The sequence below is a fragment of the Hyaena hyaena genome, unplaced genomic scaffold, assembly GCF_003009895.1.
Source record: "Hyaena hyaena isolate Hyena2069 unplaced genomic scaffold, ASM300989v1 scaffold_135, whole genome shotgun sequence".
In the NCBI taxonomy this organism is placed as follows: Eukaryota; Metazoa; Chordata; class Mammalia; order Carnivora; family Hyaenidae; genus Hyaena; species Hyaena hyaena.
This window is the reverse complement of record NW_024080767.1, coordinates 156062-271111: the sequence shown is the minus strand read 5'-3', so window position 1 is coordinate 271111 and position 115050 is coordinate 156062. Positions and strand designations below refer to the sequence as shown.

General features: G+C 38.3%; 1 protein-coding gene and 1 pseudogene across 1 annotated transcript; one reads left to right on the top strand and one right to left on the bottom strand.

Moving 5' to 3' along the window:
- The first annotated feature begins 11164 nt into the window (after positions 1-11164).
- Positions 11165-75896, top strand: SEPTIN14 (septin 14). The gene is made up of 10 exons (XM_039238108.1): positions 11165-11227; positions 11890-11958; positions 23403-23523; positions 24335-24530; positions 38875-39061; positions 41448-41609; positions 55460-55556; positions 57083-57251; positions 66717-66849; positions 75717-75896. The coding sequence occupies exons 2-10, from the start codon at positions 11905-11907 to the stop codon at positions 75894-75896; spliced, it is 1299 nt and encodes a 432-aa protein (XP_039094039.1). The 5' UTR covers positions 11165-11227; positions 11890-11904.
- Positions 75897-81591: 5695 nt separating this feature from the next.
- LOC120235693 lies at positions 81592-81747 on the bottom strand (annotated as a pseudogene).
- Positions 81748-115050: the final 33303 nt, after the last annotated feature.

The window sequence follows — 115050 nt, the reverse complement described above, 5'->3', positions numbered from 1 at the left end:
CATTATAAATGTAAACTGTCATAAGTCACAAATAAATACACCTTTGGGGCTGCTTCAGTTTCTTGGTTTTCTGTTTTTCTGTCTCCTCAGGCATGGCTTGAAGAAGCCATGAGGCTAAGGTAGGAATATATTTCCCCTTTCTTCCTCACCTCTTTTCTTCTAACACAGCACCCATCTCAAGACTTCTCTTTTTTTTCTGTCTGAAGGACTAGATTTTATAAAGTTCTTGAGTCAAAGCTGAAATGATTTAAAGACATTTAAAAATTAAAACACTAAAAGAAAGTCCTAAAATAAACTCATTTCATCGCAGAAGTTAAACTTTTCAAAGTACATTTATGTCCTATACATCAGCAGTGTGCAATAGTTAATAAAACCCTGAGTTACTGTGGTCAAGGAGGATTTTTAATAATACTTTGTGCTCAAATGTCTGTGTAGTAGAGATCCATTTTCAGGGTAGTTCCAAAATAAACAACATTTAACATTCATTTGCTGTAAGGAGGGCATTCAGATTTCAGGAAGAGAAAAAGTGAGCCAAGGTGAAATCTCAGACAGTAGAGATATGTATTAAAAGAGGTCATGGATAATTACAATTGGTAAAGGCTTTGATCAAAGTTTACTTTTGCAGTCAAGAAAGAAAAATAAAAAGATGTATCCACAAAGAGTGTTAAGGGCTCCAGTATGAGGCAGTGTGTCCACACAGGTGAATTGAGAACAATGGAATTTTCAGAAGAGATTCAGTAGACTTGGATAATCGTAGAAAAGAGGTGATCTAGACTGACATAATAGATAGGAATTATAAAACTAGAAGCTTATTAAATATTCTTTACAGTCATAAATGATTATCTTTAGTTGTACAGTAAACTAGTCATTCTGAGATGAATTTATTGTCATGTCCTTTGTTCTCTTCAAAATGCTGCAAATTAAGGAGTGAACCCTATATATATTGATTACACCAAAATACTGGTTCTTAGAGCAGGGAAGCCAGTGGTGTAGTACTCATTCACAAACCTGTTAGTTAGACTTATTTCTGTCTAGGAGGGCAAGACATTACCCTTTCATGTATATTAGTTCGTTTGGTCTGTCTAACTAGGTGCTAATGCCTTTCTTTTATGAAAAGAGATATTTAAGCTTACCCATAATAATAAATGATTTATTATTCAGGATTTCTCACAAGACATGTCACTAGAACATGGATCATCTACTCCTGATTCAGTGGATACCAACAGTGCCTGGAACAGTGTTTTATAACACTTTGAAAACAATTGTTAAATATATGAAAATTAATAAAGTGAAAGATTTCTGCTCAACATTAAAACCTATGTGACTTTCTCAGAACTTCAGAATGTTTTTAAAAAGATCATTATGTGATAGATTCTCTTATGTCCAAAGGCTTTGTGGGCTTGGAGAAATATATTCATTACTATCTGTATTTTGAGTAATGCTTAATTTATTAGTTTAAGAAACTGAAATGCTTTAAGCATCCAGCATTCCCTAATTATTCACAGATGTGAAACTAATAAATAAGAACGGGAATTAGATATTCCCACTCTTTTAAACATGCATTTCAGGCTTAAAAACATCTAAACATTTCATTAAACCACAAACCTAAAATTTCAGATTGTATTAAATATTTTAAATACCTTAAGAAACAGGTAAGATATACCCAGAATATTAAATATACCAAAACCATAAAAATGTTAGTTGCATGGATTTAAATTTTTTTCATATCTTTATTTGAACACTTTTTCAGGGTCCCAGCTTTTGTCCATTTGTTGCTAGGCTTAGGTTGTCCTACCAGCTATTTGTGTACCTTCCCTGGGTTCTAGTAACCTCATCTAACCCAAAATAAGAATAATACTTTCTCAGACAATAAGTTGTAATTTACAGATGAGCAACTGGCTGATCCATTATCAGATCATCCATAAAACCTAGTTGCACAGACCAAATAACTTTTCTTTGCTCTTCTTTTATATCAAAATATTACTTATTATGTCATGGGGCATTTTAAGACCTTCTTTTTGTATAGATTGGAAATTTTTGACACTTGAACTTTCCCAAAACCATCTGGCCCATTGTCCTGTCTAGTTGGTATAGGAATCTTATTGACTAGCATTATTTAAAGCTTTTCTATGCTTCATTAATATAGTTAATAAGGCCTCCTAGCTCCTTCCTGAAGAATCCAAGTTTTGTTATTTGTTTTCCTCTGTAGGCCATTTGGCTACTTCATCATTTTGCAACACATTGTTGAATCCTTTCTACGTGGTTGTTGTATATAACCATTGAAGTTGATTAACAGTTCAGCCATCTTTCTACCTGGTTGGACCATCAAGTTCTTCCTCTTCCTTGATAATGGTTCAACACACCACCCATATGGTTTAATCTTAACCAATTAAATCGGCTTAATCTTAACCGATTAAATAGGAACAAATTATACACACAGATGTGTAAATACAAAGACTCATCTGTACATATGCACATACTTAGCAAGAAAAAATTTATATCTTTAAGGTCAATAATGAATCATACATACCATATTCATTCTTTTACAATTATGTTTTAACACACTTGATTATATTAACTTTGCTCTTGAGTATCATTATGAACACTTAGACTCTTCTATACTCATGCAGTCCCAATTAGCCATTGTTTTAAATGTTCACATTGTGAACCTTCACCAGTGGAAGCTTTATTGAGCTACCTTCTTTAACTCTTAGCACTGTATCTGTTATCCTTAACAGTATTCTCATTTTTGGAAGTAAGATGTTCCAAGCCCATCCTGAATTCTTTCTTACTCTAAGAAGTGGGATTAGCTTATTCCCCCACCTCTTGCCCAAAGAGTTCTAATTTCTTTTCTTTTAGTGCAAAGTGGTAATAAAGACCAAAATCTGGGCCCTGGAGATATGCGTGACCATTAACAGTGAGCAGAAGTCCTGCTGTTTCTACAGCTACTTCTATCAGGTCACTTTTAGCAATAAAAGCTGGATAATATCTTTTAAGTCAAGGCCATGGTTTCTCACTGGCTTTTCTAATTTAGTGTATATTGATGTGCCCCACTGTTTTCAACAAGATCTATTTTCTTTATCACTGGATGTTCACCTCCATTGACAAAAATCATTTAAATAACTTTATTTAAAACTGATTCCAGGGGTGCCTGGGTGGCTCAGTCAATTGAGCATCTGACCCTTGATTTCAGGTCATGATCCCAGGGTTGTCAAATTGAGTGAGCCGCAGGTCACTCAAGCCCCATGTCAGTGAACTTAAGATTCTCTCCTTCTCTCCCTCTGCCCCTCTCCCCACTTGCATTCTCTTTCTTTCTCAAATAACTTAAGTTCTCACTTTGGCAGCATGTATACTAAAAGATACAACTTTAAAACAATGATTCCAGACTGCATCAAATTTTCGATGGCCCTCAGATTTTTATTTGAAAGCAAACCTCTAACTTCCTATTAAATATTGTACACTCATAATATTAATATTTTAAAGAGGTGTCAAATGGGAATAGTATTGTGTGTTTGGGGATAAGAAAGACCTATACATAGTGTGCCTTCAGTAGCTCAGCAAGAAGTGAATATCCTCCAAAAATTCTGTTTTCCTAACATTGTCTATATTTTGGAAGAATAACTGAGCTCCTCAACTTCTTATGGCCTCCTTGAAGTTAGTTCCCATATAACTTCCACATAAATGGCTATGTTTGTCCTGAATTTACATTTCTATCCAAGACTGCCTTCCCAACTTCAGATTTGCTGATGTCTTGGGTGGTGGCAGCTCCATTTGGAATTAAAAGAAAAGGTTCTCTCCAGTTTGGGTAGAAAAGGTATTTGGAAAGCCACATTTCAGATACCCTAGAGTTGTTCCATGGAGCTGAGGTAAGGGGTAGATTTTGAAGAAAAGAGTGGGTTGATGAGTGCAATAGCAGTATACAGCTTGCTGAAGAAAAAAAAAATACTCATAGTATTGATAAAGTAACAAATGTAAAGTGCATGTTTTTGAAGAACCCTAGATGTGATCATGAAGGTTTAAGAAATTTCTACTCAAAAATCATCCCAGTAAGTTTTTAACACAGTGTTCTCATTGTACCCATTAAGGACGAAGAAAATTCGGAAAGCAATCTGGAGCTATACTTAGCAAGTTTGTTATTACAAGTCCAAAAGTATCTAGTGTTATTGTAGCATTTGGCAAGTCAGTCATTGATGTTGCTGGAGTGGAGACCAGAGGTCTTCTCACTGTGGGGGGAAAGGAGATACAAACAAGGAATGGGGGAAGGAGAAGAAGAAATTCACTGGTGTTTAGAGGTTTGTGTTGTGTGCCTGTGTGTGTGCACATGGGCTTGTGTATGCGTGTTTGAATATATAGATAGCTACATCCTCTGAAATATCCTAGAAGCAAAAAAATTCCAGTAGCAAGGTTCTCACTTAGCACCTGGATCTTGGTCTCTAAATGCCATTCCCCACTGAGACTTCTCCTTGGAGAATTTGCCAATTTAATCACTGAGGCAGGAAAAGTACAGGTAAACCCAAATGACACTTTTGTGCCAGAAAGTAAGGAAATTCACAAAAAACTAATGAAAGCAAGTCAGAAAGACACAGGCATCATCTTAACAAGCCTCCCACGTGCTAATTTTGGAAAATTTTGAACTTCAAAATGAAAGAAATTCATTGACTATTCTATTCAAAATAAATGAAAACATTAAATTAAAAAACCCATTAGTGGGATGGGGTGCCTGGGTGGCTCATTTGATTAAACATCTGACTCATGGTTTCAGTTCAGGACATGATCTCATGGTTAGTGAGACTGAACCCTGAGTCAGGCTCTAAGCTGACAGTGCAGAGCCTGCTTGAGATTCTCTCTCTCCCTCTCTCTGCCACTACTCCACTCATGTGCTCTCTCGCTCTCTCTCTCTCTCTCAAACTAAATATTTTTTAAATGCTTAAAATTTTATTTTTATTTTATAAAGCAACATTCATTGAGCCTTAAAATGAGCCAAAACTTTATAGAAAAGAGTTAGGAGATGAAAGAAGCGATAATCTTATGTAGGAAGAGGTATAAATCAATTAATTACAAACATAAATAAATTGATAATAACACTAGGGGACTTTAACATCCCACTTACAGCAATGGACAGATCATCTAAACAGAAAATCAACAAGAAAACAATGGCTTTGAACGACACACTGGACCAGATGTGCTTAACAGATATATTCAGAGCATTTCATCCTAAAGCATCCGAATACACATTCTTCTTGTGTGCACATGGAGCATTCTCCAGACTAGATCACATACTGGGTCACAAATCAGCCCTCAACAGATACAAAAAGAAGGAGATCATACCATTCATATTTTCAGACCACCATAAAACTTGAAATCAACCATAGAAACAAATTTGAAAGCTGTCAAATAACATGGAGGTTATAGAACAACCTACTAAAGAATGAATGGATTAGGGGCGCCTGGGTGGCTTCATCGATTACGCGTCCAACTTCGGCTCAGGTCATGATCTCACGGTTCATGGGTTCGAGGCCCCCTGTCAGGCTCTGTGCCGACAGCTAGCTCAGAGCCTGGAGCCTGCTTCAGATTCTGTATCTCCCTCTCTCTGACCCTCCCCTGCTCACACTGTCTCTATCTCTCTCTCTCAAAAATAAATAAAACATTAAAAAATTTTAGAAAAAAGAATGAATGGATTAACTCAGAAGTTAAAAAAAATGAAAAAATGCACGGAAGCAAATGAAAATGAAATACAAAAGTACAAACCATTTGGGAGGCAGCAGAGGCAGTCTTATGAGGAAAGTATATTGCAATTCAAGCCTATCTGAAGAAGCAAGAAAGGTCCCCAATACACAACCTAGCCTTACACCTCAAGGAGCTAGAAAAGGAACAGCAAATCAATCCAGCAGAAGAAGGGAAATAATAAAGATTAAAGCAGATATAAGTTATATAGAAATCAAAAACACCCCAGCAGAACAGATAAACAAATCTTAGAGCTGGTTCTTTGAAAGTATTAACAAAATTGATAAACCTGTACCCAGACTTATCAAAAAGAAAAGAGAAAAGACCCAAATAGATACAATTAAGATTGAAAGAGATCACAATCAACACCACAGAAATACAATTATAAGAGGATACTATGAAATATTATATGCCAACAAATTGAACAATCTGGAGAAAATGGACAAATTCCTAAAAACTCATAAAGTAGCAAAACAAACAAGAATAGAAAATTTGAACAAAAACTCGTAACTGGCAAAGAAATTGAATCAGTAATCAAAAGTCTCCCAACAAACAAGAATCTTGTGCCAGATGGCTTCCCAGGGGAATTCTACTAGACATTTAAAGAGGAGGTAATGCCTATTTTTCTCAACTATTCCAAAAAATAGAAATGGAAGGAAAGCTTCCACACTCATTCTATGAAGCCAGCATTACCTTAATCCTAAAACCAGCCAAAGACCCCACTAAAAAGAATTAAGGCCAATATCCCTGATGAAACTGGATACAGAAATTCTCAACAAGATACTATCAAATCAAATTCAACAGTACTTTAAAAGAAATATTCACCATGGTCAAGTGGGATTTACTCCTGGGCTACAGGGCTGGTTCAATATTTGCAAACTAAGCAACATGATACCCCACATTTAAAAAAAAAAGGATAAGAAGGATATCTATCCATGATAGATGGAACATACCTCAATATCAAAAAGTCCATATATGAAAGCCCCACAGCTAATATCCTCAATGAGGGAAAATTGAGAGCCTTTCCCCTATTATCAGGAACAAGACAAGGATGCCCACTCTCACCACAATTATTTAACATAGTACTGGAAGTCTTAGCCTCAGCAATCAGACAACAAAAAGAAATAAAGGGCATACAAATCAGCAAGGAAGAAGTCAAACTTTCACTATTTGCAGATGACATGATACTCTATGTAGAAAACCCAAAAAGACTCCACAAAATTACTAGAACTGAGACATGAATTCAGCAAAGTTGCAGAATATAAAATCAATGTACAGAAACTTGTTGCGTTTCTATATACAAATAATAAAGCAGCAGAAAAAGAAAGGAAGGAATCAGTCCTATTTACAATTGCACCAAAACAATAAGATACCTAGGAATAAACCTAACCAAAAATGTAAAAGATCTGTACTCTGAGAATTATATAAGACTGGAGTGCCTCGGTGGCTCAGTTGGTTGAGCGACTTTTGGTTTCAGCTCTTGTCACAATCTCGTGGTTCATAAGTTCAAGCTCTGCATCCAGCTCTGCACTGATGGTGTGGAGCTTGCTTGAGATTCTTCCTCTATCATTCTCTGTTTCTCTCAAAATAAATAAATAAACTTTAAAAAAAATCTTTAAAAATACTATGGAAGACTTATGAAAGAAGTTGAAGAGGCCATAAGGAAATGGAAAAGCGTTCCATACTCATGGGTTGGGGGAATAAACATTGTTAAGATGTCTATATTGGGACGCCTGGGTTGCTCAGGGCATTAAATATCTGACTTAAGCTCAGGTCATGGTCTCATGGTTCTTGAGTTCAAGCCCAGCATCAGGCTGTCTGCTGTCTAGCAGCTTGGACCCTGATTTAGATCCTTGTCACCCTCTCTCTCTGCCCCTACTTTGCTCATTCTCTCTCTCTCTCAAGACAACTAAACTTTAAAAAAGAAAGGAGAAGAGGTTTACATAAAAAAGTAAAATGTCAATACTACCCAAATCAAACTATACACTTAATGCAATCCCTATAAGAATGCACCCAGCATTCTTTGCACAGCTAGATTAACCAATCAATTTTGTATGGAACCGGATAGCCAAAGTAATCCTGAAAAAGAAAACCAAAACTGGAGGCATCATGATTCATGATTTCAAGCTGTATTACAAAGCTTTAGCCATTAAGACCAAATGCTACTGGACAAAAACAGACACATAGATCAATGGAACAGGATAGAAAACCCAGAAATGGACCCACTTCAACAAAGCAGGAAAGAATATCCAGTGGAAAAAAGGCAGTCTCTTCAACAAAAGCTGTTGGGAAAACTGAACGTCAACATGCAGAAGAATGAAACTGGACCACTTTCTTACACCATTCACAAAAATAAATTTAAATGTATGAAAGACCTAAATGTGAGACAAGAAACCATCAAAATCCTAGAGGAGAACATAGCTAGCAACCTTTTTACCTCTGCCAGAACAATTCCTTACTACACACTTTGCTTAAAGCAAGGGAAACAAAAATAAACACAAACTATTGGGACTTCATCAAGATAAAAAACTTCTGCACAGTGAAGGAATCAATTAACAAAACTAGAAGGCAGCCTACAGAAAGGGAGAAGATATTTGCAAGTGACATATTGCAAGAAACTCTGATGAAGAGTTTCTAAAATCTATAAAGAACTTATGAAACTCAACACCTCCCAAAAAAACAACTCATTAAGAAATGGGCAGAAGATATGAATAGACACTTTTCCAAAGAAGATATCTAGATGGCTAACAGACATATGAAAAGATGTTCAACATCACTCATCACCAGGAAAATACAAATCAAAATCACAATAAGATACCATTTCACACCTGTCAGAATGGCTAAAATTAACAACTCAGGAAACAATAGGTACTGATGAGGATGTGCAGAAAGGGGAACCTTCTTACACTGTTGATGGGAATGCAGACTGGGGCAGTCACTCTGGAAAACAGTATTATGGAGTTTCCTCAAAAAGTTAAAAATAGAATCATTCTATGATCCAGCAATTGCACTACGAGGTATTTACCCAAAGAATATGAAAATACTAATTCAAAGGGATATATGCACCCTATGTTTATAGCAGCATTATCAACAATAGCCAAATTAGGGGAAAAAGCCCAAATGTCCATCAACTGATGAATGGATAAAGAAGATAAGGGTATATATACAATGGAATACTACTCAGTGATCAAAAAGAATGAAACCTTGCCATTTGCAACAACGTGGATGGCACTAAAGTGTTCTATGCTAGGTGAAATAAATCAGACAGAAAAAGACAAATATGATTTTACTCATGTGGAATTTAAGAAACACATCAGATGAACATAGGGGAAGGGAAGGAAAAATAAGATAAAATCATAGAGGAAGGCAAACCATAACAGACTCTTAAATATGAGAACCTGGGGTTGCTAGAGGGGTGGTGGGTGTGGGATGGGTTAAATTGGTGATGGGCATTAAGAAGGATACTTGTTGGGATGAGCACTGGGTGTTATACATAAGTGATGAATCACTGGGCTCTACTCCTGAAATCAGTACTACACTGTATATTAACTGACTTGAATTAAAAATAAAAGTTCTCAGCACAAGAAAAAAAATTCTGTAACTATATGTGGTGACTGATGTTAACTAGATTTATTCTGTGACTATATCACAATATATGCAAATATTAAATCATTATAGTGTACACCTGAAACTGATATAATGTATGTCAATTGTACCTCAGTTAAAATTTTTTAAAATTAAAAAATATAAATATTTGTTCAATTAAAAAACTGTACTAGAAATATCAAAGCCTGAAAAACTAGTGATGTTAGTTGGCTTTCCAATTAAAATTGATATTCCTTGACAAAAGGAGTTATTATGTCTCATAATCACATAATTTGTTTTTCTTTAAGACATCCATCATACTTGGATACAGTATAAATGTTTATGGGTACTTGCCTTCTTTTTCTTTTTGTGTGAATGTGTGAAGTGACTAAAACACAAGTGACTATTTGGTGATACTGCCTTGATTAAAGTAGCCTTGATTAAAGTAGCAGCAGTTTTATGGGGCGCCTGGGTGGCTTAGTCGGTTAAGGGTCCGACTTTCGCTTAGGTCATAATCTCACGGTTCGTGGGTTCAAGCCCCACGTGGGGCTCTGTGCTGACTGCCAGCTCAGAGCCTGGAGCCTATTTCAGAGTCTGTGTCTCCCTCTCTCTCTCACCCTCCCCTGCTCACGCTGTCTCTCTCTCCCTCTCTCTCCTAGAAATAAAAATATTTTAAAAAAATAAAATAAAATAAAATAAAAATAAAGTAGCAGCAGTTTTATCCACCATTGCTTTGCAAATGTCAACACATTGGAAAAAGCAAATCACCTCATATTATTCATATTCATATTATGGATTCCCTGAAAGAGTATCTGTGATCCCCAGAGTCTCAGGGAACATGCTTTCAGAATATTTGCTCCAAATTTGTGTGACAGAAGTAAACCCCTATTTAAGGCACAGTTAGTTTGGTTTTAAAATGCAAGATAACTTGTATCTCTAGTTTTCAAACCATCTTGTGCAAGCTTGCCAAAAAGTCAGCAATTAGAGATATTCCTTTTCTGAAAATATTCTTCTCTTTTTTACAGCTTTATTGACATGTAACTGAAAAGTAAAAGTTGTAAATATTTAAGGTGTACAATGTGATGTTTTGATATACATATACATTGTGAAATGATTATCCCAATAAAGCTAGTTAACATATCTATCACCTCACATAGTTATCATTGTGGGGGAGGGGGGGGAATAAGAACAATTAAGATCTATCTACTCTTTTAGCAAATTTCAAGTACACAATACAGTATTATTTACTATAATCACCATGCTATACAGTAGATCTCCAGAACTTTTTCATCTGCATAACTAAAATTTAAGACTCTTGAATTTATAGTAACTTACTTCAAATTCTGAGACAGATTAGGCAGAGGAAGTTAAGAAACAACTCTTTTTTTAGTGGTTTAGTTGTTTATTGTTGATTGCAGTTAAAGGCTGGAAATCACTGCAGTACCCAACATTAAAGTTCTGCTAAATAATATAGAACCTTCTTATATAGACTAAACAATACCGTAACACAGAACACTATGTGTTTTAGAGGACACTATTTACTATTAAGGAAAAAATGAAGTCGACATATATATGAAAGTGGAATAATTCTCAGGATATATCAAGTGAAGAAATCATGATACAGAGCCATTACTTGATAATTTGCTTTTCTTTTTGCTACACTTGTATATAATATTTCCTTTTAAATATGCCCCATATGCTCATATCTTTGTGCTCTGTTCAAAGTGGAATAGCACGTCCTTCTCAGACAGTTCTGCTTAGAAATCAGCACAACATGCTCTTTTGAACCTCTCCTCCCTTGTTCCACAGTGTTGCAAACACAGCGGATATTTGGTCCGTAACTGGAGACAGTAGGAATAGCACCAGCTTTGGAGTCAGTTCAGACCTGTGTCTGCTGCATTGCTGAAATCTTGGGCAAGTAAGTTACTTAATTTTTCCGAATCTGAATTTTCTCACCTGGTATATGGCAACAAAAAATATGTCTCTATCTATCTAGTATGAGGACTAAAGGAGCTAAAGCACGTAAGCACTCAGCACAATGCTAGGTGCGTAATAAGTGCTTTATAAATAACAGTTTTTATTAATTTAGTACGTCTAAGGGACTTGTATAGATTTTATAAGCTCTTCTTTTCCAACTCTCCTCGAATAAGTAAACTGTATCACCCCAGCCTCCCCTGGTAAGCTACTCTAGAAAGCTAAGTAATTATGGCTTTCCTGGTTCTTTTAAACACTTTTTAAAGCAAAATTACCTATTTCACACTCAGATAGTACTTTAAAGAAGAAGAATGCTCTCTGTCCTCTTGATTTCAAATGAGAGTTTGTTTACCTTTCTGTTTACCTTTCTTTAGATGATTTTACATGTTTATGGTTAATTGTATCACTGTGCATTTTAAGTTGAATATTACATATATAGGAGGCTGTCTAGCAAAACAGCTACAGTTTAAAATAGGTCAGTAGTATGGACTCAAAGCCAAAACCTGGGAGAATGTCTCTATTAGACTCCCTTTTGATCTACATTATATTGTAGGAATATAGTTTCATAAAGTACTTTTTAAAAGATTTTTATTTCTTCATTTTCAGATCTTTCAGCCTGACATGGCAGAAAAACCAGTGTGTATGCCCACACAAATACCCCATGATGAAGATATAGTTGAGTATATCTTTCAAATAGAACTTTCAATTTTATACTTTAATAAGATTGAGTAATTTCTAATTATTGATTCAGTAAAATGATGTAGACATAGGTCATAAAGGTTCATGTTTGTTATGTTTGCACATGAATTAACTTTTACATTGATTGAAGTTAAATACCAATAATGGTTTAAACAACTGTTCCCTGTTTCTTGAGTTTGCAGACCTTTTTGATAGTATTCCTATTTAATACTGAAGAGTAACAGATTAAAACTCCAGAACCTCCCATTATGTGGGAAGAATAGCACTATTCTGATGCATGCGTTTGTGGGAATTTATGTGCTAATAATAAATAACTTTTAAATGAAGTTATTTTAGGAACTGGTTGGATGGCTTTTATTTCTTTGCTCAATGGGTGATTGAAGCAAGCTCCACTTTAAAAGCCTCTGTACTAGGGACAATGTATAATAATTCACATACCAACTTAACACTAAAATAGAGAATAGTAAGCCTGAATGGGTGAAAACTGAGTTTTAGAATTCTTTTTGAATAGAATGTCAAATATATATGTGAACTTTGATCTGTGTTAAATAGTGTTCATTTATGTCTTAATAACTAATGGCCCTCTTCTTGGTATTTTCTCTTCCTCCAAACATGCAGATTTTTCTATATCCAAACTACCATATTTTTTCTCTTTTCCTTCTCACTGTTATTCTTCTAGAGTGAATGGCTTATTGAATCTTTATTTTTCTCTCAGTCACATATTTAAAATCACACTTGACCCACCTTTCATCTTCACTCCTTTATAAACTACTGTCAAAGTCATGTCTCAGAAACTAAACCACTGACTTATGTTCGTTCCATATTATCTTTGGCCCCTCTTTTGTATTAAATCATGGTGAATACTCCTTTGTTTACATGATATTAAAATACTAAAATTTTAGGATTAGGAGAGATCCCAGAGGCCAATGAGTCACATTTTAATCTGTGGTAGAAATGCTCACTACACACCCTTTAGCAAGTAATCTTCCAACTGTTTCTAAACCATTTTACAATTGGCAACTTAGTTTGTTCCCTCATTTAAATATTAAAACTATCATGCTCAAACAATAGGAAGGAGAAAACACTCCTCTCAACCTAGTTTTTCACCAGAAATGACTAATCTTTGGACAAGTTTTCATATCAGCACAAGATCAACCTTATTCTTTTTAATAGCTTTGTATTTTTGGTGTTATAAATGTACTTGTCTTCAATAACCAGGCCCTCTAGGTAGTAATAAGGTAACTTGTGGGGTTTTCTTTTTCTGTTTCTCTTTCTTCTTCTTCCTCCTCCTTGTTTTTTCTTTTTTCTTCTTCTTCTTCTTCACAATTCTATATAATGCTGCGTTGAATATCCTCCTACATACTTTTTCATGTATATGCTTCATGTATTTTGTTAGAAATGGAATTATTGGGTCAGAAAGTATATGCAATTTAAAATGTGATAGTAATTACCAAATCACTCTATAAAGGTATTATGCCAATTCATACTATAATCATCAATATGTGAGGATGTCTATTTTGTTTTTTTAAATCTCTGTCCCGTATTGGAATTCAAGGCTTAAGTGGATTCATTTAATTGTCTATATTGAAGTGTAATTAATATATTGTTTCAGGTGTGCAATATGATTAAACAATTCAATACATTACTCAGTGCTCTTAGTAATAAGTGAACTTTTAGTCCCTTCAATCTATTTCACCCATTCTCTCACCTTCCAGTTTTCTGATAACTACCAGTGTCTTCTTTGTATTTAAGAGTCTGGTTTTTGTTTGTTTGTTTGTATTTTTTCTTTATGTGTTTTGTTTGTTAAATTCCAAATATAAGTGAAATCATATGATATATGTCTTTCTCTAAGTGTCTCATTTCAGTTACCATTATATACCCAGGTCCATCCACGTTGTTGCAAAGGGTAGGTTCTCATTCTTTTTTATGGCCAAGTAATATCCTATTACTTGCCACATCTTTTTTTACACCAAGTTTTTATTCAAATTCCAGTTAGTTGACATACAGTGTAGTATCAGTTTCAGGTGTAGAATTTAGTGATTCAATCCTTACATATAACACTTGGTGCTCATCACAATAAGTACCTTCCTTAATCCCCATCACTTATTTACCACATCCCCCTGCCCACCCCTCCTCTGGTAACCATCAATTCATTCTCTGTGGTTAAGAGTCTGTTTTTTATTTGCTTCTCTCGCTGCCCCCCCACCCCGACCATGTTCATTTGTTTCTTAAATTCCACATATGAGTGAAATCATATGGTGTTTGTCTTTCTCTGACTTATTTCATCTAGCACAATACTTTCTAACTCCATCCATGTTATTGCAAATGGAAAGATTTCATTCTTTGCTATGGCTGAGTAATATTTCATTATATATATATATATATATATATATATATATATATATGGCCAATTCTTCTGTATACATTAATCAGTCAATAGGCATTTGGGCTCTTTCCATAATTTGGTGATTGTTGATAATGTTGCTATAAACATCAGGGTGCATGGGTGCATGTATCCCTCTGAATTAGTATTTTAATCCTTTAGGGAAAGGCCTCATACTGCAATTGCTGGATCATTGATTAGTTCTCTTTTAAAATTTTTTTTTAAATTTTGAGAAACCTCCATACTGTTCTCCAGAGTGACTACACAAGTTTGCATTTGCACCAAGAGTGTAAGAGGGTTCCTCTTTCTCTGCATTCTCACCAACACCTGTTGTTTCCTGAGTTGTTAATTTTAGCCATTCTGACTGGTGTGAGGTGAGATCTCATTGTGGTTTTGATTTTTATTTTCCTGATGTTGAGCAATGTTGAGCATCTTTTCATGTGTCTGTCAGCCATCTGGATGGCTTCTTTGGGAAAAATTCATGTCTTCTACCCATTTCGTAACTGGATTATTTGTTTTTTGAGTGTTGAGTCCTAATAGTTCATTCCTGATTTTGTTTCCCTTGCCTCAGGAGACATATCAAGAAAGAAGCTGCTATAGCCAATGTCAAAGAGGTTATTGCCTATGTTCCCCTCTCGGATTTTAATGATTTCCTGTCTCACATTTCAGTCTTTAATCCATTTTGAATTTATTCTTTTATATGGTTTAAGGAAGTGGTCCAGTTGCTTTCTTCTACATGTTGCTGAACAGTTTTCCTAACACCATTTGTTGAAGAGACTGTCTTTTTTTCCATTGGATATTCTTTCCTGCTTTGTTGAATATTAATTCACCATATAGTTGTGGGTTTATTTCTGGGTTTTCTATTCTGTTCCATTTATCTATGTGTCTGTTTTTGTGCCAATACTATACTGCTTTGGTGACTACAGCTTTGTAATATAACTTGAAGTCCAGAATTGTGATGGCTCCAGCTTTGGTTTTCTGTTTCAAGGTTGCTTTGGTTATTTTGAGTCTTTGTTCATTCCATACAAATTTTAGGATTGTTTGTTCTAGTTCTATGAAAAAATACTGTTGTTATTTTGATAGGGATTGCAACAAATGTGTAGATTGATTTAGGAGTATGGACATTTTAACAATATTTGTTCTTTTGACTCATGGTCGTGGATGTTTTTCTAATTCTTTGTGGCATTTTTCTTCATTTTCCTTCATTAGTGTTTTATAACTTTCAGGGTACAGGTCTTTCACCTCTTGGGTTAGGTTTACTCCTAGATATCTTATTATTTTAGGTACAATTGTAAATGGGATTGATTCCTTAATTTCTCTTTCTGCTGCTTCATTATCGGTATATAGAAATAAAACAGATTTCTGCATGTTGATTTTGTGTTCTGAGACTTTACTGAATTCATGTATTCTAGATATTTCTGGTCAAATCTTTTGAGTTTTTTATATAGAGTATTATGTCATCTGTATACAGTGAAAGTTTGCTTTCTTTCTTGCTGATTTGGATGCGTTTTAATTCTTTTTGTTGCCTGATTTCTGAGGCTAAGATTTCCAGTACTATGGTAAATAGTAATTATGAGAGTGAACATCCCTGTCTTGTTCCTGACCATAGAGGGAAAGCTCTCAGTTTTTCCTCATTGAGGATTATATTAGCTGTGAGTCTTTTGTATATGGCCTTTATGATGTTGAGGTATGTTCCATCTATCCTTACTTTGTTGAAGGTTTTTGTCAAGAATGGATGCTGTATTTTGCCAAATGCTCTTCCTATATCTGTTGAGAAGATTATATGGTTGTTTTCCTTTCTTTTCTTAATGTGATATATATGGTTGATTGATTTGTGAATATTGAACCATGCTTATAGCCAGGAATAAATCCCACTTGATCATGCTGAATGATTCTTTTAATGTACTGTTGGATTCAATTTGCTAGTATTTTATTGAGAATTTTTGCATCCATATTCATCAATTATATTGGCCTGTAGTTTTCTTTTTAGTGGAGTCTTTATCTGGTTTTGGTATAAGGCTAATACTGGCCTCAGAGAATGAGTTTGGAGTTTTCCTACCACTTCTATTTTTTTGGAATAGTTTGAGAAGAATAGGTATTAACTCCTCTTTTATTGTTTGGTAGAATTCACCTGTGAAGTCATCTGGCCCTGAACTTTTGTTTGTTGGGAGATCTTTTATTACTGATATAATTTATCTTATGGTTATTGGTCTGTTGAAGTTTTCCTTTTTACTGTTTCAGTTTTGGTAGTTTATATGCTTCTAGGAATTTATCTATTTCTTCCAGTTTGTCCAATTTGCTGGCATATAGTTTTTTTTTTAGGTTCAACCATATTTTTAAAAATTTATTATTATTTTTTTTACAAATAGTTTGTCAAGTTGGTTTCCATATAACACCCAGTGCTCATCCCCACAAGTGCCCTCCTCCATGCCCATCTCCCCCCTCCCCCCACAACACCCATCAGTCCTCAGTTTGTTCTCAGCATTCAAGAGTCTCTCATGGTTTGCTTCTCTCCCTTTCCCCCACCATTTCCCCCCTCCTTCCCCGTGGTCCTCCGTTAAGCTCCTCCTATTCCTCCTATACGTGTAAACATATGATATTTGTCCTTCTCTGCCTGACTTATTTCGCTAAGCATAACACCCTCAAGGTCCATCCATGTTGCTACACATGGCCAGATGTCATTCTTTCTCATTGCCATGTAGTATTCCATCATAGAGATAAACCACATCTTCTTGATCCATTCGTCCGTTGATGGACACTTAGGCTCTTTCCATGTTTTGGCTATTGTGGAGAGTGCTGCTATGAACATTGGGGTACATGTGCTACTATGCCTCAGCATTTCTGTATCCCTTGGGTAAATTCCTAGCAGTGCTATTGCTGGGTCATAGGGGAGTTCTATTGTTAGTTTCCTGAGGAACCTCCACACTGTTTTCCAGAGGGGCTGTACCAGTTTACATTCCCACCAACAGTGTAGGAGGGTGCCCGTTTCTCCACATCCTCGCCAGCATCTAGAGTTCTCTGATTTGCTCATTTTAGCCACTCTGACTGGCGTGAGGTGGTATCTCAGTGTGGTTTTGATTTGTATTTCCCTGATGAGGAGGGATGCTGAGCATCGTTTCATGTGTCTGTTGGCCATCTGGATGTCCTCTTTGGAGAAGTGTCTGTTCATGTCTTCTGCCCATTTCTTCACTGGGTTGTTTGTTTTTCGGGCGTGTAGTTTGGTGAGTTCCTTATAGATTCTGGATATTAACCCTTTATCTGATATGTCATTTGCAACTATCTTTTCCCATTCCGTTGGTTGCCTATTAATTTTCTGGGTTGTTTCCTTGGCTGTGCAGAAGCTTTTAATCTTGATGAGGTCCCAACAGTTTATTTTTGCTCTTGATTCCCTTGCTTTTGGGGATGTGTCAAGTAAGAAGTTGCTGCGGTGGAGGTCAAGGAGGTTGTTTCCTGCTTTCTCCTCTAGGGTGTTGATAGTTTCCTGTCTCACGTTCAGGTCCTTTATCCATTTTGAGTTGATTTTTGTGCATGGTGTGAGAAAATGATCTAGTTTCATTCTTCTGCATGTTGCTGTCCAGTTCTCCCAACACCATCTGTTAAAAAGGCTGTCTTTTTTCCATTGGATATTCTTTCCTGCTTTGTCAAAGATCAGTTGGCTGTATACTTTTGGGTCCACTTCTGAGTTCTCAATTCTGTTCCATTGGTCTATGTGTCTGTTTTTGTGCCAATACCATACTGTCTTGAGGATGACAGCTTTGTAGTAGAGGCTGAAGTCTGGGATGGTGATACCTCCCGTTTTGGTTTTATTTTTCAGTATTACTTTGGCTATTCGGGGTCTTTTGTGGTTCCATACAAATTTTTGGATAGTTTGTTCTAGTTTTGAGAAGTATGCTGGTGCAATTTTGATTGGAATTGCATTGAATGTGTAGATTGCTTTGGGTAGTCATGACATTTTAACTATATTTGTTCTTCCTATCCATGAGCATGGAATGTTTTTCCATTTCTTTGTGTCTTCTTCAATTTCCTTCATAAGTTTTCTATAGTTTTCATCATACAGATCTCTTGTATCCTTGGTTAGGTTTATTCCTAGGTATTTTATGGTTTTTTGTGCAATTGTGTGTTGGCATATAGTTTTTCATAATATTGTCTGATAATCGTATTTCCATGGTAAATTATAAATTTTTTCAAGGAACCAGCTCCTAGTTTCATTGATCTGTTGTATTGGGTTTTTGTTTTGTTTTGTTTTTTAGTTCCTATATCTCTCTTTATTTCTCTTCTAATCTTTATCATTTCCCTTCTTCTGCTGGCTCAGGCATCATTTGTTTTCTTTGTTGAACTCCATTAGGTGTAAGATTATCTACTATCCTATTAGGATCACTTTGCTGCATCCCAAAGGTTTTCGACCGTTCTGTTTTCATTTTCATTTGTTTCCATGTATTTCTTTATCTTTTCTTTTATTTCCTTTGTGACCCATTCATTGTTTAGTTGCATGTTGTGTAACTTCCATGTGTTCTTGCTCTTTCCAGACTTTTTTTCATGGTTTACTTTAAGTTTCATAGTGTTGTGGTCAGAAAATATGCATGGTATGTGATCTTAATCATTTTGTCCTTCTCTGAAGAATCTCCCATGTGCACTAAAAAGAATGTGTATTTTGCTGTTTTAGATTAGCTTGTTCTGAATATATCTGTGAAGTCATCTGGTCCAGTGTGTCATTCAAAGCCATTGTTTCCTCGCTGATTTTCTGTTTAGATGTTCTCTCCATCGATGTAAATGAGGTGTTAAAGTCTCCTAATATTATGGTATTATTATCAGTGAGTTATTTTGTATTTCTTGTTAACTTTTTAAATATATTTTGATGTCTCATGTTGGGGTGCGTAAATATTTATAATTGTCAGATCTTGTTGGATTGGCCCACTTATTATGGTATAGTGCCCTTTTTGGTCTCTTGTTACAGACTTTTTTTGAAATCCAGTTTTCCTGTATTAGTATGGCAACTCCACCTTTCTTTTCATGTCCATTGCATGATCAATATTTTTCAATCCCTTCACATTCAATCTGCAGGTGTCTTCAGGTCTAAAATGAGTCTCTTGTAGGCAGCAATAGGTGGGTCTTATTTTTTAAATCCATTCTGACACCCTGTGTCTTTCAATTGGAGTGTTGAGTACATTTATACTCAAAGTAATTATTGATAGATATATTCAGTGCCACATCATTACTTGTTTTGTCATTGTTTCTGGAGATTTCTCCTGATCTTTTCTTGCCTTTGCCGCCTTTGGTCTCTTTTAACTTTGCCACTTTTGGTCTTCCCTTTCCACTCAAAGAGATTCCTTTAATATTTCTTGCAGGGCTGTTTAGTGGTCAATAATTCCTTTAATCTTTGTATGTCTGGGAAATTCTTTATTTCTCCTTCTATTCTGAATAATAGCCATGCTGGAGAAAATTCTTGACTGCAGTTTTTTTTTCCCATTCAGCACTTTGAATATACCATGCCATTCCCATTTGGTTTGTCAGGTTTCTACTGAGAAATCTCCACTAGAACTGAAGCCTTGCAGATCTTCCTGATTGAGAGACGTGGTGTGGCCAGGTGTTTCTGCTAGTCTTTCTTCTGGGGAAGGGGTCTGCTATGCTGGTACTGAGGTAAGCTTGACTGAGAAGGGCAGTTGTGCCAAAGTGTAGGAGTGTGGGACCTGATGCAGGCAGGTTAGGCAGCCAGTCTTGGTACTGCCTGCGTACTGCAGGTGGGTTGAGGGAAGGAACTGGCACAAGCTGGCTCATTTGTCTCTGTAGAGGCAACTCCTCGAATGCTGCCTCTCAGAGAAGCACTCTAAGAAGAGCAAATTATCTCCTCCTGATGTGTGACCCAGGCATTTTTGAGATGGCTGTGTCCAGATTGTCTGGTTCTGGGTTGTTGCTTACCTTTTACCCAGGAGCAGCACAATGCCCTCTGGGATCTATCCCAGCCAAGCCTATTGACTTTTAAAACTCCAGGCTTTAGGGAATGATGTGGGCAAAGGCTTGTGGTAGTCTTCTTGGGGAGGAGCCCACTGCACTGGGACTGAGACAAGTTTGACTGAGAAAGGCAGTTAGTTGCGCCAGAGCACAGAAGGTGGAACTTGGTGTAAGCAAGTTAGGTAGACAGCGTCAGTGTGCTGTTTCCAGCAGGTGGCTCTGTGTATATGCTGAGGTGCTGCAGAGGGAAATGGCACCAGCTGGCTCCTTTGTCCTCAGAGAGGCAGCTCTGTGAATGCTGACTCTCAGAGATGCACTCCATGAGCAGCAAATAATCTCCCCACTGTGTACACCGGGCATTCTTCGATTACTGATTCCATGTCATCTGTTTCCCTCTCTCCCCACCCCAGGTTGTTTGCCTGCCGTCTCTAAGAATAAAGCAGTGTCTTCAGGGCTCAATACAAGCAAAACCTATGGACCTTTAAAGCTCCTCTTTAAATTCTGGTTGCAAGAACTCACAAAAAATCAACCCCTCTTGTTTTTCCAGCCAATGGCTTTGGGGAAATGTTCTCCTTGTGTGTCCATTCCCTTGTGTGCTCACTCTTGCCTTTTCCTGTGAACACAGCTGCCTCCCCTCTGCAACACCCATGACCCATTTCTCCCCTAAACCATGTCTTCACACTTCCTATCTTCTTTGATGTGGCTTCTTTTTCTCCCTTTAGATGTGGACCTTGTTCTTCCAGTCTTCAGGTTAATTTATGGATTATTTAGACTGATTTGATAACCATCTAATTGTGTTCAAGGGATGAGACAAGTCTAGGGTCCTCCTACTTTGCTGCCATTTTCTCCATTATTTTATCTTCTGTGTCACTAATTCATTCCCTCTGCTTCTTCTAACTTGTTGTCCATGCATCAGGCCTGCTTCCTTTTTTTTTTTTTTTTTTTTTTTACAAATAGTTTATTGTCAAATTAGTTTCCACATAACACTCAGTGCTCATCCCCACAAGTGTCCTCCTCCATGCCCATCCCCCCTCCCCCCCACATCCATCAGTCCTCAGTTTTTGTCAGCATTCAAGAGTCTCTCATGGTTTGCCCCTCTCCCTTTCCCCCACCATTTCTGCCCTTCTTCTCCCCCTTGTTCCTCCGTCAAGTTCCTCCTAATCCTCCTATACGTGCAAACATATGATATTTGTCCTTCTCTGCCTGACTTATTTCGCTCAGCATAACACCCTCAAGGTCCATCCATGTTGCTACACATGGCCAGATTTCATTCTTTCTCATTGCCATGTAGTATTCCATGGTATAGATAAACCACATCTTCTTGATCCATTCTTCTTTTGATTGACACTTAGGCTCTTTCCATGTTTTTGCTATTGTTGAGAGTTCTGCTTTGAACATTGGGTTTCATGTGCTCCTATGCCTCAGCATTTCTGTATCCCTTGGGTAAATTCCTAGCAGTGCTATTGCTGGGTCATAGGAGAGTTCTATTGTTAGTTTCGCATCAGGCCTGCTTCTAATCTCATTTATCATATTCTTTATCTCTGATTGATTCTTTTTAAGTCTTTATTATCTGTGGTAAGGGTGTCTGATGTCTTCCATTCTTTTGCAAGCCCTGTTAGTATCCTTATGATGGTTGCGTTAAATTCTCCATCAGACATGTTACTTATAACTATTTCACTGGCCATGGTCTTATCTTGTTCTTTCATTTGAGATAAATCCCTCCATCTTTGCATTTGTCTATGTCTCTGCCTTCTCTGTGTTAGAAAAGCCAGCTATGTCTCTGACTCTGAAAATAATAGCCTTATGAAGAAGAGGTCATGTAACGTCCCCAGCCTATCATTTCAGTAAGTATCTGGGTGTGTGCTGCATGCACTCTGCTATTGTGTTTTGGCTGCTGTATCCTTTAGGCCAGTCTTCTATCTTCAGAGGCTCTCCTTGCCTGCTGTGGGCAGTGTTTGGTCCCTGGCCTAAATGTTGTGAGTTTTAATTAGGTGTGAGCTCTGGTCTGCTTGTGAAATGAGACCTGATACTGCTTCCACCAGAACTAAGTGCCCATAAAATTCTTTGGTCAGAAAACATGATGTGGACAGGAGTTTGTGCTTGTCTTCTAGGGGAGGAGCCCACCCATTGTGCTTGAGGCAAACTTGAATGAGAAGGGCAGTCCCTTCAGAGTGCAGGGGGTGGGGCTTTGTGCAAGCAAGTTAGACAGCCAGTATGGGCACTCCACTGCTTCCTGCAGGTGGCTCTATGTTTATGCTGAGGAGCAGGGGAGGGAAATGGTGCCAGGCAGCTCTTTTGTTCCCACAGAGGCATCTATAATTGATGCTTCTTTGGTATGTGCTCAGAGAAGAGCAAATAATCTCCCACTATGTATGTGCCCAGGCATTCTTTGGAGCGCTCTTTCCATGAGGTCTGTCTCTGGGTTATTCACCTGCCTGATCTACAGGAGCAGGAAAAAAAAAAAAAAAAGCCCTTGGGGCTCTATCCCAGACAAGCCAGCTCACCTTTAAAACTCCAGGCTTTAAGCACCGCTGGTTACAAGAACTCATGAAATTCAGCCCCTCTAGTTTTCCAAACCAATGGCTTTTGTAAAACATTCACCTTGGGTGTTTTCCTGTGTGCTCCTCCCTCTCTCTCACCCTTCTCTGTGATGCTGGCTCCCTCCTTTCTGCACCACCCATGATCTTTTTCTCCCCAATACCACTTCTCTGCACTTCATACCTTCATTGATGTGGCCTCTTCTCTCCTTTTGTTGTGGAGTTTGTTCTGCCGGTCTTCAGATTGATTTCTGGGGTATTTACGATGATTTTATAGTTATCTATTTGTGTTCAAGAGACAAGATGAGGCTAGGGTCCTCCTACTCTGCTGCCATCTTCCTTTCCTTCCTCCAGACTTAGTATTTTTAAAATTGAAAGCAAAACTTATGTGTCTGCACAAGACTTACTTGCTCACAAATTTACTTAATTTTAATCTTAGCTGAGTTATGATACTCAAATAATTCCAATTTCTTTAACATATTATTAAAATAATTTTTCAAATGATATTACTAATTCTAATTAATTTTTTTTTTAATTTTTGTTTTTTTAAGCAAAGAGGAGATAGTGTCCGTTGCTTAACAATGCTTGGTCATTTTGGTTTTGAATGTTTGCCTCACCAGTTGGTAAACCGATCTATTCAACAAGGATTCTCTTTTAATATTCTCTGTGTGGGTAAGTGCCTGATTCCTCATCTGAATTAGTACTTAATTTTCTCAAATGCTTGCTTCAACTTATGTAACGTGATGTAACACTGGTGCTGTTAATTCAAGACCATGTCTTTCTATCTATATTTGTTCCCATCATGTTAACCATATTACTTAAACTTAAAAAAATTTTTTTATTTTTGAGAGAGAGACAGAGCGAGTGGGGGAGGGGCAGAGAGAAGCGAAGAGAGAGAACCCCAAGCAGGCTGCACACTGTCAGCACAGAACCCAATGTGGGGCTCGAACCAATGAATCATGAGATCATGACCTGAGCTGAAACCAAAAGTCAGAGGCTTAACTGACTGAGCCATCCAGGGGCCACTAGAACTTTTTTCTTTGGATGTTTCAGTGCTCTTCAAAATCTGATATATCTTTGTGTACATTTTTTCTATATTATATTAATGACTGAGAGAGTCAAGAGAAACATGTATACTTTAATTTTATTTACAAAATTTTTTTAACTTTTTTTGCATTTATTAATTTTTGAGAGAGAGAGACAGAGCGCAAGTGGGAGAAGGGGCAAAGAGAGAGGGAGACACAGAATCCGAAGCAGCTCTAGGCTCTGAGTTGTCAGCATATATCCTGATGCTGGATCTGAACTCATGAACCATGAGATCATGACCTGAGCTGAAGTCGGATACTCAACCAACTGAGCCATCCAGAAATCCCTAAACATGTATACATTAAAGGACATTATAGTCATTGATGTGTTTGGTTAAGAGTGTTACTTCTTCTTAGCCATCTTATGCCCCTAGATAATGTATCTATGTTTATTACAGGGGAAACTGGAATTGGAAAATCAACACTCATTGACACATTATTCAATACTACTTTGAAAGACAAAAAATCCTCACATTTTTACTCAAATGTTGGACTTAAAATTCAGACATATGAACTTCAGGAAAGTAATATTCAATTGAAATTAACTGTTGTGAAAACAGTGGGATATGGTGATCAAATAAACAAAGAAGCCAGGTTAGTGTTTTCTTATTTTAATTACAAAAGATTTTATTATTTCAAGGAATTTACTTTCTTTATTGACATGTCCTCTGGCTATATCACTCCCATCTGCCTCCACCCTTTTATGGCCTTCTCTGCTCTCCTTATGTCTCTTTTAAGGACATTTGTTGTTTGAACTAAGATGTACCCAGAAGATCCAGGATGATCTTATTTATACAAACACTCTTTTTTTCCCCAATAAGATTAAATTTACTGGTTTTATAGATTTGAATGCAGGTATATCCATTTCGTTCTCGCCATTGAATCCTTTATATAAGGTTGATTTGTATAAATTTTTAAAATGAATTTTTTCCCATTTATTTACTTCTTGGATATTCTCAGTTTTAAAATCACTTATCCGAATTTAAATGATTCAAATGAAAACCCATTTAGCCAAATGTAAGTACTTAGAGTCTTTTCTTTTTCCAAAAGTAGCCACTGTTGTAAGTTTAGTAAGTGTACTCTCAGATCTTATGTTGTCATACAACTACTGAATTTTTGTAATAATTAAAATACATATGAAATAATACAGAACAGATTTCCTTAAACTATATATGTATAATATAAAAATGTATAAAACATCTATGAACAGGTTAATAGATAATTCTGAAACAAACATCCTATGTAATCATCTTTCTATTTAAATTATGACCTGATTCCCATTGGCCTCAAACATCTCCCTTTCTTGGTCACAACCCCTCATCAAACTCGTAGAAGAGTGCAAAATGTTTGCCAGTGGCTGGGAAGAAGGAGGAACTAAGAGTTCTTGTTCAATGGATATAACATTTTAATTATGCAAGATGAACAAGTTCTTGAGATCTGCCGTACAACAGAAGATTTAACAGTACTTTATATTACATTCAAAAACTTGTTATGAGAGTAGATATCTATTAAGTGATCTCACTGCAATTTAAAAAACTATAGGATGCTGCAAAAGTATTACTTAGAGGGAAATTAATAGCATAAGATCGTTATGTTTAAAGAAAGGACAATCCCAAGTACTATAAATTTCCATGTTAAGAAACTAGACAAATAAGAACAAATTTACCCTAAAGCAAGAAAAAGAAAGGAAAAATTATAGCACAGCAAAAACTGATGAAAACAGGAAAAATGTTAGAAAATCAAGAAAACCAACAAATTATTTTTGCTGGTTATTTATAAAGGTCAATAAATTGAAAACCTTTAACTAGACTGAGCAAGCAAAATAAATGAGAAGTCAAATATCACCAACATCAGGAATAAGGAGACATTATTACTGATTTTACAAATATTAAAAAGATAGATATACAACAATTCAGTGTCCATAAAGTCAACAATTTAGAGGTTAGCCATGGGCTTTTCATATATAGCCTTTATTGTGTTGACATAAGTTCCTTTTATACCTAGTTTCAAGAGTTTTGTTTTTGTTTTTTTTAAATCATGAAAGGGTGTTGAATTTTGTCAAATACCTTTTCTGCAACTATTGAAATAGCCATGTGATTTTTGTTTTTCAGTCAATGTGATATTTACAAATCAACTTGCTTATGTTGAATAATCCTTGCATTCTGAGGATAAATCCCACCTAGTCATCGTATATGATCCTTTTAATTTGCTGAGAATTCACTTTGCTAAGTACTTTATTAAAGAGTTTGCATCTGTGTTCATTAGAGATATTGACATGTTATTTTTTTTATATCAGGATAATTCTGGTCTTCAAAGTCGTTTGGAAAATTTCCCTTTTCTTTAATTCTTTTGGAAAACTTTAAGTATCAGTGTTAATTCTTCTTTAAATGTTTATTAGAACTCAATACTGAAGTCTGAGTTTTCTGTGTTGGTAAATTTTTTATTATATACTTAACCTTCTTCTTTGTACAAGAATACCTCATTTTATTAGACTTCACTTTATTGTGCTTGTCAGATATTGTGTTTTTTTAATGTATTTTTTTTTACAAATTGAAAGTTTATTGCAACTCTGTGTGAAGCAAGTCTATCAGCCTGGTTTTTCCAAGAGCATTTGATGACTTTGTGTCTCTGTGTAACATTTGGTGATTTTTGCAGTATTTCAGAATTTTTCATTATTATATTTGTTATGGTGATTTACGATCAGGGATCTCTAATGTTACTATTATAATTGTTTTGGGGCACTATGAGCTGTGCCTACAAAAGACAGGAAATTTAATTTATAAATGTTATATTTTTAAGGTTTTATTTTACTTCTAGTTAGTTAACATGCAGTATTATATTAATTTGAAGTGTACAATATAATGATTCCATGCTTCTAAACAACACTCTGTGCTCATCACAAATGGACTCCTTAAAATCCTGATCACACACACCACTCCCCTCTGATAACCATCAATTTGTTCTCTATAGGTAAGAGTCTGTTTCTTAGTTTGTAAGTGTGTCTTTCTCTTTTTTCCCTTTGTTCATCTGTTTTGTTTCTTAAATTCTGTATATGAATAAAATCATATGGTATTTGTCTTTCTCTGACTTATTTCACTTAGCATTATATTCCCTAGCTCCCTCTATCCTATCACAAATGGCAAAATGTCATTATTTTTTATGCTGAATAATATTCCATATATATAATATATAATATCCCATATATAATATATGATATATAATATATTCCATATATATGGAATTCCACATATTTTTAATTATCACCACTAACCCAGCCCTACAAAAAATATTAATGGGATTTTTTTAAGTTGAAAAGAAAGGGTGTTAATTAACAATAAGAAAACATGTGAAAGAATAAATCTCACTAGAAAGGTGACTATATAGTAAGCGTGTAGATTATTCACATTTTTAACATTTATTTTCTTTTTTAGTTAGTTAATTAATTAATTAATTTTTAAGTTTACATCCAAGTTAGTTAGCATATAATGCAACAATGATTTCAGGAGTAGATTCCTTAATGCCCCTGACCCATTTAGCCCATCTCCCCTCCCACAACCCCTCCAGCAACCCTCTGTTTGTTCTCTATATTTAAGAGTCTTTTATGTTTTGTTCCCCTCCCTGTTTTTATATTATTTTTGTTTCCCTTCCCTTATGTTCATTTGTTTTGAATCTTAAATTCATCATATGAGTGAAGTCATATGATATTTTTCTTTCTCTGACTAATTTCACTTAGCATAATATCCTCTAATTCCATCCATGGAGTTGCAAATGACAAGATTTCATTCTTTTTGATTGCTGAGTAATAATCCATTGTATGAATTATATATATGTATATACACAATAGTATATATATAATATATACAATAATCCATTGTATATTCTATTAATCCATTCCAATAGTCCATTGTATATTTTATATATATATATATATATATCACATCTTCTTGATCCATCCGTCAATGGACATTTGGCTCATTCCATATTTTGGCTATTGTCAATAGTGCTGCTATAACCATTGGGGTGCATGTGCCCCTTTGAAACAGCACACCTGTATCCTCTGAATAAATACCTAGTAGTACAATTGTTCAGTCATAGGGCAGTTCTATTTTTAATATTTTGAGGAGCCTCCATACTGTTTTCCAGAGTGGCTGCACAAGTTTCCATTCCCACCAGCAATGCAAAAGAGATTCTTTTTCTCTGCATCTTTGCCAATATCTGTTGTTGTCCAAGTTGTTAATGTTAGCCATTCTGATAGGTGTGAGGTGGTATCTCATTGTGGTTTTGTTGTATTTCCCTGATAATGAGTGATGTTGAGCATTTTTTCATGTGTCAGTTGGCCATCTGGATATTTTCTTTGGAGAAATGTCTATCCATGTCTTTTACCCATTTCTTCACTGGATTATTTGATTTTTGGGGGGTGTTGAATTTGATATTTGATAAGTTCTTTATAGATTTTGGATACTAAACCTTAACCTGATATGTTATTTGCAAATACCTTCTCCCATTCTTTTGGTTGCCTTTTGGTTTTGCTGATTGTTTCCTTTACTGTGTATAACATTTTTATTTTGATGAAGTCCCAATAATTCATTTTTTATTTTGTTTCCCTAGCCTTTGGAGATGTGCTGAGTAAGAAGTTGCCGTGCCCGAGGTTTAAGAGATTCTGACTGCTTTCTCCTAGAGGACTTTGATGGCTTCCTGTCTTTCATTTAGGTCTTTCATCCATTTTGAGTTTACTTTTGTGTATCGTGTAAGAAAGTGGTCCAGGTTCATTTTTCTGCATGTCGCTGTCCAGTTTTCCCAGCACCGTTTGCTGAAGAGACTGCCTTTATTCCATTGGATATTCTTTCTTGCTTTGACAAATATTATTTGGCCATATATTTGTGGGTCCATTTCTGGGTTCTCTGTTCTGTTCCATTGATCTGAGTGTCTATTCTTGTGCTAGTACCATACTGTCTTGACGATTACAGCTTTGTAATACAGCTTGAAGTCCGAGATTGTGATGCCTTCAGCTTCAGTTTTCTTTTCCAAGATTGCTTTGGCTACTCAGGGTCTTTTCTGGTTCCATACAAATTTTAGGATTGTTTGCTCTAGATCTGTGAAGAATGCTGGTGTTATTTTGATAGATATTGCATTGAATATGTTGATTGCTTTGGGTAGTATTGACATTTTAACATATTTGTTCTCCCAATCCAGGAGCATGGAATACTTTCCCATTTTTTTTGTGTGTTTTCTTCAATTTCTTTCATAAGCTTTCTATAGTGTTCTGTGCATAGATTTTTCACCTCTCTGGTTAGGTTTATTCCTAGGTATTTTATGAGTTTTAGTGCAATTGTAAATGGGATTGATTCTTTGATTTCTCTTTCTGTTGCTGCATTGTTGGTGTATAGGAATGCAACTGATTTCTGTGCATTGATTTTATATCCTGCAACTTTGCTGAATTCATGGATCAGTTCAAGCAGTTTTTTGGTGGAATCTTTTGGATTTTCCAAATAGAGTATCATGTTATATGGGAAGAGTGAAAGCATGGCTTCCTCCTGGCCAGTTTGGATGCGTTTTATTCCTTTGTGTTTTCTGATTGCTGAGGCTAAGACTTCTAATATTATGTTGAACAACAGTGGTGAGAGTGGACATCTCTGTCATGTTCCTGACCTTAGGGGGAAAGCTGTCAATTTTTCCCCATTGAGGATGATATTAGTGGTGAGTCTTTCATATATGGCTTTTATGATCTTGAGGTATGATCTTTCTGTCCCTACTTTCTTGAGGGTTTTTATCAAGAAAGAATGCTATATTTTGTCAAATGTTTTTCTCTGGATCTGTTGAGAGGATCATGTGATTCTTGTCCTTTCTTTTATTGATGTGATGTATCATATTTATTGTTTGGTGGATATTGAACCAGCCCTACATCCTAGGTATAAATCCCACTTGGTCGTGGTGAATAATTCTTTTAATGTATTGTTGGATCCAGTTGGCTAGTATCTTGTTGAAGATTTTTGCATCCATGTTCATCAGGGAAATTGGTGTGTAGTTCTTTTTAGTGGGGTCTTTGTCTAGTTTTGGAATCAAGGTAATGGTAACTTCATAGAATGAGTTTGGAAGTTTTCCTTCCATTTCTATTTTTTGGAAAAGCTTCAAAAAAATAGGTGGTAACCCTTCTTTAAATGTTTAGTAGAATTCTCCTGGAAAGCCATTCTGGCCTGAGCTCTTGTTTGTTGGGAGATTTTTTAATACTAATTAGATTTCTTTGCTGGTTATGGGTCTGTTCAAATTTTCTATTTCTTCCTGTTTCAGTTTTGGTAGTTTATATGTTTCTAGGAATTTGTCCATTTTTTCCAGATTGCCCATTTTATTGGTGTATAATAGCTCATAAGATTCTCTTATTGTTTGTGTTTCTGCAGTGTTGGTTGTGATATCTCCTCTTTCATTCTTGATTTTAGTTATTTGGGTCTTTTCCTCTTTCTTTCTGTCTTTCTGTCTTTCTGTCTTTCTTTCTTTCTTTCTTTCTTTCTTTCTGTCTGTCTGTCTGTCTGTCTGTCTGTCTTTGTCTGTCTGTCTTTCTGTCTGTCTTTCTGTCTTTCTGTCTTTCTTCCTATCAAACTGCCTAAGAGTTTATCAATTGTGTTAAATCTTTTAAAGAACCAGCTCCTGGTTTATTGATCTGTTCTACTGTGGTTTTTTGTTTGTTTGTTTTGTTTTGATAGCATTTATTTATGCTCTAATCTTTGTTTCCAGTCTTCTGCTGGTTTGGGGTTTTATTTGCTGTTCTTTATCCAGCTCTTTGAGGTGTAAGGTTAGGTTGTGTATCTGAGACCTTCCTTCCTTCTTTAGGAAGTCCTGGATTACTATATACTTCCCTCTTATGACAGCCTTTGCTGCATCCCAGAGGTTTTGGGCTTGGTGTTATCATTTTTCATTGGCTTCCATGTACTTTTTAATTTCCTCTTTAACTTCTTGGTTAGCCCATTCTTTCTTTAGTAGGATGCCCTTTAGTCTCAAGTATTTGTTATCTTTCCTAATGTTTTCTTGTGGGTGATTTTGAGTTACATAGTGTTGTGGTCTGAAAATATGCACGGTATGATCTTGATCTTTTTGTACTTATTGAGGGCTAATTTGTGTCCCAGTATGTGACCGTTTCTGGAGAATGTTCCATGTGCACTGGAAAAGAATGTATATTCCACTGCTTTAGGATGAAATGTTCTGGGGGCACCTGGGTGGCTCAGTGGGTTAAGCGTTCGACTTCGGCTCAGGTCATGATCTCACCGATCATGGGTTCAAGCCCTGCATCGGGCTCTGTGCTAACAACTAGCTCAGAGCCTGGAGCCTGTTCAGATTCTGTATCTCCCTCTCTCTCTGACCCTCCCCTGCTCATGCTGTCTCTCTCTCTTTCTCTCAGAAATAAATAAAAACATTAAAAAAAATTTTTAAAAAGGATGAAATGTTTTGTATATATCTGTTAAGACCATTTGATCCAGTATGTCATTCAAAGACATTGTTTCCTTGTTGATTTTCTGTTTAGATGATCTGTCCATTGCTGTAAGAGGGGTGTTGAAGTACCCTACTATTATGGTATTATTATCAATGAATTTCTTTATGTTTGTGATTAATTGACTTATATATCTGTGTGCTTCCACATTTGAAGCATAAATGTTTATAATTGTTATGCCTTTTTGGTGGCTCGACCCTTTAATTATGATATAATGCCCTTCTTCATTTCTTGTTACAGTCTTTATTTCAAAATCTAGATTTTTTTAATATAAATATGGCTACTCCAGCTTTCTTTTGGTGACCATTAGCAAGACAGATGGTTCTCCATCCCCTTATTTTCAATCTTAAGCTGTCTTCAGGTCTAACATGGGTCTTTTGTAAACAGCATATAGATAGATCTTGTTTTCTTATCCATTCTGTTACCCTATGTCTTTTGATTGGAGCGTTTAGTCCGTTGGCATTTAGAGTGAGTACTGAAAAATATGAAAGATATGTTGCTAATAGAGTTGGAGTTTCTGGTGGTGTTCTCTGGTCCTTTCCAGTCTTTGCTGCTTTTGATCTTTTTTTTTTTTCCTCTCCTCAGAGAGTCCCCCTTAAAATTTCTTGCAGGGCTGGATTAGTGGTCACAAGCTCCTTTAATTTTTGTTTGTCTGGGAAACTTTTGATCGCTCCTATTTTGAATGACAGACTTGCTGGATAAAGAATTCTTGGCTGCATATTTTTCTAATTCAGCACACTGAATATCCTGCCACTCTGTTCTGGCCTGCCAAGTTTCTGTGAATAGGTCTGTTGTGAACCTGATTTGTCTTCCCTTGCAGATTGAGGACTTTTTCCCCTTGCTACTTTCATTATTCTTTCCTTGCCTGAGTATTTTGTGAATTTGACCATGATATGCCTTGTTGATGGTCGATTTTTGTTGAATCTAATGGGAATTCTCTGTACTTCCTGGATTTTGATGTCTTTGTCTTTCCCTAGATTAGGAAAGTTTTCCACTATGATTTGCTCACATAAACCTTCTATCCCTTTCTCTCTTCATTTTCTGGGATCCCTATGAGTCTGATGTTAGTCCTTTTTAATGAGTCACTTAGTTCTCTAATTCTTATTTCGTGCTCTTCTGCCTTACTCTCCCTCTTTTTCCGCTTCATTACTCTCCACAAGTTTGTCCTCTGTATCACTGATTCACTCCTTTGTTTCATCCATCCTTGCCACTGTGGCATCCATTCAGGATTGCAGCTCAGTTACAGCATTTTTTATTTCATCCTGACTAGCTTTTACTTCTCTTATCTCCACAGAAAGTGATTCTAATCTATTTTCAACCTCAGTTAGTATTCTTATTATTGTGATTCTAAATTCTGTTTCAGACATCTTGCTTGTATATGTGTTGATTAAGTCCCCTGGCTGTCATTTCTTCTTGTTCTTTCTTTTGGGGTGAATTCCTTCCTTTCACCATTTTGAAGGAAGAAAAGTAATTAATAAAGTAAAAAAATTAAAATTAAAAATTAAAAACAACACAAGAAATCAAATAAAGGATGCTAGATCCTAGGCATGTTTTGGTCTTGTTGAACAAGATAGAGAAAAAAAAGGAAAGATAAAAGAAAAGAGAGGGGGGAAAAAAGGAAAACATTTAAAAATTTGAAAAAATGGATACAATAATATAAATAAAATGAAATGGTGGAAATAAAATAGAATTTTACAAAAAGGTAAAAAATATAGTAGGAAAAATTAAGGAAAAATCTTCTTAATAAAAATAAAAAAATTCTCTTTCTATATTCAAGAATAAGAAAGAAAAGGAAAAGGAAAAAAAATTACATAGATGGACCAGCGAACGGAATCAAATACAATTGAAATTACATCCAGTTTTCCCTAGAAGTCAAACTATGAAGCACTTTATTGTCAGTAAACTAAGAAAGCAGAAAGACTTCTGTGTCAAGAGGGCAGTTGGCCCAATTGTGCAGGGCTTAGTGTAATGGCTCCGTTCTCCACTAGATGGCGCTGCCTAGCTTACTGGGGTGGATTGTTGTGACGCATGTGGGCGAGCATGCGCATATGTTGGAGGGGTGAAAACAATGTCATCCAGCTACCCAGTGTCTCCTATCAGAACTCTGTGCTCTCCCTAACCTGCAACCTCTCCTTTGTCTCTTTCTGTCCACTCCCTGCTTCTGCACCCTCTGTGACCAACCCATCAGGTTGCCAGGTGGCATCTCCCTCCTGAGTTTTATCTCAGATGGGTTTTTGTTTCCCAACTCCTTGCTTCTGAGGGACTGTGGTTATGACCCAATCTGACCCTATGGGTGAGATTCTCACTGAGCAACGGCCAGGTGCTGTCCATCCCCAGGAATGTTTGTGAGACTGCCACTCCCGATGCCCAGTGACTGTGGCCATGTGCCAGTCTGCCGCAGAAAAAGTTTGTGTGATCATGTAGCAGCAATGTTTCAGGGATTATGGAAAATTACAACATACATCTAGCACCAGCCTTCAGCCTTAATGTCCTCACTCTAACACCAGCGAATGTGGCCATTCTCCAGGGTCCACCGGGAACTTTGCCTTTGTGGAGGCTGCACTGCATCTACCAAATGTCCTCCCAGCAGGGAACTGGCTCTCCCCATGTGACCCAAGGACCCCTGGGACCTTGCTTTCTGTTTCCAGGGATTTGCCCTTTCCCCCAGAGCACTGCCAAGTATAGAGCTGCAGTTTCAGACTATGTGTTCCACCTGTTTGTAGAGTCTTAATGGAATTTAAACCCTCTACTTTCTCCTTTCTCACTTTTTTGTTCAGTCCCTTGCAGCTGTTTCTACTCTCCCTTTTTCTCTCCAGCTACTTTTTTTTTAAAGGACAAGTTTATTTTTTTATTTTTTTGTTTGTTTTTTATTTATTTTTGAGACAGAGAGAGACAGAGCACGTGTGGGGGAGGGGCAGAGAGAGAGAGACACACAGACTCTGAAACAGACTCCAGGCACTGAGCTGTCAGCACAGAACCGGATGTGGGACTTGAACTCACAAACCATGAGATCATGACCTTAGCCGAAGTCAGACACTTAACCGACTGAGCCACCCAGGCGCCCCTCTCTCCAGCTACTTTCAGGGTGTGCTTTTCCCATACTCTCCCCCCACCCCATCTCCATCCTCTCTCCACAAACAAAAACGGCTCCCTGCCCTCAGCGGCTTTTCTCTCCCTCAGTTCACCTCTCTGCACCACGTACCTGCCAAGTTCTGTGGTTCAGGTTGTGCATATTGTTGTGTTAATCCTCAAATCAGTTTTCTAGATGTGCAAGATGGTTTAGTGTTGATCTGGCTATATTTCAGGGACAAGAGACCCACAAAAAACTTCCATGCTGTTCTGCCATCTTGTCCCCTCCCTTGTAGTTCTCTTCTTCAGTGGAGTCTTTATTTGATTTTGGTATCAGGCTACTGCTAGCCTCAGAGAATGAGTTTGGAGGTTTTCCTTTCTATTCTATTTTTGGAATAAATTGGGAAGAATAGGTATTAACTCTTCTTTAAATGTTTGGTAGAATTCTCCTGGGAAGCCATTTGGCCCTGATTTGTTAGGAATTTTCTGATTACTGTTGCTATTTCTTTGCTGGTTATATATCTGTTCAAATTTTCTATTTTTTCCTGTTTCAGTGTTGGTAGTTTATATGTTTCTAGGAATTTATCCATTTCTTCCAGGTTGTCCAATTGTTGGCATATAATTTTTCATAATATTCTCTTATAATTGTTTGTATTTCTGTGGTGTTGGTTGTTATTTCTCTTTTCTTATTTGTGGTTTTATTTATTTGGGTCCTTTATCTTTTCTTTTTGATAGGTCTGGCCAGGAGTTTATCAATATTATTAAAATTTTCAATGAACCAGCTCCTGGTTTCATTGATCTGTTTAAAAATTTTTTTAGTTTCTATTATCATTTATTTTTGCTCTAATATTTAGTATTTCCCTTCTGGCTTTAGGATTCATTTGTTGCCCTTATGCTAGCTCCTTTAGGTATAAGATTTGGTTGTTTATTTGAGATTTTTCTTGCTTCTTAAGGTCGCCTTATAGTGCCATATACTTTCCTCTTAGGACTGCTTTTGCTGAATCCCAAAAGTTTTGGACCATTGTGTTTTCATTTTCATTTGTTTCCATGTATTTGTTTATTTGTTCTTTGATTTCCTGTTTGATCAATTCATTTGTTAGTAGCATGTTGTTCATCCTCCATGTATTTGGGCTCTTGCCAGATTTTTTCATTGGGTTGACTTCACATTTCATAGCATTGTGGTTGGAAAAGATGCATTGTATGATTTCAATGTTTTTATATTTGTTGAGGCCTGATTTCTGACCTAATATGTGACCTATTCTGGAGAATGTTCCATGTTCACTTGAAAAGAATGTGTATTTTGCTATTTTAGAATGGCATGTTCTGAATATATATGTGAAGTCCATCTGGTCGTGTGTCATTCAAAGCCATTGTTTCCTTATTGATTTACTGTTTACATGATCTGTCCATTGATGTAATTGGAGTGTAATAAAGTCCCCTATGATTTTGGTATTATTATTGATTAGTTCCTTTATGTTTATTACACACACACACACACATACACACACACACATTTGAGTGTTCCCATGTCAGGTGCATAAATATTTATAATTGTTATATCTTCTTGTTGGATTACACCTTTTATGATTATATAGTGCCATTTCTTGTATCTTTTTACAGTCTGTTTTAAAGTCTAGTTTCTCCCATGGAAGTATTGCTACTCTGGCTTTCTTTTGACATCCATCTGCATGATAAATGTTTCTCTCTCCCCTCACTTTCTTTTTTTTTTATTTATTTATTTTTAGGAGAGAGAGAGACAGCGTGAGCAGGGGAGGGTCAGAGAGAGAGGGAGTCACAGACTGAAACAGGCTCCAGGCTCCGAGCTGGCAGTCAGCACAGAGCCCGATGTGGGGCTCGAACCCACGGACCGCGAGATCATGACCTAAGCGAAAGTCGGACGCTTAACCGACTAAGCCACCCAGGCACCCCTCTCCCCTCACTTTCAATCTGCAGGTGACTTTAGGCATAAAATGTCTTTTATAGGCAGCACATAAGTGAGTCTTGTTTTTTTAATACATTCTCACTCTTTGTGTTTTGATTGGAGCATTTAGTCCATTTGCTTTCAAAGTAATTATTGATAGATCTGTATTTAGTGCCATTTTCCTACTTGTCATTGTGTCTGGAGGTTTTTTTCTGATCCTTTCTTGTCTTTGCCACTTTTGGTCTTTCCGGTTAAAGAGTCCCCTTTAATATTTCTTGCAGGGCTTGTTTATTGGTCACAAACTCCTTTCATTTTTGTCTGGGAAATTCTTTATATCTCCGTCTATTCTAAATGATAGCCTTGCTGGATAGAGTATTCTTGGCTGCAGATTTTTCCCATTTAGGATTTTGAATATATCATGCCACTCCCTTCTGGCTTGCAAAGTTTCTGCTGAAAAATTTCCGGCTAGTCTTATGGACTTTCTCTTGTTAGTTACTGTCTTTTGTCTTGCTTCTTTAAATTTGTTCTTTATCATGATATTTTGCCAATTTAATTACAATATGTTTTGCTGCTGGTATGGTTTTGTTGGTTTTGATGGCAGTTCTCTGTGCCTCTTGGATCTGGAGAGGTGTATTTTTTCCCCAGATTAGGGAAGTTTTCAGCTATCATTTCTTCAAATAAATTTTGTCTTCTTTTTTCTCTCTTCTTCTTCTGGGATTCCTATACTTTGGATGTTATCATGTTTGATGGAGTCACTGAGCTTCCTAAGTCTATTCTCCTTTTGCATAATTCGTTTTCTCTGTTTTGTTCAGCTTGCTTACTTTCCATTACTATATCTTCTAGGTCACTAATTTGTTCCTCTGCTTCTTCCATCCTGCTGTTCATTCCATTTAGCATATTTCTTATTTAGTTTATTGTGCCCTTTATCTCTGCTCTTTGTTCCTTATATCTTTATTAAGAGTTTCACTCATGTCCTACACTGTTTTCTCAATTCCAGTGAATCCTCATAATCATTAATTTAAATTCTCTATCAGGCATGTTCCTTTTATCTGCCCACACTTTTATCTGGCTATTGCCTTGTCCTATTCTTACAATTGGGGTAAATTTCTTTGTCTCCTTCCTTTGTCTGCCTCTCTGTTCTGTTTTTGTGTGTTGAGAATGTCAGCTACGTCCTTTGCTCTTGAAAGTAGTGCCTTTATGAAGAAGAGGTCCTGAAGTGGCTTGCTGTGCGGTGTCTCCTATGCACCAGAACCTGGTACTTCAGGAGAATATCCTGTGTGCTGCTTACATCCTGCTTTTGTGTTTGAACCACTCTTCCTTTTAGTCATCTTGCACTGACTCTCTGTCTGTTGTGGACTGTGTTTATTCTCTGTAGCATTAGTGAGACCCAGACAGGGCAGCTCTTAGGGGTTGTGCCCACTGGGGACCTTGGGGGTGGAGCGGCAGTTTCAGCAATTTGCCCTGTGCCACTAGTCCTATTCTGGATCTCTCAGAGTGCTGGGGCATCTGAGGTCTGGGGTTTACGGTGGGAAATTGTATGAGGCTGGGCACAGCATATGGTGATAGTTGGGCGTGGGTTGGTCAGGTGTGTAGTGGTGGCTGTGCACCAAGCTGAGCAGAGCTTATATGCAGCTTGACAAAATTTTCCCTGGGCCTGGGGCTGAGACTAGCAGGCTTGGAGTGTGGGTGTCCTCAGGAGAACTTGTGGGCATGGCACATTGCTAGCAAGTTAGTTAGCTAGTGTCTGTGCAGCTTGGCTTCCTGCAGATGGCCCTGTGTTTATGTTGGGGGTTGGGGGAGCAAAGTGGCACCTGCCATCTGCTTTGTCTTTTGTGAAGTCCCCCAACATGCTCTGAAATAAGTATAAACAGCTATGTCTCCTGTTTGCCCTTGGTGTTGGGTAAATTTCCATTTTTTATATTGCTTCTCTGCACAGGCTGTTGTGTCTTTAAGGGCAATGATACAGCTATCACTAGCCCTTTGGGCTTGCCCAGTGTTGAGCCAGCTAGCAGTTAAAGCTCCAGGTTCCAAGTCCCACTGGTTATGCAAACTCATGGAATTCAGCCCCTCTGGCTTTTAAAGCCAAACTTTATGGGGATTTGTCTTCCCTGTGTGAACTCCCTGGTCCAAGGGCCTATTTCTCTGCCCTCTCTGCATATGCAGCTCCCTCCCTCCTGTGGGCTGTCTTCCTCCATCATTCTGACCTTCCTATCCTTTCAGATGCAGCCTCTTCTCTATATTTAGTTGTGGAGTTTGTTCTTCCAGTCTTTGGATCACTCTCTGGTTTATTGACTTGAATGTAGATAATATCTATTTGTAAAGATGGGATGCAGTGAGCTCAGGGTCCTCCTATTAGGTCATCTTCCCAAGCTCCCCCATTATCAGCTATTTATTAAATGGTGATAAGACAGACTATAGATGTTATTAATCTTCGATACTAATCTGTTGAAATAACCTTTTTTTTTCAGCTACCAACCTATAGTTGAATATGTAGATGCTCAGTTTGAGGCCTATCTTCAAGAGGAATTGAAAATTAAACGTTCCTTCATAAACTACCATGATTCCCGTATACATGTGTGCCTTTACTTCATTTCACCTACAGGACATTCTTTGAAGTCCCTTGATCTATTAACTATGAAGAACATTGACAATAAGGTGTGTTAGGTAAATCCATTAACCTGTCAGGATTTGGCTACTATTTTGTGATAATATATGATTTGAAGGTATTTGCATACAAGAACTTATTCTTTTTTAATATGGTTAATATATTAAAAGGGATAGCATTGCAACATACTACAGACTTAGTAAGTTAAACAACAGAAATTAATTTTCTCAAAGTAATGGAAAGTAGAAGTCCATGATGAAGATGCTGCCAAGATATTTTTTTCTGAAACCTTTTTTATTGAGTGATAAATGGCCACCTTCCCGCTGTATCCTCACATGATCTTTCCTCTGTGCACATATCTGATGTCTTTTTCTTGTATGTCTATGTTTCTTCTTCTTTTAAGGATACCAGTTACATTGGATTAGGGCCTATTCTAATGGCTTTATTTTAACTTAATCACCTCTTTAAAGAGTCTCCAAATATAGTCTTGTTCTGAGATATTGGGTGTTAGGACCTCAAAATGTGCATTGAAGGAGAGATGATGCATTCAACGCATAATAACATTTGATCAATTTCAACCTTAGTTTGCTTTCCAGATAAATTTAATTAGGTATTAGAAAAATAAGATACAGGTTAAAAAATATTAAAATAAAAATTTAAAGGTTTTTTTGTGATTAAAGATCACAAAGATTGTGATAATTTGCCTGTATTTTTAAACTTGAATTTATTCTTTATTACTGTAAAACAATCCCATTAACGCTTGCCTGATACCATTGATTGTGTGAAACATGAAGTTTTCATGATTCTGGCTAGTGATCCAAACAGAGAGGATTCAGAATGCATATGTACATGCATATTTTTTCCAAGAGAGGGTAAATACACATATGAAAGAAACTTATTTCATGAGATTCTTTTCTGTACTTTATGAAGTTGTAGAGAGAACTTCTAAAATTTCATTTCTTTTTATCAAAGAAGGCCTGACTTTTGCTATATATTGTTCAAACTGGAAAATTTGTACCTAATCATATTTGTCACCAAGTTGTTAAAAGAATTAGATTTTTATTTAAAATCAAGAACTGCCTCAATTTCTTTATTACTAGTATATTCAATAGCCTGGGACACAAAGTTTTATTTTTAACCTTATGGGTAGCTATTATCATCAAGAAATTCCCAGATATAGAAAATTGCTATTTTTTTCTGCAAGAACATTATATAAAGGGGTGGGTAACTGTGCCTATGTGTCTGTTGTCTTCTAATCTAGGTTGCTCAGTTCTCTTCTGCAATGAGAGACTTTCATTCCTCAAATCTGAACACCCAATGAATTAACATGGAAAATTTCCATTTGTTATATGTTAAGGATTTACTATAATTAGAGGATAGCTTTCTCAGCAATAGGATCCAAGATATTTATGTTAGACTTAAATCTATCTTAGTAGTTATCTGCTTTTTACTGTGGAAACTACTATTTAAAATGCTCAAGTTAGATAAAAATTTGAACATCAGTGTTATATTGAAGCCCTAGGTTTTTTAAAAATTGTACTTTAAAGAATCTAAAACAAAAACAATATACCTAGAACTGACTTTTATGCTTTTATACTATATCACAAACCTTGACATTGCATAGCTATGATTTAATAAAATATCATATTTTAAAAGTAATAAAATATATTTTAGAATTTTACATATTTTTACTTTCTACAAAGTTTAATTATTAGGATGTAAATGCATGGAGACAGGGAGATCATATTGTAGAACTATGAAGAAAACTTTATGAATAAAATTTCAACCTTCAATATGCAATATGAAAATAATGCTTTTTTACAAATTTGTGAGCAAGATTTTATATACCTTACATATATGTATACATATACATATATATATACATTCAGCCTTTAGAGTATGGTAACAAAAAAAAGGTCGATTATTTGTAGGTGGTCTTTGGAAAATACAAGCAAATACATCTGCAAAGACATGTAGGTAGATCAAGGATCTGTGAAAATGGGATATTGATTAAGATGAATTTACGGAGAAGGTAATGCAAATGAATGTCAGGTAGAAGGACAAAATAAATCTCGTATATAGTTTTGATGAAAGGTCTCTTCTATCTTTTAGCACTCAATAAGAAATCAAGTTGATAATGAGTTAAATGGACTATTTTATTCTACTACTTCTATTTTACTAACTCCAAATGTGTTGAAAGTTTAAGAAAGTTTGAGAAAATAAATTTGAAACTTCTAAACCTGAATTCTGAGAAAAGATTAATCTTTAAAAGTACCGATGATTTTGGAAAGCAATTTTGTGAGGAAGGTATGGTAGGTTTTTTTTTTTTAATCTAGTTGTAAAACTTTATTGTCAGAGTAAGGTTTTGACTGAAAAAATTCTAGGATTAACAACAAATCCTTAATGGTGAGATTTTGTTTGCTTCTTTATTTACAGGTGAACATTATACCATTGATTGCCAAAGCAGATACAATTTCTAAAAATGACTTACAGAAATTCAAGTGTAAAATAATGACTGAATTAGTCAGTAACGGCATCCAGATATATCAGTTTCCAACAGATGATGAAACTACAGCTCAGGTGAATTCCTCAATGAATGTAAGCTTCTAACTATTGAATATCAATTCTATTTTGTGTGGGAATAAAAATTAAATTTATAAGTAACAATATTAGTAATAAATTGTCACCAGTGTCTGACAATGAGACTTTAAATAAGGTATTTTCCCCCAAAATATATTGTGAGAAATCTTCCCTTCCCTTCCCTTCCCCTTCCCCTTCCTTCCTTCCTTCTTTCCTTCCTCTCTTTCTTTCTTTCTTTCTTTCTTTCTTTCTTTCTTTCTTTCTTTCTTTCTCTCTCTCTCTCTCTCTTTCTTTCTTTCTCTCCCCCTCTCTGTCTCTCTCTCTCTCTTCCTCTCTCCTTTCCCTTCCCTTCCCTTCCCGTCCCTTCCCTTCTTCTCCTACCTGTCAGACCTCCTCTCCACCAACACCAAGCAACCACTAATCAACTTTTCTCTATGCAGATTTATCTGTTCTGGAATTAGCATATGAATCAAATTAATAATATTTGGTCTCTTCGTGTACTTATTGGCTATTAGTATATCTTCCCAAGAGAAATGTTTGCTTATAAGCAAATCCTTTTTTAAGGATCTGGAAAATGGGGGGGGGGGAGGGAATCCATTTTTTAATTGAGGTTTTGTCTTTTTATCATTGAGTTGTAAGTTTTTTATATATTCTGGATACAAGTTCCTTCTGAGAAATATGGCTTGCAAGTATTTTCTTCCAAGCTGTTGGTCATTTCCTCACTCACTTTCTTTTTGCTATCATTTGAAACACAAAAGGTTTAATTTTGATGAAGTCTAATTTATCTATTTTTGTTCTTGTTACTTGTATTTTTGGTGTCATACCTAAGAATATTTTGCCAAATCCAAGGTAATAAATATTTATGTTTTCTTCTAAGAGTTTAAAAATTATGGTAGAATACACATAACATGAAATTTACCATCATAAATATTCTACAGTGTACAGTGGAGTGGTATTATACATCCACATTTTCGTGCTCCCATCACCATTATGCATTTACAGAACCCTTTTCTTCTTGCAAAACTGCGATTCTATATCTAAGAAACAGTAACTCCACATTACCCTTTCCTTCCACCAAAATGCTTTCTATCTATGAATTTGACTACTCAAGGTACTTCCTGAAAACAGAATTATACAATATTTGTCCTTTAATGGATGTACAAATGTCTCTTTGAATTACTTCAAATATATTCCAAGAAGTGGAATTGTTAGATTTTACGGTAATTCTATGTTTAATTTTTTTAAGAACGGTCATACTGTTTCCAAAGTGTCTGCACTATTTTTCATTATCAGCTACAGTGTTCAAGGATTCCAGTTTCTCTACATCCTAACTAATGCTTGTAATTTTTTATTTTTTTTAAATAGTGAATCTTAATGGATATGAAGTAGCATCTCATTGTAGTTTTGATTTGAATTTTCCTAATGATTACTTATGTTAAGCATCTTTTCTTGTGTTTTTGGTATTTGTATACCTTCAGTGGAGAAATGTGTACATGTCCATTCTATTTAGTTGTCTACTTTGTTGGTGTTCAGTTGTTCATAATATTCACTTATAATTATTTTTATTTCTGCAATATTGGTAGTAATGTGTCTCTTTCATTTCTGTTTCTAATAATTTGATTCTCCTTTTTAATCTTGGTTGATGTAGCTAAAGTTTGGTCAACTTTGTTTTCAGGGTTTTTTTCAAAAGAACCCACTTTAAATTTCTTTGATTTTTCTATATTTTACTATTCTTTTTGTTATTAACTCCCATTTTAATCAGTATTATTTTGTGCCTGCTTTAAGTGTCTTAAAATGAATGGTTAGTGTGTAGATTTAAAAGCTATCTTTTTTCTTTATAGGCATTTATGGCTATAAATTTCCACCTAGCCATTGCTTTGGCTACATCACACAAAAAATTTTTAATTTTTATTTTATTTTATTATTATTTTTTTAATGTTTTATTTATTTCTAGGAGAGAGAGAGAGAGACAGCGTGAGCAGGGGAGGGTCAGAGAGAGAGGGAGTCACAGACTGAAACAGCCTCCAGGCTCTGAGCTGGCAGTCAGCACAGAGCCCGACGCGGGGCTCAAACCCGCGAACCGCGAGATCATGACCTAAGCGAAAGTCGGACGCTCAACCGACTAAGCCACCCAGGCGCCCCTTATTTTATTATTTTTAATTAAGTTTTTGTTTTAATTTCAGTATATTGAACAGTGTTATATTAGCTTCAGGTGTACAATATACTGATTCAACACTTCCATACATCACCCAGGACTAATCAGGACAAGTGTACTCCTTCATCCCCATCACCTACTAAACCCATCTGCTACCCAACTCTCCTCTGGTAACCATCAGCTTGTTCTCTATAATTAAGAGTCTGTTTCTTGGTTTCTTCCCCTCGCTCTCTCTTTTTTCCCTTTGCTTATTTATTTTGTTTCTTAAATTCCCCATATGAACGAAATCATATGGTATTTGTCTTTCTCTGATTTATTTCACTTATCATTATACTCTCTAGCTCCATCCAATGTTTTTGCAAATGGCAAGATTTCATTCTTTTTTTATGCCTGAAAATATTCCATTGTATATATGTATATGTGTGTGTATGTATATCTCTATCATACATCTATCATATATCTACTATCTACATACCTACCACTTGCTCTTTATTCATCAATCAATGGACACGGGCTGGTTTCAAACCTTGGCTATTGTAAACAATTCTGCTATAAACATTGGGGTGCATATATCTCTTTGAATTAGTGTTTTTGTATTCCTTTGGTAAATACCTTGTAGTGTGATTACTGAGAAGCATGATTAACTTTTTGAAGAACCTCTGTACTGTTTTCCACAGTGGCTGCATCACTTTGCATTTCCACCAACAGTGTACAAGTGTTCCTTTTTCTCTACATTCTTGTCAACACTTGTTGATTCTGACAGGTGTGAGATAATATGTCATTGTAATTTTCATTTGCATTTCCCTGATGATAAGTGATGTTGAGCATCTTTTCATGTGTCTGTTGGACATCTGGATGTTTTCTTTGGAGAAATGTCTGTTCATATATTCTGTCCATTTTTTTTTTAATTTTTTTTTAATGTTTTATTTATTTCTAGGAGAGAGAGAGAGAGAGACAGCGTGAGCAAGGGAGGGTCAGAGAGAGAGGGAGTCACAGACTGAAACAGGCTCCAGGCTCTGAGCTGGCAGTCAGCACAGAGCCCGACGCGGGGCTCGAACCCGCGAACCGCGAGATCATGACCTAAGCGAAAGTCGGACGCTTAACCGACTAAGCCACCCAGGCGCCCCTATTCTGTCCATTTTTAATTAGATTATTGGGGGAGTTGAGTTTTATAAGTCCTTTATATAATTTGGGTACTAACCCTTTAGCAGATATGTCATTTGCAAATATCTTCTCTCATTCTGTAGCTTGGCTTTTAGTTTTATTGTCTTCTTTGCTGTACAGAGCTTTTTGTTTTTTAATTGTATTTTATTAAATATTATTTTTAATGTTTATTTATTTTTTAGAGAGAAAGAGAGAGAGCAGGGGAAGGGCAGAGAGAGGGAGACACATAATCTGAAGCACGCTTCAGGGTCTGAGCTGTCGGCATGGAGCTCCACGTGGGGCTCAGACTCATGGACCACAAGATCATGACCTGAGCCAAAGTCAGCAGCTTAACCGACTAAGCCACCACGTGCCCATGCAGAAGCTTTTTATTATGATGTAGTCCTACTAGATTATTTTTTGCTTTTATTTCCCTTGCTTCAGAAAACATATCTAGAAAAATGTTGCTATGGCTCATATCAGAGAAATTACTATCTGTGGTGTCTTCTTGTTTTATGGTTCAGGTCTCACATTTAAATCTTTAGTCCATTTTGAATTTGTTTTTGTGCGTGGTGTAAGAAAGTGGACCAGTATCATTCTTTTGCATATAGCTGTCCACTTTTTCCGACACCAGTTGTTGAAGAGACGATCCTTTTGCATTGTATATTCTTTCCTCCTTTGTCAGACTATGTGACCATATAATTGTGGGTTTGTTTCTGGGTTTCCTATTCTGTTCTGTTGATGTTTGTGTCTATTTTTGTGCCAGTACCATATCATTTTGATTACTACAGCTTTGTAGAATAACATGATCTGGAACTGTGATACCTCCAATTTTGTTTTTCTTTTTTAATATTGCTTAGGCTATTTGGGTCCAATATAAATTTTAGGATCATTGATTCTAGTTCTGTTCCATAAAAAGTGTTATTGGTATTTTGATAGGGATTGCATTAAATGTATAGATTGCTTTGGGTAGTATAGACATTTTAACAATACTTGTTCTTCCAATCCATGACCATTGAATGTCTTTCCATTTCTTTATGCCATCTTCAATTACTTTCATCAACATTTTATAGTTTCCAAAGTATAGGTTTTTTTCCCCTCTTTTGTTAATTTTATTCCTAGGTATTTTATTATTTTGGTTAAATTGTAAATAGGATTGTTTTCTTAATTTCTATTTCTGCTGCTTCATTATTAGTATATAGAAACGCAACGGATTTCTGTACATTGATTTTGTATCCTGCGACTTTATGAATTTATTTATCAGTTCTTGTGGTTGTTTAGTGGAGTCTTTCAGGTGTCTATATAGAGTATCAGGTTATCTGCAAATAGTGAAAGTTTTACTGCTTTCTTACTGATATTTATGCCTTTTATTTCTTTTTGTTGTCTTATTGCTGTAGCTACGACTTCCAGTACTATTTTGAATAGAAGTGGTGAGGGTGGATATCATTATCTTGTTCCTGACAAGTTATTAGAAATAACTCTCTTGGTTATTCCCCCATTGAGTATGATATTTATTGTGGGTTTTTAATATGTGACCTTTATTATGTTGAAGTATGTTTACTCTGTATCTACCTTGTTGAAAGATTTTATCATGTTGTTTTTAGACAGATTCTTTTTCTGCATCTATTGAAATGATCATGTGATTTTTATACTTTATCATATTGATGAGATGTATTACCTTGATTGATTTGTGTATTAAATCTCCTTTGCATGCTAGGAATAAATTCCACTTGATCATGGTGTATGATTTTTATAAATGTTCAATTTGGTCTGCTTGTATTTTATTGTGGATTGTTGTATGTTCATCAGAGAAATTGGCCTGTAGCTCTCTTTTTCAGTTGTGTTTTTAACTAGTTTTGGGTGTTACAAGTAATGCTGGCTTTATAGAATGAATTTGGTAGTTTTCCTTCCTCTTCTGTTTTTTTTTTTTTTTTTTTTTGGGGGGGAGGATATTTTGAGAGGGTTAAGTGTTAACTCTTCTTTAAATCTTTGGTGGAATTTGCCTGTGAACCTATCTGGTCCTAGACTTTTGTCTGTTGAGTGCTTTTTGATTCAGTAATTCAACTTCCTTGCTAGTAATCAGTCTCTTCAAATTTTATTTCTTGGGTGTTGAGTTTAATAAGTTCTTTATAGATTTTGGACTCTAACCCTTTATCTGATATGTCGTTTACAAATATCTTCTCCCATTCCATCAGTTGGCTTACAGTTTTGCTGATTGTTTCCTTCGCTGTGCAGAAGTTTTTTAATTTGATGAGTTCCCAAAAGTTCATTTTTGCTTTTGTTTCCCTTGCCTCCATAAAGTTGAGTAAGAAGTTGCTGAGGTCAAGGTCAAAGAGGTTTTTGCCTGCTTTCTCTTCTAGGATTTTGATGGCTTCCTGTCTTATGTTTAGGTTTCATCCATTTTGAGTTTACTTTTTATGTGTGTGTACGATGTAAGAAAGTGGTCCAGGTTCATTTTTCTGCATGTTGCTGTCCAGTTTTCCCAGCACCATTTGCTGAAGAGACTGTCTTTATTCCGTTGGATATTCTTTCCTGCTTTGTCAAAGATTAGTTGGCCGTATGTTTGTGGGTCTATGTCTGGATTCTCTATTCTGTTCCATTGATCTGAGTATCTGTTTTTGTGCTAGTACCATACTGTCCTGTTGATTACAGCTTTTTAATACAGCTTGAAGTCCGTGATTGTGATGCCTCCAGCTTCAGTTTTCCTTTTCAAGAATGCTTTGGCTATGGGGGTCTTTTCTGGTTCAATACAAATGATAGGATTGTTTGTTCTAGCTCTGTGAAGAATGCTGGTGTTATTTTGATAGAGATTGCATTGAATATGTAGATTCCTTGGGTAGTATTGACATTTTAACATATTTGTTCTCCCATTCCAGGAATACGGAATATTTTTCCAATTTTTTGTGTCTTCAATTCCTTTCATAAGCTTTCTATAGCTAAATGGTACTAAGGAATCTACTCCTGAAATCATATGCTAAGTAATCTGGATGTAAATTTAAAAAATAAATTAAATTAAAAATAAATAAATAAACTAAAAACAAAAACAAGAATACACTAATACAAAGAAAAATTTTTCTTTTTCTTCCTACTTCAATTTTTTTTTGTAGGTTCTATGTTTCTAGAAATTTATCCATTTCTTCTAGGTTGTCCAATTTTTTACCATTTCATTTTCATAATGTTCTTTTACAATTGTTTGTATTTCTGTGGTGTTAGTTATTATTTCTCTTCTCTCATTTGTAATTTTATTTGGGTTCTCTCTCTCTTTCTGTCTCTGATGAGTCTTGCTAAAGGTTTATTACTTTTGTTTTGTTTTTTTTTTTTCAAAAAACCATCTCCTGATTTCATTGATATGTTCTTTTCTCTTTTTCTTTTTTTAAGTTTTTATATCATTTATTTCTATTCTAATCTTTATTATTTCCTTTCTTCTGCTGGGTTTTTTTTTTTTTTTCCTTTTCCTAGCCCCTTTAGGTGCAAAGTTAAGTTGTTTAAGATTTAAGATTTTTCTTGCTTCTTGAAGCAGGCCTGATATTAGTATAAACTTCTCTCTTAAAACTGCTTTAGTCATATCCCAAAGATTTTGGATCGTTGTGTTCTTATTTTCATTTTTCTTTATATATTTTTAAATTTTCTCTTTGATTTCCTGATTGACTCATTTATCTTTTAGTGGCATATTACTTAACTTCCATGTATTTGTGGTTTTTCTAGATTTTTTTCTTGTGGTTGATTTCTAGTTTCACAGTGTTGTGGTCAAAAAAGATGTACGATATGACTTTGCTCTTTTTGATATGTTGAGGTTTTTGTTGTGGCTTAATATGTGATCTCTTCTGGAGAATGTTCTGTGTACTCTTGAAAAGATTGTGTATTCTTCTGTTTTAGGATGGAGTGTTCTGAATGTATCTGTTAAACCTGTCTATTCTAGTGTGTCATTGTTTCCTTGTTGATTTTATATTTAGATGATTTGTTCATTAATGTAAGTGTTAAAGGCAACTGGTATAATTGTAGAATTATCAGTTAGTTCCTTTATATTTGTTATTAACTGTTTGACATATTTATGTGCTTCTTGTTGGGTGCATAAATATTTCCAATTGTGATATCTTCTTGTTGAATTGTCCCCTTTATGATTGTATAGTGTCTTTCTTTGTCTCTTGTTACTGTCTTTGTTTTAAAGTCTTTTTTGTCTGATACAAATATGCTACTGTGGCTTTCTTTTGACATTCATTTGCATGATAGATGTTTCTTTATCCCCTCACTTCCAATCTGCTGGTGTCTTTAGGTCTAAAATGAGTCTCTTGTAGGCACCATATAGATGGACTTTGTTTTTTAATCCATTCTGATACCCTATGTCTTTTGCATGGAGCCTTTAGTTCATTTACATTCAGAGTGATTATTGAAGGATATGAATTAGTGCCATTGTGTTACCCATACATTTGGTATTGCTGATGATGTTCTCTGGTCCTTTATAGTCTTTGTTACATTGGTCTTATTTTTTTTTTCTCCACTCTAAGATTCCCCTTTAAAATTTCTTATAGGTCTCATGTAGTGGTTACATCCATTAGCATGATAGATGGTTCTCCATTCTCTCACTTTCAATTTGCAGGTGTCTTTAGGTTTAAAATGAGTCTCTTGTAGGCAGCATATAGGTGGATCTTATTTTTTTTAATCCATTTTGATACCTATGTCTTTTGGTGGGAGCATTTAGTCCATTTACATTTAGAGTGATTATCAAAAAACATGAATTTAGTGCCATTGTGCTGCATGTAGAATTGATGTTTCCAGGTGATGTTCTCTGGTCCTTTCTAGTCTTTTGCTTTTGGTCTCTTTTATTTTGTTTTGTATTTTTCTCCACTCAAAGAGTCACCCTTAAAATTTCTTACAGGGTTGATTTAGTGCTCATGAACTCCTTTAGTTTTTGTTTGTCTGGGAAACTCTTTATCTCTTCTATTCAAATGACAGCCTTGCTGGATAAGTAATTCTTGGCTGCATATTTTTTTCCCATTCAGCACATTGGATATATTCTGCCACTCCTTTTTGGCTTGCCAAGTTTCTATGGACAGATCTTTTAATATGCTGTTGAATTCCATTTCCTAGTACTTTGTTTACTTTTTTTTTTGCGTCAATATTCATCAGGAATTTTGGCACACACACACACACACACACACACACATCATATCTTCTTTGTCCATGGATTTATGGATAAATACTTAAGACTGTTTCCATGTCTTGGCTATGGTAAATAATGCTGCGAAAACATAAAGGTGCACATTCCTTTTCAAATTAGTGTTTTCATTTATTTAGGGTAAATACCAATAGGGGAATTACTGGATACTATGGTATTTTTATTTTTAATTTTTGGGGGAATCTCCATACTGTTTTCCATAGTGGCTGGACCAATTTACATTCCCACAAACAGTTCATCAGATTTCCTTTTCTCCGTATTCTTATCAACACTTCTCATTTCTTTTTTTTATTCTAATGATTTTGACAAGCGTAAAATATCTCATTGAGGTCTTGATACGCATTTCTCTGATGATTAGTAATTTTGATCATCTTTTTATTTATCTTTGAAAAACCATTTTTCTTTGGTTTGTATATAATATTTGTTATTTCTGTAACATTGGTTGTAATGTCTCTCCTTTTATTTCAGATTCTATTAGAGTATTCTTTTTTCTTTATTAATTTAGCTAAGGACTGATCATTTTTGTTAATATTTTCAAGAAAGAATTATGATTTTTTTCTATTATTATTCTTTTATTTATATCATATACCCTTATCTAGTATTTATTATTTCCTTCATTGTGCTATGTTTGGGTTTTATTTGTCCTCTTTCTACTTCCTTGAGCTGTAAAATGAGATTGTAGATTTGAGGTATTTCTTAATTTTAAATATATTTACAGCCATAAAGTCTTCTTTTAACAGTACTTTGGCTGTATTCCATAAATTTGTGTTTTCTTTTGATTGTTTGAAGGCAGTTCTAATTTCTTTTTACATCCATCCATTGATTGAATGTGTAACTTAATTTGTACATAATCGTGGGTTTTCTTTTTTGTTTTTTTCTGCTATTGATTTCTAGTTTTATTTACTTTGTTCAACTTTTTTCTTGGTGTTTGGACAGAAATGATAACCTGCAAACTCTTTACATGCCACAAAGGAAACCAGAGGTCTGCTCTACTTTTCTTTTTCTTTTTTTTTTTTTTTAATTTTTTAAACATTTGTTTATTTTTTGAGAGACAGTGTGAGCAGGGGAGAACAGAGAGAGAAAGAGAGATACAGAATCCAAACCAGGTTTCAGGCTCTGAGCTGTCAGCCCAGTGCCTGACAGGGAGGGGGTGGTGGGGGAGTGTCATTAACCAGGGAATCATGACCTGAGCCGAAGTGGAGGCTTGACCAACTGAGCCACCCAGGTGTCCCTGCTCTACTTTTCTTGAGTGCCCTTAGGTTTTTCTTTCTCTACTGCAGCTGCAAACTAAATGAGCTCATTTAGGAAGAGATTAGATGTCCTTTGATTTATGTCTTACTTCTCTCTCCAAGAAAAATTTCTGAAACAGAGATATAGAATTGGATGCGGGGACATTAGCATTTTATTTCCTTAGTGTGAGCCTACTCTCAGTGGGGAGTTCTCAGTGGGGAGGGGCAGCAGCCTGAGGTCATTTTGCTCACCTCACTAGTCTTGGAGCTATCTCCTTACACCCAAGGTGAGGATGGTGAGTCTTGTCCAAGACTTGTCTAACCAAGATAGAGCTTTTATTACATAAATAGAGCTTGAATGGTAGAAGGGAGGCTTATCTTGCAAATGCAACTCCCAGAGACTTAGTCTCAGAAACAGGTAGATGGGGACTGAATCAGAAATGCTATACTATATTTCTGCCATTTTGGCAATAGGGCAATACTAAATGACTAAGTTTTGTGTAAATTATTCATGATAATAAATATCTAATGTATCAAGCCATATTTCGAAAATTAAACTTAATAGTTAGACTGACACTTCAATTCTACCTTCTCTACTTAAAAGCTGTAGGATCCTATGTACAAAAAATGAGTCAAGAAATTCACTCTATAAAAGCGTGTAAAGTATGACATCAAAAATATATAACATGTGGGAGGGGGAATAGAAATTGGTGCTTTTAGGATGGATTCAAACTTAAGTGGTCATCAACTTAATATAAACTATTATATACTGGGATACCTGGGTGGCTCAGTTGGTTGAGTGTCCAACTTTGGCTCAGGCCATGATCTCACCATTCATGAGTTCAAGTCCCATGTCAGGCTCTGCTGACAGCTCAGAGCCTGGAGCCTGCTTCTGATTCTGTGTCTCCTTCTCTCTCTGCCCCTCCCCTGCTCACACTCTGTCTCTCTCTCAGAAAACATTTTTAAAAATTTGTATTAAATAAATAAATAAACTACTATATACTTAAGATGTTATATATATAAACCTAATGCTAAACAAAAATCACAAACTATATTAGATAAAAACAAAAAAGAAATCCAAGAATAATACTAAAAAAAACCATCAAACCGAAAGGGAAGAAAGCAAGAGAAGAGGGAAGGAACAGAGAGTAACCATAAAAACAACTGTAAAATAAGTAACAACTGTTTATTAAACACCTATTTATCAATAATCACTTTAATGGTAAGTGGATTAAATACTCCAGTTCAAAGACATAAGATGACTGAATGGATAAAAAGGCAAGACCCCTCTATATATTGATTACAAAAGACTTTAGACCTAAAGACACACACAGATTAAGAGTGGAGGTATGAAAAAACATTTACCCTGTAAATGGAAGCAAAAATAAAAGTGTAATTTAAGAAACAAAATGGGGAAACAGTATAGAGTTTCCTCAGAAAGTTAAAAATAGAACTACCCTAAGATCCAGCAATCACACTACTAGGTTTGTACCCCCCAAATGCAGAAACACCAATTCAAAAGGATACATACACTTCTATGTTTATTGCAGCATTATTTACCATAGCCAAATTATGGAAGCAACCCAAGTATCCATCAATAGATGAATGTATAAAGAAGATATGGTACATATATAAAATGAAATATTATTCAGCCATAAAAAGAATGAAATGTTGCTATATGTAATGACATGGATGAAACTAGAGAGTATAATGTTAAGGAAAATAAGTCAGAGAAAGACAAATGCCATAAAATTTCACTCATATGTAGAATTTAAGAAATAAGACAAATGAGCAAAGGAAAAGAGAGAGAGAAAGGAGCTAAGAAACAGACTCTTAACTATTTATAAAAAACTGATGGGGGGGGGGGGTGCCTGGGTGGCTTAGTCGGTTAGGCGTCCGACTTTCGCTTAGGTCATGATCTGGTGGTTCTTGGGCTCGAGCCCCGCGTCGGGCTCTGTGCTGACTGCCAGCTCAGAGCCTGGAGCCTGTTTCAGAGTCTGTGTCTCCCTCTCTCTCTGACCCTCCCCTGCTCACGCTCTCTCTCTCTCTCGCTCTCTCTCTCTCGCTCTCTCTCTCTCGCTCTCTCTCTCCCTCTCCTAGAAATAAATAAAACATTAAAAAAAAAAACAAAACCTGATAGTTACCAGATGGGAATGGGCAGGGGGAAAAGGTAAAATAGTTGATGGGGTTAAGAAGTGCACTTGTGATGATCACCGAGTGTTGAATGGAGGTGTTAAATCATTATATTCTAGGGGTGCCTGGGTGGCTCAGTCGGTTGAGCCTGCAACTTCAGCTCAGGTCATGATCTCATGGTTTGTGGGTTTGAGCCCCGCATAGGGATCTGTGCTGACAGCTAGCTCAGAGCCTGGAGCCTGCTTCGGATTCTGTGTCTCCCTTTCTCTCTGACCTTCCCCTGCTCACGCTCTCTCTCTCTCTCTCAGAAATAAGTAAAATATTTTTAAAAATTAAAAAAATAATCATTATATTGTACACCTGAAACTAATATTACACTGTATGTTAACTAATGGGATTTAAATTAAAAAATTTTTAAATAGTAAAACTATTTTAAAAATCCATAGGATCTTATATAATTTCTATCTTCTCTGAGGTTTTTAATGTATCTACACGATGGGATCATGATATGACTGTTGAGGCTGATACACAGGGTCTAGATATAACAAATAATGGATAAATACTAATTATGTTTCTTCCATTTCTCTTTTGTTATTTTTCATACACCATTTATTTTAAGATTTCACAAACTAAATAGACTTCTGAATTGAAAACCTGAGTACTACAAAATTTATATTCTTCTGTGTTGAATTTTCTTCAGAGTTTGTCTTAAAGATTTTGGCCCTTCCTAATTGTACCTCTAGGAATTCATAAGGAATACCTTTTCATCAAAATCAATTAATAAACTAAACGCTGTTAGGTATTAAGTATTTAACATAATGCTTAATAATTTTTATCTTAGACAATTTTTGTATATCAGCCTTTCTATCCAAACAATCTATGTAACTTCTGACAGATCATGAATTTATCTTGTATATTTATGCTGTCTTTGCATCTTGTTCAAAACCTTATTTTTACCTGTGATTATTCTTCCTACTTTGCTTATTATCTTCCCAAATCTCCTTTGGTTGCATATTAATTTTCAGAATCCCTCTGATTTTCATCTCCCAGAAAGACCCTTTAATTATGTTTAGAATTCACTGAGACATGTATAGTACTATTTATTAACATACTCTAATTGTATATCCATTAACTAATTATTATAGTTTTTTTCTTAATACTTTTCCATTTAATTTGTATATTGGTTTAATCAACTGAGCCATCCAGGCATCCTTAACTTGTTTATTAGAATTAAAACTGGTTTACGCATAGGGTGCCTAGGTGGCTCAGTTGGTTAAGTGTCCAACTTAGGCTCAGGTCATGATCTTGCAGTTCATGAGTTGGAGCCCCACCTCGAGCTTTCTGCTCTCAGTAAGGAGTCAACTTCAGATCCTCTGTCTCCCTCTCTCTGCCCTTCCCCTGTTCTCTTTCTCTCTATTAAAAATAAATAAACATTTAAAAAGTGGTTTACATATTATTTCCTCCATTTTTTTGTGTTTTGGGGTAAAGATAATGTGAAAAAAATTGTGTCTAATGAAAATATTTTTTTATTCGACTCTTGAATGCTGAGAACAAACTGAGGACTGATGGGTGTGGGGGGGAGGAGGGAGATGGGCATGGAGGAGGGCACTTGTGGGGATGAGCACTGGGTGTTATATGGAAACCAACTTGACAATAAACTATTTGTAAAATTTATTTATTTATTTATTTATTTATTCGTATTCCCCAACAGCAGAATCCCTTGCTTTGGGTTCTACTCAGTAGATAGTTTTCAGTTGCGTGCACAACCTGACAATAATGCACGAACTCTCATAAATGTGGGGTATAAATTGCACAAATTTACTGCCAAGTCATAAAATCTGAGGCAGGGTAGATAAACTTGTTCGAATAAACTTATTCGATATATATCGAATAAACTTTCGATATATAAGTATATAAGAATAAACTTATAATAATATTCTTCTCTCTTTTTTGATTTCCATAACAGAAATAGGTAACATAGTAGGCCTGATTTGTATAAGGGAACATAATGAAAGTTGTTCTTACTTTCTAGGGACAATTACCTTTTGCTGTAGTAGGGAGTATGGATGAAGTGAAAGTTGGAAAAAGAATGGTCAGAGGACGTCAGTACCCTTGGGGAGTTTTACAAGGTAAATGTGATTAAGAGTGAGCAGGCTTGCTCTGGAAAGACTGTGTGTGTGTGCGCGTGTGTGTGTGTGTGTGTGTATTTTCATCGTCCTAAAATATTTTAACTTGAGTCCATAGTGGTAATTGTTACTAAATAGTAAATTGAGAGTTACTAATTAGGAGCACAGATTCTTTTTCATTTAAACAAAGTCTCACGTTGACTATAATTCATTCTCACAAGAGTTTACTAGGTGGTTCTTTTGACAAAAATTCACAGAGGTTTGGTAGAACCTCCTCATTTACCCCAAACTGACATATGCATAGTATGTCTCTCTGCATAAACTATTACATTCAGAATGTTGGACAGTGCTTTGAACAAAAGAACTTTGAACAACATTAAAGCATAAATACCAGTGTTTACAACCTGTTACATGAGTTAATGACTACTTAATTTGTAAAGTGGCTGCTAGAAAAATAGCATGGTAAGCTATTTTTAAAATAAAGAAATGTAACTTACCTTTGGAAAATTTGTACCTTGGTACTTATATTAGTCATCTAACATCATGATGAGTTGAAATATTATAATAAGCAGTCATTTATTCTCTGGTTTATATGGTTGTAATACAGATTATTGGAGATTGGATTATTTCCACTTGTACCAGTTTCAAAAATGTTGTTTTATTAATTGATATATTAAAAATTAGACTTACGAAACATACTTAAGAACTATATTTTAGGGGCTCCTGGGTGGCTCAGCCAGTTAAGCATCCGACTTCGGTTCAGGTCATGATCTCATGGTTTGTGGGTTTGAGCCCCATGTCAGGCTCTGTGCTGACAGCTAGCTCAGAGCCTGGAGCCTGCTTCAGATTCTGTATCTCCCTCTCTCTCTGACCCTCCCCTGCTCATGCTGTCTCTCCCTCAGAAATAAATAAAAAATTTTTTAATTTTTAAAATAACAATATATTTTAATGGATATTAAATTTTGTTACAGTATCATGCACAATAAAATATATATTGTCCTCAGTAGTATGGATATGACAAACACAGGAATAAACCATGTAAACTTATTGATTGATATTGAATATTGACTAATTTGGTCTCATAAACATGGGGTATAAATAGAATTAGAGAACTAAAGCATGCATAGTTTTTAATGCCTTCATATCAGCAGGATTGCATTAATAAAATTACTTACTTTAGTGAATTCTTTGTTAGTACTTAGTGAAATACCTTGGGTGGCAGTTTGTAAAATACTAACAATTATTAATGAAAAACTATGCCGTACACTAATATAACATAATTTAGCTGTTTCTTATTTATTCTTTGTCTAATAAACTTAAAGCAACTTTCCTGGTCAAAAATAAACTCTGCCTATAATAGTTATGTACCATATAATCATAGTTACAAATAATTATAGCTATTTAACAGAACAATCTCTTAACTGTTATTTTAAATGTTTTCCATGTGCATATCCACTCAAGAATAATTATTGGGTGCCAAGGATTGATAATAAGTGTTGTTAATTTCTTATTTTTCTATTTCTACCTAGTGGAAAATGAAAATCATTGTGACTTTGTCAAGCTCCGGGATATGCTTCTTTGTATAAATATGGAAGACCTGAAAGAACAAACTCACATTCAGCACTATGAACGTTATAGGTGCTGCAAACTGGAGAAAATGGGCTTCACTGATGTGGGCCCAGACAATAAGCCGCTTAGGTGAGTGGAGGAGATCATGCCAGAACAAGCTAATGGGTGATTTAGAAATCCCCTACAACCATGAGATGCAATCATTTGGGAATGAGAATAACTACTTTTCACATTATGAGTCATACTGAATTTTTTAAAGTCTTATTTTTAATTTTAATTTTTTAAAATACAATATATTTCCAAATTGGCTAACATACAGTGTGTAAAGTGTGCTCTTGGTTTTTGGGGTAGATTCCCATGGCTCATCGCTTACATCTAACATCCAATGCTCATCCCAGTAAGTGCCCTCCTCACCCATTTTTCCCTCTCCCCCACCCCTCCATCCACCCTCTGTTCTCTGTATTTAAGAGTCTCTTATGGTTTGCCTCCCTCCCTCTATGTTTATAAATATCCCCCCTTCCCTTCCCCCATGGTCTTCTGTTAAGTTTCTCACGATCAACATATCAGTGAAAACATATGATATCTGTCTTTCTCTGACTGACTTATTTCACTCAGCATAATAACTTCCAGTTCTGTTCACATTGCAGCTAATGGCATGATTTCATTCTTTTTCATTGCCAAGTAGTATTCCAATATATATATATAAACCATATTTTCTTTATCCATTCATCAGTTGTTGGACATTTAGGCTCTTATCATAATTTAGCTTTTGTTGAAAGCACTGCTATGAACATTGGGGTACATGTACCCCTATGCATCAGCACTTCTGTGTCCTTTGGATAAATTCCTAGTAGTGCTATTGACGGGTCATAGGGTAGTTCTATTTTCAATTTTTTGAGGACCCTCATACTGTTTTCCAGAGGGGCAGTACCAGTTTGCATTCCCAACAGTGCAAGAGGGTGCCCATTTCTCCACATCCTCGTCATCATCTGTAGTTTCCTAAGTTGTTCATTTTAGTGACTGACTGGTGTGAGGTGGTATTTCAGTGTGTTTTTGATTTTTATTTCCCTGATGATGAGTGATGCTGAGCATCTTTTCATGTTTGTGTTGGCCATCTGGATCTGTTCTTTGGAAAAGTGTCTATTCGTGTCTTCTGCCCATTTCTTAACTGGATTATTTGTTTTTTGGATGTTGAGTTTGGTAAATTCTTTATAGATTTTGGATACTAACCCTTTATCCGATATGTCATTTACAAATATCTTTTCCCATTCCATTGGTTGCTTTTAGTTTTGGTGATTGTTTCCTTTGCAGTGCAGAAGACTTTTGTCTTGATGAGGTCCCATTAGTTCATTTTTGCTTTTAATTCCTATGCCTTTGGAAATGTGTTGAGCAAGAAATTTCTGCGGCTGAGGTCAAAGAGGTTGTTGCCTGCTTTCTCCTCTAAAGTTTTGATGGTTTCCTATCTCACATTTAGGTCTTTCATCCATTTTTAGTTTATTTTTGTGTATGGTGTACAAAAGTGGTCTAGTTTTATTCTTCTGCGTGTTGCTTTCCAGTTCTCCCAGCACCATTTGCTGAAGAGACTGTCTTTTTTCCATTGGATACTCTTTCCTGCTTTGTCAAAGATCAGTTGGCTATACATTTTTGGTCCAATTCTGGGTTCTCTATTCTATTCCATTGGTCTATGTGTCTGTTTTTGTGCCACTACCATACTGTCTTGATGATTATAGCTTTGTAGTAGAGGCTAAAATCTGGGATGGGGATACCTCCCGTTTTGGTTTTCTTCTTCAGTATTATTTTGGCTATTCGGGGTCTTTTGTGGTTTCATACAAATTTTGGGATAGTTTGTTCTAGCTTTGGGAAGAATGCTGGTGCAGTTTTGTTTGGGATTGCATTGACTGTGTAGATTGCTTTGGGTAGTAATGACATTTTAACAATATTTATTCTTCCAATCCATGAGCATGGAATGTTTTTCCATTTCTTTGTGTCTTCTTCAATTTCTTTCATAAGCTTTCTATAGTTTTCAGCATACAGATCTTTGACCTCTTTGGTTAGGTTTATTCCTAGGTACTTTGTGGTTCTTGGTACAATTGCAAATGGGATCAGTTTCTTGGTTTCTCTTTTTGTTGCTTCATTATTGGTGTATAAAAATGCAACCGATTTATGTACATTGATTTTGCACACTGCGACTTTGCTGAATTCACATATCAGTTATAGCAGACTTTTGGTGGGGTCTGTCAAGTTTTCCATGTAGAGTATCATGCCCTTTGCAAAAAAATGGAAGTTTGACTTCTTCTTTGCCAATTTTGATGCCTTTTATTTCAGTTTGTTGTCTGATTGCTGACGCTAGGACTTCCAACACTATGTTAACAACAGTGGTGAGAGTGGACATCCCTGCCATTTTCCTGATCTCAGGGGGAGAGCTCTCAGTTTTTCTCTATTGAGGATGATATTAGCGGTTGGCTTTTCATACGTGGCTTTTATAATGTTTAAGTATGTTCTTTCCATCCTGACTTTCTTGAGGGTTTTTATTAAGAAGGGATGCTGTATTTTGTCAAATGCTTTTTCTGCATCGATTGACAGGATCATATGGGTCTTATCTTTCTTTTATTAATGTGATGTGTCACATCGATTGATTTGTAAATATTGAATCAGCCCTTAGCCCAGGAATGAATCCCCCTTGATCATGGTGAATAATTCTTTTCATATGCTGTTGAATTCGATTTGCTAGTATCTTGTTAGAATTTTTACATCCATATTCACGAGGGATATTAGCCTATAGTTCTCTTTTTTTGCTAGGTCTCTGTCTGGTTTGGAATCAAAGTGATGCTGGCTTCATAGAATGAGTCTGGAAGTTTTCCTTCCATTTCTATTTTTTGGAACAACTTGAGAAGGATAGGTATTAACTCTGTTTTATATGTCTGGTAGAATTCTCCAGGGAAACCATCTAGTCCAGGACTCTTATTTGTTGGGAGATTTTTGATAACTGATTCAATTTCTTCACTAGTTATGGATCTGTTTAAATGTTCTAACTCTTCCCATTTGAGTTTTGATAGTGTGTGGGTGTCTAGGAATTTGTCCATTTCCTCTAGGTTGTCCAGTTTGTTGGCCTGTCGTTTTTCATAGTATTCTCTGATAATTGCTTGTATTTCTGAGGGATTGGTTATGATAAATCCATTTTAATTCATAATTTTTTAAAAAATCTATTTAGGTCCTCTTTTTTCTTTAAGAAGTCCGGCTAGGGGTGTATCAATGTTGTTTATTTTTTCAAAAAACCCAGCTGTTGCTTTTATTGATCTGTTCTACTGTTGGGTTTTTTTGTTGTTGTTTGTTTTGGACTCAGCTGTTTATTTCTGTTCTGATCTTTATTACTTCTCTTCTTCTGGCTTTGGGGTTTCTTTGTTGTTCTGCTTCTAGTTCCTTTAGGTGTACTGTTAGATTTTGTATTTGGTATTTTTCTTGTTTCTTGAGATGGGCCTGAATTGCGATGTATTTTCCTCTTAGGACTGCCTTTGCTGCATCCCAAAGGGTTTGGACTGTCATGTGTTCATTTTCATTTATTTCCATCCATTTATTTTTAATTTCTTCTTTTTGCCTTGTTGACTCATTCATTGTTTAATGGGATGCTCTTTAACCTCCATGCATTTGGACGCTTTCCAAACTTTTTCCTGTGGTTGATTTCAAGTTTCATAGCATTGTGATCTGAAAGTGTACACAGTATGATCTCCATCCTTTTATATTTATTGAGAGCTGTTTTGTGATCCAGTATGTGATCTATCTTGGAGAATGTTCTCAAGAAGAATGTGTATTCTGTTGCTTTAGGATGAAAAGTTCTGAATATATGTGTCAAGTCCATCTGGTCCAGTGTATCATTCAGGGCCATTGTTTCTTTATTGATTTTCTGTCTAGATGATCTTTCCATTGCTATAAGTGGGGTATTAAAGTCCCCTGCAATTACCACATTCTTACCAATAAGATTGCTTATGTTTTTTATTAATTGTTTTATATATTTGAGTGTTTTTGAAATTTGGTGCATAAACATTATTAATTGTTAGTTCTTCTTGATGGATAGACTCTGTAGTTATGATATAATGTCCTTCTTCATCCCTTCTTACAGCCTTTAGCTTAAAATCTAGTTTGTCTGATATAATTATGGCTACTCCAGCTTTCTTTTGACTTCCAGTAGCATGATAGATGGTTTTTCATCCCCTCACTTTCAATCTGAACGTGTCCTCAAGTCTAAAATGGGTCTTTTGTTGACAGTAAATAGTTGGATCTTGTTGTTTCTTTTTTCTTATCCATTCTGATACCCTCTATCTTTTGATTGCAGCATTTAGTCCATTTACATTCAGTGTTATTGGAAGATACGGATTTAGAGTCATTGTGTTATCTGTAGGTTTCACGTTTATAATGATGTCTCTGGTCCTTTGTGGTCTTTGCAACATTCTATTCACAAAGTTCCCCTTAAGATCTCCTGTGGGGCTGAATGAGTGGTGATGAATTCCTTCAGTTTTTGTTTGTCTGGGAAAACCTTTATCTCCCCTTCTGTTCTGAATGACAGCCTTGCTGGATAAAGGATTCTTGGCTGCATATTTTTCCTATTCAGCACATTGAAAATTTCCTGCCATTCCTTTCTGGCCTGCCAAGTTTCAGTAGATAGGTCTGCTACTACCCTTATGTGTCTACCCTTGTAAGTTAAGGCCCATTTGTCCCTAGCTGCTTCCTGAATTCTCTCTTTGTCTTGTATTTTGCCAGTTTCACTGTGTTATGTTGTGCAGAAGATTGATTCAAGTTACATCTGAAGGGAGTTCTCTGTGCCTCTTGGATTTCAATGTCTGTTTCCTTCCCCAAATTGGGGAAGTTCTCAGCTATGATTTGTCTAAGTACCCCTTCAGCCCCTTTCTCTCTCTTCTACTTCTTCTGGAACTCCTATAATATGGATATTATTTCATTTCATTTAATCACTTAGTCTCTAATTCTCCCCTTATGATCCAGAATGTTTTTTATCTCTCTTTTTCTTAGCTTCATATTTTTTCATAATTTTATATTCTATTACATTTATTTTCCCCTCTACCTCTTTAATCCTTGCTGTCACTGCCTCTGATTTATTTTGTACCTCATTTAGAGCATTTTTTTCAATTCATCATGACTATTTTTTAGTTCCTTGGTCTCTGCAGCAATAGATTCTCTGCTGGTTTATTTTTTTTCTGGTATATTTTATTTTTATTTTCTCTGCTGGGTTTTTTTTTTTTTCAAGCCCAGCAATTAATATTATGACTGTTATTCTAAAGTCTTACTCAGTTATATTGTTTATATCTGTTTTGATCGATTCTTTAGCTGGGATTTCTTCCTGGAATTTCTTTTGAGGAGAATTCTTCCATTTAATTATTTAATTATTTTGGCTAGTTTTCTGTCCTTATGTGTTTTAAAAGGTTATTATGTGCCTTGCATCTGTGATCACTACTATGTTATACACAGTCCAGGGCCTTTTTATTCAGTCGGTGTCTTTTGAAGTGTGTTATTTGCTCTCTGTTGTTGTGACTTTGGTTACTTAATCTCTCTACTCATAGTGATGTTTTGAACCCTCCACCAGGTTTGCTTTAATTTGTTCCTCGAAGTAACCCTGGAAAGGAAAACAATCTAACAAAACAAACAAAATACAAAAACAAACACAAACAAACAAAACAAAAACAAGTAATGCCAGCTATAAGTAAACAACAGGATGGAGGCAGTGCTGATGGAAAAAGACTTTTCCCATACTAAGAGAGAAATGACAGGGGCGAGGAAGAAGAAAAGAAAATAAAGTTGATCAGATAGCGAAACTATACAGCTTAATCCAGAGACAGAGAAAGGAAAACAAAGGAGGTGTAGAATATGTATAAAAAGAATAGATTAAATATGTCTGCTTAAACAAACCAACAACCAGAATAACCAGACTAGAGGAGGGAAGAGATAAGAAGGAGTAAAGGAAGGAAGAATATGTCTATATAATAAGAATTATCTGAGAATTAAATCATGCAATGCAACAACGCTGGTCTGGAGGAGGGGCTGTCTGGTTCTTCAGTGTCAATCCCGCTCCTGTAGATATGCAGTTTTCAGGCTTGAAGGGGCATGGTTTGGTGTAGGCAGGTCCTGCCTCCTCTGGGGGCCCACTGTCTGTTCCCTAAAGCCCCACTTGTTGGTAATGGGGAGAAAAATGGCACCTCAGTCTCTCCTCCATGGACCAGGTATCCCAAACCACTCTGTTCAGGACGTCCTCACTGTGCCGTGAGCACGAACGAGGTGACTTGTCCCACTCCACCAACTTCTGTGCCTCCCTGGCGCTCAGCTGGGACTTAAGCTCTGATATCTTAAGGTTTCCCACTCTGTACTCTCCTCTTTTGGGAAGTGCTGCTCTACACTGCCTAATATATGGTCTCTGGCTGGCGGGTGCAGGTGGTCTTTGTCCTTTGAATCATTATATACCTTCTTCCCACAGCACTCCAGGAAGGGGATTGTTTTCTCTCACTGTGGACTGTGCCCCTGAACTAGTTACTGAACCGAGACTGACTCCCCAGGTGCGAGAACAAGGCAGCCCACCCCAGTCCGGAGAAAGCCCCACAGTTAGAGATTGGATCTTTCTCCATCCTGGTCTGTGGTTATTTTCTTGTCCAGATACAGTCTTATGCTTCCCCAGCCTCTCTTTCTCTTTCCTTTGTCTCTCAGCAGAAGAGGACCCCTCCCCTCCATTCCTCTGCTGCCTGTTTTGTCTCTCCAAGTTTGCAGTCACACACCTATGGCCTACCAGGTTGTCCCGATGGGTCCCTGGAGGCATCTCTGTCACTTTGTTGCCCAAAGTGAACTCTTGGAGTTTAAAGTCCTTTGGACTCAACACTGAGGTGTTTGAGAGATGAGAGAACTTCGGATACCCCTACTTCTCCACCATGTTGTATCCAAATGGGTCGTCCTGAATTTTATGTCTTTTAATCATCTTTAGATTTGGAGAGAGTTATTAGGAGCAACATAATTTAAGGGCTCATTTATATGCTCAAATATGAGTATCCAATATGAATATATGCTGAAATGTGTATCCAAAAGAAAAACATTATATTGTTTTTATTTTTGTATTTTATATGAAATAGATGTTCATGAAGGAGATTTTCAAATATTGGCAAAGTCTTTATTGATAAAGGCTGGCAAAGGATATTGAGAAGGATGACATTGAATGTTGGATGAAGGAAAGAGGAAAAGCAACTGTGTAATTTTGTAGAATTCAAGTGAAAATAGTTTGAGAGTAGGTGTGTTTAGTGATATATAAGTGGAATATGACTTGTGCTGCAAATGATGACAGTGTGGTATGATCCAGCTATATTGATTTTTTCAGGTACTTTGAAGACAACCAAAATTTAACTGGCTATCTTAACGGAATTAAATTTGAAAGATGCCTGACTTGGTTTTTAATTTTTATTTTGGGAGAAGAAACAGACTTTTTAAAAATGATGTGAAAACCAGATTCTTCCACTCTTAAAATAATTTTTAAAAATTAAATATAGGGGCGCCTGGGTGGCTTAGTCGGTTAAGCGTCCGACTTTCGCTTAGGTCATGATCTCGCGGTTCGTGGGTTCGGGCCCCGCGTCGGGCTCTGTGCTGACTGCCAGCTCAGAGTCTGGAGCCTGTTTCAGTCTGTGACTCCCTCTCTCTCTGACCCTCCCCTACTCACGCTGTCTCTCTCTCTCCTAGAAATAAATAAAACATTAAAAAAATAATAATAAACAAAAAAAATTAAATATAGTTGATACACAATGTTACATTAGTTTCAGGTGTACATATAATGACTTGACAACTTTTACATTATGCTACACTCACTACATGTGTAGTTACAGTCTGTCATCATGCAACACTGTTGTAATATCATTTGCTATATTTCCTGTGCTGTGTTTTTCATCCACCTGACTTATTTATTTCATAACCAGAAGCCTGTACCTCCCAGTCCCTTTCACCCATTTTTCTCATCTCCCATTCCCCTAGCCTTTTGCAAGCACCAGTTTATTCTCCATATTTATTCTTCTGTTTCTTCTTTTCTTGTTTGCTTATTTGTTTGTTCATTTGCTTTGTTTTTTAGATTCCACATATAAGTGAAATCATATGGTATTTTTCTTTCTATGTCTGACATTTCACTTAGCTTAGTACCCTCTAGGTCCATCTGCGTTGTCACAAATATCAAGATCGTATTCTTTTTTAAGGCTCAGTAATATTCTTTACACACACACACACACACACACACATCTCATTTATCCATTCATCCCCTGATGGAAATTTAGGTTGCCTCCATATCTTGGCTATGGTAAATAATGCTGAAATAAACATTTCATATATATTTGAATTAATGTTTTCATTTTGGGGAGTAAATAACCAGTAGTGGAAACTGGAACCTATGGTATTTCTGTTTTTAATTTTTTAAGGAACCTCCATACTTTTTTCCACAGTGGTTGTACCAATTTACATTCCAATCAACAGTGTGTAAGGGTTCCCTTTTTGTCACATCTTTACCAACATTTGACAGGTGTAAGATGATATCTCATTGTGGTTTGATTTGCATTTCCTTGATGATAGTAATGTTGAGCACTTTTTTATGTGTCTGTTGGCCATCTGTATATTTTCATTGAAAAATGTCTATTCATGTCCTCTGCCCATTTTTTTAAGTCAGTTTATTTTTTTCTTTTTGGTGTTGAGTTGTGGAAGTTCCTTATATATTTTTGTTACTAACCTCATATCAGATATATTATTTGCAAATATTTTATCTCATTCAGTAGGCTGTCTTTTCATTTTGTTAATGGTATCCCCCACTGTACAAGAGACTTTTATTTTGGTGTAGTCACAATAGTTTATATTTGCCTTTGTTCTCTTTGCCTGAGGAGACATAGCTAGAAAAATGTTGGCTAATGCCCAAGAGATTATTGCTTATGTTTTCTTCTAGGAGTTTTATGGTTTCAGGTTTCACATTTAGGTATTTAGTTAATTTTGAGTTTCTTTTTGTGTATGGTATAAGAAAGTGGTCCATTTTCATTCTTTTGCACATAGCTGTTCAGTTTTCCAGTATTGGTTATTGAAGAGACTTTTCCCCATTGTATATTCTTGCCTCCTATGTCATAGATTAATTGATCAATATAAACTTGGGTTTGATTTTGGGATCTTAACTATGTTCCATTTATCTATGTATTTATTTTTGTGTCAGTACCATACTGTTTTGATTATTATAGCTATGATGATGATGATGATGATGATGATGCCTGGCTTTATTTTAAATAAGAATTTTATAAAGTAGAGGTCTCCTCAAATTTTATTATCAAAAGATGTGAAGAGGTGTGATATAACTAAAAGTGTTGGTGATAAGAAATCACTAATATAAGAGTTTCAAAATTCTAGTACTTTTGAGGTATACTGTTCATATATTCTTCAATATTGCACCCCACTTTTTTACATCTCATGATATAAACATTTTTACAGTATATATTTTACAGTATAAGTATATAGTATATATACTATGCAGTATATTTTTGCAGGTTTATTTATATTAACATTTTAATATGAAAGTAATAAAATATTTTTTTGTAGTTTTCAAGAGATCTATGAAGATAAAAGACAAAAGTTTTATGATCAATGTCAGAGGGAAGAAGAAGAATTGAAACAAAAGTTTATGCAGCTAGTAAAGGATAAAGAAACAACATTTAAAGAATCTGAAAAAGAGGCAAGTATGCTGGTCTAATCTAATTTGTGTCATTTTAATGTGTATTATTAATTTGGAGTTTTAATGTCAAAGGTTATTTGATGACCTTGGAGGATACTTGCTATTTTTGAAGTAGCTATTTATAATATAGGTTTTGAATACACCTATAAAATTTATAGTCAACAGTTTTATTTTTTTAGAATATATAGAGAATTTTTATTTTTAGAAAAAATGACAATAATTTTGTAAAACCCATTTACCTTTATTTTATAATTTGAATTTTCATGAATAAATTTAATTTATTAAAAATTCAAGCTATTAACTTGTGTGAAGAGTTATTACTTTCTAACACTACTGCTGCATTAGGAAAATTTTTTCACTTGTAAATAAGCGGTAAATGTTGACCAACACACACCTTAATTAATTAGAGAACATTTAGTTGGTGAATTATTTGGATTTTTTTTTTCATTTCATTCCTTTATGTTTCCAAATAAATGGAAAAAAGACTACTTATATATTTTTGATTGTGCCAATACATACTGACAAAAAATATTTTGGAATCATAAATACCTTTCTTTCAAGTGATTGGAGTTTTAACTTAATATTTTAGTTTTAAGCAGAAATAGGTACCTTAAACATGAACTTCTTTCTCAATAGAAACAAGATAGTGACTATATATTCTATAACAGATGTCTCAATCTCAGTCATGGACAATTGAATTATAAATAATAAAACTTTTAGCTTCAGTATAAAGGTAAAGTTTTGGAATTATTCTAGGGTATCTTATGGAATCCAAGAACAGGAAGCATAACTGGATCCTCATGATAACTTAAACCCAAAGTAGGAGGTGATCAGAAACTGAATCAACCATTTACATTCTCTATTTCTCCTGTACCTTATTCCCCTTAGTTATGGCACTTAAGTGTGCCATGTACATATATATATGCATATATATATATACACCCCATCTTCTTTATTTATTCATCAATGAATGGACACATGGACTGGATCCATATCTTGGCTATACTAAATAATGCTGTTGTGCACAGAGGAGCGTATGTATCCCTTTGAATTAGTGTTCTTGTATTCTTTAGGTAAAAATCAGTAGTGCAATTGCTGGATCACAGGGTAGTTCTATTTTTAACTTTTTGAGGAACCTCCATATTGTTCTCCAGAGTGGCTGCACCTTTGCACAGCCAACTATTTCTATTTCTCCACATCCTTACTAACACCTGTTGTTTCTTGTGTTACTGATTTTAGCCATTCTAAGAGGTGTGAGATGATATCTCATTGTAGTTTTTATTTGCATTTCCCTATTGGTAAATGATGATGAACATCTTTTCATGTGTCTATTGGCCATCTGCATGCTTTCTTCGGAGAATTGTCTGTTCATGTCTTCTGCCCATTTTAAAATTGGATTATTTGGGGTTTTTTTTGGGGGGTTGACTTTTATAAGCCCTTTATATAATTTGGATACTAACCCTTTAGCAGATTTGTCTTTTGCAAATGTCTTCTCTCATTCCTTAAGCTGCCTTTGGGTTTTGTTGATTGTTTCATTCACTGTGCAGAAACTTTTTATCTTGATGAAGTCCCAAGAGTTTATTCTTGCTTTTGTTTCTTATGGTTCAAGAGACACATCTAGAAAAACGTTACTATGGCTGATGTCAAAGAGGTTATGCTTATGTTCTTTTCTCAGATTTTTATGGTTTTTGGTCTCAAATTTAGGTCTTTAATCCATTTCAAATTTGTTTTTGTGTTTGGTGTAAGAAAGTAGTTCACTTTCATTCTTTTGCATGTTGCTGTCCTGTTTTCCCAACACCGTTTGTTGAAAAGACTATCTTTTTCCACTGGATATTCTTTCCTGCTTTGTTAAACATTAATTTACCATATAGTTGTGGGTTTATTTCTGGATTTTCCATTCTGTTCTATTGATCTATGTGTCTATTCTGTGCCAGTAACATACTGTTTTGATCACTGCAGCTTTGTAATATAATTTGAAGTCTGGAATTGTGGTATCTCCAGCTTTGCTTTTCTTCTTCAAGATTGCTCTGGTTGTTTTGTGTCTTTTATGGTTCCATACAAATTTTAGGATTGTTTGTTCTATCTGTGAAAAAATGCTCTTGGTATTTTAATAGGGATTGCATTACATGTGTAGATTGCTTTGGGTAGTATAAACATTTTAACAACATTTGTTCTTCCAATCCATTTCTTGATGTTATCTTTGAGTTCTTTCATCAGCATTGCAGTTTTCAGAATACAATTATTTTACTTCTTTGTTTAGGTTTATTCCTAGATATCTTTTTTTTTTTTGGGGGGGGTGCAATTATAAATGGGATTGTTTTTATTAATTTCTCTTTCTGCTGCTATATTATTGGTGTATAGAAATCCAATAGATTTCTGTATGCAACTTTATTGAATTCATTTATTCATTTTAGCAGGGTTTTTTGGGTGCAGTCTTTTGGATTTTCTAGAGTATCATGCAATCTGCATTTAGTGAAAATTTGACTTCTTCTTTGATGATATGAATGCTTTTTATTTCTTTTATAGTTTATTGTCAAGTTGGCTTCCATATAACACCCAGTGCTCATCCAACAAGTGACATCCTCCATGCCCATCACCCCCCTTCCCTTCTCTCCAACTCCCCTCAACCCTCAGTTTGTTCTCAGTATTTAATAATCTCTTATGGTTTGCCTCCCTTCCTCTCCTTAACTATTTTCCCCTTCTTCTCCCCCATGGTCCTCTGTTAAGTTTCTCCTATTCCACTTATGAGTGAAAACATATGGTATCTGTCCTTCTCTGCCTGACTTATTTCACTTAGCATAACACCCTCGAGTTCCATCCACATTGCTACACATGGCCAGATTTCATTCTTTCTCATTGCCATGGCGTATTCCATTGTATAGATAAACCACCTCTTCTTGATCCATTTGTCAGTTGATGGACATTTAGGCTGTTTCTATGATTTGGCTATGAAAGTGCTGCTATGAACATTGGGGTACATGTGCCCCTGTGCATCAGCACTTCTGTATCCCTTGGATAAATTCCTAGCAGTACTATTGCTGGGTCCTAGGAGAGTTCTATTGTTAATTTTTTGAGGAACCTCCACACTGTTTTCCAGAGGGGCTGCACCAGTTTACATTCCCACCAACAGTGTAGGAGGGTGCCCGTTTCTCCACATCCTCGCCAGCATCTAGAGTTCTCTGATTTGCTCATTTTAGCCACTCTGACTGGCATGAGGTGGTATCTCAGTGTGGTTTTGATTTGTACTTCCCTGATAATGAGTGACATGGGAATGCTTTTTATTTCTTTTTGGTGTCTGATTGCTGTAGCTAGCACTTGCAGTACTATGTTGAATATAAGTGGTGAGAGTGTACATCCTTGTCTTGTTCCTGATTTTAGGGAAAAGCTCTCAGTTTTTCCCCTTTAAGGATAATGTTAGCTGTGCATTTTTCTTATATGGCCATTATTATGTTGAAGCATATTCTCTCTATCCCTACTTTGTTGAGGGTTTTCATCAAGAACGAATGCATACTTTGTCAAATTCTTTTTCTGCATCTATTGGGAGGATCATATGGTTCTTATCTTTTATTGATCTAATGTGTCACATTGATTGAGTTGCAAATATTGAACCACCCTTACGTGGTTCCCACGTGATTGTAGTGAATGATTCTTTAATGTATTACTAGATTGGATTTACCGATATTTTGTTGAGAAATTTTGCAACCACCAGAGATATTGGCCTGTAGATCCCTTTTTTAGTGGAGTTGGAAGCAGGGTAATACTAACATCATAGAATGAGTTTGGAAGTTTTCTTTCCATTTCTATTTTTTTGGACAAGTGTGAGAACAATAGGTATTAACTCTTTTTAAAATGTTTGCTGGAGTTCCCCTGTGAAGTTATTTGGCCCTGGATTTTTGTTTGCTGGGAGTTTTCTGATTACTGACACAGTTTCTTTGATGGTTATTGGTATGTTCAAGTTTCCTATTTCTTACTGTTTCAGTTTGGTAGTTAATGTGTTTCTAGCAATTTATCCATTCCTTCCAAATTATCTTATTTGTTGGCATATCATTTTTCATAATATTCTTTTATAATTGTTTGTGTTTCTGTGGTGTTGGTTGTTATTTCTCCTGTCTCATTTGTGATTTTATTTATCTGAGTCATTTCTTTCCACTTTTCCTTTTGATAATTCTGGCTACCAGTTTAATCATTTTTTTTCAAAGAACCAGTTCTTGGTTTCATTCATGTGATCTTTTGTTGTTGTTGTTGTTTCTATGTCATTTATTTTTGTTCTAATCTTGATTATCCTTCCTTCTGCTGGTTTGTAGTTATGTTTACTGTTGTTTTTCTAGTTTCTTTAGTGTAAGATTTGGTTGCTTATTTAGATTTTTCTTACTCTTGAGGTAGACCTATATTACTATAAATATCCCTGTGGAACTGCTTTTGCTGCATTCCAGATATTTTGGATTCTTGTTTTTTTCATATGTTTCCATGTACTTTGAAAGAGTTTAGTGTTTTCTTACAAAACTAGTCATGCCCTTACCATACAATTCAACAATTGTATTCCTTGGTATTTACCTAGAGGAATTGAAACTTATGCCCACACAAAATACTATACACAAATGTTTAAAAGAGATGTATTCATTATTGCCCAAACTTGGAACAACTAAGATGTCTTTTAGTAGATGAATGGTAAAGTAGGGTGTTAAAGCCCCCTAATATTATTGTATTATTATCAATGAGTACTTTTATGTTTGTTGTAATTGTTTTATATATTTGGGTGCTATCATATTGGGTGTATAAATATTTACAATTGTTATATATTCTCTTTGGAATGTCCTCTTTATTTTGATATTGTGACTTCTTTCAAAATAGTCTTTGTTTTAAGACTATTTTGTCTGATATAAGTACTGCTACTCTGGCTTTCTTTGACATCCATTTGCATGATAAATGTTTCTCCATCCCCCTTGCTTTCAATTTGTATGTGTCTTTAAGTTGAAAATGGGTCTTTTGAAGGCAGCACATAGATGAGTCTTTGGTTCCCCCTCCCCCCCCATCCTATGTCTTTTGATTGGAGTGCTTAGTCCATTTACATTCAAAGTAGTTATTGATAGATATGTAGTCAGTGTCATTTCATTACTTGTTTTGTCATTGTTTCTGAAAATTTTTTCTGATCCTTTCTTTCTTTGTCACTTTTGGTCCCTCCTTTCCATTAGAGAGTCCCATTTAATATTTATTGTAGGGCTAGTTTAGTGGTCATGAACTCTCTCAGTTTTGTTTGCTGAGAAACTCATCTCTTTCTTGATTCTAAATGATAGCCTTGCTGGATAGAGTATTCTTGGCTACAGATTTTTCCCATTCAGCACTTTGAATATATCATTCCACTCCCTTCTGGCTTGCCGAGTTTCTATTGAGAAATATATAGCTAGCCTTATGGGTCTTCCCTTGTAATTTAAAGATTTCTGTCCTGCTGCTTTTAAGATGTTTTCTCTATGTCTATATTTTGCAAATTTAATTACAATATGTCTTGGTGTTAAGCTGCTTTTGTTGATTTTGATGGGCGTACTGTGTGCCTCTTGGATCTAGATGTTCATTTCCTTCCCCAGATTAGGGAAGTTTTCAGCAATTATTTCCTCACATAAATTTTCTAACACCCCCTTTGTTTCTCTTCTTCTATAAGAAGAGAAACTATACAATGCTAATGAAAGAAATTAATATTATTTCATAATATGAATGTTATTATATTTGATGCATTCATTGAGTTCCCTGATTGTATTCTTGTGTTGTATAATTCTCTCTTTTCTTCAGCTTCTTTATTTTTCATTATTCTCTCTTCTAGGTCACTATATCGTTCCACTGCTTCTTTCAGTCTGCTCTTCATTGCAGACATCTCTGCAGGCTTTTTTCCCATCTTGTTTATTTCAATCTTCATCTCTGATTGATTCTTTTTTAACTCTCTTATCTCTGTGGTAAGGGTCTCATTGATGTCTTCTATTCTTTTCTGCATAGAGTATATTATGATTGTTCCTTTAAAGTTTCCATCAGGCATGTTACCTATATCTATTTTGCTTAGCTCTCTGATTTGGCTTTATCTTGTTCTTTGTCTTGTTCTTTCATTTGGGATAAATTACTCTGTTTGGGCATTGTGTCTAACTCTCTGGCTTCCTCTCTGTGTTAGAAAAGCCAGTTATGTCTCTTGCTCCTGAAAGTAATGGCCTAATAAAGAAAAGGTCAGGTAGTGGCCAGGCTTGGTACTTCCTGAGGTATCTACAGTGTGTACTGTGTGCACTCTGCTGTTGTGTTTTTGCTGCTCTATGTCTATATGTCTGTCCTTCAGGATACTCATCTGCAGAGGCTCTCCTTGCCTGCATAGGGTAGTGTTTGGTCTCGGGCCTGAATGATGTGAGTTTTAACTAGGTGTGCTGTGGTCTGCTTGTGAAGTGAGACCTAACACCAAGTCCACTAGAACTAAGGCCCTTCAGTACTCCTTGGTCAGGAGATGTGATCTGTGCAGGGGTTTGTGCTGGCATTCTGAGGGAGGGGCCTGCCACACTGGGACTGAGGCAAGCTTGACTGAGAAGGGCTGTCCTGCCAGAATGCAAGGGGGTGGGGCTTGGCATATGGAAGTTCGGCAGCCAGTGTCAGCGCTGCACTGCTTCCAGCAGGTGGCTGTATGTTTCTGCTGGTGGATGGGGGAGGGAAATGGTGCCAGTTTCCTCCTTTGCTCCAGGAAAGATGTCTCAGTGAATGTTGTCTCTCAGAAATGCTCTTAGAAGAACAAATAGTCTTTCCATTTTGTGCCCCAGGTGTTCTTTAGAGCATTGTTCCCATGCCATGTGCCCCTGGGTTCTTTGCCTGTCTTCTCTCCAGGAGCAGGGCAGTGCCCTCAGGGCTCTATCTGAGCCAAACCTACTGACCCTTAAAACTCCAGGCTTCCAGTCTCACAGGATGTAAGAACTCACATAGTTCAGTCCCTTTTATTTTCCAAGCCACGGCTTTGAGGAAACATTCTCCTTGTACATTCCCCTGTGTGTGTGCTTCTCTCTCTCTCTCTCTCTCTCTCTCTCTCTCTCTTTCTCTCCCTTCTCCATGACCAACAGCTACCACCCCTTCACAGCACCTGATATCCATTTCTCCTCTAAATCACATCTCCACATTTACTGTCTTCTTTTATGTGGCCTCTTCTCTCCCTTTAATTGTGGAGTATGTTGTGTCAGTCTTCCGGTTGATTTCTGGAATATTTAGGATGATTGGATAGTTAATTAGTTGTGTTTGTGGGAGGAGATGAGCCTCAGTTCCTCCTGCTCTGCTGCCATCTTCCTTCCAAGCCTCACTTTCCCATCTTTAAGTGAGTTTTTCTCACTGATGCTATCATTTATAAATACCACACACTCACATCCCCAGTCTTTTCAACTGTGTGTCAATATTCATTTCCTTCTCATGCATGAAAATATAATTCTAGGAGATACCTGACTTCAGCAGAGGGAATGTAATCTTTATTTAAAACCATGGATCTCAGGGCACCTGGCCCAGTTGGTTAAGCACCAGACTCTTAATTTCAGCTCAGGTCATGATCTCATGGTTCATGAGATCAAGCTCCACATTGAGATTCTCTTTCTCTCTTTGTCTCTGCCCCTCTCCAACTCTCTCATAAATAAATAAATAAATAAGACCATGGATCTCAAACTTTGCTGCACACTAAAATCACCTGGAGATTTTCTAAAAGGACTGATGCTCAGGTTTCATTTCCAGATAGTGTGATGCCACTGAATTGTGGGTAGCCTGTGCATTGGGAGATTTATAAACTCACTGAATGATTCTAATGGGTATCTATGGTTAGAATCACTAGTATTTACACTAGTATCTTCACAGCCATATAAGCCAGCTAACTAAATTGTGGCAACTTAAGCCCCTAGCCCATTTATTTTTCAAAAAGTTCGGCTGAAAATTAGTTGGTCCTTCATACTTTTTCGAATTAGCAAAAATTCAAAAAAATCATAACTTCTTTGATGCATACAACCAATCCTTATGTTGAATGTCTTATTAAAGACCCAGGCCTGTCTCTAATGGAAATGAAAATGATATTATCTCCTTTTTATGGTTAATTTGGCTTATTTTAAGTCAAACAGATTAAATAAGATCTCAGAAGTAAATAAAAAGTAACTGAATAAGGTTTTTGTTTCTTCCTATAATTGTACTAATCTTACCTAACAAGGCAATTATCAGACTTTCTTTTGAAATGCCTTTATCAATTGAAGTATCAACAAATATTTTATAATCCATCTCATATTTTAATATATGTATTTTTAGGGAACATGGATCTATCCATTTTACTCAGAGAGATTTGTGGGAAAATGTAGAGTAAAAAATCTATACCTCATTAGGAAAAATTTCTAGGGGCGCCCAGGTGGCGTAGTTGGTTAAGCGTCCGACTTTCGCTCGGGTCATGATCTCGCGGTTCGTGGGTTCGAGCCCCGCGTCGGGCTCTGTGCTGACTGCCAGCTCAGAGCCTGGAGCCTGTTTCAGTCTGTGACTCCCTCTCTCTCTGGCCCTCCCCTGCTCACACTGTCTCTCTCTCTCTCTCCTAGAAATAAATAAAACATTTAAAAAAAAAAAAAACAACCATTTAAAAAAAAAATTTCTAAAATTGTTTTTCATAATTTTGCATCTTATTACATTTGGTTCAATGGGACACATGTAAAATTAAAATTAAGAAAGAAATTCCATATCTGATTTTCTACTTTAAACATGAAATTTAGAGACTGTTACTAAGATCATGCTCTACTCTGATGATCTGGTTATGTCTGATAACCAGTAGAGAAGACAAGTACATCCCTGGGAATGTGCTACCATAGTGTGCTTTGAGTCATAGCTGCACATTTGTTTCACAGCTACAGGAAAAGTTTGAGCATCTTAAACGTGTCCAACAAGAGGAGACAGTGAAACTTGAGGAGAAGAGAAGACAATTGGAAGAAGAAATAATAGATTTTTATAAAATGAAGGCTATTTCTGAAACATTACAGACTCAGATGTGCACCAATATAAAGAAGGAGAAAGATCGTAAGAAATAGCCCTCTCTTGCCTTTCGTGTATTGTAGAGCCCTATCACTCTCAGTTCTGTCTTCCTGGGAGATTATCTTATAGCTCTTAACTCTACTCATTTTTTTTTTTTTTTACAAATAGTTTATTGTCAAATTAGTTTCCACATAACACCCAGTGCTCATCCCCACAAGTGTCCTCCTCCATGCCCCTCCCCCCTCCCCCCCACATCCATCAGTCCTCAGTTTTTGTCAGCATTCAAGAGTCTCCCATGGTTTGCCTCTCTCCCTCTCCCCCACCATTTCCCCCCTTCTTCTCCCTCTTGTTCCTCACTTAAGTTCCTCCTAATCCTCCTATACGTGCAAACATATGATATTTGTCCTTCTCTGCCTGACTTATTTCGCTCAGCATAACACCCTCAAGGTCCATCCATGTTGCTACACATGGCCAGATTTCATTGTTTCTCATTGCCATGTAGTATTCCATGGTATAGATAAACCACATCTTCTTGATCCATTCATCTGTTGATGGACACTTAGTCTCTTTCCATGTTTTAGCTATTGTGGAGAGTGCTGCTATGAACATTGGGGTACATGTGCTCCTATGCCTCAGCTACTCTACTCATTTTTAAAAAAATTTTTCTTACTGTAAATGTTCCCGAATTAGAATGTGAACTCCCCAAGAGCGGGTACCCTGACCATCATATTAGACTCTGTATCTTCAGTGTTTATAACAAAGACTAGCACAGAGTTTCCACTCAATAAATATTTGCTAAAATGAAACAAATAAAGAAATATATAGCATAGTGTAAGTAAGGTTGATTAGCTGTTTTTCTTTGTTTTGTTTTGTTTCTTTGCTCGTTTTTAATACCATAGCTCTGGCTGTGGCCCCAGTGTACAAGTATAATTATATATAATATATATATATATTATATATATTTAAAATATATATAAATATAAAATATATATAATATATATATTTATATATATTTAAAATACATATAAATATAAAATATATATAATATATATTTTAAAAAATATATATGTAAATTGTGTGTGTGTGTGCAAGTAGAAGTAGAGGATTTGCTCATGAGCCATAGGTATAAAAAGCTAATCTTATGTTCACTTTTCTTACCAAATTTCTACTGTTAATAATTTCTTGATAGTTTTTTTTACAATAAAAGACTGAGTTTTGTTACAACTGTTATGCTTTGAACTCGGACCTTGTAAAACTATTAGAATAAAAGCTTTAGAGGTTGGGTAGAGCCAAAGAACAATGGAACACCATAAGTGACATTTGGATGATGATTTATAGATTTTACATATATATTAAAACTAAAGTTTGCAAGCTTTTAGAAAATAAGTTGGATTTCTTTTTGTTTGCTAATTTGAAAATTTCTTTCTGACTGTATATTCTGATATTTGTGTCATTAGCCTTCACCATGACTCATTCTGTTAAAATGCTACCTTTGAGGGGTTGCTCAGTTGGTTAATTGTCTGGCTCTTGATTTTGGTTCAGGTCATGTTCTCACGGTTCCAATATGGTGCTTAAGATTCTTTCCCTTCCTTTGCCCCTCCCCTGCTCACGTGCTCTCTCTCTCTTTCTCAAAAATAAAAATGCTACCTTTGAGGGCATGTATGTGTTTATTTCAACAACACCTGGCATAATGCATGGTATTTTTCTCCTGTTCCTAAAAAAATAATTTTTTTCTGTTGTACTTTTATTACTGCATTAATTTCAAAGGCAGAACTTTTTCTTTTTAAAAGGATATCAGGATATTGTAATTTAGCTTCAGAATTATTTGTGAAAATATTATCTCTTATTATATATTTACTTATTGAAAAAGTTTATTTTAAAATATGGGGAAAGGGAGGTACATCCACAGGATTTTTATTTTATTTTATTATTATTCTTAAGAGAGAGAGAGAAAGAGAGAGTGAGCATGAGTGGAAAAAGAGGAAGAGGGAGAGAAAAAATCTTAAGCAGGCTCCACATTAAGCACTGAGCCAGATGCAGGGCTCGATCCCATGACCTGAGCCGAAATCAAGAACTGGGTGGTCAAACAACTGAGCCACCCAGGCATCCCACATCTATAGGATTTTTAAATATGATATTAAATCATCTTACAGATTTTATAGTTTGGGGGAGGAAAGAAATCTTCTACATGATCTTTTAATGGAAACCCGACTAGGACTAGGATCTTTTTGTTGTTGTTGTTTACTTATGCATTCATTCCTAGGTCTAGAAAAGTGCCTGACCACACAGTGGCACCTGTTTATTTAATAAATGAACACAATAGTAGTACATTAACTGTATAAGAGGTATGGATAGTTTAATTTAGATTATTAATCTTCAGAAAATAAACAATGTAATGTATTAGTGCTTTTCAAATGCTGGATTATACTGCTAAGGGACTTTCATCTTCTTACTCTTTCAACACAACCTAATGTTATTAAAACTGGAGTCAGCAAAGTTGTAACATGTATAAAATATAATAACATTAACTTTGTAAAAATTATTCTATTGCATGTGAGAATGGGTTTTCTGGTAATAATGTGGCAGTATAGTTTCTTTTAGAGATTATAAAGGTTTACCTTAAATAAACTGTGTATTTAAAAAATTTCTTTTCTAAAGGCATAGAACAAGTTATAATTTAGTTATATAAGGCATACATTTGCTCTTCATATAACAGTTTTCTAAAATAGTGTGTTTCACATAATTCCTTTAATTGTATGAATAAAATTACTTTTCTCTTTCAGGTCCATTTTTATGTAAAACAGAGGTTCCAGATTTATGTAGAACAGTTTTCATAAGTCAGAGTTACAAAAGACTTATAAGTATACTTTGGATTTTTTTTTTATTTGCTACACTATTTATTTGATACTAATGTAAATTGCATTTTTAAAAATTTCAGTTCCCATTTGGTCATTACTAGTAATACACAGTGCAATAATTTTTATATCTGTATTTTGTTACTTTTATAAAACTTATTAAATTTACTAATAAGTTGAAGTAGATTTTTTTGTAGATTTATTTGGATTTACTAGGTAGTGACCATATAATCTCTAATTCAAAACAGTTTGCTTCTATTTTATTTCTTTGCCTTACTGAGTTGACTAGGACCTTTAGTGCACTGCTGAGTAAAAATGTTGAGAAGTAGCATCATGACTTCATTAATATTAGGAAATAGACACTAAAGTCTATCATTTTTCCATCTCTTTGAGATATAGTTGGCAGAGAACATTGTGTAAATTTAAGGTGTACAATGTGTTGATTTGGTATATTTATATATTGTAAAACAATTACTAACATAGCATTAGCTAAGAAACTTCCTGTCATCATGGAGAGAGGAGCAAGACAGAAAGAGTGGGGAAAAAAAAAAGAGTAAAAACAAATGCAGGGGATTGCACAAGAAAACTTCCCCAAAACCACTGACTGGGAAAAGGAGAGATTTTAAATACCACAAAGGTTGGGTTGTTTGTTTGTTGTTGTTTTTTTTAAGTGGAAACATTTCATTTATTTATTTTTCTTTTATAGTTTATTGTCAAGTTGGTTTCCATATAACAGCCAGTACTCATCCAGCAAGTGCCCTCCTCCAGGCCCATTACCCCCCTTCCCTTCTCCCACACCCCCCATCAGCCCTCAGTTTGTTCTCAGTATTCAAGAGCCTCTCATGGTTTGCCGCCTTCCCTCTCCCCAGCTATTATTTTACCTTTCCCCTTCCCCTCCCCCATGGTCCTCTGTTAAGTTTCTCCTGTTCCACTTATGAGTAAAAACATATGGTATCTGTCCTTCTCTGCCTGACTTATTTCACTTAGCATAACACCCCCGAGTTCCATCCACATTGCTACACATGGCCAGATTTCATTCTTTCTCATTGCCATGGAGTATTCCATTGTATAGATAAACCACCTCTTCTTGATCCATTTGTCCGTTAATGGACACTTAGGCTCTTTCCATGATTTGGCTGTTGTTGAGAGTGCTGCTATGAACATGGGGTACATGTGCTCCTATGCATCAGCACTCCTGTATCCCTTGGGTAAATTCCTAGCAGTGCTATTGCTGGGTCATAGGGGAGTTCTATTGTTAATTTTTTGAGGAATCTCCACTCTGTTTTCTAGAGGGGCTGTACCAGTTTACATTCCCACCAACAGTGTAGGAGGGCACCCGTTTCTCCACATCCTCGCCAGCGTCTAGAGTTCTCTGATTTGCTCATTTTAGCCACTTTGACCGGCATGAGGTGGTAGCTCAGTGTGGTCTTGATTTGTATTTCCCTAGTGAGGAGGGATGCTGAGCATCGTTTCATGTGTTTGTTGGCCATCTGGATGTCCTTTTTGGAGAAGTGTCTATTCATATCTTCTGCCCATTTCTTCACTGGATTGTTTGTTTTTTGGGAGTTTGGTGAGTTCCTTATAGATTTTGGATACTAGCCCTTTATCTGATATGTCATTTGCAACTATCTTTTCCCACTCTGTCGGTTGCCTATTAGTTTTATGGATTGTTTCCTTTGCCAAGAGCAAGTCCAGTCTTAACAACCCTGGCCTAATTATTTACATAGGTTCAGCAAGAATAGCGATTGTTCATGAGGATCTTTCAAAGTTTACTTTGCTGGGACCTTTTATAAGGAATCTCCAGGCTGAACTTTCAGTAGCTTCTCCAGGCCAGAGGCCAAGCCAAGTACTTCTTATCAGACAGGCCTGCAAAACCTTTTGAATTGGGCAAATTCCTCTTCACGAGGTCCTCAAGATATCCTGAGGTTCCTGCACCTGCCAGGAAGTGACCTTCTTTACTCACCTGGGGAGGCTGCTGGGAACTCTGTAAGCAAGTTATCCGGCCAACATTTCCAAGGGCCTTTATGGCTCCATGTTTCATAAAGTCATCCTTAGTTCCTTAAAGCTATCTGGTCATATCCGAGTCTATGTATGACTCTCAAATAGGACATTCCAGTCAATGCCTTGGTAAAATAACCAGTATTTCCAGTGGTGTCCTGTTACAAGAGGGACAGATTCTTATCGAACTTATGTAAACGATTGTAGTTACCATAAAAGAAAGAATACTCACTGGGAGTTTTTGAATTTTAGAGGGTTTAGGTAGAGAGAAAAGATAAATGCTTTAGTTTACAAATGAATACTTTATGACATTTATGTATATCATAGATATCTGAAGAGAAAGTTTCCTTAATCTGGAAGAGCAAACATTAGAGAACCAGCAATATTTCCAACAAGAGTCACAAAACTATAATCTTCCTCAGTTTACTTAGTCCCATGTTCTTAAATCTTGTTCAGTTTGAATGCAGCTTTTTAGCTCTGGAAATTCTTACCCATTTTTGTATTAATCTTAAAGATATCAAATACCTGTATCTGTTTTAAAAGTCCTTTTTTATAAATCTGTTTGAAGAAGAACACATTTTGTGAGAGAATAAGAACAATTATAAATGACAAAATCTCAGAAATGGACATCGTTAAAGATCTGATGAAAGTTCATTATGATGTAATTGACAAAGAAATTCAGTTATTTCTGTGACACATAACACTTCAAGTAACCAGAATATTAAGTGATAGCCTTATACCAAAACATTAAAACTTTAGGAATTGCATATATATTTGGGCAGCTACGGCATTTACTCGTGCAATACAGCCTAAGGTTTACCATTATACGACAGTGCTTTTCTAAGTAACTTAGTATCCCAAATAAAAGGGCCTAATTGGTCAAAAGACTTTTTTACCATTTAAATCCTGGGAAGTTTGTTAAAACCTTAGGAAGTTATAAAGCACATCCTAAATAGGATTACAGATCATTACAAATTTTAAAACTTTATTTATTTAACCAAAGTGGCAATAAAAGATCCCACGCTTGATCTTAGCCAAAAGGCCGAGAAGCAATTCAATAAAAGATCCTAAAGCTGAATGTACAGCTTTATATAGTCATTAGCAAAACCCAGCTCCTTTAACATTGAGAAGGTTTTTTTTTATATTTTTATTTATTTCTAGGAGAGGGAGAGACAGCGTGAGCAGGGGAGGGTCAAAGAGAGAGGGAATCACAGACTGAAACAGGCTCCAGGCTCTGAGCTGGCAGTCAGCACAGAGCCCCATGCGGGGCTTGAACCCACGAACCTCGAGATCATGACCCACGCGAAAGTCGGACGCTTAACCGACTAAGCCACCCAGGCGCCCCTAACATTGAGAAGTTTTAACTAAGTAATCAAAGACCTGGTAAAGATGAAACATAAAGCTTTGGTTGTCTTGGCAGACAAAAGAGAACCTTTGTTTACATTGTCTTATCAAGAATAGTTTAACAATCCAAGAAGCCCCAGGCCCTGGTTAGTCCCTTCCAGGGACATTGGTTATCTGAGCCCTCACAGATAGAGGTCCCCGAGAGCATTCAGATCTCCAGTGACTGTTTTCATATCAGGGGCATTGCTTATAGGGTTTTCATTTTGGTTGTCCCCTCTGAGAATGTTCTTATTTTAGTGCTCTGAATGGCCACAGAAATGGCACTTGGTGCCAGGACCTCGGGAAGTCTGGTCTGACATAGTACATAAGGCCACAACTAAGGCCTTAAATTTTTTTTTAAGCTTCCTTTTCTGTTTTGTTTGTAATATACCCAACTGGCAGCTCCTAAGCGCTCCTCCAGGGTCTTTTCAAGAACAACAGCCAAGTTTTGCATTTTCTCTGAATATCTAGGGCTGACTGAGTGACAAATCTGTCTTTTAAAATTATTTCAGCCTTAGGGGTGTGAAGGGAGATAGCCATATATTTAATGAGAGCTTCCTTCAACCTCTCCAGGAAGGCCATTAGGCTCTCATTTTGTGTTTGTAGAACAGAGGTGAATTTAACATAATTTAAGGGCTAAATCTTAGAGTTCCTTCATTTTTTTCTAAAACATCTGTGTCTTTAAGAGTCTGATTTAACAAAAGCATGATATATTTCCAGATCAACTAAAAACATGTAATATTCTGAAAAGCCTTTATATATTTATCCAATTAGAAATTTACCTAAATCTCCTTTATCTATCTTAAACCTAGTATTGTAAAGTGTTTTTTGTTTTGTTTTCTTTTGTTTTGACCCGTCTGTTTCCTGCCTGTAGGACCTTGTAGGTAGGACTGTAACCAAGCAAGATTTTCTTGGTTGTCGTAGGATGCACTAAATTTATTTCAGCCCAACAGTAACTTACATATTAATCATCGGCAATTGAGGGAAGGGGTTGAAGGGCCAAAGTCAAGGTCTTTTCCCCTGCCATTTTCAACAAACCCCACACAAATATGTTTTAGCCATGTGGGTATCCATTTTTGGCATACAATGGCTTAATAAAATGGCTCCCGTGTATCTTAGTAAAAGCCCTTTATATATCATCCATCCCTCAAATGGCAGAGGCATCCACTCCTCTAGTAAACAAGAACAGTACAAATGTGGAGGATTTGGAGGCTGGCGTCAAGGGTATTGCCATCATTTTCCCAGCCTTTGGATCAAAGGAGGAAGAATTTTTTTTTTTTTTTACAAATAGTTTATTGTCAAATTAGTTTCCACATAACACCCAGTGCTCATCCCCACAAGTGCCCTCCTCCATGCCCATCCCCCCCTCACCCTCACATCCATCAGTTCTCAGTTTTTGTCAGCATTCAAGAGTCTCTCATGGTTTGCCTCTCTCCCTTTCCCCCACCATTTCCCCCTTCTTCTCCCCCTTGTTCCTCAGTTAAGTTAAAGGAGGAGGAATTTTAATCTTAATCCTATGTACTTTTGAAATCCATTTATTTTAACCTTAGTCTATCCTGACCACATATAAAATTTCTTTTTAAAGATTATCCTTCACAAACCTTCTACAACTTTTCTTTTGCATTTAGAGTTTGTCCCAAGCCATTTTTCTCCAAATAACCAGTCTCATTTAGGACAAAATCACTTTTTTTTTTTACCTTGAACAAAAATCTATTTCCATTCTTTATATCTTTCTTACATACCTCCTACTTTCCTACATACAGAGTTGCTTTCCTTATTTCTAACAGTCTTAAGTACACTTAGCAGAATTTTGACTGCTAGAAACTTTAGTCTCCAGGGAAAACTCAGTAGTAATCAATTGTGAACTCTATGTTATATCAGAATTTTTTTAGATGGCAAACTTATGAATCCATTAAGCACAAAGCATGTTTTTCAACAGTTCCAAATATATTTAGTGGGGTTTTTTTTGCAACAAGTCAAAAGCACAAACCTACCTCTAGTAATTAGTGCTTTAGCTTCTTATCTCGTTAGATAGCCAATGAATTCAATCTCAATTTATCATGCAAGCAAAACTTTAATGTTTTAGATTACCAAGGACTTTGAAAGCTATCTTAACAATTACCCATGAAAACTATGAGACAGACAAAATTAACCATCACTTTAAGTCATCCTTTTGTTAACAAATTGGAACAGAAATAACAGAAGCTTATTTGACCTTCAGCAAATCTAGGTAGAAAACACGTTTGTTTCCATTTTTTTTAATGTTGATAAACATTGTCTATCTCAAACTAACAAACTTAAATTAACTTAAACACTGAATACATTTTACTTGAGTCCACATAAGGCACGTTGTTCCCCATGGTTAATTTTGACCTGGAAAGTTGGTGGGGAAATCTGACTTTGGTGGTCTTTGCTCCTCAACATCTAGGATAGGAGGAGGAACTGATAGGCCTTGAGGAGTCAGTTATGCAGGCCACCCCCCCCCCCCCCCCCAAGTGGCACAGAAAAGGATTGGGAGAAGGAAGGGCAAAAGAGGAGAGGTGCCAGCAGAAAGCAGAGAAAGAGAATTCCCAGTTTTTAAATCTTGTCAGCTCAGACAGAGGAGGAGATTTCAGGTTTCTTTTGTTTTGTTTTCCACCAGTGGAATTAGGCAGTCCATGTCAGTCCAGAGAAGACAGGAATTTCCCCGAAACAAAAGGAGTTTTGGTAGTTGCTTGGGAATATTCCTTAAAGTCCCTGTCCTGAGGTAGACTAACTACAGTTGGCTCCAATTACAGCCATTAGCCTAGGAAATGAATGAGAGAGAAGCCCTCACAACTACTAGGCAGAGGAACAGAGAGAGTTAGCGTCCCCTTTAGTCTGATTTTATTTCAGCCAGACCAATAAGGTCCCTTCTTGAGGTTCCTCCCAATATCGGCTGGGTTTGGGGGGCCCTTTACGACTTAGGCACTCATTCTTCCAGTGTCCCTGTTTGTAGCAGGAAAATCACACCCAAGGGGGAAGGGCAGTCTCTAACCAGGAGTTGATACAGGAACTGATCAGGATAATCTGGGAATCTGGCTACAACATGCTAGACGTGGCTAATGGTTGCAGCACCTAAGGTTCACTCTGAAGGCCATCCTACACCAAAAGTGGGCCATTCTAATTCACATAATTCCATAGTCTCCCCAAAACCCCTTCTTTGCACGGTCCCAACCCAATAATGTTCCTGTGAGGCAGTGTCACAAAGACAAATGGGTAGGGGTGCCCCCTCTAACGAGGAGACCAGTCAGATGCCCATCTGGCTGTGTCCCAAAGGAACTTAGGTGACGCTTAGCCATAGTGGTCTCAGCTTTGTGACTTACGATCAGAAACTATTCCGATGCCACCATAGACTGTATGCCATTCACCACGGAATCGCAGACGGGCCCACTCAGACTCCATAGGCTTTTGGGGACCTTAAGGGTGCCCACCCATGGAGCCACAGAATCAAACCCGGCAGGCAAGCCAGAACAAGTCACACATTCACACTCACATACACACCAGAGGTTATTACATTCCCTCCCACAGAATTCCTACAGATTGAGACCACTGAGGTCTCGGGGAAGTGATTAGCTCCCCCTTTCACTATTATGAGTGGGCCAGACAGAATTGAAGCCCTGCAACAGAGAGACCTCTGAAGTCTCCGGGGAGTGATCAGGTCCTCCTTCTACCACCACAGGTGGACTGGATAGGGCTCTGTACCAGAATTCCTACAGATGAGACCAAAAATAATGACAATAACAACAGGACAAAACAGCTACAGAAGTGGCCACAAAACAGGTTTACAGGTTTACTGAAGGACCCAACTGACATCTCGGTGTGGCCCGGGGTGAGAAGTAGTGCTGCATCCAAGCCTTCCACTTAATCCCCCAGACAGAAGCACATGTGCATTCAGAATTCCGATGATAAACTGATTTATCTCCGGGGGTTCAGACAGGCGACTCCCACAGATTAACTGGGGCTGTTTTCAGGGCGGCAGGAAAGATAAAAGTGTTTCCCCAGGTCCCGGGACATCTTCAGAAGCCGGGGAGGGTGCAGGTGTCTCCTGTTTTGCCCCGAAAAGGGACAGGAATTTGGAGGTCTGGAGAAGAATGTGAATTGCAGCCTTATGTTTTGAGGCCAAGTGATATAGTGATGGAAAAGGAAAGAGTTCTTTCCGAGAGTACAGCGGTGGAAGAAGTGTCTGGGCCACAGCAAGCACTGTCCAACCCTAAAAAGGAAATGATGCGACTGCATCACTTAACCCAGGGTAACAATCTCATTGGAGACGATCTGAAACTTGAAGAGCAAGTCTACATTTTAGAACAAGAAAACTCATTAGGTGAAGGAAAGAAAGCACTTCGACTGGCACTTGTGAAAGTAAACAATGAGCGTCCTGCTCCAGAAGGTGTGAATTTGGATTCAGAGGTAGATCATTTAAGATGCGACTTGGAGGCTGATGGGCAAAAATTCAATCAGGGTATGACTGAGAAGGAACTCCCAACAGCAGAGTTGCGGGAGTTCGATGGACAGAAACAAACTACACAGCCCAAGGGTTTGATGAAAGGTCAGCTATCAAGACAACAAAATGAAGGCGACAGCATCAATGGCAAAGTAGAACGAGATCTCTCTGATGACAAGAGAGCTTGTCCATTTGAAGATGAGCAAATGGACATAACTAAAGAGTTAGATGTGCAAAACGAAGAATCAATTCAAAGTAAATTGGCTTTGCATCAGTCAGCTCAGTGGCCAATATATAATTTAAACATCCAGGAGAATGTTCCTCAGAGGGAAACTGAGCTTCCAAAGTTGCAACAAAACCTTTCAGAAATGGAACAGCTGAATGGCAATTTAAAGAAAGTTGCTTCTGATCTCAGGGTGGAAAAAGAAAAGTTGGTTTTGGTGCTTGAAGATGTAAGACATCAGCTGAAAGAAACTACTGCAAGTAACCATAAGAATTCTCTCAGAAATAAAACTGTTGTGAGGGCTTTAAAAATAAAAAAACAAACATTAAAAGCAAAATTGTGCCGGGCTGAAAAGAAGCTGTTGGAAGAAACAGACAGGTATGCACATGCTCTTAAAGAACTAACAAACACATATATCTTGGATAAGTCCATCTCCCAGTTGGAGCACTAGCGTTTAATTAAACTCAGTCGAGAAAGATGATGAAATATTACAGCTCAAAAAGAGTGCTGAGCAGATGGATGCCGACCATAGAAAAACTAAGAAAATTCTGTCCTCTGCTTTGGAGGAACAGAAGCAATTGACACAACTTATTAAAGAGAAAGAAATTTGTTTTGAAAAACTGAAAGAAAAGTCAGAGTTTCTGCAGGAATTCAAGAGACATGCAAGTCTTAAGAGAAAAGGAAATTTTACAGCAAATCTTGGAGAAGCAAGGAGCAAGTCTTGCAACCATGAAAGGGGAAAATGAATATCTGCGAGACAAATTGGAATGCCTGAGAGACGAGAGCCAAACTGCACCTGCGGTTGACCCTCAAACGCGAGACAGTATCACAGAACTAGAACGGGAGGTGGATCAACTGAATGTAGAAAGAGGTTATCTTGAAGATGAAATCAGACAACAACTGATTATTGAAGACCAATGCCAGAGTGAGCTGTGACTGCTTCGTTTTTTTATGAGAGCAGGTCAGCAGATCGACAATCTCAGACATCAGCAGGAGCAAATGAACATGAAACAAGCTCAGCTCCTTTCAGTGAAAGATGAGGAGATTAAAATTTTGCAAAACACAATAGAAGAAATGAAGACAAATAGAAGAAAACCCAGTGCATTCCAATGGCACTTTCTGAGGGTTCAAGTAACAACGACTTGTCGTCTTCCTTTAGGAAAACACAAGGGAAAAGCATGACTTAGTTAAAGCCGAAACTGAAAGAGAAGTAACAAGAATAAAAGAACAAGAATCAGGAAATAAAAATAAATAAAAATTAAAAATTAAAAAGATAAGTAAATAAAAAAGAATTTGAGATTATACTGCTAACTAAAGAGAACATCTGATTAACTGAATAGATTGATCAACTGTCCAAAGATGAGACTGGTAAACTAACTCAGATTATCCAGCAAAAGGATTTGGAGATACTGGGTCACCGCAGCAGGACATCTATGGCTTCCTGAATGTGGAAGACCTTGAGCAGCAATTGCCAGATATGCTTTGGAAAGGGAACCAGTATTAGCTGGTCTTCCAGGAGAAGACTAGGGAGAATAGCAATCTGAAAAGAGAGTATCACAAAATGACAGATACAATTGTTGCCAAAGAGCATATATCAGGAAGCTGCAAGATGAACATAAAAAGTTGTTCACTAGAATTGAAACTAATGATCAGGATATGCTTAGAGAAAGAATTCAGAACTTATTTTTTTAAATGTTTTAATTTATTTCTGAGAGAGAGAGAGAGACAGCATGAGAAGGGGAGGGTCAGAGAGACAGGGAGATACAGAATCTGAAACAGGCTCCAAGCTCTGAGCTAGCTGTCAGCACACAGCCCAACATGGGGCTCAAACCCATGAACCATGAGATCATGACCTGAGCCCAAGTTGGACGCTTAACTGACTGAGGCACCCAGGCGCCCAGGATTCAGAATTTAACACAGGCTATTCAAGAAAAAGACATTGAAGTGGATGTCAGAGAGACATCCAGATGTCAGAGAGACAGTGTGAGTGGGGGAGGGGCAGAGAGAGGCAGATACAGAATCGGAAGCAGGCTCCAGGCTCTGAGCTGTTAGCATAGAGCCTGATGTGGGGCTCAAAGAACTCGTGAACCGAGAGATCATGACCTGAGCCTAAGTCGGCTGCTTAACTGACTGAGCCACCCAAGTGCATCTTTTCTTATTATTTTTAATATATAATTTAAGAAGGCTCCTTGCCCAATGTGGGGCTTGATCTCTCAACCCCAAGTTCAGCAGTCGCATGCTCCGCTGACTGAGCCAGCTCACAAATATCTTAATTCCTTCCCTCCCTTCTGTTCCCACCGCTCTGCTTCTCCCACTCCAGTCTCTTGCAGGGACTAGTGCAGTAGGCTCCCTACTGATCTTGCTGGTTCCACCCCTGGCCTCCCTTGAACCCATCCTCCACACTGCTGTCAGGGTGAACTGAGATGAAAATCTGATGTTATTTCCCTGCTGTAATGATTTTAGGGTTCCCCCACTGCCTGGAGTTTGAACTTTAACAGACTATCCAAGACTTTGCCTTTGCAGCCTTCCTTCCTGCTCATAACTCACATGAAGGACACCCTCCAGCCACATATGAATTCTTACAAAATCCAAATAGATTATTCACTGAATAACTTCAAGTCCATGAACCTCATCAAGGCAGGGTCATGCCTTGAAAAAGGTACATTCTGGAAAGATTATATTTCCTCCTCTTCACCCGTTGGTGAGTGGAGTGATTTCCATCCCTAAAGTTAAGGGATGCCCAGGTGCTAAACAGATGAGTTCGACTGTAATTTACTAACCACATGAACTCATGGCCTAGGGGAGGAGGACATCACACACCACGCTGGGCCAGAGGGGGGTTGCGTTTGGGAACAGAATGAATAAGGGCTGGGGGGGCAGGGCAGGCCTTGTACTAACAAGATGGTGAGAGTGAGCCCTGGTTCCTGCAGGAAGGTCTGGCTGGCTTGCTGGGTCATCCCCCAGGCTGGCAGGGAACTGGAGCCTAGAAACTGTGCCTGGTCCCTGTGACAAGGGGGTGTTGGGGTAGGGGACCTTAATCTGTGGGAGCAGAGGCGGAAGGGAACCTGCATTTAGACCATTGGGGGCCCCCTGATTTTACCAGATGTCAAGGCAACCATTAATATTGAATCTTAGTCTCGGGCCTTACAGCACGATTGATTCTGATGTCTTGACATCAGTTTAAACCTGGGCCTGAGACTTTTAAGGAGTAGGACAGGTGCTTATTTGGGAAGTGAAGTTGGCACCTGACCAGGAGGGAGGGCTGGCCATCAAAAACAAGACGTGGGAGCTCTGATGTCCAAGCAGTTCATCCCAAGGGAATTCCCCAGGTAGCCAAGGGTATAAAGACAGGGTGACATCCTTCAGCACCACAGAATCGGGCAATGGGCTGCTGACAGAAGAGGCCACCCCCGCCTGCAGGTAGGATAGGCCAGACTTTGGCTTCATCCTGTAGCAGGAAGACCTTGGTAACCTTATAAAGCTTGTGGGGTACTGCTTCCACGACCCAAGGAATACAGGCAGCTGGATGTGAAGGCTCAGGCTGTGAGAGACTCTATTTCCAGAAGAGCCCAGTGCATAGCCAACAAATTGCTGCTCTAATGGTATATAACAGAGCACCAAGAAGGGCAGTTTCTTGCTGAGGGACCCCATGGACAATTTACAGATACCCTGGGTGGTCCAGGGACTCCAGGAAGCAGGAGAGGAGGTGCTAAAATAGAGCCTTTTCACTGAGGACACTACCAGGTCATTTTACCTTGGACAGATTCGAGAGCCTTTTGTTGGGCGGAGGCCCACTCAATGTGGGATGATTTATGAGTAACAGCATAAATGGGCTTAAGTAAAAAATTTATAAACAAGGAATACATTGATTCCAGAATCCAAAAAATACTGAAAGATGTTGGACTTGTATGTCCTTAACAAATGTGTCAAACAAATGTCCTCACAGTAGGATGTCATAAAGGTGATGTCACACCTGTGCTCCTGGAGAAAGATGGGTACAGTTCAGATCCTGCCTGCAAAGATTGTGTGCGATCGCAGGAGGGTTTGGGTGCCCTGTACATAAAAAGGTAAAACATGTCCCCTTCAAGCTCAAGGGAAAGGTGGCTGAGAGGACATTGAAATAGGCGCTGAACAGAACCTATTAGCCAAATCTGTAATAACAAAATATTCACCATCTTTACATTTGTTGGGATCCCAGGTGTTTTAAGGGCACCAGGGTTTATACTAATTTTTTCTAAGAGAGAGTGCAAGGTGGGGGGAAGGGGCCAAGGGAGTGAGAAAGAATCCTAAGCAGGCTCCATGCTCAGCACAGAGCCTGACCCAGGGCTCAATCCCACGACCCTGTGATCATGACCTGAACCCAAATCAAGAGTTGGACGCTCAACTGACTGAGCCACCCAAGGACCCCTCACCCTGATCCATGTGGACTGAAAGGTGAGTTTAGCTCTCCATAATAAACTCAGGCTGTTGTAGAAGAAAAAAAATACTGTGTAGGCAAAACCACAAACGTCTCCTTTTGTAGACATTAAATGGTCAGTGCCACTCTTTGTTCCCAATATTAATGTTCACAGGGGTTTTAAATCTCAATTTCTCTTTTCTTGACTTTGTCAGGGCATGCAGATTGGTTGGCAGTGAACTTTCTATGACATTGTCTAATGACGTTGTTCTCAACAACCCCAATGTAGTCTCACATTTGGAGGCACCACACAGCCTGTTCTGTCTAAGCTTGCCACTTACACTTGTCATTCCACTCCTCAGTCATAAAAGTCTAGCTACTTAAGCAGGAACTTAAATGAAATGAATTGGAACCCCAGGGGTGGCCCTCAGTGAAAAACTGACAAAGTCCTCTGAATCACCAGCTTTTTCTGAATCAAAGGCTCAGCAAAGAACACTCTTTGCTTGTCAAACGACACACATGTATCAGTATATCTGCCTCCACCTTCTTCCAGTTACCCTCAGCCTCACTGTCCACAGCTATAGGATGGACACTTTGTACTATGTACGATTGACACTTTCTACTTACTGACACATCTGGAATGTGTACATTGCCAAGCTGGGGGACTATGCTTATTCAGTTGTTTGCATTACCTCTTGGCAGAGGACTACTCAAAGAAACTGGTGTACTCCATTTCATCGCAACTCCCCCTGGCAAGCCTTCCTAATTTCAGCCTTCCCCACTGTCATTTCTACCTTGGGTATCAATGAGCTCTTATCCCTCCACTGAATACTAAGCAAGCTTCTGATAGATGATTTTGTCCTAGGATATCTGCACTGAGTTTTTGTTGTTTTGCTTGTGTGTGTGTGTGTGTGTGTGTGTGTGTTTGCATGATCCAAGAGTATATCCATTCAGTGCACCTGACAGAGAAATGGAACAAACACTCTTTAAAAACGTTTAATAATAAATCTAGTACAAAATATACGTAATGGACGTCCTCAATATGCATAATAATGAAACACATGTGAACCACCCTAACTTGAGAAATTATTGATGTGCCTAAGTAATCCTTCCCTTCCAGTGTTCTACCCACTCCACTCCCTAAAGGTCACAAAAGTGGTGATTCCTGTCTCCCTCCCCTGCCCCATTCCTTTATTTTTCTGTAGAGTATCCTATCATATATGTGTATATCTCTAAACATCAGTTTTGCTTGGTTTGGGCTTTATAAAAATGTTATATTCCCTTCTTTCACTGAATATTATGTCCTTCAATTCAGCCATTGACGCTTGTAACTGGCAGCCCTTGTGCATCTATACTGCAACATAGTTTTCCATTGTACCAGTTTCCCACATATTCCTTCCTCCACATTTGAAAGGCGATTATGTCCGCAAAGCCCGTACTTAGTACAGCTCCTGGCGCAGAGTCAGCATTCAATGAACATTTGTTCAACTGTCGAATGAGACTGCGCCCTGACGAACACTTGTTTCCTCCAGCTGGATTCTCTGCCCTTCGCCCCAGTGCTGAGCATCCTGCTAGCTCTCCCGCCCTGCGTTATAACTGCAGTTATACATTTTTCTGACCAGCAATAAGAAACCCATGAAATGGGGTACCTGGGTAGCTGAGTGGGTTAAGGAACCGACTCTTGATTTCAGCTGGGGTCCTACTTTCAGGTGGTGAGATCGACCCTAGCGTCAGGCTCTGCACTGGGTATACAGCTTGTTTGAGAATTCTCTCTCCTTCCTGTGCCCCTCCCACTTGTCTTTCTCTCTCTCTCTCTCTCTCTGCCTCTGTCTCTCTTTCTCTGTCTCTCTCACACAAAAGAAAAAAAGAAAAGAAAAAAACGCCCAATGCCCTCCCAGCGCACCCAAACCACAATTCCCATAAAGTATTGCGGTGCTCTTGTTTTGCGTCCATTTGCTTCCTTCCTCTCCTTAGCGTACTTCCGGGTTGTGTGGGCGGGGCCAAAAGAGTTCTCCAATGAGCCCTTTCGCGGGCCGAGGGGGCGGAGAAATCGTCCAATGAGCGTCTGGGCAGAGGCGCCAATGAGCGGGAAGGTTGCTGGGACAGCTGACTTGTGCAGCGTCACTGAACCGCGCCGGCTGAGTCCGCTGGAGCCCAGCCCCTCTCTCCTGCCTTCTCCGAGGGTCGTTCCTTCCCAGGGCGTTTGTGGCTCACGCTTCCATGTCCCCGGTGGGCACAGCACCCCGGAACCTCCACGCTCATGGCCGCTAGCCTGAGGAGGCCCTCTTTCACCTCCTGTTCTTCCTCCTCGACAGACACGGAGGGTCTGCGCGGCACTTGCGAAGATGATTCTATATGCAAGAGATGCCTGCCAGGCGCGGGGTTAGGGGCCGGCGTCCCAAGGGGCCTGGGGCCTAGGTGGGAGGCGGCCCTGAGATACCAGCGTACCCGGAGCATGCTAGGACGCCAGAAGGTACCCGTCAATTTCGGCGACCCTCGTTTCACACCTGTGAAGAGCACGGAGCAGCGGTTCATTTATTAGCTGATAATTATCCCACTTCGGCTGTGTGTCAGGCCTGGGGAAAGCGTGACTGGGAATCCGGCACTGAACCAGGCGAACGGGTCCCTGTGGTCTTCGTGGGGGCTAACGTCTTGCTGGGAGTCAGACGTGAAGCAAATAATTATAGTCTCGATGGGTTTAGGAGAAGTGCAAGTTCTCCCTCTTTAATATGTTCCGTTTCATTGGAGGTGGTTATGATCCCCATTGTGAAGCTGAAACTCAGGCCAGTCAAGCTCAGGGGGCGGGGGGTGGGGTGGGGTGGGGAATGGCCTGTCCAGGCCCACGTAATGTTGGTGTGCAGAGCCAGTATTTGCCAGAGCTCTTGCCTGTATACATACTTAGCGGTATAGTTGGGGCAGCACTGTGAGTACAGACATGTATCACACCCCGGAAAGCATGAGGCTTGAGTGTACTTCATTCATTCATCAGAAATTATTGAGAGTTGGGGCGCCTGGGTGGCTTAGTCGGTTGGGCGTCCGACTTTCGCTTAGGCCATGATCTCACGGATCGTGGGTTCGAGCCCCAAGTCGGGCTCTGTGCTGACTGCCGGCTCAGAGCCTGGAGCCTGTTTCAGTCTGTGACTCCCTCTCTCTCTGACCCTCCCCTGCTCACTCTGTCTCTCTCTCTCTCTCCTAGAAATAAATAAAACTTAACATTAAAAAAAAAAAAAAAGAAATTATTGAGAGTATCCGTTGTGCCAAACCCTTCTTTTCTGAGTGGTTGGTGGGTTTTCAGTGATTGGGAACACATAGGACTGGCATGGCATCTGACATCCGCACCACCTCGTTGGCAAAGACAGGAAGCAAATAATTACCCATGAAATACATAATTACACTTTGTGTTGAGTGCTGAGTCATACAGCATGCCATTAGAGTTTGTAATTTCGGCAGTAATGTTGAAGCTGAGATCAGAAGGCTGAATACAAAACGGGGATATAGGAGGGTGTTGAGGCAGAGCAGGGAAGGAATATGAACTATGAAAGGAATGGGTAGTAGCCCCTTAAAGCTGGGGCCACTAGGGAATGTAGGTTGGGGAAAGCCAAGGTTTGGGGTTAAGGCTTGCACTTTTTGTAGGGTCCTGGAGACTAAGCACAGTGATTTAAAGCATGGACTCGGGCCAGGCTCTGCGAAGCTGATCCTAGCTAGGCCACTTACTAGCTGTTCCTAAACCATTCTGTGTCTCAGTTTCCTGATCTGTAAAATGGGGACGTTAATAATACCCACTTCATAGATAATTGCGCAGATTAAATGAGATTTAATATTAGTGGAACACTTGAGTCACGTGTGCCATGCAGTATGTTAGGTGTTAGGAGTGGTTGATTAAATAAATAGGTAAATGCACGCATAAGTATTTAAGACTTGGAGGCAGTCTGCCGGGAAATTTGTGAACTTAAACAGAATACACTGAACTTTATTTCTTCTCCAGTTTTCACTTGCTCTTGACCACTGTTGAATTAGAAATCATTTTTCTTACATCTACTGCTGTTTGCTAAGAGACTCTGCAGTGCCATCAAAATGATTAGAGGGAAATAAAATACTTTACAATAGCATATTATGATTAGGTGCGTTTAAAATTTTATTTGTTTTATATATATGATTTAATATTTGTCAGTAAAACTTTTTGGAAACTTGCTTAAAATAAATTAAGTATGAAATAATTGAGACACAGAAAAAGGACAGAGCCTGTTTCAGATTCTGTGTCTCCCTCTCTCTGACCCTCCCCTGCTCACGCTGTTTCTGTCTCTGTCTCTCTCTCTCAGAAATAAATAAAACGTTAAAAAAAAATTTTAAAAAGCAAACACAGATGCTTACGTCCTAGTCTAGACTCACTGAATCAGAATCTCCTGGGATAGGTCCTGGGCTCTAAAGACTGGGCATGTTTGCCATCTGGATGCATTTCATCAAAGCTTTTTTGTACTGGGTTTTCCCTTATCTGGAAAAACATCCAAAAAGATTGTGAGAATCCATAAGTTAATGTTTGAAGACACTTTGCAGCTCTCTGTCCTTCAAGTTCTGTGATATCTTCCTGTAATGTGTTAAACCCTTAAATCTTGTTAAGAAATTGTGTTATTAAATAGAGATTCTTTGCATGAATTGTGGGCATTTTTGGAATGGGGAGCACAGTTAACCCACCTTTGGGAGGCAAGGATTATTAATTAATTAATTTATTTATTTTTTAGTTTATGGTCAAGTTGGTTTCCATATAACACCCAGTGCTCATCCCCACAAGTGCCCTCCCCCATGTCCATCACCCCCTTTCCCCTCTCCCCCACCCCCATCAGCCCTCAGTTTGTTCTCAGCATTCTGGGAGGTAAGGATTAAAGGAGATCATAGACACAAGGCAGTGAGCACAGGATCGGCCACGGTGTAAAGCCTGCAGTAGAGTATTACAGGTTTTGATTTCCCTCCGTTCTGAATACTATTTGGTTGAAGTTACCGAATATCTCGCACCCGTGGATCAGGCTGGTTCCTGCCGCCCTAGGTTACAGCCGTAAAAGCCCTAACTTGACATGAAAGCCAGTTCGCCTCCCAGGACTCCTGCCGTTCTGTTGCTTCTGTTGCATTCTGTTCCCTCCTTCCTTTCAGAGCCCTCCCGGGGACAGTCATGATGTGAACGGTGCAGACGGCTGTTGGGAGGATTCAGTGTGACTCGCTCCCCACAGTGCCTGTCACACGGCACGTGTTGAAGACAGGCGGTTATTATCAGCGCTGTCCCAGTACTGTCATTGTCAGTGTCATGACTATCATCGCAGACCTTTGCTCTCACTCCTACCGCCCTCAGTTAGAAGCGTCCTGGTGGGACGTTCTGGGTTTATGCTGACGCATTCCACTGGATTCGGCAGGTGTTTTTCCAACACTTCCTGTGATCGCTGACTCTCGCTACTACCCATCTCCCCTCTCCAGGTCTCCCCCATCCTGCCATGCCCGCAAAGGCAATTCCCTCTGTTGTTTACCCCTATCCCTCTCTCCCCAGACCCTCCCTGTGTCTCCTGGGAAATTCCTACTCCTTAATTAGCCTCATCTCTTTCCTCAGCCTCTTCTGAGCCATTTCTTCCCTCTCTTTGCTTTGACCCTGGTCCTTGCCTGGGGATAGCCTTCCTTGAAGGCCTCTCTGATGGAGCCTCTGTTTTCTCATACCCTGCCTGTTTCAGGATCGGGGGTGGAAGATTTGTGTCCTTGTTCTTTACCCCCACCCCTACCCCCCATTTCTTTGAGATCCATGGTCCCCAGGTGGAGCACCCTCTCCTCCTCACTGTCTTCCACTCCTGGTTATTCACCTAATTCGTGGACGACTTGGGTGCCTGGCGCACAGCCCTCCTGTCTGTTTCAATCCTTGCCATCAGCCTGGTCGGCTTCATTGTGCGTGTGGAGGACCCCGGCTGCACACAGGGCACTCATTTTCAGGAATGTCTCATCTGGAGTGATCACCTGTCCTCATCTGCGTCCGTCACCATTGCCACGGTGGCCCTGGTGCTGCACTACCTCATGCGTAAGCAGCGTAGCTGACCCTGAGCTCTGCTCTCCACCTTGCTTGTCAGTTGCTTCCGCTGTGCCCTCGGCGTGTTTTTGCTTAGGACCTGAGGTTCTTCTTCTGTCCTTTAGATGCCTCCTCTAGGCTAGTGTCTCTCAGTGGAGCTTAGAGTTCCCCCTGAGAAGGACAGTGGTGGGGACAGACTTGCAGGAGGTGAGGGAGTGAGCCCTGTGGATGTCTGTGGAAACGGTGTCCCAGCCAGAGAGCAGGGTGGGTAGGAAGCCCTGTGGAGAGAGCAGCCCTGACTTGTTCCAGGAAGGACCAGACCAGAGGGAGGGCGGCGGAGGAGGGCAGAAGGGGCCTTTGGGCCTGTGGTGGTGGCCGATGGAGGATTTTGAACTGAAGAATGAGGTGACCTGACTTGGGTTTTATGGGATCACTTCTCTGTTGAGAGCAGCCTGTAGGGAGCAAGGACAGAAGCGGGGACACCAGTTAGTAGGCCGATGGGATATTCCAAGACAGAGGTGCTGCCGGCTTGGATCAGGATGGTCGTGGGGGAAGGGCTGAGAATTGACCAGAGTCTGGGTACGTTTTGAAGGATTAACTGATGGGATGTGTCAACAGATTGGATGTGGGTGAGGCCAGTGAGTCAAAGAAGACGCCAAGCCCTCTGGCTCATCCCAGATGCGGCTCTCACCAGGAGGCCCCTGCCGCCTGCAGACCAGGCCCAGCCCCGCACCTGTTCTCTGTGCGTCTCCTTTGCGGCAGTCAGTGCAGCCGCAGCAAAGGCGTATTGTTTACTGTGTGTCTCCCCCGCGAGAAGAAAGGTGCAGGGAGGGACCACGTCTGCCTTAACCACGTGCCTGCTAGACTCACAGTAAGTATTTCTCAGGGGGCAGAGGGAGGAGGAACTGAGTGTCGGTGCTCAAGGGTGCACTTCCTGGCATGGTCTTAACAGTCTGCTGTTCTGATTCCCTGGTTTTCAGTGATCTACATGTTTTAGAAACCAGGCCAGGGGCCGTAAGACTGAAATCCTGTTGTAAAAATTACAGAAGTTAATCTGACTTCAACTGAATCCACAAATGACGGCCCCCTGGAGGTTCAGGTGGGCCACAGGATCACATCTCCGGAGTGATTTTCCCAAGAGCCTAGGCCTTTCCAGCACACTGATCGCATCTTCACGGCCATGCCCGGAGAGCAGGGCTTGAGCTGTTGACCTGAAATAGTTTGAAGGTGGGGGCTGCTGCTTTCTGTTCTCAGAGAAGACATGTCACTTTAGAATTAAGATATTCCGGTGAGGATAAATTAGCTGCCATACTTGCCCATCCAGAAAGTCAAACAAATCATGGGTTTTCTGAACTGTGTCCCCATTTTTTCAATAAGGAACAAATTAAATTTTGTAAATATCTATTAAAAAATGATCTCAGATCTAGAATACTATTTTTTTCTTTTAATAACTATTTTTAAGATTGTATTTTTAACATTATTATTATTATTATTATTATTATTAATGTTTATTTATTTTGGGGGGAGTGTAGGAGCAGATAGAAGGGGAGCAAGAACCCCAAGCAGGCTCTATGCCATCTTCATGAAGCCCAGTGCAGGGTTCAGTCCCACAAATCGTGAGATCATGACCTGAGCCAAAATCAAGAGTCAGATGCTTAACCAACTGACACACTCATGTGTGCCTAAGATTTTATTTTTTAAATTTATTTTATTATTTTAAAGGATTTTTATTTATTTTGAGAGAGAGAGAGAGAGAGAGCATCTGCACAGGGTGGGGGTGGGGTGGCAGAGAGAGAGAGAGAGAGAGAGAGAGAGGGAAAGAGAGAATCCCAAGCAGGCCTCCACCCTGTCAGTACAGAGCCTGATACGGGGCTTGATCTCACAAAATGTGAGCTCATGGCCTTAGCTGATATCTAGAGTCAGAGGCTTAACTGACTGAGCCACCAAGATGCTCCCCCACCCCCAAGATTTTGTTTTTAAGTGGTCTACACCCACCGTGGGGCTCAAACTCAACCCCGAGGTCAAGAGTCACATACTCTTTGAGCCAGCCAGGTGCCTTAATGGTTAATTTTTTAAATGACAAAAGTGAATACTTTTCACCCACTCAGTAGCCAATTTGAATATACTATACATAGAATTTTTTGTCTCTCTCTCTCTCTTTTTTTTTTCCTGCAATGGCTAAACAGTATTCCACAGTGTGGTTGTACTTTATGTGTCCGTTCTTCTGTTCATCATTTGGGTAGCTATGATTTTGCTATTAAAATAGAGCTTTGACCATGACCAGTGGGATTCATTCCTGGGTTACAGAACTGGTTCAATATTCACAAATCAATGTGATACATCACAATAACAAAAGAAAAGATAGAAACCATATGATCCTGTCGATAGGTGCAGAAAAAGCATTTGACAAAATACAGCATCCCTTCTTATTAATAAAGACCCTCGGGAAAGTTGGGATTGAATAAGCTTTCTTAAACATCATAAAAGCCATCTATGAGAAGCCCTCAGCTAACATCATCCTCAATGGGGAAAAACTGAGAGCTTTCCCCATGAGATCAGGAACACGGCAGGGATGTCCACTCTCACCACTGTTATTTAACATGGTGCTGGAAGTTCTAGCATCAGCAATCAGACAACAAAAGGAAATAAAAGGCATAAGAATTGGCAAAAAAGTCAAATTTTCACTTTTCGCAGATGACATGATACTCTACATGGAAAACCCAACAGACTCCACCAGAAGCCTACTAGAACTGATCCATGAATTCAGCAAAGTTGCAGGGGAAAAAATCAATATACAGAAATTGGTTGAATTTTTATATACCAATAATGAAGCAACAGAAAGAGAAATCAAGAAACTAACCCCATTCACAATTGCACAAAAAAAACATAAAATACCTAGTAATAAACCTAACCAAAGATATAGAAGATCTGTATGCTGAAAACTATAGAAAACTTACAAAGGAAATTGAAGATGCAAAGAAATGGAAAAACATTCCATGCTCATGGACCAGAAGAATAAATATTGTTAAAATGTCAATACTACCCAAAGCAATCTACACATTTAATGCAATCCCAATCAAAATTGCACCAGCATTCTTCTCAAAACTAGAACAAACTATCCTAAAATTTGTATGGAACCACAGAAGACCCCAAATAACCAAAGTAATATTGAAGAAGAAAACCAAAACAGGAGGCACCATCCCAGACTTTAGCCTCTACTACAAAGCTGTCATCCTCGAGACAGTATGGTATTGGCACAGAAACAGAGACATAGACGAATGGAATAGAAATGAGAACTCAGAATTGGACCCTCAATTGTATGGCCAACTTATCTTTGATAAAGCAGAAAAGAGTATCCAATGGAAAAAAGACAGCCTCTTTAACAGATGGTGCTGGGAGAACTGGACAGTGACACACAGAAGAATGAAACTAGATCATTTTCTCACACCATACACAAAAATAAACTCAACATGGATAAAGGACCTGAATGTGAGACAGGAAACCATCAAAACTCTAGAGGAGAAAGCAGGAAACAACCTCCTTGACCTCCACTGCAGCAATCTTACTTGACACATCCCCAAAGGCAAGAGAATCAAGAGCATAAATGAACTATGGGTCCTCATCAAGATAAAAAGCTTCTGCATGGCAAAGGAAACAATCAATAAAGCTAATAGGCAACCAACGGAATGGGAAAAGATAGTTGCAAATGACATATCTGGTAAAGGGCTAGTATCCAAAATCTATAAGGAACTCACCAAACCACACCTGAAAAATAAATGATCCAGTGAAGAAATGGGCAGAAGGCATGAATAGATACTTCTCCAAGGAGGACATCCAGATGGCCAACAAACACATGAAATGATGCTCAGCGTCCCTCTTCATCAGGGAAATACAAATCAGAACCACACTGAGATACCACCTCACGCCAGTCAGAGTGGTTGAAATGAACAAGTCAGGAGACTATAAATGCTGTTGAGGATATGGAGAAACGGGCACCCTCCTACACTGTTGGTGGGAATATAAACTGGTGCAACTCCTCTGGAAAACAGTGTGGAGGTTCCTCAAAAAACTAACAATAAAACTCCCCTATGACCCAGACATAGCACGGGTAGGAATTTACCCAAGGGATACAGGGGTGCTGATATATAGGGCACATGGACCCCAATGTTCATAGCAGCACTCTCAACAATAGTCAAAACATGGAAAGAGCCTAAGTGTCCATCAACTGACAAATGGATCAAGAAGATGTGGTTCATCTATACAATGGAATACTACACGGCAATGAGAAGGAATGAAATCTGGCCATTTGTTGCAATATGGACGAAACTTGAGGCTGTTATGCTGAGCAAAATACATCAGGCAGAGAAGGACAGATACCATATGTTTGCACGTATAGGAGGATTAGGAGGAACTTAACGGAGGACCATGGGGGAGAAGAAGGGGAGAAATAGTGGGGAAAGGAAGAGAGGCAAACCATGAGAGATTCTTGAATGCCGAGAACAAACTGAGTGCTGATGGGGTTGGTAGAAAGGGGAAGGGGGGTGATGGGCATGGAGGAGGGCACTTGTAGGGATGAGTACTGGGTGTTATATGGAAACCAACTGGACAATAAACTAAGAAAAAATAAAATCTTTATGCAATTTTTTAAAAGAATAAAAATTAAAAAATAAAATAGGGCTGTGATAAGCATTTTCGATGTGTTTCAGTTTTCCAGTGAGATGGATTTCAGGAGAGAAGCCTCTTCAAAATGGTCCTCCAAAGAAGTTGTGTACGTTTTTGTTCTCATGGTAAAAGAGATGTTAAGCACGGAATATTTTCAGAGAATATTCTCAGTCTTAAATTGTTTGTCAGCTGGCAGGTGGAAAATAATACTTCTTTAACTTTTTTATTTTATTTTAAAAAATTTTTATTATAATCACTAGTAAGACTGAGCATTTTTATCAAAATCTTTTTTTAATGTTTATTTTTGAGAGAGTGCAAGTGGGAGGAGGGGCAGAGAGAAGGAGAGGGAGGATCTGAAGCAGGCTCTGCACTAACAGCACAGAGCCTGAAGTGGGGCTCAAACTCACAAACCACGAGATCATGACCTGAGACGAAGCTGGACGGTCAACTGACTGAGCCACCTAAGGCGCCCTAAGACTGAGCATTTTTTAGTTGGTCACTATCACTGATATCTTTTTATATGACACCTTTCTCTTTATCATTTTCCTACTGGGTTGTTGTCTTTTTGTTTTATTTGTGTTTTTATTGGTCTGTAAGAACTTGTCCTATGTATGGTAATAGTCCTATCTTCATGCTTTTGTATGTTACAAGGTACGAGTTTTTGTTCCCACACTTATTGATAGTCTGTATCCCCCATTGCTTTGAAATATCACTCACATACTGAATTCTTACATATACTTTTACACAGCAATGCGTAGATCATTTTCAACTTCCAGTTGGAATTAGCTTTTTCATTTTGATACCTAAACATTTTGACTTGCGAAGTGTCAGTCGTGACTTGCTAAGAGCTCCTCCAGCTTGGGGTAAAAGGGTTGCATCAGGGAATAGCACAATCTTCTTAGTTCATTTGAGCAGCTGGACTCCAGGAAGAAAGAAACAAAAGGTATACTAACAAAAGGCATGAGTCTGAGTCTGTGAAAGCAATAGCTTTTCAGGAAATCCCACCCTGTAGACTTCTACATACTTCTTATTGGCCAGAAGTGGGTATGTGGCCTCCCCCCTAGCTGCAGGAAAATGTGGGAAGGGAGAATTTCTCATGGGACAGATTGATGCCTCAAGCAAAATTGGGGTAAGGAAGGAGGGGTAAGTGGATATTGAAAGGGGAACTTGGAGAGTCAGCTACATCTCTCATCTTTCTTTGCTTTCAGAATATCCCCAGGTATTCTAAAGAGACAGAGGGGGAGAGGAGGGAAGGAAATGGAGGTGAGAGGGCAAGGGGGAGAGAGAGAGAATTTATAAACTAAAATGCTCGTGACCTCAGCATTCAGTTTGATGAGTGTTAACAGGTATATATGGTTGACTCTTGAACAACATGGGTTTGAAGTACATGAGTCCCCTTCTAGGTGGATTTTTTTGATAAATACAGTACAGTACTCTAAACTTATTTTCTTTATGATTTTCTAAATATTTTCTTTTTTTTTAATGCTTATTTATTTTTGAGGGAGAGAGAGTGCGCACATGTGTGAGGGAGGGGCAGAGGGAGGGAGAAAGAGGGTCCAAAGCAGGTTCCACACTGACAGCAGAAAGTCCAATGGGGGGCTCGAATCCACAAACCATGAGATCATGACCCGAGCTGAAGTCAGACACAACTGACTGAGCCACCCAGGTGCCTCTCTTAATATCTTTAGCCTCCTTTATTGAAAGAATACAATATATAATAAATCTAACATACAAAATATGTGTCAATCGACTGTGATCAGTAAGACTTCTGGTCAACAGTAGTCAATCAGTAGTTAAGTTTTGGGGGAATTGAAAGTTATATTCAAATTTTGACTGCACAGGAGGTTGGCACCCCTAACCCCTGTGTTGTTCAAGTCAACGGTATACCTGTGTACCATCACCCAAAACAAGGTGCAAAATATATCTGAAACTCTAGAAACTTCGCTTGTTACATCTTTCTAATTAGTCTTCTTACCCTCACCAGTCATTTTCTGATTTCAGAATCTATGGTAGATTAGATTTGCCTGTTCTTCCCTGTTCTCAAATGTCATATAAACAGAATCATGCAGTATGTGGTCTTCTGCATTCTTTCACTCAACTGTGTTCTTTGAGACGTAGCCATGTTGTTTGCATTATCAAAGATAAAGCCGGGGGTGCCTGGTGGCTCGGTCACTTGAGCATCTGACTCTTGATACTGGTTCAGGACATGATCTCATGGTTTGTGGAATTGAGCCCCATGTCCGGCTCTGTACTGACAGTGTGGAGCCTACTTGGGATTCTCTCTGTCTCTGTCTCTCTCCCCCTCTCTCTCTGCTCCTCCCCTGCTTGTGCATCCACACACACTCTATCAAAATAAATAAACATTAAAAAATTTTTTTGAAGATAAAACTAGATACTAGTTAAAGTGGTGAGGACAGGGTTTAATCAGTAATAACTATTGCAATAAGGAAAAGAGTTCAGAGTGAATGAAACTCCGATTTGTACAGAGGACATTTTAAAGAGAATGAGGGAGTAAGGTTGGGGGTGAATAAAGTCCAAGAAGTGAAAAACTACAAAGTCTAGGAAAGGAATTGGTTCATGTGAAACCACCTGGATTTGCTCGCTGGGAGAGAGGCCTGATCTTTCAGTGTTGGCTAGAATAAACAATGGATGCTTTTGGCAGCCTTGAGTTTTCTCAGGCAGGTACTAAGGGGTGCTGGAGTCATCCTAGGGTTGGAGTCTTGAGCTGTTAGGGTCTATATTAGTGTTTGTTCAAGTCTCTATACAGTAAGTTAGGGTTGAAGCCTAGTTGAGAAGAGGGCTCAGAGGAGCCTGGCTAGAGTTTGGTCAAGGAGAGAGTCTTTGTCAGTATAAAGTAGTTTATTCCTATACATGTAGTATGAATATACTGCAATTTGTTCATGTGTTTTCCCAATGATAGGACATTTGAGTTGTATTGAAGTTTTTGGTCATTGTGAATAGGCTACAATGGATATTCTTATAGAAGTCTTAAATTTCTCTCAAATAAATGTCTAGGAGTGGAATTGTTTAGTCATAGGGTGCATATATATTTAACTGTTAGACTAATTTCCAAAATGGTTTATCAGTTTATACTTCCCACCGGCAATATATTGAAACTCAGTTGCTCAACATTCTTGTTAACATGCTATATTGTAAGGTGAAATAGCTCATTATGGTTTTAAATTGCATTTCCCTGGTGACTAATGATCTTAGGCATCTTTTTGTGTGCTTACTGAACATTCCTACATCTTTCATGAACTGTCTGTTCAAGTCTTTTGCCTATTTTTGTTGTCAAGACCCTTACTAGTTTATAAGTCTTTTATATTTTAAGGATGTTACTACTTTGTGATGTCACAGGTATTTTTCCTCACTTGATATTTGCCCTTCATGTTTGCCTGTGACATCTAAGCTTACAGTTGTCTGTGTGGTGAAGGCAGTATGGTATTTGATTTTGCTGTGACATGCGCTCTTGCGTCTTGACATCAGCTGTGATTTATTCTCCATGTGTCCTCAGTCACTACCGAGTTGGGTTAGAGTTGTCATTATCTGTGCAAGTGGATGTGGTCATCTTCCCTCGGGGCGTGGCTGGACAGCTACACCCTCAGCTCTTGGGTGCTTCTGTCCACCTGCCTTTTAAGGGCCATTTGAAGAAGGAGCAAAAATCCTGATTGCTGTTCAAGAACCATTCATTGATAACCTTCTGATGAGATCAAGAAAGGCTCAGTAACAGAACCTACATCTGGAAGGTCAGTAGCATGGAAGGCAATCTTGGAGAGGATGATGGAGACCTCTTGGGAACATAGCCTTGCCAGTGCCCTTGGCAGCATGAAGGTCAATATTGTATGGAAACTCACAGATACCCAAAAAGGGAAGACTTAACCAGCTCATTGCACTCATCCATTTCCTTTCATCTGTTTAAGTAAGTGTCCAAGGGCTTTTGCAGGGGCTCCTGGCTGACTCAGTCAGTAGGGCATGCAACTCTTTTTTTTTTTTTTACAAATAGTTTATTGTCAAATTAGTTTCCACATAACACTCAGTGCTCGTCCCCACAAGTGCCCTCCTCCATGCCCATCCCCCCTCCCCCCCACATCCATCAGTCCTCAGTTTTTGTCAGCATTCAAGAGTCTCTCATGGTTTGCCTCTCTCCCTTTCCCCCACCATTTCTGCCCTTCTTCTCCCCCTTGGTCCTTCGTCAAGTTCCTCCTAATCCTCTGATACGTGCAAACATGTGATATTTGTCCTTCTCTGCCTGACTTATTTCGCTAAGCATAACACCCTCAAGGTCCATCCATGTTGCTACACATGGCCAGATTTCATTGTTTCTCATTGCCATGTAGTATTCCATGGTATAGATAAACCACATCTTCTTGATCCATTCTTCTGTTGATGGACACTTAGGCTCTTTCCATGTTTTAGCTATTGTGGAGAGTGCTGCTATGAACATTGGGGTCCATGTGCTCCTTTGCCTCAGCATTTCTGTATCCCTTGGGTAAATTCCTAGCAGTGCTATTGCTGGGTCATCGGGGAGTTCTATTGTTAGTTTCCTGAGGAACCCTCACACTGTTTTCCAGAGGGGCTGTACCAGTTTACATTCCCACCAACAGTGTAGGAGGGTAGGGCATGCAACTCTTGATCTGGTTGTGAGTTCAAGCCCCACATTGTGCATAGAGCCGGCTTTCAGAATAATTAAACAAGCAAACAAGTAAATAAGTGGGCTTTTTCCAACAAGCACAAACTTAAAATTCTAAGCAGTAAGAAAAACATTAAGCTAACTAACTGGCAGTGTTTCTTCTTTCTTTTTTCAGTCTTACAGTTAATGGTGTCTTAGAATAAAATATGGCATAGAATTAGTGAAGAAAAAGTTGAAAACATAGAGATAAGTTCACACACACACACACACACACACACACACCCCAGAGCCCCCCAAGATAATCATGGTTAGTGTTCTGGTACCAGTCCCCTAGTACTTGCCTGTAAATACAGACACATACACATAGACACATGTATTCACGGGCACGTTGGCTACATATGTTTTTGGCCTAACTTTTTCCCCTTCACAGTGTATCTTGAACATCTTGGCATGTCTGATCCTTCTAGTTTAATCGGAGGTGACCAGTTAGCGTTTCCTTGTATGGATCCACCACGTTCAGCTGAGCTCCCAGTGTTGGCTTGTAAGTTCTGAAACTGGTTGCCTGTCTCCCTTTGGAGCTCCCCATGAACAGTGCCCGACAGTCTTTGACCCTTCCTCCTCTTATCAGCATGCTATCTTATGTTGGCCAATCTGAGGTGCATATCAGTGACATCCTTTTCCTCCCAGAAACCACTGGCAGACTTCTAGATCTGAAGACTGGAAGGAGACACATGTTGCAAACATTAGAAAGTTGGAGTCATTAAGGACTGGGATCGGATAGGTTACATTTATTCATCTCCCCATGGTTTGGGGCCAATGTACATGGCTGCAGAGATCTCACCCTGGCTCCCACCACGCCCTTTGTGGCCTGAGCCTGCTTCTCTCTCCACCTCCCTCTCCAGTTTCTCCTGTTTCTCCACTGTTCTCCAGCCTCCCTGCCTACTTTCTGCTACTGGAATATTCCAAAGTGCTTCGTGCCCAGAGCTTTTCTGTCTGCTACCCTCCTGTCCGGAATGCCTTTTGCACAGCTTTCTCCAGTTCTGTAAGGACCCAACTCAGCCCACTCCCTTTCCAGGGAGGTTTTCCCTCTCACGTTCTCTAAAGTAGGGCCATCCCAAAGGAAACAACCCACAAAACTAATAGGCAACCAACAGAACGGGAAAAGATAGTTGCAAATGACATATCAGATAAAGGGTTAATATCCAAAATCTCTAAGGAACTTACCAAACTCTACACCCAAAAAACAAACAACCCAGTGAAGAAATGGGCAGAAGATATGAACAGACACTTCCCCAAAGAGGACATCCAGATGGCCAACATACACATGAAACGATGCTCAGCATCCCTCCTCATCAGGGAAATACAAATCAAAACCACACTGAGATACCACCTCACGCCAGTCAGAGTGGCTGAAATGAACAAATCAGGAGACTATAGATGCTGGCAAGGATGTGGAGAAATGGGCACCCTCCTACACTGTTGGTGGGAATGTAAACTGGTGCAGCCCCTCTGGAAAACAGTGTGGAGGTTCCTCTAAAAATTAACAACAGAACTCCCCTATGACCCAGCAATAGCATTGCTAGGAATTTACCCAAGGGATACAGGAGTGCTGATGCATAGGGGCACATGTACCCCAATGTTCATAGCAGCACCCTCAACAATAGCCAAAACATGGAAGCCTAAGTGTCCATCAACAGACGAATGGATCAAGAAGATGTGGTTTATCTATACCATGGAATACTACATGGCAAAGAAAGAATGAAAGAAATCTGGCCATGTGTAGCAACATGGATGGACCTTGAGGGTGTTATGCTGAGCGAAATAAGTCAGGCAAAGAAAGATAAATATCATATGTTTGCACGTATAGGAGGATTAGGAGGAACTTAACAGAGGACCATGGGGGAGAAGAAGGGGAGAAATGGTGCGAGAAAGGGAGAGAGGCAAACCATGAGAGACTCTTGAATGCTGAGAACAAACTGAGGACTGATGGGTGTGGGGGGGGAGGGGGAGATGGGCATGGAGGAGGGCACTTGTGGGGATGAGTACTGGGTGTTATATGGAAATCAACTTGACAATAAACTATTGTAAAAATAATAATAATAATAAAGTAGGGCCATCTATCCACCATGCTGCTGTCCTTCATCTGTCAGAAGCTCTTACTTATCTTTGTGTCCGGTTCACCACTGTATCCCCCATGCCTGGCACTTAGCAGACACTCAACAAATATTGTTTGATTGAAGCAATAGTATGAAATCGACAGACTACAGCTGAGGGGGGGGGGGAACTCTCCTTGTCAGCCAGGAGAGGGCGGTAGTAAGTCCGACGCAGAGCTTGTAGAGGGCAACTTGATCAGCTTTCAGCAGTCAGGGCTGCAGAGCCTTGGAGTGAGTGCCTTTTTTGTGGAACGTAGTGAGGCAGTGGCTTGGTGTTGTTGAGGGAGTCTTGCATTGGATGTCAGGGTTGACCAGGTCCGTTCTAAGGACCCCTCCAACCCTTACATCCATGTTTGATGACTTTCTCATCACTAGTCTGGTTCTTGCTTCGACTGCAGATGTGACCTTTACCAGTAGATGGCACTAGATAATTCCTTTGAGGCAAATACTCCCCTAATCCACCAACAGCAAGAACACCATTTTCTTTCTTTAATTATTGTAGTTGACATACAATGTTATATTAGTTTCAGATGTGCAACAAAGTGATTTGACAAATCTGCACATTACTCAGCTCTTACCACAATTAAGTGTCGTCGCCATCTGTCACCATATGTTATAACAATATTATTGACTGTATTCCCTATGTTGTATTTTTCATCTTGGTGAGTTATTTATGTAACTGAAAGTTTGTACCCCTTAAGCCCTCTTTGCCTATTTTCCCCATGCCCTCCCCATTTCCTCTGGCAACCACCACTTTGCTCTCTGTGTTTAAGAGTCTATTTTGTTTGTTTGGAGAACAGATTTTTCATCGCATTTATACCCTGAACACACACTTCCACAAAAACTTCACAAAACAATCTTAACTCCTACAGTGTGTAATGCATACTGATATTTTCTATTTTACTCTGTTCAACTGCATTTTCACAGATGAAGACTTGCAAACGACAACACTGATTTTATGAGATGGATGGGCCATCATTCATTGTTCGAAAAGCACTATTTTAGACAGCCGAGCCCGTTCACCCTTGTAAAACTTGGACAGTCTGGGCCCTTAGCAAATTGTGTCCCTTAACGAGTACTTTGTGTGTTTCCGTGTTGAGTTGCTGCCTTGAGTAGCCAAAAGTATGTGCTTCCTCATGGGTGTCTGTGGATGTGTGAATGTGGACATGAGAGAGACTGGGCGGGAGACAGGTTTGTACAGGATTAGCACCGATCACAATCAAGGCAGCAGTAAGCCTTGTCAGTGGATATAAAGAGAAGGTAGAATATCTGCTTCTGGGAGCTCAAACCCTAGCTAGGTGACAGTCTCACACACACACACACACACACACACACACACACACACACCATCCCCTCTCAGCTGATTCATCAAACAACATGGAAATGAGCTCCTACACTCAGGATATCACTTAGGATGCTTCAGAGTGTAAGTAACAGATGCCTGACTCCATTTGGTTTAAATGATAAAGACATGTATAAATTCTCAAAATGTCTGTTGAGAGGTAGAGCGGGCTCCAGGCCCACAGTGGCTTGGCATGGCCTTAAGGATCCAGGTTCCTTCCATCACATGTCCTTGTCCTAAGTCTGGATCCACCCGAGGTTGCCAGAAGACCTTCAGCGGTAACTGGGGCTTCCGATCCCTGGCGAAGGAAACTAGAACTTTGATTCCCTGTGGTGTAGTCTGGGGAGCATTTCGGTTCCCATAGCATTCTCCAGGTTGTAGTGTAGACCAGAGAGTGTAAGCGACAATGGCTTTGTCTAGGTTGTAACTGTACTGTTTATTTGTTCCTGGTTTTCCCACTAGGACCTCCTTAAGGGATGTGAAATGACAGAGCCGGGGGAAATACTTAGGGAGTCCCAGGTGAGTTTTACAGAACAATTCTACATCTCCTTTCCTGTGGACCCAGAACTTCTGGCTGAGTAGAGTGTCTGAAGAGCTCTGTCCAATTTGCTGAGTGAATACATGGCCGCAGGCCTTCTGGGTGAGGTGTGAAATGAGGTCCTATGCTCTCTAGGGTCCTGGGAATGGAATTAGCATCAGAACACAGAGAGGTGACACACGGCCGCTGAGGGAGGGTGAGAGGCAGCGTAAGTGAACACACAGTGGATGGCTGCATCTGTTTACATCTGTGCTGGAGTGTGAAACATGAATCTGTCGGCCTTTGGAAGTAGACGGGTTTTCCTCCTTGCCCTGGTTCCTGAGAACCTGAATCTACTGACCTCTACTCACCCGCCTCCTTTTCATCCCTTCCAGGTTTGCAGTCAGCATTGGCTACTGGCATGACCCCTACATCCAGCATCTTGTAAGGCTGTCTAAGGAGAGGAAGGCCCCCTAGATTAACAGAGGCAAGTGACCCTCTCCCTCCTCCCTGTTCCCCCTCATCAGCCGAGAGGCCTCAGGTTTTAGGGATTCATTGTTTTGTTTTTTAAACAATACAAATTTATTATCTTCCAGTTCTGAAGGTCAGAAGTCAAACGTGGGTCTTACTAAGTCAAAGTGTCTTCGGGGCTGTTTCTTTTGGAGACCATAGGGGAGAGTCTATTTCCTTTTCTTGTCCACCTTCTAGAAGCCACCCACATTCCATGGAGGGTGGCCCCTTCTCCATTTCAGAGCCAGCCGTATAACAGAGGGATTCATTCTTAAAATGAGAGCTCCAGTGTTTACTCTTTCCAGTAGTATAGGGATTGCTTATTTCCCAACATCCTCACCAACACAGTGTATTATGAAGCTTTTCATCTTTGTTAATCTGATACATGAAAAATGATCTCTTATAGTAATTTTATATTCCTCTTATTTTGGGGTGATGTTGAAGATCATTATTATTACTTTTTAATATATATTTTGAAAATGTTTATTTTGAGAGGGAGAGAGAGAGTGCACCCTTGCTTGCAAGCGGGAGAGGGGCAAAAAGAGAGCGAGAGAGAGAATCCCAAGCAGGCTCCATGCTGTCAGCACAGAGCCCGACGTGGGGCTCAAGCCCTTGAACCATGAGATCATGACCTATGCTGAAGTCAGGAGTCGGACGCTTAGCCAACTAAGCCACCCAGGTGCCCCCAAAGAATTTTTATATGTTTAAGAGCCATTGTATTTATCTTTCACTGTAAACTGTCCATTCATGGAAAGATTTACATTTTTGACCTTGTTAAAGTGATAGTCACATTATTAGGCTCTGCAAATAGTTTCTGTCAAGGCAGTGAATTTGAGACAGGAGGGTGACTTAGTCTCAGCCAGATTGAGAAAGTAGCCAAATGACCACAGTTCTTGTGAGTGCAGGAATCTTGGCCCTAAAGATGGGTACTATGGGGAGTTTCTATAAAAAATGCAAAGCAGTTTTAAAGTGGTGCTTCCTGAGAATAAGGACATGGTACTTACTCTGAGCTGAAGGTGAAACCAGGCATCAGTAAGAGTGGACAAGGCCTGGCTAAGAGGTCTTAAGCCTCCCACCCGTGCTCTTGAGGCTACTTTCCTAACAAACACTGCAGAAGCAGGGCCCCACCATAGTGCCCTGCATGCCAGGGGCCCTGGACAGCATGTCAGCCCTCCTTCCTTCTTCTTCTCCCTGGGTTGGCATCACTAGACTATGGCCCCATAGTAGGAGAGTGCTTCCCAAAGAGTGCATGGGGAGCATCTTTAAATTTTTCCAATATCCAGTCCACTGTGGGCGATATTCTGTAATCCATAATAAAAAGGATTTACTGGAAAAGTAAAATGAAAGAGACCTTTAAAAGACAAGCTCAAATCATTTGCAAGTAGAATCTATCCATAGACATGAAATCCCTAAGTCAAATTGCAGTAGGTTTTTAAATGCTACTCAAATTTTGTTCTTAAAATAGTTATAGTGTAAGCAGCAGGGCTTTAGAACACAGATCAATTTTATCTTCCTTTGTCCCTCCTTTATTTTGTTTATTTTTTTTTAATGTTTTATTTCTTTTTTTTTTTTTAATGTTTTATTTATTTCTAGGAGAGAGCGAGAGAGACAGCGTGAGCAGGGGAGGGTCAGAGAGAGAGGGAGTCACAGACTGAAACAGGCTCCAGGCTCTGAGCTGGCAGTCAGCACAGAGCCCGACGCGGGGCTCGAACCCATGAACCGCGAGATCATGACCTAAGCGAAAGTCGGACGCTTAACCGACTAAGCCACCCAGGCGCCCCCCTTTGTCCCTCCTTTATGTCTCATCTCCTTTGTTCTAGCTTCCCACCCCACAGCTTAACATTTCAATGCATTAGGCAGCCCTTTGTCTGTGCCCTCCCTTCCTCTCCCCCCAATATTATTTTCCATACGGTCTCACAATTTTGAGTTCTAGCAGATCCTGAGTAGCTTTCCTTTAGCCATGAAAAAGCATATTTCCAAGAAGAACGTTTAGATCCAATGTTTTGATGTAAGACATTTTGTCTTTCATAAGTAGAATTAGGGGATATTGTATTTTTCTTAAGATAGTTGATCCAGCCATTAGGTAGATTGTGCTTATTTTGTTTCAAATATCTTTAAAAAAAAAAAAAAAAGGAGAATTTTAAAGTCGTTATTTCTCCCATAAGGTCTACAGATAAATCACGGCCCCTGATGCAGGGTGGAAGGGTTGTGTTTTGTTCTGGTGTGGTGGGCTTTGCCCATCATCACTGAGTGATAGCTTATCTCTGTCTCTCAGGATATTTTGCTTGTGTCCATGGTGTCAGTCAGCTTATAAAGGCATTTCTACGGAAGACAGAATGTCATTGTCAAACTCTAAATCTCGGGGCCAGGATGGATACCACCTTCTGCAGGTTAAAAGTAAATTAAAAATACCGCCCCCTTCTTTCCCAAATTGTTTAATTTTGTGACGGTTCCCACCGGTTTCAGACTGTTAGGGGCGCCTGGGTGGCTCAGTCAGTTGAGCACCTGACTCTTGCTTTCGGCTCAGGTCAAGGTCTCTCAGTGTGTGGGTTCAAGCCCTGCATCGGGCTCTATGCTGAGGGCGCAGAGCCTGCTTGGGATTCTCTCTCTCTGTCTCTCTCTGTCTCTCTCTCTCTCTCTCTTTGACCCTCGCCTCATCTCCCTCTCAAAACAAACATTTTTTAAACTGTTAGAAATGTATGCAGAGGGAACGCAGCGACTGTCTGTCTCACGTCCCTGTCCCCATCTGCTTGCACCTGCTGCGCGACCGGCGTCAGCCACATTCTTGATGTCACCAGGGCCTTAGTTACGTGCTTTGCTTCTTAGCTCCTGCTCTTATGAACGGGTTGTGGTAAAAACCCTCGGATACATTTGCTGCGTGTGTGTGCAAGAGCGCTGTCAGTGGAGCAGCTGGGACGGGGACCCATGAGCTTGTCGTTTTGACGATAACAAAGATTGTGCTGTCATCGTGAGGGTGTCTTCAGTACAGTTCAGAGATTTGCAGGGCTGGGTGATGGTAACATGACATAAAGCCCTTTCGTAGCCGTTCTCTGATCTTTTTTAAAAAGTTTACTTCTTCATTTTGAGAAAGAGAGAAAGAGAATCCTAAACGTAGGGCTCCATCCCACGAAGCGCCAAACCATGACCCAAGCTGAAATCAAGAGTCAGACGCCAGCTGGGGCGCCTGGGTGGCTTAGTTGGTTAAGCGTCCGACTTTTGCTTAGGTCATGATCTCGTGGTTCATGGGTTCGAGCCCGCGTCGGGCTCTGTGCTGACTGCCAGTTCAGAGCCTGGAGCCAATTTCAGAGTCTGTATCTCCCTCTCTCTGACCCTCCCCTGCTCACGCTGTCTCTCTCTCCTAGAAATTTAAGAAAAAAAAAAAAAAGTCAGACACCAGCTGCCTGAGCCACCCAGGCGCCCCTCCATTCTCTCATCTGATCCCTCACCTCCTTCATTAGGGATCAACAACTGGTGTAATTACACTCACTTGCAGAAGAGGAAACGGGTCCAGTTAGTGGCAGAATCAGGACCGCACGCCTGGTCTCTGATTCCGAGCTGAAATTCTAGCACCATACCTTGTCCCTACAACAGTCTCATCAATTGCATTTTCTTTTTTGTAGGTTTGTACAGATGTTTCTTGGTTCCTCTATCAGGTCGTTCATGTGGCAGTCATGGGTTTCTGAGCCGAAGTCAGAAGCTTAACCGACTGAGCCACCCAGGCGCCCCTGCTTCTTATTGTTCTCATGGCCTTCTGGAATTTTAGAGTGTGTGTAACTTTTCATATCGTGTGAGTAAAAATAGATCCCCTGAGATTTTCCAAGGGGTGATGGGCCGCTGGCTCTCACAGTTCTGACACTTGCTTCGGGGTCACCTCCTACTGGAAAATGCTTGCTCGTGATTCCTGTCCCCCTCCCCCACTGTCACGCTGTCCCAGGGGGTTGGCTCCCCTCTGTCCCTGCTCTCCATGCTCATTACCATCCACCTAAAAGGTATTCTGCCCAGTTGCTCAAGTCAGAAAGAGGGGTGTCATCCTCACTCCGGC

What these genes read in the sequence shown, in the direction of transcription:
- SEPTIN14 (XM_039238108.1), top strand. Translation starts at nt 11,905, where the DNA reads ATGGCAGAAAAACCAGTGTGTATGCCCACACAAATACCCCATGATGAA. An exon ending in CAAATAAACAAAGAAGCCAG is followed by an intron (nt 24,531 to 38,874) that starts GTTAGTGTTTTC and finishes TTTTTTTTTCAG; the next exon opens with CTACCAACCTATAGTTGAAT. An exon ending in TTAAAGAATCTGAAAAAGAG is followed by an intron (nt 66,850 to 75,716) that starts GCAAGTATGCTG and finishes TTTGTTTCACAG; the next exon opens with CTACAGGAAAAGTTTGAGCA.